At 39.9% G+C, this 121,896-nt stretch overlaps 1 protein-coding gene across 1 annotated transcript; it reads left to right on the top strand.

The window, feature by feature from the left end:
- The first annotated feature begins 339 nt into the window (after positions 1-339).
- LOC104063270 (vitellogenin-1-like) lies at positions 340-73,284 on the top strand. The gene is made up of 37 exons (XM_054073736.1): positions 340-407; positions 28,529-28,678; positions 30,002-30,022; positions 30,247-30,398; positions 32,844-33,095; positions 35,286-35,447; positions 36,133-36,284; positions 39,011-39,161; positions 39,259-39,416; positions 39,530-39,695; positions 41,182-41,304; positions 42,856-43,074; positions 45,146-45,363; positions 45,453-45,550; positions 49,731-49,855; positions 49,937-50,038; positions 50,125-50,244; positions 50,503-50,692; positions 50,778-50,871; positions 50,984-51,169; positions 56,274-56,418; positions 57,999-58,218; positions 59,124-59,293; positions 59,926-60,340; positions 60,458-60,753; positions 60,839-60,895; positions 61,731-61,946; positions 62,987-63,193; positions 64,237-64,379; positions 64,898-65,036; positions 66,236-66,371; positions 67,074-67,260; positions 67,663-67,760; positions 68,329-68,423; positions 68,529-68,688; positions 69,886-70,047; positions 73,006-73,284. The coding sequence occupies exons 2-37, from the start codon at positions 28,564-28,566 to the stop codon at positions 73,122-73,124; spliced, it is 5,769 nt and encodes a 1,922-aa protein (XP_053929711.1). The 5' UTR covers positions 340-407; positions 28,529-28,563; the 3' UTR covers positions 73,125-73,284.
- The last annotated feature ends 48,612 nt before the right edge of the window (positions 73,285-121,896 follow it).

Genomic DNA, 121,896 nt, shown 5'->3' with positions numbered 1-121,896 from the left:
TGGAGGAACCTGAGGGTATCAAGTATACTTCCACGAGGGGTAGAAATGGCACTGGGGACCATCCTTTGTGTCCTATCTTTTGCAAGGCAGGAACTGCCCTTTCTTAAGCAGCTCTGTTCCCCTACCAGGGGCTGTTCTCAGAGGCTGCATCTGATGTCCTAGCTTCCAAGCTCTGGCTTGGCTCTTGCATATGATATTCTTGTGACAGACAGCGCTGCTCCTCTGCCACTTATTTGTTTAAATGGGTTCAAAAGTTCTCAGCTTCCTGACAATTTTTTTTCTCCTTTTGTTTTATACCAACCAGTTAATTTGCTAACATCACCCTCCATATCTTCTGATCTTAGGCAAGCTGGCTGCAGTTACTTGTGCCTTTATCGCCACATTACAGCCAGCAGTGAGGAATGCAGGTCAGAAGGGAAATAAGGAGGGATGGCTCTTTTGAAATGGGGAGGAACAAGGTCAGGGCGGTGGGGCAGATGGGAAAGGGTGGAAGTGCAGAGAAGGGATGTACTTTAAAAACAAACTCATGCTGCTTTAATCCAACTGCTGTTCAGCTTTATCCCACTTTGCTTATGCATTGCTAGAAATCTCTTTTTATCTTCCTTTGTCTCTTTTTCTCTTTCTTTTTCTGCCTGTTATAAAGTCTTCAGGACAGAACTCTATTTTTCTTGTATGTTTTATAAAGTGCTCTGTGTATTTCACATGACATGCTTTTATTAACTTCTGATCAAGGAGTTTGGTTCAAATGGAAACATTAGAACTGATCAGAAATGGGAACATTTTTCACAAAAGGTGATGGTGGTTGTTTTGAAACCGCTTTACTTTTTAGTCAGAATTTCTTTCTTAACCAACCACAGAGCTTTTTTAGCTCTCTTGCAGTTGCTCCATATTTACAGGAGTGTGAATGAAAACAGACTGTAACTTCTGTCTTCTTTACAAAAGGGACAGAGATTTAGAAGAAAGAGCTTCATTGAGCACTTTAATTAGAATAAAATGCTTTTTGGCTTTGGTAGCTTTGTGCTTGTTTATATCAGTGGAATGGTCAGAGATGCTCACATTTGTTTTTTCCCACTGGTCTGCATGTCCTAGGTGAACAGGACAGTCCTGCTTTATCTCTCAGGATGTTCTTCCAGATCATGATTGAGCACAGAGACATGATGATGACGAAACTTGCTTTTACTTCTGCCAGCTGTATACCAGTCAATAAAGAGAAATCTCTTTTCTTTCTACCTAGTGGTAAAGTAGAAGAAGAAAGGGTCACTTCTTTTTTTCTTTTGTGTGTGTGTGTGTGTGTACGCAGCAAAGCAAACAAAGGTTTAAAGTAAACTTTTTCAAATAACTCTTTTTCCTGGCAGAACTTTCTCTGCCTTCTGCTGGCTGAAGGGCATTGTAATTCATGCAATAAAAGGGGGGAAGATCTGCTGGTAGAGACTGTTTACTTTAAACTTCTGCTTGTTTTGCCTTCACTCTAGGAAAGAATGCAATATTTCTATGAAGCTCTGTTTTGTTTTGTTTTTCTTCCCTTTGACTGACTTGAGCACTAGTAAAAGCATACAACTGACAAACAGGAAACCAAGGGACTTTCAATTCCGGTAGGACAGAGACAGCGTGAACTGTTGCACTGCAAGCTCCTTTGAACTGATCCTCTTCGAGTGACTGGTTGTTACCTGGTAATAAACTATGTACTTGGGCCAAAATTTTCAAAACGGTCTTCTAACCTCAAACACTGGCACTGAAATCAATGGTGGAGTTACTAAACCAAATCAGGCTCTGATTTTAAAAGAGAAAAAGGTGTATAAGCACCCAACTAGAGGTTTCATTAGTTTGTCATTACTTGTGGAAATACTGCAGCTTTGAGGAGCAGTTTTCAGAACCAGTTTCAAGATCAGATGTGCTGATGAGGGAACTGGTCTCTGCATGGGAATGCAGGACTGCGGGATATGAAAGCCCCATGGTTGTTGCAGGTCATTAACATGTATTTGTGGTGGTTCATCACTTTGCAGGCAGCAGCTCATGAACTGCTTGTCTTAAAGCAGCTGGAAACTGGGTTGCTAAAATACTCAGTCCACAGTAAGCTTTATCAGTGTGCTGTGGTATCTTATATTTTATACTATATTCTTATATATAAGATCAAGGCTGAAAAAGGAGGAGGAGCATGGGGATAGTCTGTCCTCTCAACGCAGAGGTGGTTGCTAGGAAGGTAACTGGCACCCTATGTGCTTTACCCAGCATTTCTCAGAGATGTAATCTACATTCGGTTGCTTAATAATAGAGCAAGAGCTGGGGTTTTTCTTTTTTCCCTCTTGATTCATAGCCAACAGCAATGGTGATACTGATCCACTTACACCTCAGTGTCTTGCAGCTGGATGCAGTGGATCTAGCTAGGGCATGCTCCAGCTTCTCTAAGGGAGGAGGACTACATCTCTTACTCTTTAGGAGCATTTGTGAGACATCTGCTCGTAAGATAGGACTCGGCAGAGTAGAGGCATATCTTCCTAACAAATCTCACTACCAAAAGTAAAAAATCATGGGGCTAAGGCCTGAATGTCTCTCCCTTTGGAAGTGCATTGAGCCAGGCGGTGGAAGCCTGCACCCTGTCAGCTCCTGCCAAATCTTCTTCTCATTTCTTTTTCTTCTTTTTCTTCTCATTTATATTTTCCAACTGCTAGGGATGAGCAGGAAGTGCAAGAGAGGAGAAATACCCCTGAGACTAGAGACCAGAAGTCAGTACTCCTTCCTCCCACTCATTTGTCTCTAGTTTGCAGCTTTCCTGCCAGAGTCAAGTGGTCCAGCTTTCTTATCTGTAAAGATGTGTTGGGGAAGAGACATGCAACTGCTCTTCTCCCTTTCCCTCTCTCTTTATGTTACCTGAGTAAAGTGGACACTATGGTGGTTTTGAGGCACTCTGTCCTGGTAGTCACAGGTGTTCACCGGCCTCCACCTTTGAACGATGTCACACAGAGGGCTCGGGTACCACAGGTCCTCAAGTACCCTCTGTGTTCAAAGGCAGAGCTAGAGGTGTCTGCACAACCTGGGATAAGGCAGGGAGATAGCTAGGGTTGCAAGACAGATACTGAGAGCAGATTTGGGGTCCTGATTTTGGTGGTTGACCTTTAAAAAGCTCCGTGATGTGCCTCGAGCTTCTATGAGATCTGACCCTAAACGTCGATCTAGAAAGTGTTAGATTTATTTTGGCAATATGAGCTTTGTTCCCAGGATGTTCAGGAACTTAGGCCTTCAGAGCCAGAAGGGATTAAAAACTTCACCTGCGGTGTAATGAAAAACTAAGAACTTTATCCGAAAATGTCTGCCTTGAGCTCATAGCTTGTGATGAGATATTGGAAAACTCTTAAAGGATTCTCTCCAGGCTCTCGAATTCTTGCCCATTCAGCCCCTTTTCCTTTTCTTGAGTCTGCCACAGTTCTTGAATATAAGCATTTTACAACATGGCAAATGGGTTAGGCCTGTGAGGAAGCATGAATAGGTTAGGATTATAATTCATCATAACGTCATGGCAAGCTGCAATTTCAAAGGCATAAGTCCTCCATTTTATAGCCAATAAAATATTTAAAGGGACAAAACCCCAATTTGCTTTATAATCAATAAAATGTACAACTTCTTTATCTTATTAGAAGAGGCTGTCGGTTGCAGTCAACCATTGTCAACAGGCCTTTTGATCTATCCATGAAACAAATCATTACAAAGAACACAGTGCTGCTGCTGCGGTATTTTTAATGAGGATTAGCAATACTTCTATGCCATTACAAGACTCCAAAGCGAATTTGTTGGAGTCGCACCCAGGCAAAGTAGGAGAATAGGGTTTAAATATAAATAACTAACTACTCCAAAAAACTCAACAGATTAAGGAATCATTCAAAATAAAGCAACTCCCTGGCTTTATGAAAGGTATTTAAAGCAAAGGTGGTTTTAGATGCAGGTCTGCTTCCATCTAACCTTGGGGCTGCACAGGATTAAAGGGCACACATGGCTGCTCTCAAGTGGGTTCATCAAGGGGAATGACAAGTCGGGGCACTGATAGGAAAAGAGAAAGGAAGGAGGAGAAAACAGGACAGAGTGGGAGGATGTGAGAGTTTGTTTGGCAGGTGTTTCCTACCATAATTGTGGCAATCCCTGAACACAGTGGCCCTGAAGCTAAGGCTGGCACCCAGCACCATTGCATCCCTGCAGCATGTAAGCTGGATGCCCCTGGAAAGGGGCCCCCTCCCTGCCATGCACACACTGCTGTCTCAGACCTTCAATGCCTGTCCCATATGCTTTCGTGTCCCTTTAGGGTTTGGGCCATATAATAAGGGGATGAAGGTGACATAGAGCAGGCTGAAGCCACGGCCATGACTTCTTTAGACGTGTTTCCCCATGAGGAACCCCCCAGTCCCACGGCAACTGTCCTGCAGTGCCATGACTAATCACCAGATGCAGCTGCTGACACGAGGGTCAGGACAGGGTTTTCCTTCCTCCCAGTCCTGAGAGAAAAAGTTCAGTCTTGAGAGGAGGGATACGCTGGGATTAAATCTGATCTGAGGCTGAGATGATAAACATGGGGCAAAAGCTCCTGTGAAAGGCCTCTTCCTAATTCAAAGGTGATGCTAATGAAAAGCATACCCTTAGGTCGCATAATTCCTGAAATAAACTACAGAGTACCCCAGTAAGTTAAGGAGAACTGATTTGCAGCTCCTCCTCCACCTCAGACTGTGTCTGAGGCACTTAGCTCATCAGAAAAAAATCTCATCCACCTGGCAAAACACCGGGGGCTGAGGAACAGCCCAGTCCCGCTGTCGTTGGTGCTCTGGGGCAGTGTCTGTGCACTTGGCAGAAGACAGAACTCTATCCCTGGGAATGAGTTGTCCTGGGAAGTAGCTGTGGACAGTCAGCTTTGCTCTGGCCACATTTCCCTGAGGAACTGGGTTTGGGAGTCCCCTCTGAGGCCCTTTGGAGCCGCTTCAGAAGCCGCTTGAAGCTGGATGGGACCCAGAATTGTCAACAATCCGAGCAGCCTCTCGCAGTCCTGCTGCGAACTGATTATCACATCTAACAAAATAATTTGCTGGAACAAATAACACTTCAAACTCTGTTGTTTCAGGTGAAACTTAGTCCTAGTCAGTATAAATTTATAATAACAGCTAAGGCATTATGAGTTTCCCAACAGCCAGGCTTCATTCAAATGCGTATTTCAGACCCTTACGGGGACACGCTCATCTTTGTACACTGGGATTTGGGGATTTACACACATAATTCCCATTAACACTAATAGAAGTTACAGTATGTGCATATATATATATATGTGTGTATATATATATATATATTTTCCCCTCTCGATGCAGAGATTTCCCCCAGAGGATAAAAACTACAGCTTAAATTCTCCTTCTGTGACGGTTTGCTGTGATATTACATATGCTCAGACATAAGCCCGGACGCTTTCCAGGAGCGGGGGGGGGGGACGACACACACCCCCCGGGCTGCACATCCCTTTTGGGGTGACCCTGGAGGGGGAGCATAGAGCTCCCGGACCAGAGTGGGGGGGGGTGGTGTGATGGAGGGGAGCGCCGGTGGAGCCCGAGCGCCCCCTGCTGGGGCGGCGGCCCCGGAGCCCCCCCCGGGCGCAGCTGGACACAGCTGGACACAGCGGTTCTAAGGGAGGAAACAGCAGCCTAAGCAGGATATGGGGTGTGGGCTTTGGGTCTAATGCAGCCAAAGACACAAAAATCATAGAATCACTGAATGAGACACACAAATCATACAATCATAGGATGAGACCCAAAAATCATACAGTCATATAATGATTTGCGTTGGAATAGACCTTAAAACCCATCCGGTTCCACCCCGTGCAGGGCAGGGACACCTCCCGCTGGACCAAGTTGCTGAGCTTTCTTGCCAAATGTTATTTTGGGGGGACAGAGAGCAGAATCTTTTTTTTTTTTTTTCTTCCACACGCAGTTCTATGTTATTTGGACTGCTCTAAAGTCTTTTCATTGAAAAATCCCAGTCTGAGGAAGGTTATAAATAGTTTCCTTGGAAATCTGAGCTAAAATAACCTAAAGATGTTTCTCCATTTTCACCTTCAAAATGCAGCTACTGGGTATTTTACCATACGTGAATGTAATTACGGTTAGAGGGAACGGGCTGCTTGCTGCATGTAATCATTTCTCTACAAGTCTCTTGAAAACATATAATGATCTTTAAAAGTAAAACAATATAGAGTGGTTTCGGTCAGAATGGACCTTAAAGCTCATCCAGTTCCACTGCCATGCCATGGGCAGGGACACCTCCCACTGGATCAGGCTGCTCAAAGCCCCATCCAACCTGGCCTTGAACACCTCCAGGGATGGGGCAGCCACGGCTTCTTGGGGCAACCTGGGCCAGGGCCTCACCACCATGGCAGGAAAACATTTCTTCCTGATACCTAATGTAAATCCTCTCTTTTTCAGCTTAAAAGCATTAACCCCCATCCTATCCCTGTACTCCCTGATAAAGATCCCCTCCCCATCTTTCCTGCAGCCCCCTTTACTTGCTGGAAGGCTGCTATAAATTTCCCCCAGAGCCTTCTCTTCCCTAGGTTGAACAAACCCAGCCCAACTCTCTCAGACTGTCCTTGCATGGGTCGTGCTCTGTCCCTCAGGTCATCTTCATGGTGAAGATGCACTCTGACAGATCCATGTCCACCCTGTGCTGAGGACCCCAGAACTGAATGCAGGACTCCAAGTGGAGTCTCATGAGAGCACAGTACAGGGGCCAAATCACCTCCCTTGACCTGCTGGTGACCCTTCTGATGCAGCCCAGGATACTGTCAACTTTCTGGGTTGCAAGTGCGCACTGTCAGTTCACGTTGAGCTTATCCACCAGCACCTCCTGAGTCTTTCTCTTCAGGGCTACTCTCAATCCATTCTCCACCCAGCCTGTAATTGTGCTTGCCATTGCCCCAACCCGGGTGGAGAACCTTACAACTAGCCTTGTTGAATCTCATGAGGTTGACACAGGCCCAGCTGTCAAGCCTGTCAAGGTCCCTCTGGATAGCAACGTACAAAATCCATACAAGTAGAATGTGGCGGTGTAGCATCAGGGGATGTGACACTTGGTGGGAGAGGGAGAAGGAAATAAATATATCCCTCCACTGAATTCATGTGTATGAGAAAAGAATAAGGTTTCTTAGGGAGGTTAAATGAAAAAGGGAAAGAAAATGAGAACTGACTTCATTCTGTTTCCTGTCATTTTTTTCACGGCCATTAAGAGCACTGCTGAAAAACTTCTATGAGGCACTTCACTTAAACAGAATTTAACCTGATGTTTAAACGAGCTGTCCAATCAAGGCCTGGAGGGTACTAGAATATCCTCTCTGGAAGTGCACTCATTATACTCTGTTGCATTTGCAATGTTTTGCAAATGCCTTCTTGTCTAATGAGATCTATTCACATAAAATGCATTTGTAGCATAACTGTAGTGGGGAAAAAGGTCATAAATATTGTACAGTGTAGTGACCAAAAACTATTCATTGGGTCCCATTCCCTTTTTAGTGAGTGTGAAGTTGACCCCAGTGAAATTAATGGGTTGATGCTTTTACAAAGCATGTGTGGCAGATAAATCAGGTTATGTAGAGGTTGACAGGGTGGTTGCTTTTGAGAGAGGATTTTGGGGCTGGTTTTTTGATGTTGATAGCTTCAATGATATTCAGTGCACTGGTAACTGTGCTGCTTCTCTGACAGACGCACTATGTCGTTAGAGTCAGAGTAGGCTGGTGCCTGGCTTGCACAGCATAGAATCATTGAATTATAGAATGGTTTGAGTTGGAAGGGACCTTAAAGATCACCTCATTCCAAGCCCCTGCCATGGGCCGGGGCACGTCCCACTAGATCAGGCTGACCAAGGCCCCATCTGGAGTGCCCAGAAGAGCTGAAGGCAGAGTCTCACTGATCCAGACAGTCCTCTGCTGTTCCTTGAGCTGAGATGTTGACATATTCTTCTTATTTCTCTGACTGCTGAACTAGCCTTAGACACAAGTGTTCCATGAACTCAGAACTGCAGTTCTGTTGTACGTATGAATTGCTAATAAGAATTTGCTTTCACAATACATGTAAAAGGCAGGACCTTAATTTATTTAGCAAGAGAATGTGGAATGTTCAAACCACCTCTTTTAATAGCTGTGTTTTAACCTAAACACTGTGAAGCCACAACCATTTTGTCAGGGTTTTGTTCAGCTCCATAGCAGATCTATCTTCGAGGAGCTACCAAACGGTACATGGAAATAGTGTGTCCCCATGGATGTACACACCCTAGAGTTTCATCCCTTCTTCATAAATTAAGCTTCGCTGTTTTATGCAAGCTAAGGATTTGGCCTTCTGTGTATTTCTGTATCTACAAACAGACTTTTTTTTGTTAATAAATCTCTTCTATATGCTGTGAAATGCTGGAGGATCTCCCAGCTCATTGCAGTTATGTATGTTTTAGATCAGAGCGGTGATGGCGTGTACTTAGAGGCTCTGCAGAGTGTGTTGCATGTTATGCTAGTGACACAGCTTTGGCTACGGGCCCTGATCCAAAGCCAGTCGCAATCAAATAGTCAAAGGTCATGTCTACACAGCATAAAGAAATTGTAACCGTAGCTTGTCCTAGAATTACCCTTGCTAGGTTAAGCCAGCTAACACGAGAAATAGTAACAAAGCAAACGTATAGTTGAAAGCTACCACAATACAAAAATTTCAAATGTGTGTTTGTTCCAAGTTGCCTCCTGGAACTCACCTGCATATACAGGCAGGAACAGACCAAGTCCATGTCACGTTTGTGCCCAGCACCAAGCCACCAGTGCACCTTGCCACCTCCTTTCCCCACGTGGCGCCCTTGGTGAGAGGGCAATAGGACCTTCAGCCACCACCCTGCTCCCCGGATGCCGCGGCCAGGACTTCCCTCTTCCCTGCTCCAGCTCCCGCTGCAATCCCTCATGAATCACAGGAACCATGAGTACCAGAACAAGCGTCCCAGCTGCCCCTTGTCCCCACGTCAGGAGAAGGCTGGCCACATACCAGCTAAAGCAGGCCTGCTGCTGGAAAGGGAGGATTGCACATCATGCTAGCTGCCATTAGAGGGGAGAAAGGTCTAATCTTCAAAGCCTGGGGGAAGGCAAAGGCTTGGGAAGGTGAATGAATTTTCAGAAGAAGAGACAAGAGGTACTTTAAAAGAATAAAAAATGTTTTGTTCAGATACGTCATATTTCTGTTTCTCACTATATGGGCATATATACTTATTTTATAAAAATTAAAGTATGTATCTATCTGTATACACATGTGCTTAAAGACCCATGGAGATATAAATTAATCTGGTTGTAGATATTTACACATAAAGATGTTTATATAACTATTTTGCAGTATTAGCATTATTTTATTATTATCCTCCATATTTTAGGGCTCTGGATCCTTATTTCAAAGCATGTGCCTTCCTGGCATAGTGAGAAGCGGAAAGGAAAAGTTCATAAACTGGACTTTTCCCATTCCAATGTCCAAACTTACGATCCCTCTAAAAATCTACTGTTCACAGTGTATTTTAGTTGTTTTTTTTTTTTTTTATACAATGGCAATATCTTTTCATACCATTATTGAAAAGCAAGGGGAAATTTCATAGTACTACTTTAAAAAGCACAGAAAAAATCATATATTTCTGTAGCACCTGCCTAGAAAATGAAATGGTTCATTAAGAACAAAGTAGCTGATTATTTTTGTTCGATATCTGTGAATACTGTTGGGTCACCCTGAAGTGCAGGGGATAGGGAAACAAAGAGGTAGAAGAAAAGAAAGGAGAAAGAAGCTCTACATTGCTGACCTTTCTTGAAGGCAGACTTTCAGCAGATCACTTTGACCTGTCTCTTGTCTACCTGTCAAAATGATTATTTGTTCTTTCGCAGTGCCTAGAACAATTGCAGGGTAAGGGTTTGTTTACTCTTTTGCATCATATTGAAATCATTTACTTTTATAATTGTGGACAGCTGGAAAAGTAGTTAGGGAATAAAACAGGAGCAAGGATTAAGAAATCTGGAGAGTAGGTGAAGGATTTTAAGACATGGCACCGACCAGTTTTAATGCATAAGATCACATAACAATCTTTTCTTGAACACTGAAGACTACCATACAACTTCTGTAGATGGAAAGTAATTACTGCTTTAATCAAATGTCTTCCTTTCACTAGAACAGTAATAAACATGAGCAGATACGTTTAACTTTTACCTACGTTTTTACCAGAATCTAAAACTTGGAGGAGGGCACAGATTATTATCATCTGTCCCTGATGGAAGAGGTGTATCTATTTAGTAAACATCTGAATAGCTCATTTGAAATGCTCTGGTCTCTGCTCTTATCCATTTTGTGTGTTCAGGCCCACGTAAACCCTTGCGAAGCAAAGCATAATACCCTGCTTGATTTTTAAAATGAACAAGAGCTCTTTTGCAAAATCTCCTCTCCATTTCCTAGTGTTGAGGTTTTTGTTTCAAAGCCACTGTTTTTTGTCCTTCTGAGTATACTGCTATTGTTTGTTTGGGGTTTTTTAGTGCATTGGTTTTTAGCAGAAGAATGTTGTAAGAACAATAACCTAACATTTAGGAATAATAACCCTACTGCCTGACATAAACACTGCTATTCTTACTCACAAAGCCACACGTCCTGTCTGTGAGAGGAACTAAAAGGCAATACCTAAGAATGAGCTTCAGAAAATAACAAGCATATATGATATTGATGCCATGCCTTGAATCCTGTGTTCAGCTTTGGACCCCTCAGTGCAAGGATGACATTGAGTTGTGCCAGGGGAGGTTTAGGCTGGATAGTAGAAAAAAAATCCTTACTGAAATAGTGGTAAAGCACTGGAAGAGGCTGCCCAGGGAAATGTTGGAGTCACTATCCCTGGAGGCTTCTATAAACATGTAGCTGTGGCACTTACAGACATGGTTGAGTAGACACGGTGGTGTTGGGATGGTGATTGGACTTGATGAAAGTCAAGACTCAGAGGTCTTTTCCAACCTTAATGATTCTATGATTCAGTATTTTGTCAGTGCTGCCACCAGAGGCATTGGGGTAGTTTGATCAAAGTGTGATAGCTCTGTTCTAGCCTTAAGGACAGTTTGGTGCAGAAGCTTTCCATTTAGCCATGCAAATTTTTCAACAGCCTCGGCACTTTGTGAAGAGAGCCCAGAGCTTAAGGACACATTCTGCAAACAGGAATCTCCTCTTGTTTTGAAACTGCTACTTGCACTTCCACTTGATCGACCCCATTTTTCTTATTAGGAGACAAAGGGAGCAATTGTTTCCACTTGACGCCTAATCCTTCCATAATCAAAAAAATAATGAGACTGGGTTATGGTTTTTCCTCTTGTGCGAAAAACAAAATTCCTGTGTAATTTAATTGCAAGTATTTTGCCCAAAGAACTTTTTTCACAAGTTCCTATGCAAATATAGGTATAGCTGTACATATATTTGAACGCCTTTCTATAATGCCCCTTTAGTTTAATCAGAATGACATGTTCACTAGGACTCTAGCATCAAAAAGCGCTATATTAATTGATGCTAAATAAATCTTTCACGATCATTCCTGTGTTCATACATTTGGGGGTTGACTTTTTCCTCTACCCAGAAAGAAGGACTTTGTGCACATTTGCATGCGATGCTGCTTATCAGTAGTCTCCTCCTTCTGAATTCCAGTTTCTGGTCAGGCCCTTCAAAACGAATCACAAAAGTCTGCACAAATATTTCATTTGCTTTATTCACAAAGCAGGTATATGAGAACACTAAAGCTACGCGCCCTTATTGATTGGGCTTTAGTGAAATCAGAGTAAAAATTCATGTACCAGATGATTTTCAGACAGCCGCTACCACAGAACATTTCACTGATGGATGTCACCAAACAGGAGGTCACACGGCAGCATATGCACTCGATTGTGCTATGGAGCGACTTCATTTGTATGCAGCAAGGATGGTGAAGCATGGGGCTGCCTTTGGAGGGAACAGTCAATCCTGCAAACACTGCAGACTAGTCCAGGGAAGTTTATGTTGCCCTTGTCCGTGTAAAATATTTTGTCAATCAAGGTTATCCGGTCAGAGCGTTCCTGGCATCTCAGCACTACCAGTTCACGAAGGGGTGGAGGGACATCAGAGAGAATCTTTACAGCACACCTTGTGGAATATTTTTCAGAAAAACCACTGAACTTTTCAAGTGGAAACTGAGGATTTCTGACCTCGCTTTCCAGGGGCTGCTTTGGATAGACAAGAAACCTTTCGCTTTTTTGCGTATTGTACGGGACGCAGATCTTCTCTCTCCGTTATGTGGAGTAAGGTCACCTCTTTAATGCTGTCTGGTGATCAGACCCCTGATCTCAGCTGAGGTCTATAGATAGTATTTTGTTACACATTCAATAATCAAAATCTTATAGAATGTTTGAATGAATTGCATGAAGATAGGAAAGGGGAGCTGGATTAATATCAGTACTGCAGATTTGATGGAGCTGAAATCTGAGTCTGGGTTTTCCACATTTAGGACTTCCTCCACCTTGTGAAAGGCACCATCATTACTGGTTCCTCTCTTCAATTTTAACAGCACTGATTAAGTCCCTATGAATTAAATCATTTGTTTTGAAGTCTTTCTTATTTTACTTTTTTGAAGTCTCAGAAAATACCTTAAAGCAAATTTAAAAACAATCCAGATAAATATAAACAAGCAATTTTTATTTCAATTGTGGATTATTCTGGGGAAAAAACAAAAAAAGCTCAAGTAGACATTAAATTACTTGGGGATTTTTAAGAAAAGTCAGTGGTGAATCAGAAAAATCAATTATTTCCAGAGATTTTTTTCTTAGCTCTTTATTCATAGAACCTGCACATCTGTCATTCTTTTCTGTGCCTCTTTAGTTCTTTGCTTTACTTGTACCTTTTCCTCTTCTCCCAAGATCATTTATAAGAGGAGTCGGCTCAGGTTTGTGTTTTCAGATGTACCGCTTGTTATCTTACAATCTGCAAACAAATAAAACTCTTTTGTTTTTCCTCTATCCCGAGGAGGCCAGCTGCTTCAGAACTGAAGCTGCAGCAGCTCCTCTGAAAGATAGTTTCAATGACAAGGGTGGGCTACTTTTTTTTGCATCTTCATTTGTTGTTTTCCTGAGAAAGTAAAGTAAAAGTTCATTATGTTTTACTGGGGATTTGTCACCAAAAAATGTTCTTTTCTAATGAAAGACATTCAGATTTTTGTCTTTATTTTTTTTTTTGTAGATTAGCAGTGGGGGAGGTTGCTGTACAGAGTGATGTGGCCAGCCATATAAAATGCCACTATGAAACTAAGCTGGAGATAAGTGCCTGATAAAAAGACTTGGCAGAATATATAGGGAAATAAAGAAAAATAACAAAATAATTATGAAAAATCATATCTAGACACCTTGTGTGTATATACGGGTGCGCATTTTATTTTAAACACACGCTAAATGACAGGTTGAAATCAGTATAGCGCTAGTAGAAATGAGCTGAAAACCAGCCCCGTGTTTTGAAAACAACCTCTTGCACGGTGATACCAGTGATGTTCTGCTGAGTAGGTGAATGTGTTCGGATATCCTTGAAGTTGAAGGAGTTCCTCCTGTGTGAAGCTTGCTCTAGCCCAGCCTGAGGGGTGTAGACCAGCAACATCCCAGTGCATGAGCCCTGCTTGGGTGCGTGGGTACAGATAGCAGCACGCAGAGATGAAAAATGCAGCTGAAGAGGAGCCACAACAGCAAAAGGTACATGCATGCACATGCTTATTGAAGGCTCTGAGACAAATAAAGCTGGTAAAGGAGGAAAATCTGCTTAAGGACAGGTGGTTTTCAAGAGAGGAGTCAGCAACAGCGAGGAGAGGCACAAATAAGTTTAAGCAACTATTCAAAGCCAGCAGTTACAGCACACTTGGGTTAGGTTACCTCCGCAACAGCTCTGGCTTCACAAGTTAGGCTCAAGTCCACATTCACAGCTTCCATTTTCTAAGCATGGATTTTGTAGGCACACGGTTACACTCGAGCTGGGCATATGGATGTCTGCCTGCCCAACGTTGTGTGTGTATTTCCCATTTGAGAATAGAAGCACCAGGTTTACTCATGGAAAGAAGTGAATGAACTCATTTGCAGGTGCAATCTTAAAGTGCTGCCCTCTTTGCCTTTCCCAGTTGAGTTTTATAGTGCTGGTTTGGGGTTGTCTTTTTTAAAAAATAAGTAGTCCAAAATGTCCCATAACTGAGATCTCTTTAATCTCCCAGAATCTTTAGCTGGACTTGCCTAATACTTAAAAATGTCAGGGAGAGGGGGAGAGGAGAGAAGAGAGGTGCGCAAGGATCGTTTGACCGCTGGGATTTGGTTCTGAACCTCAGAGTAAATGCCTATTTTCTTTGTTCTTCCTAGTAATGTAACTTTCCAATGGTGTAAAGTACAGCATGCCAGGAAACTTTGTAACAGTTAATTCATTTTTGTGCAGTTCCCAACTGCCAGAAGTCAGGGGAGCAAACAGAACATAGTGTAAGCCACAGTTCACATGGCTTTGCTACAGACCACGAAGACTGTTGATTGATGCAGTGTGAGTTTACCCTCCAGGACACAGCTGAGGTTATTGGTGGGACAAGGAACTGAAGATTGTGTTGCAGCTATTGGCTTCATTCATGAATTGTTAATGTAGAAGAATAAAAGAATTCACTCAAGGCAATCAATTTCCCTTTAAAAATACAACAATTCACCCCAAAAGAGTGAAAGAAGGCTTAAGTGATAAATTGCAGGAATATTGCTTTCACATTTGACACCCATTAGCCTTGTTTTATATTGGGAAAATAGTATCATTAAGCAAAGTAGACAGTGCTTTACAACTATTAGCTTATGAAAAGATTCAGCTACTACATAAAGATAACTGTTATTAAATAGGAACATTTTGCAAAGCCTTTAAAGGATAAGAAGCAAAATAGTTGTCTTTGGTAGTATAGGTCTTTTGCTACATGCTTTCACAAAAAAAAAAAAAAGAGTACATCTCTTCTTTAAGACAGAACAATCGGAGCTATTGGAGTTGAGAGGCACTTAATGGGAAGCTAGATTCCCTTAGCAATAAATGCATATGCCTGTATAAACTGAAGGAATTTGCTGTCTTCCTCCGAATGCACAGGAGTGGAGTAATTACTGTGTGTTGAATTCCCACTATGCAATGGTAGCTACTATTGTTCAGCCGCAGGAAAAGCCATGGAGTAGATGTAGGGTGGTCAGTATCGGGTTCTCCGGGCTTAAGGGCCAAGTTAAATAGTGCCTCCTTCATCCTTGCCAGCCATTTCAGACCAAAACCCCTTTCACATGCAACTTTCATCCCATAGTCCTTTTCCGAAACAGATCATAAACACTCACTCATTCTCATAATACACTATCTTGTAAGCTGTTAAACAAAAAAAAAAAAACATGGCTGAGTTTCAAAATCCCTGCCAAACAAACTTTCCTTTTAATGTCCAGAAATTGCTGTCCTTTCTATCTCCATGTCTGGTTTGAGGCAGATAAAACCATCTTCTCACCATGTTTTTATCCATCTGTAATGTGTCTTCCCACCACATTATACCCCAAATGTCCCTTAAAGAAGGAAGAGTATGAGTCTGATGGAGAAGGGACAGTTCATTTGCTAACCTATGCCCTCCCCATTCGGCACAAAAAGCGTGTAGGCCTCTTGAAACCGTTAGCCCTCATCTCGTGGGCGAGGTTATGTCCTAAAGTAAGGCACAGCAGTATTGCAGACACAGGGATTTGTGAAAGGAAAGGCTGAGAGAAGTAGGATGGTGAGGTCTGCATGAGGCATCAAACACAGGAACAAGGAGAAGGGAATTCAGAGCAAGGGTTAGGTTTTGCATTGAGTGCTGGCTAGAGAAAAATAAAAAAAGACTTACAGCTCTCCTCCTTGCTTTTTCTTACGCTTTGTAGCTGCTTTCTGAACTGCAGATACTTGACTGTATAATAGGATTTTTTCCCTTAATCATTACCCCTGTATTTTGTTTATTTTTTAGTTGAAAACAAGGTTTTCTAATTCCCTTAGAACTTTGTGCTAAACTACAAAGTGGAAATTGTTTGGGACAAGTCTTACTGACGCTTAGCTATAAAGACATGGTAAGACCTTGTTACCGACTCATAAAGAGTTGGACAAGGAAATGCCTTTCGTACAGCACATCTAATTCACATGAGCCTTTGCCTCTATTTTGGCAGCACCCTGTCTTCCATTGCAGTAGTGTTGGTTTGATCATCACTCACCCACAAGTCTTCCCTAGTCTCAACAGTGGTCTTGAGGAGCAACTGCTCTTCACCATCTGCCCACAACAATATCGTCAGCAGCTCATTTTCTTCCATCAGTTCCTCCTTCTTTCAGTTTTCTCTCGCCTCTGCACTTCATTTTCTTCTTCGCCAGCCTTCTTGATCTCCAGCAAGCAAGACTTGTCTGCTCCCAGCATCACAACAAAGATAAGTGCAGAAAAAAATCTGTGTGCCCAGTCTCACATCTGAGTTAAGCTCCAGCAACCAGGACACCGTGGAAAGAGACAGCAATATTTGGTTTTGTTATTGATCAGTATTTCTAATATAGGGATACTCGGCCTTTCAGTCAAGATAGATATTTCTTTAAGGTAGATACCAAGTCTTCACCTAGTGAGAGATTTTCCCTGCCTTAAAACTCTTACAGACCAATAGGCATGACATACTATCCACATTTTGTATTAAGAGTGATTTGCTCCAAGAGCAACAAGGAACCATAAATTGAAACCAGTTCTTCTCAGGCTTTATCCACTGCCTCAACCACAAAACTGAGTTTTCTGACTCCTGCAGGTTATTTAGCAGTTGGAACTTGGAAATATTTCACCGTCTCTTTTTCTTAGTACCTGTAAACCAGGTCTTACTGAAGCCAAAAGGGTTGTTTCTTTCTACTGATGTTTGTAACCTAGCTGTGTTTTGTCATGTTTGAATTCAAGGTTATGCACCACTATAGCTACTCTGTGCTATATAAGAATGCCCTTTTTTCTCAGTACTCAACTATTTAAAATGTTGAGAAGTAAGCACACTCCTCCTCAAAGAGTAGCAAGTAATTCCAACATACTTTGCTTGCCTCCTTTTCATACCTACATCAGACAAGTTAGTTCACCATACTTTATGAGCTTCTTGGTATCCAGGAAGGGCATTACTTGGGCTTTCAGATGCCTGTCATATGCATATCTAAGTGATCCAGGTTGTATCTCTCTACATTACAATCATGCTTAATGTCACCGTTCTACCCTACACATTTCATTCTGGCCACTTATCAGATGAACAAACAGCACTTTTTTTCCCCAAAAGCAAAGCATTCACACAGCTGTGCTGTAGATTCAAACTCATACCCATGTCACTTTCTCCTGCACTTTGCCCAAGTTTTATTCAAGTTATCCATAGGTCGTTCTATTCTTCCCAGATCAAGGGCATACATTATATTTGTGGTTGCGGTTTGATTGGCAGCAAGGATACTATTAGGTGTTAAACAATCTGAAAAACTAGGTCACAGAAATTGTCGGAGTGTAGTTTGCTGAGTACCAGTGGAGATTTACATATAACACATTGTATGGATATTTCTTCTGAGCCTCCTTTGCCCATATTGTGTTTTAGAATGATACAGTGGATACGAATGTTCTTCTGGCAAAGCACCTTCATACTTTCTATAGGACTATCCTTAGGCTGGAGCTAGCATTCCTAGAAATTTGAGCACAAGCTGGGAAGTGAGTATAAATGGAAGAAAAGTGACTTGGGGGCCAAGAACAGAATAAAGATTATCGAAATATATACCAAAAAAAGCATAGAAAAAGAAGGGATTTCAGACTTAATTTATGCAGCATTTTGTTAGATATGGTTAAATGGAAGCCAAGAGTGACTTTAATCTCATCCCTTAAATACCCTCATAGTCCTCAAAGCACATTGGTGTGAGCAATACAGAGGGCCAAACTCAGCCCTAGCCTAACACCACTGATGGACTCCAAACTATCAAGTTATATAGAGGCAACACTGTGCAAAAATCTCTAGGCTGTGTTACTGAGGCTATAGTTTAGGCACCATAATGGTCTCTTTTGGCCTGCGAACCTTTGAAATGATCATTCTACTTTTTAAAGAGACTCTTAAGCATCTTGAGGTCATTGCATTGGGTTACCGTTGCAGCTATAGAATGACCAGTAACAAACCAAACACATTTCTTTTCTCCTTTCTGAAGCATGCTTCTTATGTTGCAGACACTGCTTCTCTCACTCATTATAGCGAGATCCCTTATTGCCCAGTATTGTACTAACCCTGTCTTGTCTATTGTATTGTGATAACACTCCTTTGCCCATTGTATTAGGTTAGCACCTCCTTGGCTATAATAAGTATGAAAAAAAATTCAAGGTTTAACTTGTCAAATGGAACTTTTCAGTGACTTATTAAAAGAACCCCTGTGGTATTACAAAATGCGGGTTTTCTGTCATCTAGCTAAAAGATCCCTTTAGAAACCTCTTTTTTTTTTTAATGTGTGTAAAGACAATTTCTTCTAGTGAAGCTCTTTGATTCTTCCCTGAATGAAATCAAGTGTTTCAAAACTTTTTGAGGTGCCCCAAAGGCTCACTTCTATACCATGGAATGTGAAAGACTATGAACCTCTCACATAATCGTCACATAGACACTTTGCAGTGTGCTCTTGGCAGCAATCGTTCATTACATACTGCAGGCTTTCATAAAAAAAAAAAAGAAAAAAATGAATAAAATCGGGGGAGAGAAAACTGTGAACTGTGTCTTTCTTGATCATGACAATTTGGGGAAAGCAAAGCTGGAGAGAAAGCAGGTGCCAGAGATTGTTAATGAGGTTAAGATAAATTGTTGCTGGAGAGTTCTTACCTATGAAATAGAGTAAGAAACAGAAGTGTGGAGAAATGGCATCCCTGTTAACCTCCTTCAAGCAGATATAACTTAAGTGTTGTTGTCTCTTGTACTTCACAAGCAAACAGTAACATTTATTTGTATGAGTGGAGCTTATAAGTTAGCATCCTTTTCTCTCCTCTCACATCCCTGATTGGAGTGCCTTTCTCCCACCACAGTACATGAATTACTGCCTGCAAAGTAAGTTGCTGCAAGTGAATCGTGTCCTTGGACTGTCATCTTATATATCTGCTATTTCTCCCTTTTTCCCTCGTGCTGTAATGCTGAGGAGAAGCTGGGCTTTTTTTCCTTTTATCATCCCTGTGTTAGCTGTTAACACATATGGTAATGAGAATCGCGTATACATAAGGAAGAGAGAGAATATGTTATACAAATAACTGTGCTCTGGTTTGGGGGGGAACTGCTTGGCTGGGGTGTTGCATTTTGAGGCGAAGGGACTTATTTGTTTATTAGCAACATTTATAGTAAACACAAGACCGGTTTTGTGAGTGGTTTGGGGACACAGTGCCCCTGACATCTTTGTGTGAGCGCACGAAGGAGGGGAGGGAAGGGGCAAGGTCAGTGCCCAACTGGCTGTCACAGTGGCATCATTAGGGCACCACCAAAGGAGGCAGCAACACCTAAAGGATCATTCAAATGGAGCTCCCTTTCCGTTCTCTGGGTGGCTAAAAGGAGTACTCATCTCTCTCCAGTTTTATTCACTCTTCGTAGTGGTTAGTACAGTTTAAGTCCCTGTGAAGCAATGTAAATTAGTGAGAGATTTAGCTGAACTGCAGCGTGGGCTGTTGAAGAGATCAAGGAACCACCTGACAGGCATTGTTGAAGTCTGCTCCTCGTTCAGCTTTGAGTTTGGGACAGTCACCACCTCGGTAGTGCCACAAAGCAAGCGACAGGCTGAAAATGGTGAGGGATGTTAGAAGAACTTTTCTAGATAAGAAAGAAAAGCCAGCTGGGAAAAACAGAGTGTATGAAATTCAGGGGTCTTCCAGAAGTGCAAGACTAAGAAAAAGAAAACACCTGAAGCTCTCTTATATTGTTCTGAAGGATCCAGGGAGGGATCAAAGTGAAAAGAAAAGTTTATTTTTGGTTCCTTTTTTTCTGCATTGTACACTTGCTCCTGGCTTTAGATAAGAGACTGAAGTAGACACTTTTTTCCATCCTTCTCATCTGAAGAATTTTAAACGGCTTCAAAATGGAAAAGTAGATTTTTTTTTTTTTATTATTGTGTAGATTCAAATTATTCTCATTTGTTTCCAGAGTAGTTTTTGGTGTGTATTTATTTAAATTGTTTAAAAAATCTCTCTAACGCCTTTTGTTTACAAAGGCAAATCCAAATCATTTTTTCCCAGAACAGGGAGCCAAAATAAACTACTAATGCTGAGGTAATAAAATGGACAAAATATCACCTGTGTGTTTCAGTTTAAATCCCCTTTTCCCTTGTGTTATGTCAACCTGCCTATTGAAGAGACCTAAGAGTTTCTCTGTAAAAACAATAGGTTTCCAATTAAGTATCATTAGTGAGACAAAAACACTTGTTTTGGGTCGAAGATCTTATAAGATTCCACAGCAAAATGAGTGACAGTGAAGGCAAAGTGCTATGACGAGAAATCGAACAGCCGCCTCCCTGGGAAGTCAGGCATCTCTTCCCTCTCTGCAGATCAATCTTAAACTGTTGTTGGCTTCTTGTGTGCCTGTGCTCTTTAGCAAACCACACTCCCGTTATCTCTCAGGGTCAGGGAATACCTTTGTGAAAGACACAGCTGCTCCCCTGAACCTGTCCTTTCCTGTCGTTCTTGAAGGTCTTCTCCTCACCCTTTGCACCAATGCAGGCGGCTCACAACCGCTTCAGCGACTGTTCTACCTGCTGCTTCTGGAGGAGCACGCTGCCTTGGTTTTCCTTTGGTCATGGTCCTTGATACCTTATTTCTCACCACCAGAGGTCCATGAGCCCAGTGAAAAGCTCATTTTGAAGATCTGTCCACAGGTTCCACCCTTCCTACCAGGGAGAGGCAATTTACCCATTAAACAGCAATAAACACCGATTTGCTGTAACTTCGGGATGAAAAGGCAGACTATTTCAAGCCTATTGCTAAACTGCTCTGTGGAGTTGAAGAAATGCCTCTAAAAATATCTTTAATGGTCTTCATTTCAATATGCTTTTAACCTGCTGCTTCAGTAATTATCTTCTTCAGTGCTAAGGTGGGCTCACATACCTGTGGTTCCACGTGTAGCATAGACAGTTCTACAATTTTAGAGCCTATTAACCACTAACTTACAAGTCTACTGTAGTTTTATTTCGCGAATGCTTTGTGAGGCTTGAGCTGATAGCCTATTTGCTTGTTTTTCCTTTTTTCTTGTTTCCCAGATGACTGGCCTGGCTTTTCAAACTGTACTGTGAGATTGGTTTCTTTTCCATGCTTCATTAAGACAGAGCATTTGTTACCCTCTCTTCAGACATTGCCTAAGTCTTGGTACATGCACTGCTGTCACTCCCTTTTATCTTTTTCTATACATTTCCCAACGTGTTGGATGAGTGGAAATTTACAGATGGAGTTGCTGATGTGCTTTCATGTAGAGCATATTTTCTTTTACAGCTGTATGTCTCATATTTTAATTTCCCTTTGTTGTTACCAGCAGTTACTTTTATGCCTGGAAGATGAGCTGTTCCCACACTCCTCCATAGCTTCTCCTAGCAACATTTCTTTGTAGATTGGTTGGTGAGGAAAACTGAAAGGTTATAGGGCTCCTACCTTCCAGAAAGACACTGAATTATTTAGTATCAACACTTCTACCTAAAATTATAGCATCTTTTGATTCCAGGTTCAACAGTGGCACTGTCATCTTCTGTTAGAACAATGGCTCGAGCACACTGCTGCTGCAGAAAGCCCAGGAGCTGTCTGGAGAGCCTAAGCATGGACAGATTTCAAAAAATACTCAATGCTTATGAGTAATAGTTACAAGGAGAAAGAGATTCAAGCTTTGTAAGCACAAAAAAACCCCAAAATCTTGTGTTAAGAGTCTTGGCTGTGTTAATAAGTAGTTCTGCTGATGGCAACCACAGACACCTGTGATGAAAAATAGTTACCAGTAGAGGCTAGACCAAGAATGCAAGTGGTATAAGACGTTTGTATATCTAGTTAGAAGTTAAAACAAATGTATGTGTTTAACTGTATACGTTTACTATACCCTATAGGGATATATCCTGCATGTATTTATAGGTGCACAAGGGCAGGATGGAGCGACAACTTTGATGATCACCTCAGGAAGCTCACAGATGTCTGAATCCAGATAGTTTATTGGCTGTAGGAAGTGTCTTAAGTCAATCTCTAAATGAAAAGTAGGCCAAATTTCCATTTAGTCTTCATTTTAAGTGTCACACTGTCAAGAAATTCTGGGTAAATAGGATTGTTTGAATTATGTACTAGATAATAGTTAAGTTTCTTTGTGTTTTGCTGCGTAAGCACTCAGTTATGGGGCTCAGGCACTAATTATCCATTCAAAGGAACTTAGTGGTTAGAAAGCCTCTAGAAAAATAAGACGGTAACATCAAGCATCATCTTTCTGTGTCAAAACTTTTAAAATATTGGGTTAGATACACAGCTGGGATAAACTGACCCAATCAGTTTATCCCAGAAGAAACTCTGCCTGTGTATGACTCACAACTAAATTGTCTGCAAAAGGAAAACCAACAAGACAAAAAGGTAGAAAATGTCCACGGGATCTCACTGGCTTCATTCCAATGTCTTCCCTGAAGGATTCTTAAAAAACAGATAATTACATCCAATCTCTGTTTTGAGACTAAGATCGTTTGTTAATCAGTGCAGGAATTCCTCGAAAATTAAATTCAGAAGTTGCTTTCCCAGTCAGTAGCCTTTGAATACCAAGAAAATAATAATCTTCCTGGTGTTTTCTCCAGAGATGAGTGAAAGGAAATGAGTTTAGATATTACTATAAAAAAAAAAAAATGGATGGTTTCTGAAATAAAGTCTTAAGGAAGTTGCTAAAATGTTCTGAGAGGTACCTATGATAGAGTGGATTTTCAGGCCCTATTCATATTGAGAACTATTCCATTCCTTGAGTGTTTCCAGTGAAGTCACTGTGATTACTCAAAGAGCAAATCAGTGTCAGTACATACTAGAAATAGCTCCAGTTAAACTCTGTGAGCAGATAACATTAACTTCAGTGCAGGGTTGAGAGAGTAGTGAGCCAGTCTGCCTTTAACTTTTGCCTACATTTGTACTAAAAAGCCTTGAAAATAACATTTCAGCAGTTAAACATGAAGGCTGCCCACACTGTGCTGGAGAACAGTATTTGTAGTATTCTGGCCACATGCAATTCTTCTTTCAGCAAAAGACAGTCTTTATCACAAGAAATTAGAATCATTCCCAGCCAAATGGGTAAGAAATTTTCTGCAAGATGGGAGAAAATGTAGTTGCGTAAGAACGTAAGATACCAGGCAGCTGAAAACTGCTGGCGTGCATCTGCAGCCAGATCCCTTATCTCCTGGATATAAGAATTTGTTCAGCCTTCATTCTTAATAGAAGGGGGAAGAAAATAATTCTTCATAGTCTTAGCAGAATGCATGTTTGAGAATTTGTCCTCTGATGTTTCTGGGCAATGGGGAAACATAGCGCTGCAGTGGTCTACACTTCTTGATAAGCAGATACGAACAGTGCTCCATTTAATATTTTAAACTGTAATTGTCTTACACAGAAAATGTGATTATGATTAATACATGCTGTAGTGGGAATAATCATGTAGCAACTTTCTTTTAGAGTAATGAAACATATGGTGCTCAATTTATTACTGAAATAACTTCCATAGTAACTTGAAAACAAAATTCTCTTATTTTTATATGATTAGATCTTTTAATCTTTGGAAGTCAAAGTCACTGATTAAATACTGGTAGGTGATTTTGCCTTTTTTTTTTTTTTTTTTTTGTTGGAGGGTAAAGTCAATGCCTGTTGTTTGAACTGGAAAACTGGCAGAGTATTATCTGCTGCTTCTTTGGGAATAATACACTGCTTATCTTATCTGACCCATGACCTAATGTCACAGTGACCCAGTGCTGTGAAACTAAGGTATCACACACCTCATATATTCTGTACTGAGACCGAGTTCATATTGAGCTTCCTCCTGATACCATAAACCCATCTGATACTCTGACACCAGACAGCGGTGATCCAGATCCATCGCGTTCTTGCAATGGTTCTAGAGAATAAGTCACTAAGGTAAAAGTCTATAAAACAGAAAAAATAATAACCATTATATTGGCTTCTGGGGAAAAAAAAAAAAGTCAATGCTTTCCACTTCATTCATAAAGAATCTTGTATATTTTGGGTGGATCCACAAAATAAGTAGCAATTTTGAGAATTCATTATGTTTTTGTACAAATCCACACTTAAAAAAATAGATAAGCCTAGTTCCTTCCTCAAGAGAACCTGAAATCTTTGCAGCCTCAATGTATTTAGCCTAAAGTAAGATAAAGAAAGTATTGGGAATTTTCTTCTTTTTTCTTAGATTCTCCAACCAATGACTCGGGCCTTGTTCCTCTGAGAACAGAGAACCCTTACACAGGATTACAGAGGATAATAGGCCTGTTTCTGAAGTGGAAACTTGTTTATGTGCTCACGGCACCTCGTGCAAAAGTGCTGGTGAAGTCCAGTCTGCTAAACCAGGCATGTTCCCTCTTCCTGCCATCCATCCTAAGGCACGTGGGATGGCCTGGGATCTCCTCACCTCCTTACTGCAGTATTCAGGTTTTATCCAGACAACATTGGAATAAACATTACACAAGTGTTTTTCGCTCTGCGTAGGTTCCTAGCTACAATAGCTCTAAGCAAGCGTGCAATTACAAGCAGTACCTGAGCCTATAGCAGAACGGTGTTTAATGCAGCTCAAATAGCTCTCCAGTCTCCTATATATGCAGTCACCTTTTTATCCTCAAAGTGACTGACGTGGAGACACGATAAGGGTAAATTTCAGGGCTACTTGTTTTTTTTGGTCGGTATCAATGCCACAGCAGTTAATCACTCTGTGACCATGAAGTCTAAGTTAGGGTTAAGATAAACTTGGAGGAGTTATCTTCTAGTGCAATAGAATTGCATAGCAAACACCAGTCCTCAAATATGAAGCGATTCAAATCTCAGATGGCAAACTGTCTAACATTTAACTCTACTGCATAACTTGGGAAATAGTATATACAGAATGGGGGCGGGGTAGAAATCCTGAAGCCACTTAATCAGTATACTGACTGATACCGACAACAGTGGACTGTTGGGCTTCAGAAGGTGTTTTCCATATTTGAATGAAAATAAAACCCTCTGAACATCTTAGTAAAGCTGAGTTGTACAAAAATATGTTTTCTGTTTGAGAATTTCAGAATTGGTTTACACCCTCTTCCTTCCTTTTACTTAACTTCACTCTTTTCTCTGGAGAGGACAGGAAAATCCATGCTAGGTGTCAGGAACAGTCCCTCTTACTACTTCATTGAAATGCACAAAGATGAGGTTTTGCTTTATCAGGGTATAGTAACAAAAAACAAATTTATCAAAACAAAACTCTACAGCTATACTATAAATCTAACCAACAGCATCTTTCAAACCATGCGTAGTCCAAAAGCTGGACAAAATAGAAATAGCCTTTCTATCTTTTTCATTTTGCAAACCTTGTATCCAATTCCCACAGTTATCACTCCATTGGTGGTGTGCCAGCATCAAACTGGAATAGCAGCAGGGAATTGGGCATCTTGGCTTCTTTCTAGTAAAAGGAAAGGAAATAAAAAAAAAAAGTACCAAAAAAAGCACCTTCTAAAGTAACAAAATCCCTTTGTAAATGTACTAGAATCAGCATATGGCAATTTAACCCAACCCAGAACACATTCTTATTCATTAGACAATGCCCAGAATCTCTGGAGAGAATATCAAACATTATCTTGGAGGCTACGCTACAAAAGCAAATGCTGAATATTTTGAGAAAAAAATCAGGGAGTGAATATTAAATATGACATAGGTGTGAAAATTTTTAAATAATTTTCTACGTAGGGTTCCTTCGTCTTCAGAAATGAGGAAAACTGAAGGCTTAGCCAACTGATTATATCTACTTTAACCAGCTATGGTTGCTTGGGAGCTGTTTTGCTAATCCCTGCTTTGTCGTTAGGCTATATATTAGCAGGATGAAAATGGCATCACTGCACTGTAATTCAGCAATATGAATACAGAACAAGGAGAGCACAGAGCTATCGGCAGCAGTACAACAGCAGATAATAAGACTCTGTTACTCAAGCAGAATGTGTTATGTAAAGACAATTGCAGTGTAGAAGCAATAGCTCTAATCAGGTTAATTAGGCTGTATTCATGTTTCATTTATGGTGCAAGTGCCCTGTAAATTCAAAGCAGTCTACCTCATCGTATTGCACTCCTTAAACAGCCATCACGCTCTCTGAAGCACTCAATATCTTATATTTTTACATTTTCTTCCTTAAAAAAAAAAAAGAAACCAAGATATTTCCTGTTGCTTTTTAAGAAGTCCTATTCTCCATTGTTTATAGGTAAAAAAAAAAGGCAAAAAAGGCAAAGATCCAGGTTTTGTATAAAACGCATGCTCATATTAAAATTTATTCCTTTGCAACCAATCTGAGCACTTGGAAGTTGTTTGTGGAGGGCCCGTTTAATTGCATTTTATATATTTTTTGTGTATTTTCCTGCTCACTGTCATGATATGTTGAATATTTTCAAAAATTGTCTTGGCTTTAAAAAAATGTAGCTCTCACCTTTTCTCCTTTTATCCATTTCCTTAAAGTGATAGATTGCCTGTTTATTCCCTCAAAGGTAGCTGGAAGGATGTGTCTGCTGCGGAGAACGGATTAGAGCCCAGTGCTGTGACCCTCAAACTCCAGCTGTGTCTCCTCTCCACTTACTGAATTTATTAGGTTGTCCCTTTAAAGTAATAATGGGTACAACAATTCTGAGCTCACTTTCTCCTCACCCCTAAGAAAACAAGCCTGGGTAAAGAGCAGCTATTAAAAAGTGAGAGGTCATGCTGCAGATGCATAGAACACGGCAGCCTGCACAGTCTTAATTATTTTAGCTAAGTGCCTAGCAATCAGCTAGACGCGCTGATTGCAAGCTTAGATTCAGTGTTCCACTTTAAAGAAAAGAAATGCAGAATTTCCCCTACCCAGTTAACACAACTCTGTTCGTGTTACACCTTAATTACAACACCTTTTGTAAGACTTGAAAAATGGCATAGCTCCATTTTAATGTGTCCCTCAGATATTATTTCAGTATGCTATCAACAACAATGCTTAAATTATTAGTCTTGCTTATATAGAAATCTTGCTTGTTTATAGAAGATATATATATTCTTGTATATTCTATCCTGTGGAAGTGTGCGTAGTTCAGCCCAACAGCACGACAATACTGTTGTAACACCGGTGAGCGATGCCATAAAAGCAGGGTGACCAGAGGAGAAGAGTTTTGCATGTTACTGCTTACAGTATCACACTACAGCTGTGCATTTCCTTCCATTCTGGCTGCAAAACATGTGACTGAAAGGCATTTCTAACTACATTTGACAGTGAATGTGTGCCACTGAATTTCAGAGGGACCGCAAATGTGGTACGTCTTGTTGTATCTCACAATTTAGTTAGCACCCCTAGAAGAAAACATCAGGGAAAATCCATGTGCACTTAATTTTTTGGCATCTGAATCACAATGGACCATCACCTCAATTACTAATTTCTTGTAACAATTCATATGTCTTAGAGCAACGAAGCTGGTGATGGGTCTGGAGAACAAGTCTTATAAGGAGCAGCTGCAGGAACTGGGATTGTTTAGCCCGGAGAAGAGGAGGCTGAGGGCAGACTTTATTGCTCTCTTCATCTCCTTGAAAGGAGGTTGTAGCAACTTGGGTGTTGGTCTCTTCTCCCAGGCAACAAGTAAAAGGGTGAGAGATATTCAGTTTAGACTGAATATTGGAAAAAAATTTCTTTACGAAAAGAGTGGCGAAGCACTGGAACAGGCTCCTTCCCTGGAGCCGTTCGAAAAGCACTTAGACATGGCACTTCAGGACGTGGTTTAGTAGGCACGATGGCATTGGGCTGGCAGTTGAACTTGATCTTAGAGATCCTTTCCAATCTTAATGAGTCTATGACTCTCTATATTTTGCCATATTTTCCTAGACGCATTTCATTTTAAAATGAAACCACACTACCCATCTGGTTCCCTGTCTTTCCATTTAGGATAGTAAGCTGTGATATCAGCACTCTCAACATTTCTGGAGGCATCGGTAGCAAAGATGCCCAAACAAGACAGCCTTCATTTGACTTCTCCCTTTCCCCTTTTTGTTTGGCCATCACGGTTGTAGAGAGGAGCAGCAGAATGGAGGAGTCACACAGATGCAACCCTGATTTCAGCTCAGGTGCATTGGCACCACAATAATAAACTTCATTATTCCTCAGTCAAGTGGCATCACTCCAAGTTAATGAAGTAATCAAGTAAAGGGAGTGTTTGATGGGGCCTGCTGTAAATATATTCTCAGGCTCAAGGGTGGAGGCCTCAGGGTCTGTGCTCAGGTTTCACTCTTCTCCCTCATGAACAGCAAGAGCCGAGAAAGCCTCGTTCTCCTTCTGAAGGATGGAGTCTGGCAGCCTTACTGGCAAGTGTGTTGTACCTTTCACAGTCCAGAGGAAATACCAGATATACATTCCTGAGCTCTCCTTCCTGCCCCGTCAGGAATCCTTGTACCCAGGTGGGTTTTTTTTATGTGATATTTAATTTACCATTTGACCAAAAGACAAGCTTAAATTCAAAGTAAATGTTAAACACTTGCAAAAATTATGTATAACTGAGGTTAGGAAGCAAACTCCCTCCTGACTTAGTTTTAGCTAAGAATTGGTCTAAAATTTATTACTAGGAGTGGGAAATTCTGGATATATTTTCCTTCCCAAGAGTGGCAGCAGCCAAAGCCCTGTGAGAAAGCACTGAGAAGGACTTGACATTCCAAACTCACTGAGGTCCTTCTGTTAATGTAACTCGCTTTTTATTAGATTCATCTCATAAACAAAGAAATTAATTTCCCTCCTGTTTTCATAGTATAAAACTTGACAACTAGCCAGAAGCTTATGTGAAGGTCATACTGACAAGATTTGTCACCACGAGTGTGGGTAGGAAGATATGTTTGCAAAGGCAGCCATGGTAGATACCATGAAAAGACAATTTCTCATTGCATATCTATGAGCTCTAAGGTATCTCAACACTAAATCTATGAAATCAATCATAAATTCTCCTCTAAAAGTAGAGAGTTCCAATGTGACAGAGCAAGGTATGTCTCCAAAGCGGTGACCCTTAGCAAAAGCAGATTATTAGAAGACTGAAGACACGATTGGAGAAATGCTAAATTGTTTCAGTTATGACTGAACAAGAATTTTTATTTCATATTAAATTTTAATTATTCTTTTATTCTATAACTACAGTGTGGAAAAATTGGGGAAAAAATAGCAAGCAGGTAATTTTAAATTGAAATCTCTATTTCATGTAGTAGGTAAGTTAGTTGAAAACATGAGGTGATTTGAAGTTGTCAGCATCCATGACCTGAGAAATGTTTATTTTCTGATTGATCAGTACACATTCTAAAATGCCCTTATTTGTCAAACTAACATGCCAAAAGAAACATGTGATAGCACATGCCTTTATATAAGAGAATCCAGCATGTTCACCTTTACTTTATCCCCATCATGAGGGGCTTGATATTTGCCCTGGTTTTAACCCTGGTCGGTAAGTAACTTCTGCTTTTATAAATTTAAAATAACAGATTCAGGAAAAAGTTTCAGAATCTAAATATAGTTCATAACATGAACTGTAATATTTTATAGATTTTTTTTTAGGACAATTTTTTTGGGTTTTTTAGGGAAAAAAGCCTTTTGGCTATGTGCTGAACTAGAAGTAAAGTTAATTAGAAAGAGTTATGTCATATGTACAAGCCTTTCATACAAAATACATTAAGGCTTTGGGTTGTTTCTTTTTCTTATTTTGTCATTTCATTACTCTTTTTTTTTCTTCTCTTCTCTTTCAGGGAGCCAGCATCTTAATTACCGTAAGTAATTTTCCTATCAGCTAATATAATTATAATAAGTGCAATTCAAAATAGAATATGAAAAGTATATCAATGTTTAATATAATTTTACAACAGCTAATTTTGTTCAGGTACAATACAAAAATGAACAAATTCGTCTTTTTGGTTTCATACATTCTAAAGTAGGTACTTCAATATGTTCTGCACAGCCTCTGTAATGTTTCATGTGAACTGTTTCTTTGCAGAACCCGATTTCAGTGAAAACAAGGTTTATACATTTGATTATGAAAGCGTGCTTCTCAGTGGACTTCCAGAGAGAGGACTTGCAAGAGCTGGAATAAGGATAAATAGTAAAGTGGAAATTAGTGGTATTGGGCCAAAACTTTGTCTTATTAGGGTAAGAAAATGTATTGCGCTTGAAAGGTAACATTTTCTTCAGATTTGACTCCTTTTTTTAAGCTTTTGGGCAATAATTAAGTTTCATCGTATGTTGTGCTTACCCAGGGAGAACATAACTAATGCTATTATTTTTTACGTAGTGCCCTATATTCTGTTTGCTCTTTGCCAGGTAATTCTCAGCTCAAGCCAACCTTGGGCTTGAAGGATTTCTTCTGCTTTGTGGTCAGGGAGACAATGGAATGTAATTAGAAGTGCACAATAATTTATTACTGCATCAATCCAATTGTTCCAAACTGTACAACCTAGGATTATTTAATCAACTGATTTCGTAACCAGCAAACGAAAGGCAATAAAACATACGACAGTAGCTGGATGTGATTCAATATTTAGCATAATTAATGACATCTGGTGGATTCTTTTTCTACAGGCTCCCAAATGACATTCTTTGTCATCCTCAGTTGTATATTTTTACTGCATGCTGAGTAATTACCAGCAGTTTTGATTATGTGAAAATCACTTTACCTTTAAGAGAAGCCTATACGTGCTTCTAATGAATGTATTGAAACACACCCTTCAATTGCTTTACACAAACTCCACTTAGTCTTCTGTACATGTGGAAGGAAATATGATCTTTTTAAAAGCTTTTATTTAGCAAATTGAAAAGTGCAGATTAAAAAGACTGCTGGCTGTCTGATAAATGCTTGTAAATGCTGTAGACTTCCAGCCTGAATTAGCCTTCCATTATAAGGTATTTTTATAAGTTCAGATTATAATAACTCTAGACAGGAAACTTTGTTTTTCCGTGACCTTTGCAAAAACCCAAAACACAAGGAAAATAGAGCTATACATCTGCACTGGTGAGTAGGATGCTTCCTTGGTGGAGAGGAGGCAGGAACAGTCTTGTCCTCAGCCCACAATCTCCCCCATTCCTGCCAAAACAGCTCTTGATGTGCCAAGGTGAGTCTTCACCAACACTGACTGCCACTCTCCCAAAACCTTCTAAAACGCCCTACTGCATTGGGAAAAAAAGTTTTCTTTTCAAATATAAATGCAGCAAGACTTTCAAGTAAGGAAGAGAAGAGAATAGAAAATAATCACAAGATTTTGGGGCAAGTTCTAAGTCAAAGATAATGATACATTTATTCCATTCTGCTCTGGGAAGTTTATTTTGCTTCTGTTATATTTAAATTAGGCAGTTTGGAGGTATGGTTCAGGGAATTAATCTTTCATCTGTAGCCTACTAGTTTGCATTCAGCCCAAGCAAAAAGCTGCGTTCCCCGAGCGGTTTCCAGCTGACAATTTTTTCATCGCAAACCCACAAGTTTAGAATTGCCAGCTGTGTTCAAAACCTTGCAGACAGCATAAGTCCTGGCTGGGCCCTGAGGGCTGGGGAAAAACTACCTCGCCCTGACCCTGCAGAGCAGTCCCAAACCTGCCCGCGTGCAATATGCCAGAAGCATGTCCAAGAGGCAGCATGAGGGATTTGCTCCGTAACAGCTTCCTCTGTAAGCTTCAGTTACTGGAGTTGGCAGTGATCTCCACCAACAATAACAAAAATAAATATGAAAGCGCAGTCTCTAGCGATTTGCCGTATGAGGATTGAGTTTGTGTGGCTTTTTGAGAAATTAATCCATGTCTTGCTTCACATCGCCAGCCTGAGGTGTCGGAGAAAAGTCTCTTTAAGTTGTCAAAATACATAGAAGGGAAAGGTCCTCTGAGAAACTGAGCTAAACGTGCCCTGTTCCCACGGGGCAGGAATCATTCGAGTTATGCATAGTTTAGCGCAACTTTCTACTTCTTTGGATGTGCCCCAGGTTGAGGCTGGAGTGTGAAGTGCGGAGAAGGGTTGGGCGACAGCGCCTGAGCCTTCGGCTCTGCAGCAAAATACAGAGGGAAGGACGATTTTTGTAATCCGCTCTCCACTGCTCAAACTAATTATGACTATCTGGCTGGCCCAGCAGCCACGTTGTTATTAGTTTCTGACTGCTGTCTGTGTTCTGTGACCCTAGTGAGGGAGACGACAGAGTTCACAACAGGAGTTAATGATGCTTTATACAACATTAACTTCCTCCTGCAATTTCCTGCAGATCCTTCTTGCTACTTTTGGGTAGCAACCTGCTTCGTGTGGCTCTCCTCGGGTTCGTTTCTTCATACAAGCCGGCCTTTGGCTATATGGGTTATCTATGAAACAGAACAGAGTGCAGTGTCTGTGGAAATATCAGTCATTTGCATTACCCTCTTTCCTTTTATATATAGAAATATGAATATCAATACAGGCAATGTTAAATGACAATATTTAAGTTTTCCTTTTGAAGAGGCTTTGTCTTATTTAAAAGTGCTTTTTTTTTTTTTTTCCATGTGAGTGAAGCTCTAAATCTTTATGTGCGTTGAAAGATGTTAACTGAAAAAATTAAAGAGGAATTATATTCCCGCTTTGTTCTAGATACACTCGATCGAAGCAGCAGAGTACAATGGTGTCTGGCCTACGAGCTCATTCTCTCGATCACTCAAACTGACCCAGGTACTAACCGGGCAACTTAGTAACCCCATCAAGTTTGAGTATAGCAATGGCCATGTTGGAAACCTTATGGCTCCTGATTCTGTCTCGGATGATGGTCTGAACATCTACAGAGGGATTCTGAACGTGCTGGAGCTAAGTTTGAAGAAGATGCAGCATTCATACAGCTTACAGGAGGTGAGCTTCTTGTTTTGGCCGTTGTCATTGCTTTCTAAATAAATAAACCTTCTACTTATTCTGCTCCCTATTCTGAGTTTGTCTTTGGCACAAACTTCACTAACAAGAAACACCTAAGCTTGGGAAATCATGATTAAGTTGTTCTTATGAGACAATATTTGATACAGCTGTAGCCAAACAGGACAACAGAACAGCAGAATTTTTAATCTGGCTGATTAAGGTATTCCAGAAATTGTATTTGCAATATTAGACCCTTAGAAAATCAGTCTTGTCATTCTAGAGAAAGCAAACTCCTGTGAAAACGGAAGCCTACACAAAATTTGAATACTGTATTAAAAAAAAGCTTTAACATACAGTGCAATATTAAAGCCAAAATAACAGTAATTTGACTTTTCTACCAATCATATATACTTTAATCTCTTCTAGCTACTCTTTTAGGAGGAAAACGGTGCATATGACATGACATTACTGTAATAGCTTTGACAGTTGCAGTTGATACTCTATTGGAATTTCCACTGTTTTTCAGGTTTTAATATCTTAGTCGAGGTAAATCATCTAATATTACTATTCACCACAGATATTGCGATGTGTTTAGGTTTTGCAAAACCATATTTACATTGATTAGACTACATTCAATTCAGACATGAGCAAAAACCTTGAAATTATTATACTTTCATGTTATTTTTATTGAAAATGCAGACCAGAGTAACTTTAATTTTTTTTAAAATGTATTTTTATGTAAGTAGAGTTGTTTCTGGGAAAGGAACTACATGATTTAATATTTTCACGCTGCTGGTTACGCATAAAAACCCGGGTGGTGGTGTCACATATTCTGCAGCAATATTTTTTCATATCTAGTTTTACATCTTCGTTCTTTCTAATTCAGTTAGCGGTATGTCCTAATCTTGCGGCTGATCATTATATGTGACTTCAGTTCCGAGAATCATTTCCAAGTTTTCTTTGCTTTTCTCAGACAGTAACTGATTAATGAACATTGGCTCCCTTGCTCGACAATCTCGAGTCACTCCATAAAGGAAGATCGGAGTTATTTGTCCCTGCAGGAAGGTTTAAAGGACTAACCTGGGGAAGTCTACATCACATCCTATAGGGTGAGGGCATCTGAGCTAGCTGTGAACTGCACACAGCTGAAAAGCCCAGCTAGGGAGGAGGCTGCTTCATCCCGCTGACCCTGATGGGCTGGACGTTCCCATTTTTCAAGTCTAGATGTCTCTACCACACACTGTGGTCAGCAGAGGAGCCCCACACTTGTATTTGCAAAGTATAAATCTTTCAGGAAGCTTGGGTGATTCTTATTTCTAGCCCTTGCCAAAGCCACAGTATCTTCAGGAATACTGTTAAGTTAAAGATGAAGTGGGTATGTCTTGCCTCCCAGCCACCACATCACCGTTTTGGTGTTCTGACATAGCCCAGAGCTGCTGTCTGGGGTGGCTATGCTATCCATAACAATAAAAAAAAGAATCTTGAAAATAACCCTTCCTCCTAAAATGCAATCAAATCCTTTCCTCTCCAAAAATCTCCTCACTGACTGAGGAGATTTAAGAAGCTCTTATAAATATATATGCTTTGATATATTATTGAAGGTCTGAGCTAAAATTGCAAGCTCAAGAAAACCCACAATCAAAACTCTGCTGTCCTGAAATTCTTTTTAATTATTGCTGTTCGTATAGTGACAGATCATCTGATATTGCGAGGCCTGTTCCATTGGCATTTATAAGCTGTCTATAAAAGCAGATTTTAAGGGTAGAATGTCATATCCAACCTTAAAATACTTTGTTGTTGAGACTTTATTCTGACTGATCAAATTATTTTGGCACATTTTATGATTATTCCTTAAATCGTATTTCATAATCGATAGCCTAAGCTGGAAACTGTTACTTACCTTTTCTGAGGCTCCAAATCTTGCCTCAGTGAAGCTCTTGAGAATTTTAGTCCTCTCAGTGAAACTCTGATCTGGTTTACTGGAAAAACGTAGGTGTGAAAAAGAGATGAAGGCAACAAACAACCCAATTTTGCTTCTGGACGTTATCATAAATTAAAAAAAAAAAAGAAAAGCATTAATTACTATCAGGAGTTTGGAAAATACAGAATTAACTAGGAAAGTCTATAAGGGTAGCTGATGAAGCGTTGTGTATGAGTGAACTTCTCTGATTATATTCTCATTTTTGCCAGGCTGGGATTGGAGGTATTTGCAATACAACGTACGCAATCCAGGAAAACAAGCGAGCAAGCTTAGTCTATGTGACTAAATCTAAGGACCTGAACAGTTGTGAAGAGAAAGTTCAAATGGTCACAGGTTCAGCATACACTTACCCGTGTCACTCCTGCCAGCAGGTATTATGTATATGCATTTTGTATTTATCTACAGGAATTCGTTTGTCATCCATGTTATCTCTTGCTTTGTTACATTTAAACTGAGAGAGGAGTCAAATCTTCTGTATCTGGTTATCAACTTTGTCTTTCTGTATGAAAATCAGATCCACAGAGCAGCAGAGGTCTGTGCTGCAGGCTGGTATATACTGCAGACAAACTTCAACTAGCTTGAACTAGCTGGTTTGGAAACAACTAATTATCAGCATGTGTTAATTCACCTGCTCTGTTGAGTGAAAGACAGTCATGATGACCAATTTCTGCAATTCAAGACAGGTACTGCTGCATCTTATTATAATCCTGGTTTTGAAATAAGAAATCATATGGCTTACACTGCTGTTCTCCTCAGAAAATGTGTCTCCTTCTCAAGGGAATAACCAATTACTTATATTTGGGAAAGGGAAAAAAACAGCTAACATTTCTTAGCGGTAAAAGTAATGGAGCCAGGCAGCACACCTGACCTCTCCCATCGAAGTGTGTGCCCAGAATTCACATAAAGCGCTCATATGGTCAAGGAACAAAACAAGGAACAACCCACTGGGAAATAAGTGGGTTGAAGCGGGAGATGTAATAGCTTCTAGTCACAGAATCTAAAAGTTCAATGATTTTATGGGTTTTTTTTATCTTTTTGCTTTTTTACTTTCTAAAGAGAAACAAGAATTCCCGAGCAACTGCTACCTACAACTACAAAATTAAATATACACGTAACGAAGCTGTAATTACACAAGCTGATGTTGAGGAAATCCACCAGTTTGCGCCCTTCAATGAGATAACAGGAGGAAATGCCATAGTAGAGGCAAGGTACTGTACATATGCCTTTAATTCAGCAACTAAATCAGCATTCTCCGTAATCTGGTCAAACTCCTTAACTGAAATAAGTCCTTTACTTCCAAAGCCTATTGTTTGTCAGTATTTAATTACACAAAATCCCAAACAGTTCATAAAAACAACCTTCCCTCTTAGTTGTAAGTCTGAAGCATGGACATCACTATCCAAATTTTGTTAGCTAAGCTTGTCAGGGTTTGACTATTTTATTTCTTGGGGATATTTGATTTATGTCATAAAAGCCAAAACAAATGTAATTCCATCTGAAAAATTGTGAACTAATATATTTTCAGTAAAATACTTTGAGAGACAGTTACTCACTGAAAGAGAGTTCCCCGGAAACTAATAATGCAGTAAGAGACCCTGGAGACTAGTTCACAAGAAACCTAGATAGGACTTTGGATTCCAATATACTTCCTAAGTACAGTGGGCTGCTTGCAAATCTCCCATCCAAACAGTTTCTTGATAGGAAATTGGGTTTTATTGCAAAAAGATTGGCCACAAAGCATATCAAATCTATTTACTTTTCCATAGCAAATTTTGCATATTTCTTTAAGAAAGCATAGGGCAAAATGAGAGTATGGTTGTCTAAGAAATCAAACCCTCGCTCACTTTTAGCTCAAGTCTTCCAACTTTCAGTGTTTGAAATTTTTTTCATCTGCTTCAAAATCATTACTGAAAACAATTTTTAGTTCCCTGCTTTAGCGATGGCCTCTGTAGCCAGGGGTGCCCTACTCGAAAGGGAAGCTTTTTTTGCATAAAGGCTACTGTATACGAGAAGATATACCTCAGTCCCACTCTAGCTGCTGTAATCTTGTATTGCTCCATTAGCTCCAGCAAGAATCTATTGGTATAATATATGTTTTTGGAAACTGTAGCATCGCTAATTTCAATGAATGTCAATAATTCACTGATTATTTTCGTTAATATGATGAACATGTTCAGTTTGGTTAACAAAAAAAATAGTAAAGGTGAAAGAGGCTTTACTATCTCATGCAGTCAAGCTGAAGAGAGGTACAACTGTAGTGCTTTTATCAAATTATAGGTTGTTGTAAGTGAGCGTTAATCTGGAGCCAGTGGACTTCTACTGATTTAAACTCTCCTTTTGCAAGCCTGCAGAGACTGTCTTCCTTACTGTTCCCCCCTCAGGTACTGAGCCCCTAGAAAGTGTAGTGTTTTTCCCCATTTTCTTTTGCACTACCCAGCAGATGGGGCCAAATATAAGATAACTGGGAAGATATGGATATGTCACCCAGGACTGGAGACAAAAGAAAAAAAAGAAAGAGAGAGAGAGACAAAGAAAAATCTAACATCAAGGACTTAAAATATTTGGAGCTAAGTTTTCAGACCTGTTCAGCATAAGCCTCATGCTGCACCTTTCAAAGCCAAGAGAGGTTTTATTATTGTTTCACCATTTTAATCTTATATTTAGTATTCATTTGCTCTCCTCTTTGGAGTATAATATTTTCCCATCTATTCTAGGCAGATATCTCTCTTCCCAAAATGATGAAGATGAAGGCATAATAGATTCATCATGTTCTGGAAGAGGGAGTTCAATCTGTCCAAGTGTATCTGATGTTATACTTACTGACCCAAATGGCCTTTCAATAATATTGTATAAAATTTCAAGAGAAAAAAATCTCTGCTGATTCTGTAGTGATTTCTATTCAAATTCTAGTGGCTTGTCTGCAAAGCAGTTATATGCTATTTTCTGCAGCAATTCCCTGTAATCCATATGGAAGGAGTGGATAGAAATGATACAGAAGATCATCAAAGAGATTCCAGAATAAACACGCCAATTTTCTACAGAGATTTTGAGATATTGTTTAGTACAACAATATTGCTTTTGGAATGTTATCAGTTGTTCAGTGCAAATGCCTAACTTTATTATAGTGTTCTAAATGACCTATATTAAATATAATTGGTGGGATAGGATGCATCCTTTTAACTGAAAATATAGCAAGGATATAAAAAGTTTACAAAGACAGTCTCTCGTGGGAATTATTCTTAATAACAAAGGATAAAGGTTTGATATTCCTTGAAAATTTTCCAAAAGCTTGGGTACTAATCCTGAACTTATCTGGCCCTTCTTGTTTGGGAAATCCAATTTGAAACTTTATGAGAATCTTTTCTCTTCTGCAGTCCTCAAGACTTTTATATTGCCTGACAAAATGGGGAGGGAATTGTAACAGTGCAAGTAAAAGGATTGTAGCATTTCTTATTGGATCTAATGATTTTCAGTTCCTTTTGTAGCTTCCAGGAGGCATGGATGCGTGAGACCTTTTATGAATTTCTTCAAAGGTTTAAAATAGGTGATAATTTCTAAAAAACTTTCTCCATTGGTTATTTTTCTCTAGTCCTTAATTTACTCCTTAAGACACAACACACAGTTGCTGTGATGTTCAGGCCATCATTTCTCGCCTCCCACGTCTTCCTTAAATTCTCAAGCCACATTATTCCCAAAGCAAGGCAAAGACTGGCTGCAATCTGTGCCCTGTTTCGTAACTGCACACCCTCTCAGAATCTGGTTCTGAGCATCATCTCCAAATGTATCTATTTGTAAATACCTTTGGCACTCAATAACAAAACCCTTTTGAAAGCATTGTGGTCCCATTTCAGCGCAAGGAGGCAGAAACACTGTTGTCTTTTTAGTTTGTACTTTGCATTTTGTGATGTTATCTCCCTGGGTTCCTCCATTCCAGACAGAAACTTGCTTTGACTGATGTGCAAAAGTACATGGCAGGGGTCCCACCAAAAGAATTCCGGAATCGTGGGTCACTTCAGTACCAGTTTGGCAGTGAATTGCTCCAGCTTCCTGTCCACTTATTCAAAATAAAAAATGTGGAAAGTCAGGTAAAGTTCAGCTACCGGATAGACCCTTTGTTGGGGTTGCAGCTCATGTGTGTGAAGAACAGTGTGCGTGAGTTTCATGATTTTAACCTTCCTGCAGATAGAGGAAAGCCTGCAAGACCTAGTAGAGACCACATCTGAACAGCTTCCCAGCGATGCACCAGCAAAAGCCCTCGAGCTTTTGCACCTTTTCCGTGCAGCAAATGAGGAGAATTACGAGTTGGTGTGGAAGCAGTTCTCCAGTCGGCCAGCATACAGGTACAAGCAATACAAGTAGTGATTCTTCTACCGATAAACTCTGCTGGAGACCGTCTGGAATGACTGTACTCAAATGCAGATCTGAAAAATGGTTCTTGCCTTTCTCATTACAGGCGCTACATTTTGGATATAATTCCTGCAGTTGCCAATCACCGTGCTCTCCGGTTCCTGAGACAGAAAATGGAAAAGCAAGAAATCACCAACTGGGAAGCAGCTCAGACAGTGCTTGTGGCTCTGCACTCAAGCACACCAACTCGGGAAGTGATGGAGGAAGCAACAGTAGGATTCTCTAAACACTCTTAAGTCACTGTCTACTGATATTGGCATCTGTTGTATTTATTCCTTTGAAAAAAAATGCAAAGGTTTTGAAAATACAAAGGGTTTATATCCTCTAGTGAGGTTGAACGTAGTTTATTTCCTCTCTGTCTTAAGTGGAAGAGAATTCAAATCAAAAGGGCAAAAATAAATAAAGGATGAAACAGGAAAGGAAGAGAAAAATACCTCCCAGTGACAGAGGTTATTGCTGCAAACAGTGATTCGTAGTCTCCTTTTGCCCAAATATACTTTATAGTTACATCAGATTAGACCCTAAACTGAGTATCTACGAAGAGTAGGGAGTAAGAAATACTTACTTGTTATATCCTCGTTCATCCTGATTGACGTAGCAGGATGGGTATAAATTGGATTAGATCTATCACACTCAAGGAAATTATGCCAATGTGGAGCCCAGCTAGGAGAAAGTCTAATGATTTTTACAAACGTTTCCTCTTCCGCAGGGTCTCTATGTAGCCTCAGATGCAGGAACTTTTCTCTGCTTGCTATAGATAGAGACCACATATCTAGTAGAATCATAGAATGGTTTGGGTTGGAAGGAATCTTAAAGATCATCCAGTTCCAACCCCCCTGCCATGGGCAGGGACACCTCTCACTGGATCAGGCTGCTCAGAGCTCCATCCAACCTGGCCTTGAACACCTCCAGGGATGGGGCAGCCGTGACTTCTCTGGGCAACCTGGGCCAGTGCCTCACCACTCTCACAGGAAAATACTTTTTCCTAATGCCTAATCTAAATCTCCTCTCTTTCATTTTAAAACCATTCCCGCTCGTCTTCCTTCACTCTCTGATCAAAAGCCTCTCTCCATCTTTCCTGGCGTCCCCTTTTCAGTACTGGAAGCTGCTCTAAAGTCTCCCCAGATCCTTCTCTTCTCTAGGCTGAAAAAGCCCAGCTCTCTCAGCCTGTCATATCTCAAGCTAAAGTTTTGTCCTCTGTGAAAACCATCACAACCCTGGCTGTTATGGTGTAGTAATGCTCAGGTTCCCACCAAAGGAAGCAGTGGGCTGGCGTCTCCTGTCAGCTCCTACATTTATGGGAAAAATTCCTGTCTGCCCAAAGTGCTGAGGTCCATTCATGATGTATCTCAATTTTTTTATACTCATAGCAAAGGCAATTATAAAACAATGATTAAAGTTTCTTGAGTAAAGTGTGGTTTTCCATTCCATAACTGGGTGATTTCCTCCCTTTGGATTACAGCCTATGCCAAATTTAAATCTGAAACACTATAAAAGCAACAGATCTGCCTTCCAGATGTTACTTGGAATTACTTTACAATTGCATTTTCAAATATAGTAATATTCACTGATTAGCTATAAATCCATTGATACAAAAAATATCAAAAGCCTGGTTTTGCCTTGCGTTTGGCAGAAAAATAATTTTTAATATTATTGCTCTCCATTAATGGTGGTAACGAACAATTTCTTTCTCCCAAGCTCATTGTGAAAAAACATTGCCCACGCTCAAGTACTGTGCTTGGAAAGGTTTGCCATCTCAGCTACGCGTCCCTGTGCCACAAACAGTGCTCTTCATCAGACTCCTGCTCTGAATGTCTCCAGGTAACCGCATTGTTATTTATCATTTTGAAGAAAAATTAAACCTTGAATTCCTTCTTCATTATTCAGAAACCTGTATTTCACTTCACTATAGTGTTTCTTTTGCAGGAAAGAACCCCAGTTGGTTAAATACAGCATTTTTATCTTTAGATTAACACATGAGAGAGAGTGAGAGGAAGAAGCATATAATTCCTAGCGCATTCTACCCGAGTGTCTCTGAGTGTTTTATTGCCAATTATTAATGAAGTCCTATGGCACTGCTCTGAAACACTTTAAATATAGGTACTTATATATACTTATAAATAAACTAAGTGACACAAAAGCCCAGGTTTTTGCCCACAGTCATTTAGCCCAGCCATTTCTCAGCCAGAAGCTGAGAAATGTCATCCACATAGACTATAAGCCTTCAATAATAGTCATACCTTTCCTATTTTGCACTGCTTTTAATTAGTGGGCCTGAAAACAATTTAGGTGGGCAGTAATAGCTTTTCTCCATTCTAGAGACTCACGTTGTGGTTTACAGAGGTCGTCCCCCCAGCTAGGGATAGAAAGGGAGGGAGAAATAGGTGTTTTCAGTCTTTGACATCGGTCAGTCCACCATCTCCAGTGGAACAGGATGTTCCCAATCTGTTTTGTGCCCGGCACGGTTGTTTTCCTGTAGTACGCAGGCATGGCTGACCTTCCTACCTGTATCTTTTGTGTTATGAGTGTCACCAATGCTCTTGAGCAAATTTAATTTAAGCCCAGTGCCAAGGAATGGAAATGCTTTCCTAAAGCAAATGACTATACAAGTTTATTCAATGAATTTTAAATGTTCATTCATTTGATCAGTAATTCCAAATGGACTTTTTCTGTACCATCAATGGATCTCAAGTGTGGTATTTTAAAGCAGGGGAACTGCGTTGAAATTATTCTCTTACCTCTCAGGGCTTCTTTTTTAGAGCCGTTTTTTAACACTGAAACCAGTTTTCCATTTGGATTTAGTCCTTTCCTCATATTCACCCCTCAGACAAGTATTTCTAGTCTTGCCACATGAATGTAAGCGTGATCCGAAGGCTGTAAAATGGCCTGATGATCGCATTGCCAGTTATTAATCCACAATAAAAAGCGGCTGTCAGAGCTGAAGTTAAGGACACAACTGCCATATCTTCAGGAATCTTATATAAAAGTCTGAAGAGTTCAACTGTATCTGTATTTTTGCATCTTTCCTCAGCCACTAGACAGAGATATTCAAAAAGCGTTATTGCAGGGTTCCCAACTCACCCTGGAGGGCAACGGAAGCTGGCTCCTAATCTTTACTTTTTCCTTTAAAAATCTTACTTGATAACTTTAAGGCACAATGATGAAGAAGCTGTTCATTTCAGCTTTCTTGGCTACGCTTGTTCTATGAATAAATGTCCTATTCATGAGGACAAAAAGAATTTTAAAATATTTAAAATAAGTGAATTGAACAAACTGAAATTATCAAAGTCAAACCTCAGAATAGGCTGGAGGGATGGAATATAGATAAGAGATAGAATTGAACTCAACAGAAGATTTGTTTTCTTTTTTTAGCTCCTTCATGGCTTTGCAGGAGAGGCATTGAGCAAATCTAACACAGAAGACATTTCCCTGGCTTTGAAAGCCCTTGGGAACGTGGGACATCCAGCCAGCATCAAGCACATCAAGAAGTTTTTGCCAGGATATGCAGCCAGTGCCTCAGATTTGCCACTCAGGGTCCACGCGACTGCTGTGATGGCCCTGAAAAACATAGGCATGAAAGACCCCAAAACGGTAAGGAAACAAAGCTGATACTTTGCACTTATGATAACCCAACACAAGGCTGCTAATTGAGGATGGGTGATGAGGAGAAAGTATGCCTTTTGTTCAAATATAGCAGTAATGTAGGGGTTTTTTTGAATACTTAACCACTCCTTAGTTGGCGTGTCTTATCCCTTTTGACATTAACCTCTAGTATTTCAGACTGCAACAAAAATCACATTAGAAGGATACATTCATTACCCTGTTGTTGAAGGAAAAACAGTATTTCCATTGCAAACATTTCTATTCCAAGGACATTAGGCAGAAAGCTAAATTATTGACCAAAATGTGTTTAGTGCTACTTCAGCTTTGGTGTGTGAGAGAACCACAAAACAAGGTTTTCAGAGAATTGACATTTAATACTGAGTGTCACATCTAATCGTAGCACAAGATCAGATCTTATTGTAAATAGATACAAGAGGTTTGCATCCTAATTACAAATTTACAGACATCGTGTGGGTTTAAGTCATAAACAGAACATTTAATAAATGTGACTTTTGTCCCTGAACAAGATAATGATTAGATATCACATTCAATGGTTACATGGGCATACTCACATCCCCCACAGCCATCACTTTACAAGCATTTTTTACCTCAAATCAATTTGCTTCTAAAAGGAAACCTTGTAATTTCAAGATTTTTTTTCCTGATGCTGACTTTTTGTTTTATATAAGACTATTCTTAACATGAAAAGTAAAATAAAAGCTTTCATTAACTATTCTCCTACTAACCTATATCAGTTTTTCCATTACACTCGTTTTTTGCATATGACTCGCAGTTTGAGTGCACATATTGATCCACAGACAATAGTGTGCCAGGGTATGCTTTTAAGCGAAAGAATAAAGAAACAATTTACTAAAGTGCAGGAGCTTCATGGGGAAAAGCAGAGGGGGAGGAGAGAACAGCAAGGGTAGGAGTTAGGGTATTTGTTGGGGAAGAAAACAGCCAGTTTGCTGTTTGACAACAATGCTGTGTATCTGATTGTCCTTTGGCCCAGCTTTCCACGTGTGATGCAGACCACCCATTTTCTATGCATGTCTTTGGAGAAAATTGATCCGGAGCAATCTGACTGTGGCCAGATTTTTCATTGCTCAAAACCCAGTTTAATGCCTGGTTTGCAGCTAGCTAGACGCCTATCTTTGCATTAAACAGGCTTAATGCATGGTCTCTCTATTTTATTGTTTAATTTGAAAAGGTAGTTACATTTAGAAAGAGGCTGCTGCATCATTGACACCACTTTTACGTTGGTATCTTATAACTGACATACACAAATTAACAAAACCAATGAGGGTATTTCCAAAGTCTGTTGAAGTTTTCTGGATCAGACTTCTCTTTAGAGAGTGTGGATGTGCCCTGTCCCAGACAGGACAGGACAGGACTGTGCAGGACCATAACACCAAAATGGTATTACTCCATCCACATCCATTTTGAAGCTGAGGTCGAAGGCTTCAGTGTAGCTCATGGAAAATTGAAACGTTCCAGTACAGAATTAATCTCGATATTTAGTATTACCAGAGTCAAATACATTGGTCACAAGTAGTACTGTGGAAATTACGTTTGTTGCATAAACTTTCAATTTAAATCTGCCTGCACAACATAGAGATTTCTGCTATTTAACTGTTTCTTTACTCTATCAGCAAGGGCTCCAGGGATCAAATGTTTAGAAATCAGGCATAGATTTATGGGTAGGGATAAGTGACCACTGAAACCATTTCTCAGGTGTGTGATGGATCCATGAAATCTCTTTTACCTAGGGTGGTTATGCTGCAGGTAAATCTTGCTATAGCTCAAAAGGGGATGGTATATTTGATATAGAAGTTATCCAGTGAAGTTCCTTGGCTTTGATTGTGTAGGAAGTTGGGCTACACTAACATAATGATCCTTACAGCCCTCAGATGATGAAAACAGGAACACTATAGCCATAATAATTAAATAATACAAAACTTTACTGCCCTAGTGACGAAGAGCTTGTTCACTGATGGAGAATGGTTATTAGCAAAATGTTCAAACATACTGTAAATTTGAATATATCTATTATTTTCAGGTCCAGTCTCTCACCCTTGAGATTTTCCTGAATCAGAAAATTCATCCTCGGGTCCGAATGGTAGCTGCAGTGGTTTTGCTTGAAACCAAGCCGGGTCTTCCAATACTGATGACGTTAGCTGATGCCGTGCTAAAAGAACCTAGCATGCAAGTGGCAAGTTTCATCTACTCTCACCTGAGGGCTCTGGGTAGAAGCACAGCTCCAGATCTTCAAGTGATGTAAGGAAAATTTGGATCTCTTCCCTAGATAAAAAAACTTGTTGCAAACGAATTAAGAGGTTAATGTGCTCACTGATTTTTTTTTCCAGGGCTTCTGCCTGCAGAATGGCTATCAGACTATTAAGTCCCAAATTCGACAGATCTGGGTATCAGTTCAGCAAGGTTTTCCGCTTCAGTATGTTTAAAGGTAAGAATCAGAAGATTTTGTAGATAAATATATACGGGTTGATGTGTGCGAAAAAAATCATACAGGATCAGAACCCAGTTCTCCTAGCCAGCTGGTTAGCTCCATGTTTTTCCTCCATATTTTATACTCAGTAAGAAAAATAAATAAATATAAAAATCTCAGGCTCTCTATTTGGAGAGCAGTTAGGTCCCTGTGTGGTTTTTTCGCACACTGCCAGCATGAAATTACCAGAGGGCTTGTGGGGCTCTAATCCTCCATTTTCATTAACCAGTGAGGCACATACATCCTGTATCAAATGCCATAGTCTCAGTGGTGCTTAACAATTTCATACCATTGTTCAGCACCAAATAAACAGAAGGGACCTAAATTACTGCTGAAGTGGATTAATTTCTGCTGGTGCCGAACACCTATAACTCTTGCTGAATTCAAATGCAATGCTAAATACTCTTCACCCCAACAGTAGTGCCCAGTGAAACGGCAAACTCTGAAAACAGTCAGATGATGCAATTGATTGCACCTCTGAGCAGCTAACTCAGGCTTATTGTTTAAAGATTTTTTTTCTTGCACCTTCCTACCAGGATTTTTTTACTGGAAGAGCAGACCCACACGTGGGATCTGGAAGCTGATCTGTTACATCGGTGGGAGCTGCGCATAGAAATGTAGTCAGAACAGGGAGGACCAGATTAAAATACAGCTCTTGCTGGGCCAAATAGTAGCTATTTCCATTTTCCATGTATATTATTTTTCTCAGTAGAGATTTTTTAAGCGACTCTCCTATGTAAATGACCATGACAGCCTCAGTGATTTGGCATATGGAGCTGGCAGACTAGGGAGATTATATCTACAAACACAGACTCCTTACACATGCTGTTTATCTAGGAGGACTGGATGTTTCTAGCACTTTCGTTATTCATTGGTACACGTAAAGATTCTTCTCAAAGTAATCAATAGAAAAAGAGACTCTGGAATATCTGAATTCCACAGCGCTAAGTGTACGTTTGCCTTCTTTTCAGAGGAGAGGAGTGATTTGAAAGACCTTTGTGGATCTTATTGTTGCTTTGCCCCTACTTCATGTTTTTTACATGACCATTTAATCTGCTCTATAATGAAAAATAGATATAATACATATCACAACAACCACAGTAATATATGATACACATCCTTGTTGCCTCAGAGGTAGAGACGGAGAGCACCCAAAGAATTACAGTCACTGATACACAGTGTGAACTTTTGTACTATTTAAAATGCATTGAGGGAGAGACATGTTTTCCAGTAATATGCAGATATGTCTTTCTAGTTTTAGGTACTCATTTTCACTTCTTATTTTTGCTTTTTAAAACGAAGCCATCTGAGTTTTCACACAGTGAGAAAGAAGGGTGCAGTACACATGAGAGTAGCTGGCAGAGAGCTCTGTGAAATGGATTACATTGTTCTGGCTGTAGCCTTGAAATGCAGCACATCAGAGAATTGCTGTTACTTTTTGGTGCAGATCAGTGTCAGAAATTTGGTTACCATGCATATGTAATATTTAAACCTCTCATCCTGAAGAATAAGAAACAAGATCACGTGCTAATCTTAAACTTGCATAACTCGGTTAGCTACATGAGGTCAGTCCACTATTACACTGGTGTGGGAGAAGGATCCATCCTCCAGCTTTCTGATTTGATTTGTCACCACTAGCCACAGGTGAAGTGTGTTTCAGTGAGTCCATTCTGGAGGAGTTACCATAGTGACGGCTGTAATGCAGTACCTATTTCCCTACTAAAAACAAAAATGTGCCCTCAGCATCACAGATCTTTGTGGTGTGAGATGCTGAATTTTTAATGACAGGCAATAATGTCAGCCGAATGTATCTCTAATCTGGAATGTGTGACACATGGCCACCACAAATAGCGTTTCATGCTCTACTCACTGCTACTGAAATCAAAGGGTTGACCCAGGTTCTGCTCAAGATGAGGACTGACAGAATCTGACTCTCAATATGCACAGATTCATATAATTAAATACGTGTACTAATGTTCATAGGTACCAAAGGCTGCTTTCTTTGATCACTGATGTCTCTTTCGCTCTTCCTTGGGGCAAGATGTTTAGTCAGATATATGCAAGTTCCATCACTCTGTCACAACGAAGTGGCTACAGTGCATCATCTTTACTGTGTCAGTAGGATTTTTTCATTAGTAAATATTTTCCTAGAGCATTAGTGCTATGTGATGCCTGAGGTATAGAAAATATCCCTCCCTCCTTCAAGTCAATGAATTCTGTATAATTATTTAATCATTTATGAGCAACACTTCTTATTAAGTATAAGTAAGTGGAATGGGAATTTTAACAGGTTTTTTTGTGGGTTAGAACACAAAAAAGGAGCCTTAACAAATTCACCAAATGTACTATGCCTCATTCTAGTGTGCAGTTTACATAACACCTCAGATTGTTCTGCCTAAGGTCATCCAGAAAGGAACTGGTTTTCACGTTTCTAAGCCTCAAGTTTGCTCACTAGTAATGTCCCAGCGTGGCATCGCTTTGCTTTTTATTTTCTATAGGATCAGCACTAAAACGAGGGCTTCTGTCACCTCTCCTTGTTATCTGCTGAAGGTTCTACACTGATTTCTCTGTCACCAATGGGGTGGCGTACAGATCTGTCTGTTACTTTTAGGAGCTGTTACTGAGCCGTGTATATTGTAAGTAGATAGTACCCAACACTTTGGGTAGCGCAGGAGCTGCATACAGCAAAGCAGCGAAGGTAATGTGAAATGCCAGTTCATACAGATTTATCAGGCTAAGTGGATTGTTCTTCCAACGGACTCTTTCCCAAATACAAGAAAAGATGGAGTCTCTCCTAAGAAATTAGAAATCGAAATTAGTCCCAGCAATCTGATATAAAACAACTAGTCACGAGGAATAAGTGAGAGGAAAGGACTACCCAGACACCTGTCTGCACCCATGGATTCAGAAGAGAATGGCAAAGGGTTGACTCATCAGTGAGATATTATCTGAAACACAGAGAGTGGCACTAATGATGTAATATGACCGTGAGTATTCATAAAGCCTTCACGTTTGTGCACCGAACAATAATGTTTTCTTTAACTTTCGGCTAAATAATTTATGAGAATTTAGGCACTGCTTTTCTGAAAAGAGGTCAAAGACTCACTCCCTCTCACAATGTTTGAAAATGTATTTCCTACAACTCATCAGTAATTTCTGTATAGGTACTGAAATTATTGGTCTGGCTTTTCCAGGGCTCTGCAATTACCCTGGCTGTACTGGATTTCCAAAGCTGATTTCTGATGGTGCTGAGATTTAATCGGTATATGGTGCCTATTATTACCATTAGGACAGCATAGATTTAACACGAGGACTCCTAAAATACTTCCTTGTCCTCCAATTAGTGTAGGAAGAGAAGACAGAGGAGGGCTGGAAGAAAGGAAGCATGACAGTGATGCCTACGTATCGCGTCAGCTTTGTTTCACTTGAAACCTAAAGAACTTTAGGAAAGCATCAGGATTACTGTATGGACCTGTACCAAGATCAGGAAGAATATATGCCTGTGTTCTGCACTGGTTACCTGTATCTAAGGACATTCTAGGTGACAAATCTAAAAGAAGAGAAAATAAATAGACACAAATTATGCTTGCTCAAAGTTCACTCAATAGTTAACAACTACTTAACAATTACTGCATTCCATGTAAGGAGTTACAGCATTTGGAACTAGATGTATTAAATTGCCTCCGAGTCATTTGAGAGACAAATCTACACCTCATCATCTGTCCTTGTAGGACATCTATATCACTTTCTCTAAACTATTAGCAAAGGATGGCAAATCTGCTTTCACTTCTGATCCCCTTTGTCAGGTTTCCCTAAATGATATCTCATAAAAGTATTTCATAAGCTGACGTTACAGTATCTGACCAGATATAAATTAAATAGCAGAAGTAATTGGAAAAAAATAGCATAAGCACCATGCAATGAGCAGGACCGTTGTAATTTTGCCCATTAATAGTTTAAAAACGCAGAATATTCTGTTTATGTGAGTTTAATAAAGTCAGTTGTATAGCTGGGTTTTCTGGCCTTTCTCATATCATGATGTTTCAGTTGAATTATGCAATTAATTAGATTGATAGAGTCTGCGCAATGTGGCTTTAAAACCTAACTGTGCTGTGGTTTACTGTTTATTTCTCTTCAGAGTTCCTTATGAGTGGACTGGCAGCTAAGTATTTGGTATTGAATAATGCCGGCAGCTTAATTCCTGCAATGGCAACAACCCAGATGCGGACGCATTTCCTTGGAAGAGTGGCTGATCCTTTGGAGGTAATTCAGTTCATCTGTAATTTGCCCTCCCAGCCCTTCTTCCAACCATCATGCAACTGGCATTTACGCTTCTTCCCGCAGGTGGGAATAACAGTTGAAGGACTGCAGGAGATGTTTGCCAAAGTTTACTCTCCTGACACGGACTGGGAGACTGCCTATGACTTAAGGGACATCCTGAAAACGGTAAATTTTTGGGGAAAGGGAAATCTCTGAGGTATTGCTTCCCCAAATGTTCTGAAGAATCAGACTTTGTTCCTCTTCTTGTGCAGCTCTCTGACTGGAAAGCATTCTCCAGTGACAAACCTTTTGCATCAGGCTACTTGAAGATGTTTGGCCAAGAGTTGTTCTTTGGAGGAGTTGATAAAAATGCCATCCAAAATGCATTGCAGGTATCATTTCAAAAGCCCCACCACCAAAGCATCAAAAGCTTTAAAATACTGTTTCTTTCACAGATTCTCTTCCTTTTTTTAACTTTTTAATTCAGGAGGGGGTTTTGTCTTTAGTATTAATCAAGGCAAATAAGGTCAAGCTTTGATCAGGATTAGCTATGATCATTGCTGGCAGACCTTCCCCTGAGGCATAGTTAATGGCACAGATCATTATATTCAAGTTCTGCTTATTAGACAAGTTGAACTCTGTAATTGCAGGCATGGTATGGACCTGATGAAAAAATCCCTTCTATAAGGAGAATAATCAGTAGCCTTCAGAGTGGTGTAGGGAGGCAGTGGACCAAGGCTTTACTGTCCTCTGAAATCCGTCGTATTGTGCCCACCTGCACTGGCTTCCCGACAGAGACCAGCTTCTATTACTCTTCTATCACAAAAGTGGCAGGAAATGGTAATGTATTTCAAGATTTCAGCAACAAACATGCTTCTTAGAATTTAAGGGCACTTTTAACACTTTTTTTCTTTCTTTGTGACAGTTCAAGCACAGCTTACACCTTCTCCAAAGTCGGATTTCAGATTGACTGAGTTACTAAATGCCAACATTAGGCTGCGATCCAAAATGAGTCTAAGGTAAATGTTTAGTGTAAGATAAAATAATTACATTTACAAGTGACAGAGGTCATAAAAATTCAACAGTTACTTGCTGAATGAACATAATTTTACCCTCTTTCTACCTTTTCAGCATGGCTAAGGAGATGACCTTTGTAATGGGGATCAACACACAGATGATTCAAGCAGGGTTGGAAGCACACACCCAAATGAACGCTCATGTTCCAGTGAATGTCTTTGCCGCTGTCCAAATGAAGGAAAAAAATATCAAAATTGAAATTCCACCGTGTAAAGAAGAGACTAACGTAATTACTGTAAGGTGAGACACAGCACTTATCTTTCTATCTAGCAATGCAGAGCCTTCCCAAGTTAAATAGAACATTTTCTTAGGGATCTTGTCTTTGATTGACATCTTGGGTAACTGCCAATGAATGATGTAGTTTATTTATTTCAAATGAAGTGACATATACTAAAGCTTTGCTTGAAAATACGCATTACTTCCTGTGGTCTTCACATGAAAATCCTCTTTAAGACCATTTCTCAGTTCTTGAGACCTATAAGCTATTTGAAACACAAATGCCATAAAATTTCTATCCCAATACATCTATTTGGACTTGAGACACTAGGTGAGATATAAGCCAGCTGAATCCTATCAGTTATAACAGATAACCCACATATATTTGCATTTGATGCCTTGAAGCATTGAGGATTTTGTGTTTCTTGTGTTTTTACCTTGTTTCCCTGTGGCTGCCATTTGGTTTTCTTGCCTGTTAGGTCTACTTGATTTATTATCAGTGCATGCAATTACAATACACTCTGGAAAACTGTTACAGCCAGATGCCAAACAAATGAAAACAGATGGAAATACAAGCACAAAGAGAGGGAGGAAACAGAAAGAGTATGTCCAAGGATTCAAAGCAGTACACCAAAGCTTAAAAAACCTTCACACGCGCAGACATGAAAAAAATACTGAGAAAGACGAGCTGAAAATTCATCACAAAGAAAAAGGCATCACTGACAACAGAAATCAGCTAATATACAATCCGCAGAAATGTTAACAAGTTTCTGCTCTAGGAATACAGCCCTAACAAAAGAGCTCAGTTTCTTGATCCAGCTGCAATTAGCATTCATGGCTGCTGGCCCAGAGAAGCTCGGCAGGTCTCCTCAGTTTAGCCACCAGTTAAGCTAATCATTATTCTCCCTTGCCCTTCAATGGTCACAGACCATCCTAGTAGGCATTTCACATCACATCCTGCTCCCTAGGATGATTCCTCTCCTCCATCAAATGTGATTGTAATCAGATTCCCGTGAAGAAGAGGGAGGGTTTCAGCAGTTCATAGAGGGGTCCGTTAGCTGTGTGTAATTTGCTGGGGCACCACAGCCAAAAAGTTTTGTGTAGTTTCTTGTGAAGACCAGGACAGTCTGCTCCCAAGGTCAGCAGGGGCAGCAGACACCTGCTCTCACTAGTTGTCACGGTTGGAGAGGGTGAGGCGGATATTAATGAACCCAATAAGGGTGCTGGACTGAAATGAGACTATTGGATACTGATATAGAGTTCAGAGCCTCCAGCAGAGCTGCGAACGTTAGCAGAAAGATCCTTCCTGCAAAGTGAAATATTTTTCTCCTCTGGCTTAAGGGGGAATCAAATCGGACACAGAAAAGGGTTAAATGCATTTACAGAAAGCGTAAAGCAAGTTGGTAGCAGAGACAGGAGATTACAGCAGAGAATTCTATGAGTTCCAGCCCAAGCCCTGCTCTAGACCCTGCAGCATTATCATTTATAAAGGGAAGTAGTCAGTCGGAAATAGCTCTATAATGCCAAGTCTATGAGAAAGCTAATACTCACTAGCTAACTTTTAGCACCATCAATTTTTCTCCAAAAAGCATTCCCGTTCACTGTTATAAAACAAATAGTTGGTGGAAACCACACAGAGCAATGAAACAGCAATGAGTACAAGTGAAGGTGAAGCAATAACTAGAGAACGTAACACTGAACCACATCACTGAGGAGGTCAAAGACCAAACAAAGTAAAATCTTAAAGGTATGAAGAGAAACAAGTAGGCATGATAGAGAAAGGGTGCATATTACCCTATATAGCCTGAGTAAAACAATTTCATTTAACATAGGCATTTTCTTCCTTTTGCATAGCTACACCAAAGAATAAAGAACCGATTGAATGCAACATTTTAGAGCCAGTCTGACACCCTTCCTCGTTAGCTTTGAATTCGCCATTTAAAGAAATAGTTCTAGAAAGCTATTACTAATTGTTTGTGAGCTCTGTTCAAAGTATTTTAGTGTTGGGCACTTTGTCTTAATGGTCAGTGGTTTACCGTCTACAGTACTATGTCATTAAGGTTAGTCAGGATGTGATATTCTTTTTCCCTTCATCTCTCACACCCAGACGCAGGAAGCGAACAGTCTTCAATAGCATTACATTCAGATATATCCTACACACCGTACAGGTTATACCCTGTCACAGCTGTGGGATTTATATAAATTTTCAGGAGCCAAAGAGAAACTCAGGTGAGCAATTGCACACTGTAAAGAAAAAAAAAAATAATGAAAACTTTGGTGATAGAGAGATTGCGTTCCCAAGACAAATTAGCACATTATGGACTCGAATTTATTGCAAAAATCAAAGCAAAATAATTAATCGTGCCATGGAGAGAATATATAGCGTGTGTTTCAATTCCATCCTATCAAAGTTAAATTTAATTAAAAATAATAGCTATTTTTAAGGCTGTTTTAACATAATTATTTGGTGTACTACGCATGGCTACTTAAACATACTTTTAAACAGAATTTACAGGAAGAAGTAAAAATCAAATAAATTTCGAGGAAAGAGAAGAGCCCTATGATTAAAGTATAAGTATGAAGAGCTGCCGGAGCATGCACTTTGCAAATCTGTCACATATTCATAATGACAGGCTACTGAATTATATACATAATCTTGAATAGAGCTTCTATCATAGGGCTTTTTTCCTCTAACTGTAGGATAAGCAGAAATTGCTTCACATGGGCATCTTATTTATAAGATGAATTATGAAATTACAACACTGTATACAACATGTACACAGCATGTGTCATGGAAAATGCAGAAGAGTCGGCATACGCTACAAGCTCATAAGGCAACGCGGTGCGTTTGAGGACAGAGAAGGGGAAAAAAAACCTGGTGCTCCGAGTCTCTGTTGTTATAACACCTTTGCACCGAGGTCAGAAGGATGATGCATAGGAAAGGCAGAAATTCTCATTCCACCACAGCAGAAAAAGAACTAAAGAACTGGTTGGAGGACTGTCTCTTGCTTCTCATTTATTTAGATACGATGTCATACTGTGCTTTAAAACCTGGGAAAATAGGGTTTTGCTGATTTATTTTTTTTTTTTTTGTTTTAAACAGAGATTGAGCTCTTCTGTCCCCAGGTTAGGGATGTATGTAAGGCCACACTCCCTGAAACATCAGTGGCCCCAACACAGCTGAATTACTTGTCCCTTACCCCTGCAGTGAATTTGGCTTATACTATAGCACAGCTTCTTCTCTCATCCAAAAAAATACACTAATACATATTGGAAAATCTCCTTTTTATATTTTCTCCCTTGTGTGGGATCAGAGAGAACAGATTCTTTCAAACCATAGCTTTAGGCCTTCTTTGTGACTGTTTTTCTTGTTAAAGCACCAGAGCTGGCTCTTGTAGCCTATTTTTACTGTGCCGTGTGATTCTGCAGGCATTGACATGTGTCACCTGTGATGCAGCTACATTTGTCGTCTCTCTGTGCTCAACAGGGAGGAATCGATCCTCCACTTTCATTAGGTGGCAGGAGTAGACTATTGGCATAAAAATATACTAAAAAAAAAAAAAAATTGGAAAAGAAACCCTAGGGCTTTCTGCTTGGAGACCCAGCCTGCAGTTCTGTGGTCATTTGAATTATTGAATGGGATTAAAATAAAAGCCATTTCCCTTTTTGTCCCTTTACCCAGATGAGCCATCTGAAATGCAAGTTGATTTGTATTTTCTTTTATCCCCTCAGCATGTTAGGGAGAATATTTTATTTCAGATTCCATTCTTCAAGGTCCTCCTATCACCCAGCGTGGAGCACTGCTGTCATGTCCTTATCTAAAAAAAGAGAGAGATGGAAAAGAAAACAAAGCCCACAGGTGACACACGTTTTATTGAGGTGTTCCACATGAAGAGCAATTGTGTGCTATACAGTGCACACAGCACGGTAGGAGCCTTCAAGAGGAAGAGAGTGCTATCAAATGAATACAAATTCATATTTCAAATAGGTTAGATTGGAATTGCTCAAGCAAGTACAGAGTGGACCATATTAAAATAGAGACTATTTTGCAGACCGTCTTCCAATTCCCTGTCACAAAGGCCACCTCCACTGGCAAACCACAGAAGCCCCAGGGCAAGCAGATCCACTTCATACTTGAGAAACAGCACGTGGGGAATTTTGAGCTGGATGTTAGCGCCAATAAATGGCTAATAAGGTGGAGTTAGCACAATGTTAACAGCTGAGGGAAACAGGGGTTTGTCTTTCAAAAGTATTCAGCATTCAAGATGTTTCTCTGACCCCAAACAAAACTCAGAGTCACCACAGCAATATAACATTTTCCATGGAGAATGTGGGGCGCAGAGCCAGAGGGTCGGGGTATTTAGCTGTGAGTGTCTCAGTCTCATCCTGCACCTTATATTACTCATCCTGCATCCTAATACTTTTAGAGTCCACAGCACTAGAAACAATATACTGAGCACATTTACATAAATAGGCTCTCAACCTTCCTACACATCTCTTTATGACGTCTTGACCAAACCACTGCTAAACCATGAGTATTAGAGGATTTAAATCAATCTGGAGACACACTGATGATTTCAGGCCCTTTTCTTTAACTCTGCTTTAAGAAAAGTTGCACGGGAAACAGCAATCAGTAACCACCAGTCCTCAGGTTGGTTTTTTGAAGTTATAACAGTATGTTCCCAAATATAATGTCAAAGGAAATAAGAACAAAGTTTAGCAGTGAAGACACAGAAGATGAGTTTAATAATTTAGAAAAGTCCAGAAGTTGAAATAGGAGACTCAAAATTTTAATTATGTAATCCGCAGCCAGGCTTCTAAGTAGGTGGGCTGTTCTTCAAGGTTTTAGGCACACAGAGATCCCACCAGCTCCAACGTTTTTAACATGTGCACCTGATTCTGAAAGCTTAACTACCTGAGCTATCTGGCCCTGAGATTGGTCCATGTCTTTATTCACTCTTAGTAGTCTTCGGATATACAACTAACGAAAAAAAGATGTTGTAAATATCTCTAAAGCAATTTGCAAGGTAGGATACTTGTTGCTGAGTATAGCCTACAAGGTATAATTCAGGTCTTTTCCTCAGCAGTGTTTTATTGATAGAGGTTTCCTCTAATGTTTATTCTGCAGGTCTAAGACATTTGCCATTACACGAAATATTGGGGATTTGGCTGCTAGTAAGATGACTCCAGTTCTTCTACCTGAATCAGTGCCTGACATAATGAAGATGTCCTTTGATTCAGATTCTGCATCAGGCGAGACTGATAACATCAGGGTAAATGATGTAGTGTCTGACTATTCTTTTTGGGGCTTTTAATCAGTGGGAGACCATTTCTTTTCTCTATAGAAAAATGTACAATTCATCTCTGACCAATGCTGCTTTGCTCAAAGTCAGGTTCAATCTAATAACACAAATAGCCCTATAGTAGCATCATTTTAAAATCTGGAGTGTAATACATCAGACTAGCAACACTTTTTCAAAACCAAAAGCATTTTCTTTGGTAATTAATTTTACACTGCCATCTACAGGATAGGCCCACAATCTTTAAAATACTTTGCAGCCATTATGCAAGCATCACATTCCTGGGGCAGCCACAGATGTTCCATGAAATGCTCCATTGCTCAACTTGTAGAGCCAAATTTAATGCCTATAAGCAACCTGATTCTAGGATGGATCACAGCTTGTGTATCAAGTTAAATGACTTCCTGAGCTACAGTTTTCCATTAAAAGCTAGTACAGGCGTTCTATGATGGGGTAGCATTATGAAGGCATCGCTGTGACAGTACGTTCAGTGAAAGATTAGCAGAGGTGAGGTATAAACTGTCTAGTTCTAGTTTCATTGTTGTCCTGCAACTCTGAAGGGTTTTCAGATAAAACAAGAGACAAACAGAGGTGGGTACAGCACTTTCCTATAGAGAAGCCAATAGCAGCACGTACCGTCAGTGAGAGCACCTTCCAATATCCTGAAACAAGAAAAGAAGTTATGCTTTTTGCTTCTGTGCTGCCCTTCCTGAAAACCCAGCACTTCACAGCTGTTCTTAAATGAACAACAACTGAAAAAGACACAAACTCAAGCATTTCCCAGTATCATTAGAATTTCCTTTGGAAAGAGAATATTAGCATTAAAATTCCAGTTTTTCAGTGGTTTTCATACAAGTCTGGAATCTTGTGAGACATGATAAACTGGGCAACAAACTAATTGCAAACGTGTATTACATGTGAAATGAAAGCTTATGATGACGTGCCTTTAGCTATTTGCTTCATTGCTCCAGGAAATCATAGTTTTCATTTCATGGACTTGATTCCAATTTTAATTATTTTTAATTTGTTCTTCTGCAAGCATTGCTTAGCACATGTAAATTACATAGTTTAGAGGGGAAATTTCTAACACCTAATATGCTTTGACCATGTAGATTATAGTCTCACATGGATGTCAGACCTCAACTGAGACAATTTTCATGGACATAGATGAAGATCCTGATGTTCGACCCAATTGAAAATCAAAGGAAAGAACTCCACTCAGTGTGTAGAGCACACTCAGATTTATTAAGAACCTGTTAACACTTGTACTCCAGGAAAACAAAACTAAACATTCAGAAATTATTTCTGATATGGTTTTTCCATTCTTGTAGCCTGAAAATTTTTTTACACTTCATAGTCTAATCAAGCCATTCAGCTCATGATTCTGTTCCATTGAAAACCAACTTATCCTATGTCATGGATTTGTTATCTCAAGTAAACTGGTTGATTACCTCCAGATAATTCATGTAACCGTTACTGAAACAGGATTCACAACTTGCAAGTATTCCTCTTGCTCTCGTCCAGTTTAACTTGACATGTGTATTATCTAATAGGACAGACAGTCTGCACAAGACGTTTCATCAGGAAAACTCTTTCCCTTTGGACGCTCTTCTTCCCAAAAAGAGCCATTTGTTCAGTCCATGTGCTCCAATGCAAGTACATTTGGCCTTCAAGTGTGCATTGAGAGGAAAAGTGTACACGCAGCGTTCATCAAAAACGTGCCTCTTTATTACATAGTTGGAGAGCATGCCCTTAGGATGAGCATCAAGCCAGGTAAATAAAACTCTGCACAAAAAGCAAAGTAATAAGTGGGTGGGTGGGAGGGAGGGTTGTATATACACATATATATTTGTATATGTACATATATATCTTCTGCATCTTAAGTATCAGTAAAACTAACATTGGACCTGCCAGCCCTGCCAATATTGGCAACGGACTATGCTTGTAGCAGGAATCCATTTCTCCCTCACTCTTCTGAGCTGCAGTTTCCCAGCTCTCCCAGCGATGCCACTCAGCACGGCCAGTGTCAAGCAGAGTTGATCTGTGCCTGCAGAGCATGTCTGATGCATCCTGAATCGTTGCATTTGGGATGCAAGCACGGAGCAATTGGACATGGGCAACAGATCTGATGCAGTATCCTGTAGCTACACTCTAAAAACCAAGACTTTTAAAGGGAATTATGGATTAGCCCTGCCAGGATCTGGTCCTTAATGTCTTAATCCATGATCATAAGAGGTAAAAGCACCGCAGGCCGCTGAATCTAGGTCCCATAAATATCAAATTAATGGCCTAATCTTCGGACCATTCTTTACAATTCAAGAGTTGAGTTTCAATTCCTCTCTGGTGCCTAATTTGCTATCCCATAGTGTTATCTAGTTAAACAATCCAATTCACTTGCCTTAAATCTGCTCATCGTTCTATTTATGGATAAAAAGAATCTAGTATTATGCTAAATATTATGCTAAGTATTATGCTATTTTAAAGTTTGGTTATTGCCAGTGTGTGCGCCTTAGCTATTACAGAAATCTTCTGGAAAAGTTGCTCAATACTGAAAATAATCAATAAGCATTTATATTTTCATTTGAGGAAGAATGACTAAAGAAGTTATAGCAAGAAGTGGCTTTTTTCTTTTACTCAGTTGCTAAATACTTGCGGTAATACTCATTGTGTAACTTCAGTTTACACAGAGGCACCTATTGAAAAAATACAAGTAACGATTCAAGCAGGAGACCAAGCTCCCACAAAAATGGTGCGTTTGGTAACTTTTGAAGATCCAGAGGCAAGAGTATCTTCCAGAAAAGAAGCGATAAAAAAAGTGAAGAAAATCCTTGATGGTACTGATGACCAGGTACTGCTGTAAGAAAATCCACTTCTAGACTTGTGGGACATGTGATACAAAGCTTAGTAGCTTAGTTATTAATATTTCTTTCATTAAGTAGCCTGCTTTGTTTAAGGAGTATGCAAAAACTGGAAATCAAAGACAGCCTTTGGGGTACACAAGTCTTTCTGCAGGTCTTTTGTTTGCATTCATGTCTTATTGGAAAAAAGCAGACTGGTTTAGCAGATTTTTTCCTGAAAATCTCTTGTAACACAGAAAATAACTGTTGTGTTCCTAAAAGGTAGTCTCTTCTTTCCAGCCACTACAACGGTAGTAATAAAGGTTTAAGACTACCTACACAACGTGCCCTGCGATAGTCACTGCCACAGCACTGTCATTACCAACATTAGTTACGCATAACTACATGATCAATAATTCCTACACATGTTCATTATCACAAAAGGTTTTGGGATATTGTTCTACTTATGTGTGTTTTTAACATGTTATTATGAATTTTCCTTATTGTGATGTATTGGAAAATACTATCAGGCATGCATTTTATCTTCTAAAAGATTCATAGCTCTCTGTATCTGCTTTTGCTTAAAACCTTCTGCAGGATGATAGAAAAATAATTTTGTTTTTCCAATGCTGCCATTGACTAGGGGACAAGAAAATCCAAAAGCTCATCGTCCAGTGCCAGCAGTGCCAGTGGAAGTGCCGAGAGTACAACGAGCAGCCTCTCCAGCAGCGACTCTGACAACAAAGCATCACAGGGAGGCACCCAGAAAATTCCGAAAACAAGACAGTCCAAAGCCAAAGACAAGAAATTCTACCCCTTTGGCGACAGCAGCAGTAGCAGTAGTAGTAGTAGTAGTAGCAGCAAAAGCAGCAGTAGTAGCAGCAAAAGCAGCAGTAGTAGCAGCAAAAGCAGTAGTAGTAGCAGCAAAAGCAGCAGTAGTAGCAGCAAAAGCAGCAGTAGTAGCAGCAAAAGGAGTAGTAGTAACAGCAGTAAAAGCAGCAGCAGTAGTAGTAGCAGCAAAAGCAGTAGTAGTGGCAGCAGCAGTAGCAGCAAAAGCAGTAAAAGCAGCAGCAGTAGTAGTAGCAGCAGCAAAAGCAGCAGTAGTAGCAGCAGCAAAGGCAGCAGAAGTAGTAGCAGCAGCAAGAGCAGCAGAAGTACTAGTAGCAGCAGCAAAGGCAGCAGTAGCAGCAATAGCAGCAGTAACAAAGCACCCGTTATAAAGCAGGAGGCTAAGAAGCAGTCCAAGACCACACCATTTCCACATGCCCGCGCTGCTGAAGGAAAGAGACTTGTGCGTGAGCAAAAACATAAAAACCAGAGTAGTAGTAGCAGCAGCAGCAGAAGCATCAGCAGCAGCAGTGAAAGCAGTGGTGCTTCCCATCACCACAGCAAACATGACAAACAAGCTGAGAGGAAACACGTCGAGTCCCAGTTGAACAGTCAGAGTGGCCACGACGTTTCACCAGAATGGGTAAAATTTTTAAATGCTTTGACTTCTGCTAGCAGTGATCCTTACTGAACGATAGGTAATATTGATTTCTTTTGAAATTTTGCAGGATCATCATCTACCAAAAGTATACCGGCTCAGCTTCAGGTCTGCTCATGTCCATCGGGTATGTCCCTAATTCAAGTGCACCTTCCCAAGGTGGCTACAGTCAATACAATCAAGTATATTACTGAAGGGCTTTGTTTGGTTCCTTTTACCTGAGCGCTCCATACTGTCCAATAATAACATCAACCATGGCCAAAATAAGCAGATTTATTAGTGGAATACTGACTATTGCACTACATGTTTGTGTTGTTGCAGCATTTGAAATCATCCAATTTGTGTCAGGACACCTTTGAGCTAGAAAAGCTCAAAGATAAGTTAATAAACACCGTGAGGGAATTATAAAAGAGCAGGATTTCCAATGAGAATAGCTGTGTCCACAGTTTTTAGGCGGTCATGGCAAAATCATCAGGTATGTGGGTAGTATCAGAAACCAGATTCAGTATGCATTATGGCACAGAATTATTTTAAGTATGGATTAAAAAATGATAATGGAGTAGCTATTGTAGGTGTTACCTCTTGTGTTATTCTGTATCCTGCCTGTGAAAGAGGTAGATGATTTGCAGTGGTTTTAATTATATTGTAATCTCTTTTTTATTCCTAAAAAGTATGGGCGTATTTGACTACTTATTAAGTGTCAGATTTTATTTTCTCTAATATTAAACCCAGACAATGCGATGTTGCCACTCGCAGTCACTGTGTATGTGGCCTTTTTTTCAGCAGAGAGGTCCAGGTGGATCCAAGGCACATTCCTTCACAAAATGTTTCACATCTGTACATGATAAAAAAAATAACACTCTAGATGTGTCTGTTCCCCATAGGGAAGAGGCTGATTTTAGCGTCTATGCTGTAAAACTAGAGGCCAGGGCATAGCTTTTTAACCTATTTTTGTTTCATAGCATTCAGATCATAAGATATCGAGCAGTTCATCGTCATCTTCCTCCGAGTCGGGAAGCAGCCACAGCAACAGCAGCAGCAGCAGCAGCGACAGGAGCAGCAAGAGCAGTCGCTCAAGCAGCAGCAGCAGTAAGAGGCACCACCATGGAGAAAATGCTGGCCAAGAGAGAAGAAGACTCAGCACCCACCACAGCCATCATTCCAGCGTGACGCACGAGGTACCGGTGTCTGGGAGCAGGACCTGCAGATGTGGTGGCCTCTAACCAGCTGAGGGGGTTAGGCTCAGGAAGAACACTGCAAGTCAAGTTTGTAAATTGAAAGTCGAAGTCCATTGAGATATTTTTTCCCCCCTATGAAAACTTTTTTTTTTTCAAATTTCTTTTCCTTCAAGGTCTTCTTTGCTGATTTCTTGGGTGTATTTTCCTTCAATTCTAAAGGTTTGTACAGGATGCGAAATCTTGGATTTGGAAATTACACAAATTGAAGGGAATGGCCTTGTTGGTTAAAGGGGAAACAATTTTCTTTTTCCTATGAAAGCCCAAAATGCAAAATAAATTGCATTAAGTGAAAATTAAGAGGAAATAAATAGGTTTTATTTAAAGATCTTTTTTAACTTAAGTCTGCCTAATTCTTTTTAGATGTAGACATGAGGTCATGAGTGCAGGCAGAATAGAAATAAATAAGACTCTCAGCTGTCATTACTGATTGGTAAATGTAAAGTCCCATTAAGCACAGATCATCTTTATCTTTATTACACACTTAGTATTCTGTAATTGTACTAAGTAAAGATATCTACATAACAATAGAACCAAGAGCTCTGCAAATGCAGGCAGTGTCTATGGGAACTCTGCTACTACAAAGGATTTCAAAACAATCAGTTGGGCTGAAGGAGCTGTAGTACAGTCAAATATGTGGTGAAAGTGTATATTTCTCTGAAGTCATCTAGTACATATCGTAGGCAGTTATTTGAAATAGTAAACTAATGTGCAAAATCTTACTACAGGCATAAAGAGAGTTTGGAAGAATCTTGGATCCTGCATTAAAACAATCACATCTTTGAAAATTTCTGGTGTTAAAAATTAATCAAGATTCCAACCATATTTATTCTTAGTTATTTGAGATATAGAAATAGCTACCATAAATTAAACTGATGGAGGAAAGGGAGCTTCCCGCTATTACCACACATAAACTGGAGCGTGGGCTCTCCAGTGAATACACAGAAATACTTACTCACAGATGGTTGGGGGTTGTTTTTCAGCGCAACTTCCTGGGAGACGTAATTCCACCTGGCATCACGATTGTGGCACAGGCAGTAAGGAGTGACAACAGAAATCAAGGTTATCAAGCTACAGCGTATGTTCGTTCTGATGCTGCCAAAGTTGATGTGCAACTAGTTGTGGTTCAGCTGGCTGAAACCAAGTGGAAAGCATGTGCTGATGCTGTAATCCTGCCCCTGAAAGCACAGGTGAGCACATAGCCAGCTTCGCCAAGAGAGACATCTATAAAGCCCAGAACTTTTTAAATAAGCACAGAGCACATGCTGATCAGGAAAAACACATTTATTTTGAAACACCTCACAAAGTTTGTGAAATTTCATAAAATGTTCATATCTTTTACCATTTTTCTTTTCTAAATAAAATTTAAAAAAAATTAAATTAAATTAAATTAGAATCAGGCATTTCAAAATCTGGCAAAAAGAAATACTGATTTTCAAGGTACATCAAAATATGACCAGTAGAAGTAGAATAAATATTTCAAACCTGACTGCTTTGTTACTACCCATTTAGTACCTGCTCTGCTATGAGTTTGCTTGTGCAGGAATATGGCTGATTTTCTTCTGTATAATTCAATTGGAAGACATTTGAAATGTTGTATTTCTGAGGAACTACCTGAAAGATGGAAAAAGTAAAGTTGGGTAACGGGATGCCTGAGAGAGCATCATAAATTAAAGGAACAGGTCTTTCCTTTATTTTTTTCATAACTCCTTGCGCTGCACTTCCCATGTGCCTTTTAATACAAAAGGTCTTCGTAATAACACCTTACAGACCTCTGCTTTTTGCAGCTGCAATTAAAAATTCAGACTGATATTTCAGTATTGAAAAAAGTGGGATGGGGTTCAAATCAAGTCATATTGGGAAAGGCTAAATGAAATTTTAGTACGGGCTTTTTCTAGAAAAATATACTTATTGATTATGAAGTTACCAAGTCTAAGGAAATCTCAGGAAATTATGGTAAACCTGATGTTTCAGGGGTTGCTTTGAGACAGGGACATGTACAGGGACATGTAATTCTGCACAGCCTGGCAAACATTCTTTCTGCTGTGGCCCAGACTTTTCCCGAGGCAGTCAAAATTCCTCTGTGAGCCAATTTAGAGCAAAAGAAAGACTTGAAATCATTAAGGATCACTGTGACGTTTCGGGAAAGAAGAAAAGCTTATGTTTCAAAATGGTCAAGGGTGGTTCTGTGATTCTTTTCTGAAATCTGGATATTGGTTCCCTGTTTGTAAAGGCCAGACTGAGATGGGGCAAGGAGTGCCAGGACTACAGGATAAAAGCCATGGCTACCACAGGCCAGCTGGCGAGGAAGCCAGCTGTGCAGCTGAAGGTGCAATGGGGAAGTCTTCCATCCTGGATGAAAAAGACAAGCACGGCGTATGTAATTCGTTCTTCCTATGTTGTTATTTTGCATATCTTGTGCTAGTTTGCTTTATAAAATCAATGAAAGGATTGGATGAAATTTTTCAACCCAAACATCTTTGGGGGTTTTTTGGATGGAATAAAACAAGTTCAGTAAACCAAACGTCATTGTGACTGTGTTCTACTTTCTCCACATGTTTTATATTAAAAGATATCCTCCAAATATTTAAAACTTGACATGCTTAATTTTGTTTTCCATATAAATTATTTGATATCTCGTTTTGGAAAGCCTTTTTATTTTGAAATGCTCTTCTATTTAGTTTCAAAAATATACCCCATGAAAGTGAGTAAAATAAAACCGATGTGTATCCCTTGGATAAAATCAACCTTCTAATTTGTCCCAAATCATTATTTCTTTGACTTTTCAGGTCTTCCGTTGTTTCCCTGATTTTTCAGGTGCACCAGTACTCCTCAACCTCCCATGTCTGCTTTTGGTCATGTACCTGAGTTTGTCACGTCTTGTTTATCTCTAGGTTCATGCAGTATGTTCCTGGTGCAGCACTTGTGTTGGGCTTCTCAGAAGCACATCAGAAAAATCCATCTGATGAATTTATAGTAAGGGCAGCTGCAACATCTCCACGAACAATTGATACAGTAATTAAAGCTCCTGGGGTATGTGTCAATTTTTATTTTCCTTCTCCTTACCTTGAATGGATTTTCAATTAATAACATTTTGATAGTTAATGTAAAGAGAGAAAAGCACAATGATTCTCTTTTAGAGAAGCTGCTACATACTTGACTACATTACATGGGTCTTGAAATCCATACAAGGGTACTCTTGAATTTGTGCTGCTTTAGTGCAACGTAGCACCGAGTTGCAAATCGGACTCTGTACTCAAATATCTTATTAACATGCTGAGAAAGCAGCAGTTAGGCCCAAGTTCCCTCAAGTATGACTGCTCTGCAATCACACTGTTATTCATTTTACCCTGTGTGAGTAGTTCTGCGGGATGCATAGGGGTGCCGGAATAGATAATGAAGGCCTTTAGAACACCTTGTACTCCGCTGCAACTATGTACAGCATCTGTGTTGATGCTCAAGGTCCTCATCTGCAGGAACCGTGCTTGACGAGACAAGTGCAAGCAAGTTATGACAGCAACAACTGCAACTCTACCTTAAGTAAACCGGAGCAGTTACCTACACTCTCAGAGCAGCTTGCACCAGCTGGATCTGCAGAATCCCACTGATTAATTGGTCCTTGTCCACCAAATCCCCATGCACCACTTTGAAAAATGTCCCCTGCGGATCTCTGGCAAATTAATAACAGCTAGCTAGTCATACACAGAGAAATTACTGTGTCTTTAACCTTTCATGGTGCTTCGCTATTGCAAGATCTTTGATATATGATAATGAAGAAGTAAGCACATTTGGCATTAATTTGATTGTCTTGGTAAACGTAATTTGTAGCTACAGCGAAGGATCTTGCCCCAATGCTCATCGTGCCAATTTTCAGCCTGTAATGGGTGGTATTCACTCTTCCAGACACGTCCATAGACTTTTTCAGCTATTTAACTTGTTACCTTACTTTTTAAGAAGTCACTTAATTATCACTTAAACTTCATCTGTGTCGTTACCTTCCAACGTCCTTAATTTCTCAAAAAGTTAAGTGTGTCTAGAAGAGAAGACAGTGATTCCTCACAAAAGCTTAAGGTTTGAGTGCATCCTGGAAAGATTAACACAACCGCAATTGCATAAATTCATCTTCAAGATTTTTTTTTTTTTCCAAGATAAGAGTCTTGTTTTCTTTGCAGTTATGTCTCAAGCAACACGGCTCAATTTGTCTTAATGTATTTTCATTTCTGCTTTTTCAGGTAACACTTTACTATCAGGCACTCCGACTGCCATTCACTCTGCCCTTAGGCCCATCTCCAACGTACGAGACTCGAGACATCACTGCCTGGAATTTATTTCCTGAAATAGCTTCGCAAATTGCACAAGAAGATCAATGTAAATATTACTTATGTGCTTGTCTTATGAATAGGTAGTGTGTAGATCCGTCTTTTGCCGTGACTAAGCCTTGCGTTTCCTTGTAGTGGTCTTATCGCAAAGCATAACATCTCTGACCCTGTTTTCTTAACAGCTCATTCCTTTACTCAATATGTTTGTCAGCAGGTGAATGAAGAGACTTCAAACTGATGTAAATATTCAGAGTTCAGGAATCACTTCTGTTTGTCAGGACTAGAAGTTGTCTTTTTCCCCTTGTAAGAGGGTGCCATCTCTGCATTGAGAGGTATCAGACGATAGGTACAAGACAGATCACGTCTTTTCTGTTTATTTTCTTCAAAAAGAAGTTATGTGAGTCTTAGCTGGTTGATGCCTAACACTTCAGTAGGAAATCTGAACTTTTTATTGCAGTTATTACTTTTACTTTCTCAAAATGTGGTACGTTTTAGTCCCTGTTAGCTTGAGTTTTGTATTTAGCGCGTAAATCAAAATCAATACCACTATAATCTATACCTGATAGTTATTCTGTGGCGTTATCCTCTCCTTACAGACTCTGGTAGCACCGAAAGCTTTTGTCAAAGAGGTGTGGAAGGTTTTTTCCTGTTTCCTGGATAGCTCAATCTCACAGAGGTGGCCTTCAACACTTCACAGCAGTACACACCCCATTGTCACATCTGCCATTTCTTTTCTGCTTTTGTTTTGCAGCCACATGTGAAGTTAGTGAGGGAGATTTCAAAACATTTGATCATGTCCGCCATACATGTTCTTTCAATAAAAGCTGCAACCTGGTAGTGGCCCAAGACTGTACTGAACACCCAAAATTCATCATTACTACAAGAAAGGTTGATCCTCAGTCTCTCTCAAGAGAGGTCCACATAAATACAACCTCAGTGTAAGTGTGGTTTATCTTGAGGGTTCGGAAATTAGATATAAAATTTCAGGGATTTAGTCTGGGGAAGGGAGATGTCTAGCTCCTAGGTGAAACTGGTTTACAATCAGATATTTGGGGAAAGACAGGATTTCCAGAAAGAATTCTCATCTGAGACTCTTTCATTTAGTTGCTCGTCTTCAATTTCACAGCCACCATTACCTAATAACCTACTTATTAATTCCTCGTGCTGTCTTTAAAGGTTGACTCTCAAAACACTACACTCCAATGAATTTTGTACTTTGGAATGAAAACAGCTCATTCATTCAAATATTCAAATTGGTACTCAACTAACTAACAAATTATTTCTATTTTTCACATTTTTAATTAACCACTAGTTTCTTCTTTCTTTTTCTTTTCCTGAAGGAACATCACAATCTGTCCTGCCGCAGATTCATCGCTCCTTGTAGTATGCAATGAAGAATCAATTCTATCACACAGTGGAGTTTCTGAGTATGAAGAAGGTAAGATGCGATACCCACTTCGCCAGGACTGACCTTTTGTAAATTCCACAGAAGCATCTCAACGTAAAGAAAACACAAGAAGAATTATTTAAAAGAAAAACTAGAGACTTTACTTTCTTAAGATTTGTACTGACTTACATTCCTGTTTCCTATAATATATACACTCTTACTTTCCCCCAGCACAGCTGACAGGTAAACAAAGCCCTGTCTTATATACATGGTATTTCTAATTGTTTAGGAATAAAGTGCTTGTTGTAGTCATAATTAGATGCTTTGTTTCAGGTATTTACCTGGAGCAACACTGATGTCATTATAATTTTCAGACTTAGATAACTGGATAGAAAAGTCAGTTCCAACTGCAGGAAAGAGCATCAGAATACTTTTACAAATAAAGAGACAATTCTTCTGGTTTTGCTTTCTCTCTCCAATAAATCAATCAATCAATCCAACTATAACAGTAAAATTATCATTGTGAAGCAAAATGCATTATGATATATTTTGTGGTACTCGGTTTCTCTATCAGTTTGAAACTAAGTGGATCACCTTAAGATTCACTGTCTTTTTACAGACAATGTTAAAATTTCTAAAAGCGGAACAACAGTTATCGTGGAAGCTCCAACACACGGACTGAAAAAAGTGACTTTTGATGGTGTGATCCTTAAGGTATTGGGCTTACTTTCAAGGTTACTGCTTTCTTTCCATTTAGTCCCTTGTCAAAGTAGCAGACCAACACTTCAGTATTCACTACAAAGATGTGCTATTTTATAGGTTACCGTTGCTTCATGGATGAGAGGAAAGACCTGTGGAGTTTGTGGAAATAATGACAGAGAAAAGCACAATGAACTCCTAATGCCAAATCATAAACTGGCACACAGCTGTTCTGCTTTTGTTCATTCATGGGTATTGCTAGAAGGAACCTGCTCTGATGGTGAGTAGATCAGAAAACAATTTATGCTTGAGGAGCATACGATTTCACTTTTCCTCTGCCAATAGCCAGAAATACTATTTTTTTAAAGCAGCAGATGTCTTTTACCTAGAAAAAAAAAAAAGTAATGTATGTCTATTTTAACATCGTTAACCACTGACTGTTTAAAACACTGCCTGTGAATGCAGAGAGTATATACTACAGTGAAATTCTTTGTCCTGTGTGCAGTTGAATGTTAAATAATTTATTCTACTATAATTTCGTATACTGAGCAGTTTTTCTTGGAGATGCAAAATCAGGTCTAATCTTGCTCCCACTAAGATAAGTGTGATTTTCACCACTGAATCAATGCAGTTTCAGCTGTTTTCTGCAGACTTAATTTAATCAAACAGGCAGCAAACTATGAATGCAGTGTCACACCTTAAGTTTATGTAAATTTTCAGACTGCACAAAATTTCATTTTTGTTCTGTACCATCTGAGGGTGCAAACTCAGTGAAATATTTATAAATAAGCCTAAAGTAAAAGAGCTTCCACTCACATGCAGCTGGAAAAATAATGTCTCCCAGAACATCAATACAGTTTTGTTCTGTAGGCCTCCATTTACCTTGGACCTGAGATAACTTTATTGAAGTTAATGGTTGTTTTCTCCTTGACTTCAGTGGCAGCAGAACTGTACTTATCTGTGTGTCAGGAAACGGAGTCGTAGCTGGGATCCTGTTAAGTTACATTATACCTTTTTAGTGAGATAATTGCAGCATTATAAAAATCATCCAATACAAAAATTATCCTTGATGTTATTATATAAATGCTGCCTCTTTTTTTTTTTAATCCATTCACTACAGTTGACATTTTTCCTAATGCAATGAAGTAGCCATTGCGTTCGCAGTATCTGTCCTTAATAGCTTTCAGACATGAGAGGTTATTTTCTGTGTATTATGTAGTCCTAAAAAACTGGGTATACCTGATTCCATTTGGGTTGTATTGTGCAATTAGATTTTAAAAATAGCTCCCTTTTCAGCCTCTTTCCTCTATCCCCCAACTTATTATCATCCTATCTCGCTAACCTTGCTACTGTGAAAATGGTTTGTCAGGCACCTGTGTTTTAATAAAAGCTGAAGAGAAAATATGGACCTTTATTATTACAAGGATCGATTGGGATTTATTTCTACTATTTTAACCACCTTTCCTTTTCCTCTTAGGGTGCAAGCTGCAGCGCAGTTATGTGAAGCTGAATCGAAACCCTACTATTGATGGAGAGGAATCCACATGCTACTCAGTTGACCCAGTACTGAAATGTACGAAGGACTGTACTCCAATCGAAAAAACTTCAGTTAAGGTTGGCTTCCACTGCTTCCCAAAAGGTACAATATTTTTCTCTCTCTGCATCACATACTGTAGGAGCTCTGTCAGAGCACTCAAAAGAACAAAACACAGCACAGCCATGCACAGACCTGAATTGCTCCAGCTCCTCTCCAAGCTGCTGTTTTTAATTCTATTAGTATTTGCTATAACCACTGGCAATGCCGGCCAGCTAAAAACTAGTTTAAACAATGGCAGGTAGCATCATCGGAGAAAAACATTTGAGGTGGTAAGAGGGGCAGCAGTGATCAATAAACATTTTTTTTCACATTTTCAGGATCTCCATAAAGTCAAGAGAAGCAGCGCTGAGTCCGTTTATGCACATTACAGCCTGCAATTTTGTGTAGACCAGGGCAAGCAAGGCAATTGAAAGTCAGTCAAGTAGTGAGACATGACTGCTATGATTAGGCTGCCACGCTACGCCACTGTGCAATACATCAGCAAAAAACATTGCTGAAATGTTCTCTAGATGGTTCAAAAAAAAATGGTTTGTTTTCGAAGGTGCTTTATTCACACACACTTGCACCCCAGATTTTTCAAAATACCGGGCCTTTTTCTCCTTTCACTTATGTCAATTTGTCACGGACGTGATGCATTGTCTGGCACAGTGCATCATGTTAAACTTATCTAAGCACAAGGAAAGGATCCAGCCTGGAACCCAGAGATATTTCCAGTGCATTCCTTCCTAAATCTATTAATGAATTACACCATACATATACACCTTAAATGGAAACCTACCACTAAGGAGTACCTACTGAAGTGGTCTGTTCTCTGTGTTAACCATTGTTGGCTGAGATAATCCAGTGTAGTTCCACTGAAACCAGTGGATCCCTGTGATGAGTAATACTGGAGAGGAACAGAGTATTTTACGTCTAATTTTAAACATCTCTGTAGAACTTTGCACTTTCCTCATGTTATTAATATCTGCAATGTGCTGAACCAGCCCATAAAAGCAATGTGTCTTTCTATAATAGTCAACCATCTACAGCAGCCTATTCAACAAGTAGCACAGAGTGCTAATAGTTTTCTGATGTCTCCCTGAGTTGTGAATAGATGCATCCTTTTATGAAAAGAAAAACCCACCCTCCACAAAAAACCTTCCAAAGCTTGTCATATCCATGTTTCACAGGTTGCTTTTGTGCATCCAAGTCTATATCTCTGAAATGTCATCACCCCAGGCCACTCACTGCCTCAGAATATTAGGCTATAATAAACCTGTCTTGTTCTCTCACAAAAATGTGCAAGAAAAGAGGAAAAATCAGAAAAAAGAAAAGATATGTTAGCTGTCGCAGCCAGTGCTGCTTTTACAGCAACTGCAGGCTTCTCTGGTTCATTTACTGAACCAGAGACTGGGAAGTCTGCTAGCAGCACTCCTAATCAAGGGGTTTTTTTGTTTATTTATCCTGAGGAAAAGGACGGGGAAGAAAGGGAAAAGGTGGAGGAGAGGGAGGAAGCAAAATGATGCTATTTGTAGGTTTTAAGCAAGATGATTGCTTTTCCTCAGGCTAAGGATCAATAAGAATACGAGGCCAGCCCTTAAAAACTGTTCTTTTCTTTCTTTGTTTGGTGACTCAGAGAAGCAGCAGAAACAAAATCCTCCTCTTTCTCAAGCTGAGAACATGCTTGTGCCTTCAGTGGACAAAAAACCTTCACATGAAAACTCAGACCTGATAGTCTGCTGTTTCACAGAGAGGGACCCCATCACTGTTGCCAGTGGAGCGAGGACAAAATGAGGCACAAGGGTGCAGGATTTCCCCTCTTGTCCTCAGTCAGCAAGTCCTAGGATCTTGCCTGAGGCAGACATCACTCTAAGTTTACATCCACATATTGGTTTATATTCCAAACATTCCACAACTCTTACCTATAGGGATTGTAATTAAGCAGCCATTATCCAGTTTGCCAAGAGAACTTTTTCCTACATAGATATAAATGTGCTCAGACCCACAGTGTCCCCGAGAGTAAGAGCCATAACAAGAATTAATGTAGATAAAAAACAGAACTCAGACATTTTACAGCATTTCTCATTTCACAAGTTAAAAAGATTATATATTTTTTTAAATGCACCTCCAGCCCTTCTCTTGGGAAATATTTATTATCCAGTTTATTATGCAAAACCTGTGCTTCAGGTTGGACCATAATTTAGCCAAGGAGATTGTTAGCATTTCAGGAGATAAGTGACTGCTGCAACCTGAACCCATGCAGCAGTCTCCAGATTTCCCTCTGATGAAGGATGGCATGTTATAAACGTATTGTCCAACTAAGGGATAAAACAAATGGAGGTAAAATTATGAAAGCTTTCCCCATTCTCATTATACAAACTTAATCTAAATGGATGTCCTAATATTCTTCCAGATGCAATGATAAACCTCCAGCTTGCTAAGAATATTTATTGGACGGATGAACATCGTTATTCCATTTAGATTATTTCAGCATTAAGGGATATGGCTTATTCAAGCTGCTGTTGATAAAGCAGTGTGGTAAGGTTAATACTGCAACTGACAATGCTCTGCCAGACTTCACAATATATGGGAAACTTTAATTAGAAGTTTATGAACCTCTGAAAATTCTCCAAAGGGCTTATCCTTCAGAATGAACTTCGACAAATAGTCAGCTGAAACACGCAGTGATATGCAGCACTAACATAAAAAGAGATTGCTGATGTGTATTGGTACGCGGTGGTCTTACATTAACGGTGACTACCTCCAGCACTTTTACAGCCTCCCGCCTGTTGTCTTTGTGCTTCATGAAATGTTACTCATTTTCTTTTTAGGGAAATATTATAGTAATTATACCATGGATGAAAATCCTGCTCCAAGTCAATGAATCAGTTAGATGTCAGTTGTGGGGGCAGAATTTCATTCTTTACTTGATGAGGGAGTTGGCAGCCATCAAAACAGTATTTCCTTGAAATGTGTTAATTTGTTTGATGTTAGTTAACAATGGCTTCGCTCTTCTGACAGATACTGCTGTAAGCCTGCTGGAATGGCAGAGAAGCAGCGATAAGAAATCTGCATCTGAGGATGTCGTGGAGTCTGTGGATGCTGACATTGATTGTACCTGCACTGGCAACTGTACTTAAGTTAAACGTTTTAGTATTGTGCCACAGACATACAATACAAATAATTGACTAGCTGGACAGATAAGAAGGGACCGTAATAGCTGTAGTAAAATATTAAGAAATGTGCTTGAAGATAATAAGCCTACTACACTGCACCCAAAGTCAAATGCATTATGTACAGTCTGCACTGCTTAATAAATATGTTGTTCATTAAATAAGTATTCATGTGGTCTCTATTTTTTCCCTATCAACTAAACAATCAGACCAACTATAATATTATCCAGAAATTCTGCTCCCTTTTATCTGAAATATAATTACAGCAGTCCTCTCTTAAAATTATGTTCACTAGGTGATGAAAGGAAAACATGATTACGGCTACTGCTAACATTCCATTGTGCAAAGAATTTCATATTTAGCATACTAAAGACACAGTAAGCATTTGTTTTCTTTTATGTTTCCCAGTAAAGAGCAAAGTCTGTTCTTGGAACCATTCTGCAAAAAAAATACATTTTACTCCCAGCAAGACCATTAGCCTTAGTACACTCTACAAAGGAATGAATTGGGCTGCGAGACTCCCACTGTAGCTTTCCAGAGAGCTATAGTGTGTGACACAGTCCCCATTTTCATTTAAATTTCAATGGATGTGCTGTTTCTTCATGAGCTAAAAGTACAAATGGGAAGGGTTTTTTTATGGTTTACCGTCTCCTATTGTATATCTATGAAAATGACGCCTTCAAAAACATCAGGGAACAATAATATATCAGGTAGCATTCCAAATATTCAAAAAAAAAGTAATATATATACATAAATATGTAAGATCAATAGCATCGTAAAGCTAAAATACAGTACAAGGAAGAAAGACTGTGTTTAAGCAGTGAACTGTCAATCTGCTGGCTTTCACTAGGCCCTTGCAGAAAGCTAATTCCCTCCCACCCCAGGGGACCAGGAATAGGTGGCACCTTCAAATCTTGAGCAATGGCACAATATCTCCTCACCTTGCACATAAATCAGCCTCGCAGTGAGTCACGATCCAGTTCCCATCAGAGGCACAAGCAGCCAGCACACCCTTCCACGAGAAGCCTCAGCATGGGCAAGGTACGGCCGAACCTAGATGCTGCCAGGAAACTGGCAGTAAAGAAAATACTTTTCTTTCTAACTAAAAACTGAGCTATCAGAAAGACGATTGAAGACTAAATGGCTGAAAAATTACAGAATAACATCTCTCAGTGCTTTTCTTTCAAGAGCAGAAACATCGGTAAGGTCTAATACTCCTCTCTCTCACCGTTTCAAGTTGCAGCTTGCCACCAACTTGAAATTTAAAAAGTTTCAGGTTTTCTCAGTGTACTGCATTTACTTCATTACTTCCAGGAGAAAGTGAGCCATTATGAGATTATCCAGACCAGGGCTGGTACGCACTCTGCAGCATCTGCCCGTAAGCTTGTCTCCTAATAGTAACCTACAGAGGGCAAAAGGGGCTTACCTGCTTCGTTCTATTCCTCCAGCCTTAATTTAATCTATATCTTGCATTTGAGAACCTTCCTGTGTACAGGGCCTATATGCAGGTAGCTAGTGCTCTATTCAACGGCTTCTTTCCTTGCAAGTATATTCAAACTAAGACAACGCGAGATCTTGCACTGTATTTTCATTTGTAATAAAGCAGTCACAAATTCCTTGTACAAAAGCTGCATTTTGCTAAGTCATCAGGTGTTCTACGCTGCAAAAAGAGTAGAGCCAAGTTAGCGGGGAGGTGAAGAATATTGCGTGCCACTTTCCTTTAAAATCAAACTAACGTTATACCTGGAGAGCCCTTTTCTTCCTGGTATTGTTTTCATTGCGGCTTATGGGAAATTTGCCATTGACTTTCATAGGATCAGGCTGTCATCTTTAATCCAACACCTTTCTCTTTAATCCACTTGTTTACAAGAGAGAAACTTTTGCCAGTCACCCACTTCAGATAAGACAAAGGTAGTGAAGAGATGTAGTGAGAGAAGAAAAATGAACTTTCATGCTCAACTACTAGAAGAGGAATTAAGTAACAGCAAAGAGTCATTAGTAAGAGAAGTAATTCTGCTTGCAGTAAAACACAGTCATCTACACAGAAGCATGACACTAATTAACAATGATCAAGCTGGGATGTACAGTAGAAGAAAATACGAGCAGCTCATAAAGGCAAATGTCTTCTCCCAGGAACAATTTACAGACTACTAAAGTCATTGGGAAAAACTTGAAGGCAGAGGCTTATCAGCAGCCCTAAATTAGTTTATTCTATGATGATATATAATGATAATACATTCTGTACAGCATTCAAGAAACAATAAGCATGCCGGGTCAAGTCTGTCCCTGCTGAAGCCCCACTTTGGCTCCTGCACAATGAGAAGGCCCACCTGGCACCCCAGGTACAGGGAACCACCAGAATAGCTACATGTCTCCTTCTGCTAAATACTCATGCCTAGAAAAAAGTACCTTCCCATGCTAACACCACACAGGTACGCCCCAGCAGAAGCTCCTCTGTTAGCACTTTCTGCTGATCATGGTGTTCGTGGGCAATAAAGCTCCCAACAACAAGATGCTCATTGTGATGGCTCAAGCCCCAAAGTCCTAAAGAAACTCCTAGCTCACACAGCATCCCAGTCACAAGGAAAGAAAGGTGAAAATACCTCACAATGTCAGAGTAAGGCCAGGGAATTTGCTCAACATCACCTTCCCAGTAACGCAGCCCAGGCTGGGGTTCAGGCTCAGCCAGAGGGAAAAGCAGTCACCGGCAAAACCCAGGCACGCTCCTTTCGCTGCTCTATGCAGAGAGACAGCTCTTGTTATTTCCACTTGGAAGGGGCAGCTTTCATTTCCATCCAGTTCCTGTTCATTAGTGCCCTCTTGCCGAGACAGCCGAATGCCTTTAACCGACTGAAAGACTCCACTGATGTCGCAGCTATAAAACTGAAATAAAATGAAAGTTAGTACTAAGTCTGAGGTTGGCAGTGGGCATGGCAAAGCAAAACACTTAGAACTAGCTCATTTTGCCAAAGGAATTAAGAGCATTAGCGGTACAAGTGTGAAAAAGCCCTTCTGGAGTTTCTAATGCACAACACAGACATTTCCAACCCACCTGGGAGGACATCTGCAATCCAGATTTGAAACCTCATTTGGAAATCACGCCTGTCCTGTCTTGTAAAACAAACCAAAGTCATACAGCCTACTGAGTATTAAAATGTGTATTTCACAGTCTGAGCTTTTACGCACTCTACTTTTCATTCCTAGTGCTTCTCAACGATATGAATTAATGAACTCTGGACCTTACTGGCGTAATCAAGGAATATGACCTTGCAGTTATAGTACTACAGTATTGCTTAAAAAAAAGAGATGCAGGCCTAAGCAGGACAGGCTCAAGTCCTAATCCTGCCTTTACAGCTCCATAATGGGGTTTTGCATGAGCCTGGGGATTTCTGTGCCTCATTTTCTGCGTCAGATAGATATGACTACTTACCTACTCGATGGAGTCAGAAATGCTTATGAGTTTATATTCCCATACGTGTTTTGCAAGTTCTTTAGTGATTCGAGAGATGAAAAGTAAATTTTTCAACTAGATCTCCTAACCACATGAGTATATTTTATTGCTAAGTTGAAGGTTTTCATTTTCAGATTCATCCAACTGTAAAATAACTACACATTTGGAAAAAAATCAAAACTACGTACATGATCTGTTCATGGTCAGCTTTGGTTAAACCTTAGTGGATTATTCATAAAAGCCTAGAATTGGATCCTGCTATTACACTGGGATAGGCAAAAGGCTAGTGGAGACACAGTCTTTTGTGTCCGAGACAAGGACAACAAACCTCTTGTCCATCAGACCTGGCTCTTTTGATTCACTAATTTTAAATGACACAGTGACTCTCAGGAAAGCATAGCCACTCTGCTCCAGAGAAAGTAGCTGCAGCGTGATAGGGAAGGACAAAACCGTTAATATCAGACTCCTCCTGGAAATGAAAGGTCTGCTTCGCAGCATGAGCATTAAAAAAATATAACGTGTACAATTCTAACCTCGCTGAAGTCAATGGTTAAACTCAACAGAGCTAAGCTTTTACTCAGCATGTTTGAATGAGTTATTAAATGAACTTTAGTGGTCCCTAAAAATAAATGTACTGTGTGGATATAAGTGAAGCTGATGAATAAGAAACCTCGGGAATCCAGCAAATACAGTAGTTAGGGCTAAAACCAGAGACAGCACAGAAGGTTGCAGAAGAGAGTAGCTATTAATGGCCATCTGAGCTCAATGTTGAATCTCAAGGTCTCTCATGCCATCTACTGGCCTTTTTGTTCCCTGACAACGGTTGAAATCTTCCTCCAGGTTTATTTATAGATCTGATACATTCCAGGCAGTTTTATATAAATTCTAATCAAGGTTTGGGGTTGTTTTTTCCCCCTGTAACCTCCACACTTGATTACTATGTGTTTTTTTTTCCCCTCTAAGTATGTTATAATTCTGTACCTTTCTGAACACCATTTCACATTGTCTCTGGAGGAAAAAGACATTGCCTAGGACATTCTCATTTCTGTTATTGCTGGATAGGCAGTAATTACATTGCAAGTAGGGCTAAGAGAACAGTTTACTAAGAAAATCCAAAGCTATTCAAAACCAGTACTTATGGTTCTCCCTCAATCAGTGTGAGAAGGTTGTTATTTTGGTACCTGAAAATGCTTTAATGCACAAAAAAAATATCTGGTTTACTGTCTTTTTTTTCTTTTCCATTTCACTTAGTTGCAATTCACTGTGAACACTTGTATGTCCTAGTGTTATTAAGTTTAGTTTCAGATGGGCTTTGGGGAGCGTGAGTTATATATAGATAGATCTGATCACAGCGCTTCCCTTCATTATCTGTAACCTGTTCCTTCCTGACAGCCCAGTTTCCCCTCCCGGTTTACCTGTGTGCACTGGCCTGTTCAGCTTCTCTTAGCAGAGCAAACATGGGCACCTCAGGACATCTTCGCCCAATGCCCGGGGGGCGCAGGCAGCCCTGCAGATGTGCACTGTGATTCACCTTCAGACAGCTTCAAAATTCACATTGCACTCTACGTTAAAAAATCAGCCTGCTGAAGCTCTTGGACCTTTACAAAGCTGGGGTCTTTCTTCTCTCTGTGCTTTCTTTCTGCAGCATCTTTCACTCATCTATCATTACCCACAGGCTAAGGGCCACGGACATGTTTGACACAGCAGTTGTTGAAAGGGAAGTCATCGATGTTAGGCAAGGTTGGAGTTCAGGGCCCAGAAGAAGTCTGAACACTTAAGACCTCTATGGATTGTCCTGGAATACTCCAATTGCCATCACCACAACAGAGGCAAAATTAAAGCAAAACCGTTACTGTAGAAGCTAACTGGGATTCATCAGGTCATGCACGACTGTTAGTCCAAGTAAACTTGCGTCCTGCTACTGATAGCCACGTTTTCCATCATCTTGGGTGTGATTTTGTCTTTAGGTAAATTGTGTGACTGGGAACTATCAAACCCCAAGTCCTGCGTGAGCTTTACAGAGGTCACTGTAATAAATAAAGTGATAAATAGGGTGCTGAAATAGTAACCCTCAGGCTTTTGCCGTACCTTTGTTTTGTCTCGCTGGGAAAATGGATCGGTCTCTTTTCATCCTGAAGCTTCAGAGTACTTCCATGACTTTCAAAATCTTTTTCTCTGTAATGAAATACATTTCAAAATACAGTAAGTGGAATGCATGGAATGTTGCGACTGCTCCCCTCAAACCTATCTCTACTATTATTTTACGTTATTTCCTCCATGTATTACCTTAATCTTCACAAGTTGAAGTAATTCAACAGATCTTTACAGACATGGTATGAAACAATATTTAAGTGCCTTATATAATAGTGGTCATATCTGTCTCTCATGCGGCTGAGAATTTGCTCTAGCTACTCGAGCTAGAGCTGTTTGGGTGCTTTGTTTTCTTGCCAGCTGATAAAAATATAATTATAGAAAAAGAAATAGAGTCAAGAATTTGGGCTGAATAAGCGTGTTAGCTAGAATTCTGCTTAGATTCCTGCTTATGTGGTCAAAAGAAAACTATTAAAATTCAAGCTCTGTTCATGACCATGAGGGTTGGGGGATAACACACAGATTAGATTCACTATGTGTATAAGAGATTGACGCAGGCTCAGGCTGGGGCTAGAACTGGCAGTCAAATGTTTGTCCCACCGTGACACTAACCTGTTTCCTTCAGACTCAACGCAGATACATCGGTATCTCTGAATGGTGTTTCACCTTTGTGAAATGTGGCTGTATCACTTCCACTCGATACTAACTTAGATGTCTCTACATCACGAGTCATAGCACCCCCATTGTCTCTGATATTATGATTCGCTGTATTTTAAGATCTCACTTTCATGTATCAGAAGTCAGAGTACAAACTTCTTCCCAGAGCGCTGTACTAAATTCTGTACAGTAAAGAGAGTTAAACGCTTTAGGTGGGATCTAAGGTAGCTTCCCCCTCCAGCCTGATAGCTACCTAGACTATTCAACAAGAAAAGCTGAAGCCATCCTCATACACATCCCATTCCCAGGGCTCCCAGGGAACAGGTTTCCATAGCCAAAATCATCTTCTAGATTCTAGCAGCTACATTACCCCTTCTGAAACACACTTAGGGGATGGTGGGGAGGAAGAGAAGCTTCACATCTCAGGTGACTGTTAAACCCATTAAATCACTGTATTAACATAGGTGGGGATCACAGCTGTATCATTGAAGGAGCATAATCAATGTACTTTTGTGGTGCTCAGTGATAGAGATTAAGAGGTGCAGAGGCAAGAATGTCTTGTGTGAGGCTTTGCACATCTTATGTGTGAGAAGGGGCTGAGCCCTGCAGCTTTTCCAGCACTACTGAGCAGAGGCAAAGCTGTTCTTTAGGATGCTAAAGGGCTGCAAAAATTAGGCACTGATATACTTTGCTATTTGAAGGTACAGAAGAGAGTATTAGGGATTTATACCTTATATATCTATATCTTTTATAGCCATAGTGAATCTAATCTGTATATTATCCCCCAACCTCACAGTCATGAACAGAGCTTGATGCCGGGTGTCCCTGCCCATGGCAGGGGGGTTGGAACTAGAGGATCTTTAAGGTCCTTTCCAACCCTAATTATTCTATGATTCTGTGATTTCAGTCTTGAGTATAAGCACCTACATTGTATCTAAGTATCTTCCTCCATGATGCTGCGCACCAGTCTAAAAAACTACTTCACATTGGAAAATCCTGATGCAATCAAACTGAAACGCTCTAGAGGAATTAATTGGTGACCTTGTCTGACAGACTAAAATAAATCTGGCAGGCAGGTTGCCCCCTTTGCCAAGTCCTTAGATCCCCAGCTGCAGCCATACGGATTACACAGCTTCCTGGGCCAGGTAGGGTTGCCAGCTCTGAGTCCAGCAACCAGCCAGCATCCCCGCGCCGCCTCCTGCCTTCGGCTTGGCTCCGCAGGCTTGTAAGCACGCCCAGGGCCAGCTGGTTAGCACCAGGCAGACAGGGAACCTGGCACTCCCCCCACCTTTTGGCCAGCTGGTGGATCGACAATATGGATTGCTCCACTCATGAGAAATGCTAGGATGCCAACATCTCCCTCCTGCACAGAGTGAAAAGCAATGCGACAGCCTAAAATCCCCCTGAGACGCAGTTGCTTTTCGCAGTGCGCAAGGGCTGCTCTCTGCCTGACTTTATTCACTCATGCTGGGGATGGAGGAGCTTTTCAGGTGTGGTGTGATGAGCTTATTTCATTTATACTTTTGAAAGGAAGGGAAGCCCAAAGCAGTCATTTTTGGTACACCGTTTGGCGTCCCATTCCAGCTTTTTCCTGGTGGGTAGGCGCAGCCCAGCTGAATTAAAGGTCAAGGTTTATATTACCAGCACAGGCAAAGCTCTATGGTTTGAATGCTACTCAGTCCTACTAAATCCACAGCCTTACATGAAAAAAAACCTACAGAGACAATCCTGGCCTGACCAAGGAAGACTCTGTATAGTACAGATCCAACTATTCAGACTATAGTATTGATTTACATCATGACAAAATAAATAAATATAAATATAAATATAAATATAAATATAAATATAAATATAAATATAAATATGGTTTTATCATTTCTTTCAAAGCTTCTACCAGCAATTCTAAGGCTAAATCCTTTAAAGCAAAACCATGCAAATGTCACCTTCACTCATGGCACTGACAAGTTTACAAAATGTATAAGTTTTTACTCCTCTTGAACTCTTGTTTTGTCATTAGGATCCCTTTGGACAATGTTCCTTCCTTTAAAATCTCATTTTAAAGGTTTTTTTCAATGATTTATGCATGCAACTGATTTGTTATGAGATTAGGTGATCGGGACTGAACTGCTTCATCTATAACAGCAATATAAATATTTTCTGCAATTGTATCACCTTGTTCACCATTGTTCTAGTCATCCAGTCCTCTTTTAACTCGAGCTCCATATCAAGCAGAAGATATAAGGATTGCACTGCCACAACAGAATACATTTGCATAACCTCCGATAACCTCTGTGCTGTAGACAAAGTGAGATTTTTCACCACAGGTAGCTCTAAATGTATTTGCTTAGCCAAGCTGCCAAAACTCATATTTTAGCTCAGGAAGTCCTTCATCCAATAAGGATCTCATTACACGTCTACCATCCTACAACCACTTCATCCTAAGGCAATAAAGATAGTAAAAACCAGTACATTTTAAAAGCCAATACCCTCAAGTCAGTGGGTGTTTGGAATACAGATGAAGTGGGATCACCTGTGGTTGGCCCTCTCAGGACAACATCTGATAATTTGCACATTATATCATCCTTGAATTTCAATCATTCCTTCAGTAGTTTCACTAACAGCACTGAAATCATTGACTCTTGCTGTTCTCCTCCACATCAGCGCGCACTCTAGAAAAAATAAAAAGTTTCTTCTTCAAAAACATTGGTAGATCATTTAAACCCACGTATGAGAAACAAAATACATGACATAATCTGTCATACTATTCCAATGACTCGAGTCTGAAAACTCTAATAATTTTTCTGAATGACAGGCTGAGAGGTTGCTTTCTTGGTTATCACACAGCAATTTCACAGCTACTGGGTTTCATTACACCCTTCCCTCCCCAAAAGACCTTTCAGTTTTAGTCCTACTTTAAGTTCTTTGCCTGAATTCTTCATTATGCGAGGCTTGCTTTTCCCTTGTTAGGCGGAAAGCAGGGTTGGAGTGAAAGCTCTATGTAATCAAGTGTGTCTCAACAATCTGAACAGATTCCTACAGCAAACTCCCAGGAAACCTAACAGCAGCCCTCTCCGCTCCTGCCAGCTGCTGCTGTTCTTATCTCCTAGATAAGAGACTTGATGGTCTCCTCTAAGGCCTTGCCTTTGAGGGAATGGAGCAGCGGGAAAGCAGGTTTCCTCACACTTCACCCCGACCTTTAGGTGAGAAAATGCCTTCCCTGTACAGTTATACGCTCACAGTAGAGGCTGATAAATAGACGGAACCATAAATCAAACAATGGAGTTAAATAAAATCCATTAACCATGCTCTCTGTGGATGGCCCTTCCGGCAGGGCTCTTGGGGGGTCCAGTGTTGGCAAACTCGTTGCCACTAGAGGGCAAACGTGACCAAGCCATGTCACAAAAGGAATCCCTCTACATTAATATATAATCAATTTTAATTATGGCTTATTGCGTGAGGAGAAACCTCTTTGACTGTGCCTTCAGAAAAGAGATGCTAATAGCATCTTTTACCAGATATACCAATATCAGACCCACTAGAGGTACCCACCGTTGCCAAAACACGTTGCCACTCCTTTAGGCGTCCCTAAAAATGTTATAAATACGCAAGTCAAACGTGCTTCTCAGATATTCAGGTGCAAATCTGATACACACCCTAACAAGAGTCCAACCAATACAAGTGAAAATAAACCAGATACGTTTCATCTTGTGGAAAAGAATTACTTTGAAAGATATATTCACAGTAACCAGTTGGAATGTTTCCAGGAAATTGGTAGAGATCATGCTCAGGGAATCTCCTATTAAAGGAGGAGGTGATACAATGAAATATCGAGACTGTCTCCTTCTACAAGGCACTTCCCTGGCTTTCATCTCATTCTGAATGAGCACATTGGCAGTTCAAGTCTTATTCAATAGCTCTTTATAATGGTTTCAGGATCTGTGTCTGGAGTTAGTCATTATCACGTAATATGGGCGTGTAGTTATTCACTGTTAGGATACAGAAGGTAGTGTCTACAGTAACAAAGTGAAAGGAAGAAACTAAAGAACATGCACAACGTATAGGGGATAACTCGGGCTGTAATTCAGATTATGAGGAGGAAATAATATATCCTTGATAATTTCTTGGTGGTTTTCCTAATGGAAAGAAAATATACGTATGGAAGGATCCTGCAGTCTTACAAGTCCACAGAACTGGTATCAAAACTCAGAAGCTGCCCAGCCTGTTCTCCCCTCAATGTAAGCAAGGTGATATTTTTCTTCAAGGATAGGTCCAGCTTTATAACTGCAATGAGATGCAATTCCAGTGATGCCTCTGGAGTTAGATCTGCCTCTGGTAGCAGTAAGTGTGACTCCCCCCGGCACCAGCACCAGGATTTTATAAAGATGAACCCAGCAAGCACATAAAATATCAAAAACTACAGGAAGTTTTCAGCATTTTTCTTCAGCTCCTCAGAAGGGAAGTTGTCAAAGTAGCTGTCTGCTAAACATATCATCTGCCTGACTGTAGAAAGAAGGATGTCAACACTGCATGTCAAATCCAACCCTGAGATATATTTTTTAATGGGCAGGATCTGACTTAGACAGATCCCAAATCTCTCTGCAATTACCTGCATCTGTAGGAAAAGCACAAAAGGATTTATCTTAAAGAGCTCTCAAACTATTTTTCAGTCTTGCTTCTCGTGACAGAAGCAAAGTAAAAAGCTTAGGAAAATATTTTCAATGGCATTGTTTGAGGAGATTTTAAGTTTTAGCTGTCCCCATGCCTTCACACCAGCAAAAGAAGCACTCAGGTGCAGCTTGGACAAGGGTAGTTCATTCTCATCCATCACCTCCCCTTGGGATCTGGTGACACACTTCCCCATGGGCTCCAGACCTCTGCCAGCACCTGGACACTGTTGCACGCAATGGCTTCCAGAAAACTACCTAGAAGAGGAGTGATGCCACCAGAACTGTCTACAACTACAGCCCATTACCTTCAAAAAGGGTTTGGGGTGATATAGGGTGAATTGAAATGACTGTTTATCTCTACACCCTTCCTTAGGCAGGGAACCTTCGGACACAGAAATGGAGGGTACAGAAATACCAGCACATGAAGAGAAAGCTGGACACTTTCAAGTAGTTTCACCGTAGCCAGTGAAACGTATCAAGTAGACCGGCAGTGCCCTGACGCAGCCATCAAGGGACACGCCGTGGCAGTGGGAACGGACACCGCTTCCCGAAGCCAATATTCACATGGGCTCAAGAGGCAAATGAATTCATTCTTGCCAACACAGATCTTTGCCCTGCTAGCCCTTCTACCCACTCAAAGAATATTTCAAACGCAAGTAGTAACACGTCCCAAAGCCCACCCTCTGCTACAAGAAGAGCTCTAGCTTTCAGGAGCTCTTCCACCAAGTGAAGGGAAGTTACACCAGCCACGTATGAGAGTCACCACATTTCATAGCTGGTTTCTTAGGTTCATTTTTCACATTCCACTGCAGATGGTGACTTCAGATCTGTATCCAGCCAATATAACTAATTAATTACGCTGTATTATCCCAATAGCAATCTGCAGATGCGAATCATTAATGATAGCACTTTAGCATAATGACACCTGATCCTTTACAGCCTTTGGGGGGCAATCATTTTTACACCTACACAAGGTATGCACAGAGCCCTAATGTGTCTTCTTACAAAAACTTTCTGAATATTTAAAGAGGGTAAAAAAAGGAAAATCAAGACTTTACGGTTAAAGGCTTTTTTTTTTTTGCCTTTGTAACTAATCTTTATTCTTTCATGAGCTGGAGTCACTAAGCCTATGGAAATCTGCTTTGATGGACCAGGGAAGTTTATCTTTGGACAGGTGTTTCAAGACCCCAACAGATTCTTAACAGCACAGCACTGCAGAACAGTTCATAGTTAAGCCACAAGTCTGCAGTTATAAGGGTTTAAATAGCACATCGACTGCTTAGCCGGCACGCCTCAGTTCCTTCTTTACTATTTCCTTCCCTACTCAGACTCCAGAATTTAAATAAATAAATAAACAAATAAGAAAGAGTGAGTATTGTAAAAGGTGATTGTCTAAAACTATATAAATGAGATTTTCTCTCCTCAAGGGGAATTCTTAGCTGGACGGGTAAACTCCTTCCACTCTGGATTGGGCCGGATGCAAGTCATCCTAGCCCTTACTTTTTTTATGTTTCTGGAGTCTTTCTCTGCTATCATCAGCCAATCTATTATTTGAGGGATATGTATTATTTCAGCACAAAAATTCTTATATTTTTAGAAAGGGGGGGAAAAAAAGAGAACTTCAAGAGACAAATTAACTATGTTTTGAGAGTATCATGGTCCACAACGAGACACAAGTATGGCAGAAATGGAGTACCAACCACTGCATTCTATTTCTCCGTTGCTACGCATGTACTTGCGCCCGAGCACCTCCCTCAAAAGAAAGAAACATTTCCTTCATTCTAGAGGAAAGAATGCTTTGGTGCCAAACAAATGAGCAGGCTTCTAGGAACTGCTCCCCAGGTAGCCTCTCTACAATTGCTTCTGGTTGAAGACAGCACAAGAATTCAGTTTTTCACAAAAGCATTAGGTATAAAAGCTTTAATTATTAAAAGAGTATGAATTAAGCAGACACTGTGCTGCACCTACAGTGCCGTGGTGAGAAGGCGCTCTGTAAACAGAATTATTATTTCATCAACACAGTAGACTCCTCACTTAATGGCTCACTAACTGGGCCAGAGATGAGATTCGATGTGAAGAAATCAATGACTCAAAGCAAGAGATTCAGCAAATATGAAACACCTAGTGCTTAGCTCTTAGGATTGCATATTGTCTCCTGTGGAAGTGACTCGTATCATGCAGGGAGAAAATAACACTCCTGCTGCTGCGTCCAACTGTATCCATAGGAGATAAGACTGAACTGGTGCTTGCTAGCACTAGACTCCCATACTTTAGGGGTTTTTTATTTGCTTTTTGGTGTCCTCCTTCTGTGCTACAGCTGCTAAATAAATAAGCGTTGCTACTTCATATTTCGAAAATGGCAAATGGTCTTAGTGTCTCTTTTTTTTGGTAACTCTTGACAACAAAGTCAGTATTTCTTAGTAGTAGCAGCCTCATTTAGGTGTCCACCAGATGTGTACATCAATCGGGATGACTCTGCCGTACTGCAGAGCAGAAGCACCAAAGGGCATCCTGCAAAATTAAAAGGTGAGAATAATGCAGTCCTTCACAATTCCTCTCTGTTCTAAGCATTTTAACAACTCAGGGGAGCAGAGAAGGTATTTTCAACATGTGGCTATAGGTGCATGACTCTTCTTCAGACAGTTGGCTAGAGGGTAAATGGCAAGAGCAATAAGTATCTCTCTCTCCTCCCTGGGACTGAGCATGATTCATGGATGAAGAATACTTTATTTTCCTATTCACCAGCACACTGAGGGCTTTACTGCGAAATGACTTCTTAAGTTTTCCCCTTCTCTTCAGTCCTAATTTAGGGATATAAAACTCCCCACGCTGGCTCACTTTTCACTGGAGCGATTTCAGCTTCTCTTCCAGATTGTTGGGGAAAATCTCAGCTTTACATTCATCAGCTACTAATGCAAAACAGTGAATCTGACTCTGCAGAAAAAGATTCCCGGTGTAGGCAAGAGTGTCTGCACAAAGAGCGAGAGGCGAGTTAAATTGCAGAGAAAATCCTTCATTAATAGTGCCAAAGCACTGTACAAAACCTAACTAATTCTCTGAAAGAAGGAAGGATTAATATCCCATTTTATAGGGAGGAAAGTAAGATAAGAGCAAACACCTAGGAAAATTAACAGCCAGGATGATTGCAGCTTCAGTTCCACATCCATTCCCACAGCTGGAGAGCCAAATTTGGGCAGAATCTTTTCTATTTGTGTGGTATTTTGTTTATTTGTTGCTACAGAAGGAATAGCCCAGCAAAATTTCTCTTGAACAAATTTCTTCAGAATTTGGTGTTGCTTCTTATTTGGATTGTTTCCCTGCCAACACAGATCTTTACCAAATAGGGCAGTTAACAGTTAACGTGACAGAAAACAATTAGAAATTACACAGAACTGCGTTGAAACCAGACTGTCACCTTCCGTGCATTTTTGAAGAGAACTAGTCTTTCTGACACACCTTTCTGGCTGCTTTTTGTCGGAGGGAATAATAGAGCACAGAAATACACTGTTGAAAAATGGCAGCCTCCTCTGCCCTCTGCAAAACAAGCAATAACCTTTTTCTACACGTAATTGCACTAAATTCACCGAGAGCACATAATGGACAGGAATACAAAATGAATCACAGCATTTCGATATGAAACAGATGTTCCCTGAACTGGCCATGGTGATTTTTGACTATATGACTGCATCTGTAGTTTGGAAACAATTAGCCAGAAGCAATTATTTATCTTGAGTTGTCACACTTGTTTTATCAGCTCTTTAGGGGGTTCTCATGTAATCATAGAACATGCAGAGCTGAAAAAGCAGGATTTTCCAGCTCCAGTTGGACCAAGAAATAAAACGCAAATCAACGACAGTGTGTTTAAATAAAATCTGTATGATCCGATTTCATCCATCATTTTCTTCCTTTCCTTGTTAAGACAAAAATATTACGTGCTCTCAAAGACTCAGGAGATCTCAAAATATATTTAGTAGTCACACCAATATACTGGAATCAGGAGAATGCAAATAAACCCCATCCTTCATTGCCTCATACTTTCCACTCCTCTAATTTGCAGTGGTAAATTTGAAATCTGTATAGTCTCATTTTTCAGCAAGCGCTGAGCGCTCCCCAGTGCCTTTTGCAGCCACTGGGACACACAGCTGTGACATTCAACACCTATGCAAATCTGGGCTAAGTTATCTGCAGTGAGACAACTAATCCAGCTGAGAAAAAGAGTTACTTTGCCGCCTCACGAGGGAATGAAATCTCGGTGGTGAGCTGCCGGGTCTCGTAGAGGTAACTCAACAACATTACAATAATGTAAGCAGCTTTAGGACTAGGCTAAAACTCGTTAGGAGGTTGGTTTTCAGAGTATAGCAGGAGACGATATATGGCACTGTCACGCATTCAGGAAATCAAGTTCAGGCTTCATAAACCATAAATGCAAATCAGATCTGGTAAGCTTTTCACTGTGAACACATAAATAGATTTAGCATATGCAAGCCATCGTGCAGCTCAACTGGAGAATTATTACTGTCCAGGAAAAGATAAGCCAAGGTAAAAAGTAGTGTCTGAGCGGCGTGAGGTGAACAGTGCCCAGGACAGTCATGTCAAACTTCATGATTTCACCTTTCTGAAACAAGGACCAAGACAAAAATGTCTCACCTATGTTGTTGGCATCAGACATCATTTTCCAGGACATCTGGAACAATTAGCCAAGTGCAGCATAGCTGCACGAAAGAACCTGCTGCTGCTTGTTATTAAGCTATCTGGCTACTTAGGTATGGGCCACAGCCTCTGGACAGTCACTTTGAGAGCTCGTTGCAAGCAATAAGCATCACTTTTCAGGCAACTAGTGAGGTTCAGACTTTAACTGCTCAAGTATGTATTAAAAGCCTATTTTTGTTCAGACCCGAATTCAAACTACCCATTTGTGCTCTTAGAGTGTTTTAAAACTCCTATTTATTTTATCTATAACTTTTTTCCCTCTCTTTTTTTTTTTGTTTTCTTTTGAAAAAGCTTTTGAAAGCGTAAGCAGACTGGGGCTGTGTTTGTGCTTTCCCCTGTTGAAACATTTACCAGCCTCTTGTGCTGAGTCCCGATTCACCAGGTCCTGCACCCTGCCGGGCTCCTGTCTCCAAACAGTACCATCACTGCTCCTGCTCTCACTCTGCTCCTGCTTTCTAGGCAAGAAACTTTCTAGACAAAAGGGGTTCTGGAGCCCCAACTGCTACAGGCGCACGGGACAGGCAAATAGCTGAAACGCACCTCATCCTGAATGCCAAACACGAATACTCTGTCTCAGCTCAGGGGGTAATGAAAACTGAGGACATAAAGGGATTTTACACTAGATTTCTGAGAAATCCAAGCTGAGCTGACAATCTAAGCACTACTCTGTCAACAAAGGCTGTTTGGGATTTAAAAACTAGCTGTCCCTCATGAACAGTCTGATTTATTTGGTATGCTTTGAGCAACCTTAATGCATGCCAAGTTTTTGTTCGCAGCCATGGCATTTTGCATAATACCCAAGCAGAGTATTTGCTTAGGAAGTGGTAGACCTGGATTCCAGGCTTTTCCCCGGTGAGGAGGGCTGAAACTACTGCTTCCACCTCCTTCAGGAAAGCGCAGGAGGGACTGGGCCAGGTAGAGCCTACAAAGATGGGCAAACATGGACCAAGTGGGAGAGACCTGAGACGGAGTTTCTCCTCTCTGAGGCATTCAGACATCCAACGTTAGACAGCAACTGGATTAAAAAAAAAACCAAACAAACAAAAAAAAAAACCAAAAAAAAACCAACCCAAAAAACAAATAAGAGCCAGAAATAATCAAGGACATAGAAATTGAGACCAAGAACACATCGCTCTTGACCAAGCTCCATAATCACTAGGGTAGATAATGATGCCAGTTCTCCTGGCAGACCTTATTTGCAACATACTAATGCAACTCTATTGTTTCAGTTCTGCAGCAGCTTGTTTGCCACTAGGTCTGTGTCTTCGTACTGCCCCTCTGTGGCACAGTCCAGACGTACTTTTGTCTCGTTTACTGAAGCAGTTCGGTACAAACTATCTTACCATTCCCTGGGCGAGAGAGAAGTTATACATAACAGTAACATTAATTTAACTACTACTGCTTCACTATCATTATGAATTTCTAAATTGGGACTGCACATATCCCTGGTATCCATGGCACTGCCTGCACCTGGAGCAGGAATACTTCCCTTGCAATTTCAAAGATGTTCCATGATTCGAGCAGTCATTCATTTAACTGGGTATTATACTCCTGTTTCAAGTAATATTTAATTTAATATTTAATTAGGTTGTAGAAAAAGGAAAGGAAAATTAAGAATCTCCTACCCAGGAATTAATACCCTAGAGGATTTTAGGGTAAATATACTAAAGTATTTTGGAGGAAAGATGATTTGACAAGGAATAGTAAGATGTTATATGTCATCTGCCCTTGTCTTTATCAACACATCTCACCCTCCATACAATGGGGAAGAGATTTGCTAGACGGTTTTATTTCCAGGTCAGGAAGCATGGAAGAGGCACTGCAAGGAGTCATTCCTCCTTGCTGGATGGATCCTTTGGTGCGCAAAGCCTTCTGCCTACAGACTGGAGTTAAGAGCCTACCTGATGGAAAGGGCAATTGTCCCTCTGGCCCATTGAAGTGGCCATGAGCATAGATGCTATCGTGAATCCCATCCTTCAGCCCTGCTGATCCTATGAAGTATCGGAGCATCTAAGAACATCTTGACTCCGTGCATAAAATGTCTTGTACCTCCTTAGAGAAATAGCTTTCATTACCACAGTTTTACTCTGTACAGTCACAGCTATTTGAGCACAGGTTCATTTAAACCAGCAAGTTATTCAGATTTCATAGGGATGGAGAAATACCTAAGATTCAAGTATCAAAGACAACTAGACGACCTCCTAAGAGAACAAAAGTCCAGCCAGTTTTCAAGATAAACCACTTGCCCAACACTAGTCATGAGTTCTTATTGAAAGGCTTAACTACCATGCAATTTGTTTCAATGGAAATTTCAGATATTTATAAGTAATCTGGAGATATATTAGTGCAACATTAAAAGTAGGCACCGTTTCCACAATAAACACTTGGTTTTTTTACATTAACCAGCCTTTGACTCACAATCCGCAGAAGTTAAATCGTTTCCAGGGAATTCTGTCACACTGAATTTGCAGTTTTTAAAACCTGAAGTTATAACTGGGCTACTATTGTGTGGCATGTGCTGCTTGCACAGCAAGTTAGAGATCCATTTCCAAAATTAGAGTCAAATTTATAAACCTGGATACAGTGCATTGTCTCTTATTGCAACAGGATTTTTCCCATTGTACTCTTTCCTGTTTAATACAGAGTAAAATTCCATTTCATCTTTAGTTAACCTTTCAGCTTAAATATAATTTCTTGTAATAAAACCTCCTTAAACACAATCACATTTATTATGTATGGCTGCAACAGTCAGACTTTGATAATAACACTTAGCATGACTGGTAATACTTAGCAAGGTAACCGTGGACACCGCTCTTATAAAGAAAAGAAAAAAATTACATCCAAGTAACTTGGAGATACTTCTTTTCTCTGGAAAGATAAAGTGAAAAAGAATATATTTACAGATATATTCTCTTGTCAGATGTCTTGCTGAATGCTAGTATCACATTAATATTGTTATAGTTTTAACCGTGACGCTTCGAAACACCAGCTTGAGGTCAGGGACTGAGGTCTGAGGGCAGCCCAAACAGAAATGAGGGTCCTTGTCATCGTGGCCCAGAGTTGGAAAAAAACAAGACAAACAAGAGAAGAAGAAAATTGGTTTTACCCTGACTTTTCAGATAAAGGAAAAGAAGCACAGGAAGACAAATCTTGTATAAATCAGTACAGCCTCATGGATTTTGCCACCTTTGGAGTCACTGCTTATTTCTATCTATTAAGCATAGTGAAGGCCATTAAAAACATCAGACTGGTCAGTCCTGCAGAAGCAAAACTATATCAGTGTCCTCACTAATCTCTTTCTTTGGTTATAAATTTTTATAGACATAGTCTAAATAATTTCTATAAAGAATGATCATAGAACAGACCACTTTGCTGACACTTTTATCGTCTACAAAAACCTCCCAAGTTCTGGAATTCCAGCAAATTCCATCCCTTAAAGAGCACAATGATTTTATCTGTGCATTTTCCTAGCCAACTTGCCTTCTCCTCTTTCTGCATGGTGTCATAAACAGGTATTTGGATTGACCCAACCTGATGATGTTAGCTTTCTTGCTTGACTTATTTTTCTTTCACACCCTGTTTGTGCCCTTTGTCTTCCTCCATACCAACAGCTTTGCCAGAAAAAAATCTTTGCTATTTGGCCAGATGCAAAAAGAGCCTGCAAACAAGGTTAGTGTCCTTTTTTGGTTAGGTATGCCTAGCCCAGATTGCAAAGTCCTAACTAGTGTGTTAGACTTTTTTCAAGTTTCTTATTCTGCGTTACCAAAGTTGTCTTTGAATCATTAGATCATCTGCCTGTAAATAAGCCAAAACTTTGATAACGATGCTAAAAACTAAATCTTCATGTGGTATTATACACCTGTAGCCCAGAAAGACAACTATACCGTGGTCTGCAACAAAAGAAGTGTGACCAGGAGGTCAAGAAAGGTGATTTTGTCCTACTCTGTTCTCATGAGACCCCACCTGGAGTCCTGCATTTAGTTCTGGAGTCCTCAGCACAGGAAGGACGTGGATCTGTTAGAGCGAGAGCAGAGGAGGCCACGAAGATGATCTGAAGGCTGGAGCACTTCCCTACAAGGGCACGCTGAGAGAGTTTGGGTTGTCTGGTCTGGAGAATAGAAGGCTCTGGTGAGATCTTGTAGCAGCTTTCCAGTACTTAAAGGAGGCCTCTCCAGGAAAGCTGGGGAGGGGCTTTTTATCAGGGAGTGCAGGGATATGATGAGGAGGAACAGTTTTAAGCTAGAAGATGATAGATTTAGTTTAGGTATTAGAAAGAAATTTTTTCCAGTGAGGGTGGGGCGGCCCTGGCAAAGGTTGCCCAGGGAAATCTTGGCTGCCCCATCCCCGGAGGTGATCAAGTCCAGGCTGGATGAGGCTTTGAACAACCTGATCCAGTGGGAGGTGTCCCTGCCCACGGCAGGGAGGGGGAACTGGACGGGCTTTAAAGTCCTTCCCAACGCAAACCATTCTATGATTCTATTCTATGATTTGATGACGCATGCGCTTTGCTACAAATGTATACCATGTCTCAGTCTTGGCCAAGTTAATAGAATGTTTTCAAGACTCCCTGAGTGATCTGAGTGCAAGCAGATTAAAAATTATACAAAATTATACAAAAGACACAAGAGGTGATTCTCCTGTAGTTCACTGTAGCCCCTGGGCTGCTCCCTAACGCACGTTGCTTTGAAATTGCTTCCGTTGCAGTGGCAAGTCCCTATGCTTTCACCTTGAAACAAAGACTCAGTTACCATCTCTGATGTCGAGGGAATGTTTTAATTTCTTGTGTTACAGTCACTCGAAAGTTCATCACCAAGCCTGCAGATGGAGAGAGAGGGCTGTGGTTAACAGGCTCAATGGTGTCCTCCACAGAGTTACCAGCCTGAACTTCATCGGAAACTCAGCACCGTGGTTCTCGCAGACAAAGCAGGATGCAGACCAACAGCATGGCATGTGCATCCCTCAACAAGTATTTCCAAAGGCATGTGTTAGTCTCAGCCATACAGTCGTAACTTGGGAATACAATTTTGAATTTCTGCGTGTGTTGACTAGAACAGTGTCACACCAGGAAGGTTTTACCTGATAGGAACTTCTAACTATTGATGCCATTGAATAAAGGCACTCAGAAAACAAAAGTAATTGTCTTATGGTTATTTACTGATTTTGATTGATGCATTTAGACCTTACAGCAGCCTTCCAGTACTGAAAGGGGGTACATGAAGGTTGAGGAGGGGCTCTTTATCAGCAAGCACAATGATAAGATGAGAGGGAATGGTTTTAAGCTGAAAGAGGGGAGATTTGTATTACATATTAGGAAGAAATATTTTCCTGTGAGGGCGGTGAGGCTCTGGCCCAGGTTGCCCAGGGAAGCTGTGGCTGCCCCATCCCTGGAGGGGTTCAAGGCCAGGTTGGATGGGGCTTTGAGCAGCCTGATCCAGTGGGAGGTGTCCCTGCCCATGGCAGGGGTTTCGGAACTGGATGGGCTTTAAGGTTCTTCCAACCCAAACTATTCTATGATTCTATGATACAATCTCACTGTATTTACAGCACTGAAATTCTCTACTCAGTATTCCTGACACTTCTGTCATTTCTAAAGCCCGAGTAACAAAGCAAAAAAACTTAGTTTTACTTTCTGTTTTCTGATCACTTGTACTTTTGAGCACAAATATTGATCCAACAAAGCTATTATCAGAAGAAAAGAAATTTTTGACACGCAACTAGAAAGGATTTATACACTTAACCTTCAAGCAATTTTTTTCCAAAGAATTGTGCGATAAAATGTATATTTGTATATAGGAAGAGAGATAATGAGCTGTAAGTATCAGTATAGGCATTCTTACCCCCAGAGCACTTTTATAGAAAAAGATTGTTCAGTGAGAAGGAGAAAAAAATTGAACTCAATGTATTTATACACCAATCCAATCAATAAGTAGCATGCCCTGCTAGCTGAAGTTTTCTTTATGTCGCACTCCAAGAAAAAAAAATGGAAAACATTGCTCTGAACTGAGGACACAGACTCATTGAAGTTCCCAGAAGTTCTCCCACTGGGAGCAGAAATTCATCCTGCAAATAACAAATAACAAGATGACTACATTCACACTTGCAGCCCTGGTCTTGTTACCACTAACCACCACTCAGTGCCATTGGCATTACATCAAAACTCTGAATGTATTCAAAGTCTCATTGCCTCAGTTTAATCTGAGTAACTTCCTGAGCAATTTTATAACATTTTTCCCACGTTTCTGAGATTTTTACAAAATGAAAATATTCATAAATTAGGAATGCTTTGACAGAACCACCAAAATGTGTAGTCCTGGCCTGTGCTTAACAAGTTAATCTTTGGGAACAGTACATTATCTGAAGTGAGGAGACTATAAACTGTTCCCTGAAAAGCCAAAGAAATTATTTTCAAAGATCTTTAGGCATGTTTGTCATTCAGTCCTTCTCACTAAGTAGATTTATAGGCAGTTTTTGTGAGCTCACTGCAGAAAATCGACTGATCAACGAAACAACAAATAAAAAAGTAACAGAAAACAAAACAGGGATTTCTCCTAAACACCTACATTGCAGAATGAACAGCTTTCTGTGTACTTATGCATTTGGTAGCATTGCTATAATCCTGTAGAAATAGGATGTTGAATGAAGGAAAAGACAATAACTCTACTTGGAACGAAATACATAGCTTATCATAGGTGCTGTAAAAATACCTCCTGTAAATATGATTTCATAAATACAAGCATTGGTTTCAGTCACTCATTGATAGGTCTCCTTGTGTGTTTCTTGAAAATGTTTCTTTTAAAGGGTAATTCTTCAGAAAATTATGTTTCTTCACGTAATATTTGCATCTAAAGAAGTGTATTTTTCCATTCTGAGCAAACTGGGAGCTGTCCCATCCTTTCTTAAATCATCACTGGAGAAAGCACGTGGTTTTAGCAAGATTTTAGCTCATGATAAACGGGATGTAGATAAACCCAGCCCTGAGATGGCTGAAAGGATCTAGTAGTAACCCTAAAGATACAATCACTGAGTCTACGCATATATATGCACCCAAGAATATAAGTAGAATTCAAAGGTTTAGAGCTCATTCTTGTGTATTCATAACATATTTAAGCAATAAGAAATCTAAATCCAACTCTTTCCACATCTAAGTGGGGTCTATATAGGCATGGTTCATCTCCTCTGTGTTTATGGACATTGGGTTTGTTGGGACTTACTTTGGCTTCCCTCTAACTCATACCCTACTGTTCCCGTTTCATTTAGTATATCCTCTTCAGAAAGAGGTTTGTGAAATTTCTCGGGACATGACTTGCTTTCTTCCACCTCTGTGTCAAAAAACCCGTGCCTGCCTAAGGATGTTTCCTTCCCAGTCTGGTCTGCACCTTTGGACTGTGAAGCAACTGGATTTTTATGCTTCACTCACAGAGTAGTTTTCCCACTGTAGGGGCGTAGATTTCCTTAAACCCCAAATCCACAGCTTTATAGGGCTTATCTACATCTGAGTATGGGTGAGACAGTGAGTACTGGAGCCTGCCATGGACCCCCCATGGTCTCTAAGTTTCTTTTCAACAGAGAAATGAAACTACCAGTAGCCTTAAGCGAGAAAAAAAACACAGAATTAATAACAGATTCCCAAAATAAGATGGCTTTAACTGTTGATAGTTTCAAAGAAAGAACAAGGATACCTCAATACATCAACCTGGTTCAGCACTTTGGTAGCTGGATGATGATGTGTTTGTTTCCATACTGCTCAGTCCAGATGGGTAACACGATAAACGTTACAGTGGACAACATCGTGTTTCAGTAGCTCAAACGTAATAAGAATATACCTTCACAGTATGTGTACGCTTCATAAACATGAGAGGGTGTTTTCCTGGCACAGCATTACATAGTTTGGGTTCTTTAAACAGAGATGATTATTTGTCCAGTCATTTTATAACAACAAACTATGGCACAAACTGTGCCACAGCCAATCTGCTCAGGTTGTGTAAGAAAACGTTCAACTACATCACTAAGAACACCTGGTACTAGAAATACCTGGTTCTTCTTAGTAATATTGCTCAATATGTACAGAATGTAGATATTTCCTTTATGTGTTAACATCTCACTTAGAAGTAAGTACCTGTGCAAGCACACGTAGCGAAGTAGTAACACCTCAAAAGTCAAGAGGCCCTCAGGAGGATGGAGAGAAAAACCTCACCATTCAGACTCCATCTCCCTCACCAAAGAAGACAGCACCTGAACGACAGCAAAGGGGCAAATTAGACACTGACGTGACATTCAAACTGCTCACAGCTCTTGAAGTTTGCTGCATTTGTGTCTTTGCCAACAAAAACATCTTTGTCCTTGACCTCTGCCAATGCTTTGTTCCCCTAAAACAACAACTCTGTTCTAACAGGGCTCAGGGAACAAAGATCACACTCCTTTGACTTCCCAAACTGATATTCAAAGTGAGAAATAACAGGAAATTCAAAAACAAACAAAAAGAAGAACAATAAAGAAACCACTTAGTGCAAATGCAGCCTGTGGAATTCAATGCCAAAGGATATCAACAAACTGAAATACTGCATAGGCCCACTGCTTACACAACACGCAAGCAAAAGCTAAGCAGAATTCATGCCAAGCAATGTAAAACCTCAGAGAAGAGAAAATGGGCTTTCTTTGTTTTCTGCGTTGTAGTGAGAGGAGCAGTGCTTGGCCCAAGAAAGCTGCTTACCCTAAAGTGTACTGCAGTGGTTGCCTTCCAAAGAGGTTACCAGGTTAGTGGTTTGAATAGGAGCAGCAGATACTGCTGCTGTGATTCATAACCTATTAGTTATATTAATAATAATATGTTAAATACTATTAATATAAATAGTAAATTACAAATGTTTGTTCCTAAAAATTTGCTTTAATTTCCACTATGTCCTATTCAAGTATTTTCCCAGCACGTTGAGGATTATACTGCACAGCTTCAAGGCTTCTTTCTTTTTTGGATCATGACTTTTACCCAAAATACATGGAAGTAACATTGCCAGTAACAGATTATGAACTACAAATGCAATTATCAGTTTAAGCAGCAGCATAAATCAGAATAATTTTTTTTAAAAGTTACACCAATCCACTCATACATACAATTAGAATAACATCTTTCAACAAAATCCCTTAGAAATCCCCTTTTCTGATTCTTATTAATTTAAAGGAAAAGAAAACAGATTCAAGATGGGGGAAGTTATAATCTAAAATATCTTTATTGTCTTCAATGCACTTTAATTCTAGTTGAGATAATGTTATTTGACTAAATTTTAAAGTGTGCTAATTATTCCTCTCTCTACTTTTATATTTTTCCCCTTGGGTACGCTTCATTCATTTCCCCCATCTTTTCCTTCTACTCCAAGGTTGATTTTTCCTAGGGACAGCTTTGTTCAGCAGCAAGCAGGAAGTCATTTTAACTTCTTTATTCTCCTTACCCCCCATTCTCAGTTATATTCAGTATTTTGTGGATATAAAGGATACACCTAAGGTGAGGCAAGACACTATTCATAAGATTTTTCTGCCCACTCCCACCCCAATAACAATAATCAGAGACAAGGTGTCCTTGTTCTTTCCTTGCTACCAGAACACTCAGGATTGACAACTCTATACTGAGTTGCTCAGTTAATCATACATGTTCTGGTGGAAATTATTACCTTTATTACAAAGCTGTGTATAGATAGAACTAAATGCTCATCTTTGCAATAAAAAATGTACTCTTGTGTAAAATAATTACTCCATTATCGGGTGTGCTTTAAGTATTGTGAAGTTGCTAGTCATTTTTCCTGTTCTGTGAGGATTATAAAAAAGGACTTGAATTTCCAAAGTACAGGATTTAAGACTATCAATTATTTCCTTCATGGTTCCGTCCCTTTCCAAAAGAAAATAATCTCCTCTGAAGCAGGTGTCATTCTTATGACAACAGAGGGAGTGCAATATCACACATTCAGTGAGAATGTTAGACCTGATTCAAAGTCCAAAAATTGGAAGTACATGGAAAATACTCTATTAACATCAGCGAGCTGTTCAGCAGCTCCACTGAACAAAAGCCTCCCCTCACTTAAGGTCCTCCTGATGGCTGTCAGGCCCTCAAAAGTTCTGACATCCCAGTTCCCTCAACTCCCTGAGTCAGATTCATACAGCTTTTCTGCTCATCTTTGCTGGGTAGGTATATTCAAGTCCCCCTTCCTTGCTTTATAAACAAGATTTATATAGCTTAACTCTTAGATATTTACTTCTGCTTGTTAAAATGACAGGAAACGTAGGGACTGCGCCAGCAGCAATACCCAAAGAAAGTTATATCTCTTTTAAGATATACAGATTATTGAAACCAAAGAGTTTGCCCCATGCCTAGGAATCCAAGTATAATAAAACTTCAAAGAAATGACTGTTGTGTAATTATCATTTCCTGCAAAAGGCGGCCACTAAAATAATTTACAGCTCTGAATGCTAGATATAGCCAAACTCATTTACGCCTTCAGAAACATCAGGAAGTTTTTTGATTCAATAAACACTCTTGAGAAGTGATCAGCTAAACAAGGCTTCCCTGCCAGGTGTCCTCTTTTATTAAATAAAGCATCACAGGAGCACGTCAACTAAAAACAAAATTAAGACACTTATGCGCACCAGTTGTAGACTGAAGAGAAATAAATATCCCAGAATGGGAACACAAAATGGAAAATCCAGCCAGGAAAATGACACTTGGGTAACAGGCCTTACAAGTACAGCAGACAAAGGAAAGAAAACAACATATGTACATCATTCAGAAAGGTGTGTCACATCCCATCTCCCACAATACAACCCAACTACTTCCATCTTTTTAAATCCAGAATCATCATGGTAAAGCTTTTTGTTCTAGAAATGGAAGCTAAATGGAAATCACAGCTGAAAACAGAATGGCACTGGAAAGTATCTCAGTTAGTCCAACTGAATACTGACTATTTATCCCCCAGAGGAGAAAAAAGGCCTTAATCAAGACTAGTCCCAAAACCACAAACTTTCAATCCTTTCTGCTCAAAGGCAGCAGCCAGCAATAATTCAACCCACACGAAACAAAGCTGAAATATTTTCTCTGCCTGTGCCCAAAGGAAAAAAAAAGAATCACAGTGAGAGATACACAGCATTTTGCACTGGGGACTGATTTTTGGTTTACTGCGATCTGCAAGTAGTAGTGCCGCGAGCTTCCCCCCCAACGCTCTCACCCACAGCAGCACTATGGAAACGATGTCAGAGTTCGGATAAAAGAGGCGATGTGAGCCAAAGTCAGGAAAGCCAAGCTGTAGAAGCAGCAACAGCTACGGCATTCATCCCCTTGTTGCCAGTCCCCAAACAGGCCAGTTGATCTCGCCAGTGTAGAGGATTAGTCCACGTTATCACAGCAGGACCACCTCCAGCTCTCGCCTTTCCTGGCGCTGCACAGAGGAGCAAAGAAAGATGTTGGAGTGCCATTGTGGAAACACTGCCGTATTTTGGAGCGAGGGGTCTTTTTGGACACAGAGGATACAGTTTTTTCTGGATAGTTACTGATATTTTGAAGGACATATCGATATTTTGATCCCAGATGAATGTGTTCTGCTCCTCCAGCTCATTAATGCCAATCTCTTCTACAATAAATAAGCTCAGTAGCTGGTCCTCACTGGCCTCTCCTGGATGATTTATTTCATCAGCTTGCAATAAGTCATGCTGAAGTTTCCCTGCCCTAGATTTGCTCCAACACTGTAACTAGTTTGGTGACTTCTTACCAGTCTTTCAAATCCATTATTCAGCAAGCCAGTGCTGATGATGCACTTTCAGCCAGGTTGCTTTCATCTTTCATTTTATTAAATGCAAATTGGATTTGAAAATGAAGGCAGACACTGCTGTAATCATACTGGCAGGTAACAGTGTTATTCAGCTGTCAACAGAATTCAGCCTAAATAGATCATGGCACAAGAAAGAAATTGTATCAATGACTTTGCTTTGCTTGTATTTAAATATTACATCAAACCTATATTGTCACAGGGGACAAAAAGTGAGCATAAGTTGCAAATATAGCATTCTTATGCTACACTCTTTCTCTTTTCCTTTTCTCCTGCTCCTTAGGAAATCCAAAGGGAGTTCTTACAGAGTGAAATTTGTCCATTGTTTGCTGAAAAGGTAGCAGGGTGACAACAAACCAGACAGCATTAATGCCACAACGTCCCACTTTATGTTACTAGTTTAGATAAACTAATTAATTAAAATGTTAAGAGCATGCTTTACATGTGAACAAGCTTAATTTCCAGAGAGTTAAAGGTAAAGCTGTAGAAAATACTTTATACATATATATGACATTGACACTAGTTTTCCACTCTGTACGTTGTTTGTAATAAAAATAGACATCAGATTATTTATCAAAGTAACTATTAATAATTAATGAATTGCATTAACTGCTGTTGAACTACATGTGACCATATCCTTACATGAAATACAATGTGCCAGCTGTGGCACAGTCAAAAATATCAATCAGTATTCACCAATTTTTAACAACCACTTTAATGGGCCTGGTTAATAAACAGGACAGTGTAGATTTTTTTACTGACTTTGCCAACATTTTAACACTAAGGAAAGTGATAAAGCTCAATGTTCTTTGTTATTAATATGAAAATACTCTGAGGCTTCAGTTAGAGAGGGTAGTAGATAAATGGTTGAGTGTATTTTTTTGAAAAGAGATAGTTATTCCCTACGAGGAGGAAAGCAATGCATCTACAATCCCTCCGAAGAACAGACTGAACCCTTTGAAATATCTTGGCGCAGGACACATCATTTAGCACAACCGAAGATGGGAAAATCATGTATTTCCTATAAGTGGTGGCATTTTATTAACAAGTGCCAATACCATAAAAAGATAGGAGGGTTAAACATCTGTCCCGAGGTCTGGCAAGATGCACCCAAAGCTTTAGATACAGCATCAGAACAATTCCTGACATGTCTCATTTATTCTGTTCTTCTGTGGAAGCTTTAAAGTCTGTTGTCAAGTGTCTAATTGTCTCATTTCGATTGCAGCAAGCAGCTTTCTCACCCACTAAAGAGCTATAATTTTGTGCACTCACTGAGTACTGCAAATGCTGTCAGCAATGAAAATGAACAAGTGGAAGAGATACTTAAATCCTTCCACCCTTTCAGAGACATAAAAAAGCAGAAGGGAGTAAATACTCCTGTGAACGCAGTCTGAAAGGGAGCCTCTTTCCTCCCTCCTCGCCAAGACAAAAAACTCAGCAGCCCATTCACAACCAGTTCCCTCCAGACCCAAAGGCTTTCCTAGGTGGCTGCTGCCCTACGCTGGGCCACCAATTCCTTCATTCCTCTGCGCAGGTCCCCTAAGGAAGCTGAAATCAGGTTTCTTCCACCTGCTGGAGAAAAGTCCGATTGGATAGACAGAGGTCAGCATGAAGCCATGTCCTCCAGATTGACCTTGGACTCACATAGCTTTACCCTGCCAAAAGCTGGAGAGGTACGTCAAAATCCCACCTCAAATTCTCACACACACCTACTCTTAAGTCCCAAACAAGTTTGGACCCAGGAGTACTGCAGTTCAAGAATCTTCATTGTTTCAGATGGAAGGCAAGGAATTAATAGCACTTTGCATACATGCATATATATATGTATGTGTGTGAGTGTGTGTGTGCTTTTCTTTGAAAAAAGTCCTAATCTGAATTTCATAGGACATTTTGTTTTATTACTAGACCATTCAAGAACATAAGAAAGTGTGCTGTGTACACTAACTATATCTGGTCCGCTTTCTGCCAGACGGTATATTCCACCTCTAACAGAGTGCCTCAGAGCGTTTCAGTGTCACAAGAAAACTCACCAGCACCTCTAGTAAGGATTCAATATTTGTGTAGTCTGACAGATAGAGGTAAGCAATCTTTTTGTTTTTAAAAAATATGAATTTTTAAATACACCTTAATGCCACAACTCACTTAGATAACAACCCCTTTACCGCATCAAGGATTTCTTTGCCTACAAACAGTGTGGGAGACTGACTTAATAACACCTAATGACACCTGAGTGACGTATACCTGAGTGACTTTCCTGAGTGACGTATAGCAGATGGAAAACTCTGCTCTGATTTAAATCACGAGCCCGCAGCAGAGGGCACTGTGAAAGCATCATATGCTACAGACCTGCACAGAAAGAGCTGGAAAGGGAGAATGGGCATCCACCCCAGGGGACACGTGTGCCTCCTCTCATGATGACTCTGTTATTTCCCCTTCTGGAAACATGACAGCGGTTCCCCCTTCTGAGCAGGCAAACAAGAGCTGGGCTGTTTTATCACACATGGTCCTAGCAACAAGGCCAGTTGAGGCTTTACTGAATAGATGCTGTCAATAAGACCTCCTTCCAAGTGAAATCTCACGGGCAGGTTCATGACCAGTGTAGGCAGCCCATCTCTCCAGACCCTGCAGCTGGTAGCACTGCTGAGATGATGGACAGAAAGCTATAAAGCCAGGAGTCTGGGAATCGGTACTAATAACCACGGTGAATGACCCATGCCTCTACCACAGGCAACCAATGGATATGTCTTATCCATAAAGTCTGCCTGGGACTTTGCTGGCTTAACATTCAAAAGGTCCCTAGGAGAGGCAATGCCATTAAAATACGGGTTTTATAATGAGTCATTCTCATTTGGAAGCTGAAGGCAGCTCTCCCCTGCTCTGCTTTTATATTCTGCACTATCAGATATTCCCAAACACCCTACAAAGAGGCTAAGCCTGCAGAGCTGAGATAGTGAATATTTACAGCAGTGCTCAACAACCAGCATCTCTGAATCTACCAACGGCTCCTTGCAGGAGGAATAAATCCTGTCTTTCTCCCTCTGCACAAGTACTTTAAAGAATAATTTTAGAAAGCAAATGAACCATTGCAAAGCCATTAAAAGAATTAAATAATCCATACGCAGCAGTAAAATGGCACAATAAGGAAGAGTTAATGTTATTAGAAAAATCAGCTTTGTGTGGACAAAAGCTGGTTGACAAATGAGAAAAAATATTTGTTCCCTGTGACTGATCTACAGCAGATCTACAGCCAATGGTACCAGATGGTGGGGCCGCTTTTTCGTAAACACACCTCTTCTAGAACCAAAAAAGCCCAGTTAATCGACCATGGATCATGGTCCTATAAACTAAGTAAAGTTGCGCCTGCCCAGCACTGTTGGCTGATGGTTCCCTTTAATGGAAGCATTAGAGAAAAGCTCCTGGGTTCTTCAGAAGGCATCTGGATTTATTGGGAAGCACACAGGAAAAGGAAAATTGAGTAATTCTGACTATGGATCAGGTGATATAGAAAAGATCACATTCAGCTTTCCATGGCTGTGATGGAGAACGCATTCAATTTGAACAGGCAGGCTTCACTTTTAACTCAATATCTTTAGTCTTTCACCCAGAACACAGGCATATAGAGCTCAACATCCACGCAGCTGAGAAACTTATCTTGCACAGAGTGGGTTCGTTGGATGATAACCATGAAAAGGATGTTGATTCTTGGTTTAAACTATTTGACAACAGCTAACAGTCTTCTTAACTCTAGCACTGCAATGGGATGTAATCCATAGATTTCAAAGGGCTTTTCTACAATACAGAGAATGAAATACATTTCCAAAACAGACAGATATTGAATATTCAGCAAGAGAAAACACTGACTCCAGTTATTAACCTGCAACAGCCTTCCCATCCCATGGAACACATTATTATGTTCACTGGCACAGCATCACAGTTAACCCTGCTGTCACTCACATGAGGATTAATGACCAGCAGCAGAGCAGCTCCATTCTGTGCAACAGATCAGAACCAATTTCTAACAACTACAATCTAGCTGACAGCGTCTTCGGGTAGGGAATAAATTTCTGGACATATTCTTTCTTCTGTGCTCACAGAGAATAAACTTGCTCTGACCACAAGATGGCCCTCAAAGTACCTTCTCTGTGCTATGGTTGCCTGCTTAGGGTACATAAATTGTAATATTCTGGCTTAACTTTTCCTACACACACACACAAAGTCTTTTTCTCCACTGTTACCTTTTGTTAGCAGAAGGCAAAGCAAAAATCCTGTCAGATAAATTCACAGACCCTGGGGACAGTGCTGTCCCCAGGGTACAGGATCTCACACATTGGCCCCAGCACAGGCACCAGTATACGTTGTCGCTGCCCACTGTGACCTCCTCATGGCCACACATCACACAGAATAACTTCTGCACACCTGTGGCCACTGGGAATGTGTCAGTTATGCGTGTGGAGAAAGATCTTTCCCGGTGGCAACAGCTGGCTGCTGCCAAGTCGGATGCCCGGAGATGCTTTGCATCTCCTGCTCAGCATTGTTTCCTCAAGGATTCTTGGTATTCCTTTTGCAGGCATATTCAGCCTGGCATTGTTTCATTTCCTGTGGTTTTTTTCCCCAGTAACCGTATGATCAGGCACAGTGATGTCAAGGAAAGAGATTAAATTGTTTCTTTGCAATGGATCCTCTGAGGCCTTTGGCTGCAGTGAAGGGCTCCAGGTGTCTCTCTTTAAAGGCTGATGCCAGCCTAGAATTGGGGATGGGCAGATTTAGTCTAGACATAAGGAGGAAATTCCACACAATGGGAGCAGTGAGACACTGGCGCAGGTTGCCCAGAGAAGCTGTGGCTGTCCCATCCCTGGAGGTGTTCAAGGCCAGGTTGGATGGGGCCTTGGGCAGCCTGAGCCAGTGGGAGGTGTCCCTGCCCATGGCAGGGGGTTGGAACTGGATGATCTTTAGGATCCCTTCCAACCCAAACTACTCTACCATTCTAATTTCATAAGAACACTTCCTGAAAGTTTAGCTTAAAATGTTTCAAAGCAGACCAAAGTATTAAAGACCTGTATAGCGGCCTAGAAATCTTCATGTTTCCTGCACGAGCCTGGTTTTGAACCTGCTCAAAATTTCCAAAGGGAACTGCTACAGGGACAAACCCTGTCTCAGCCCAGCCGAGAGGCTTTCTAAAATCATGAAAGCCAGAGATCATGACAATGTGATGTTGATTTGGTATAGCATGAAGCTATCCCAGAACAGGACTGGGTACCAATCACATTTCAAACATGTCTCTTGAGTAAAAGAGCAATAATTCAGGCTCTAAATATTAGTCAAGCGTGTCTGTTTCCCGCATACTCCCCGTGCTTCAAGAGAGTGGCAACAAGCACAATTACAATCTGTCTCTCACCTCTGATCTGTGTTTCTCAGCTAAGATGCAGGATTTGCATCATCCAGACAGCAACACTAATCTTGAGTAATGTATTTATAAGCAACATCTGTGTAGCCGACTACTGATCATCTGTTATTCAGTACAATGAAAATTTTTTGTGAGGTATTAGAAGAGTCCCAATAATAAGACAGTCCTTTAAAGGATGAAAGATGCATCCTTGAGCGGTTCCAGAAAACTTAGGAAAAGTACTGATGACACACCAAAACAATTATTTCTTGATTATCACTCCAACACATAATTTAAATACAACAGGAAAGCATTGTATTCCATTAAAGAGCAATAAATGTTGGATCTGTAAATACAGAAACAATTCTTTGTAGACAGAAAACATGCCAAAACTAGTTATAGCTAAATAGCACAGTTATCATTTAATGCAATCCATGTGATTTTACATACCCTTTAAAATGCTGAAAACGTTGAACTGATGCCAGTGATGCAAATTAAGAGTTCACTGTAAGGAATTAAATCTAATTCTCTCCTTCACTAAAAAAAAATAGTTATTTGCACAACTTCAAGGAACAATCCATAATATTTTCACGGCATATCATCTCTTAAAGTTCTGACCTACAAAAGAGCTTGGAATACCAAAAGAAACACGAGAATTAAACAACAACCAAATATCAGACCAAACTCAGTTTAGCTCGGTATTCTCCCCCAAGTTATTTACTATTCAGCAAAGGAAGGAAGAAGGGAAGAAGCATCCTCTCCTGCAGCTCTCCCCCAGGACTATTACAGCTGCTACTGGACCTACTGAACTCAAACTGAAGGCTGTGTATTCTCTGAGCGTATTTATTAACACACTCATCAGTAGCAGACTCCCACATCCCTAAGTAGAGGATGGCCACTGATTCATAAAGAGCAAAATCTCCTAGGAAATCTAGATCTAAAAGAAATTTCCTTTGACTTCATTACAAATCTGAAAAACAGCCTTAGGGTTTTTCATTGTTTTTCTTTAAAAAAAAAGTTCTTGAAGCTCTTGCATGGATTTGTAAGTCACAACGAGTCAAGCTGTGTGAGTGTTTGTGTGAACTCCGAGCATACGGAAATGCAGCACCCTCATACGCTTGCAATCAATAACCCAGCTTCATGTCTTCAGTTTGGCAGAGTCTGAGTTTGTATCTGAATGCAAACCACAGAAGTGACAAAATTCAAAGCAAAAAACAAATCAGTAGGTCCCTATACAAGACGTGCTTCATTGGTTCTTTCCAGTGTCAGCAAAATATGTCTGGATCTAGATCTGCTGGGCTTATTCACTACTGCAAAGAAAATTTATTGATGACACTTTCTCACTGGCCCCCGTGATGCCCCTTTTCTATACCCCACGTGCTGTTCTGTTACTCCCTAAATTAACTTTTCTCTAAAATCAGCTCCCCATTCATTTATCCTTCACCTCATATGACTTGGACCTGCTTGAAAAGGATGATGTCTTCTACACCATGAAGTTCCATGTTTGCAGTTACGATATATAAAATAATATTTTTAGCATTGCTTTCTATGCAATTTCTCTAGAACTACCTGCCAAACAAACTCTGGTGTTAGACTTCATGTAAGCCTGAAAAAAGATATTAGAGAGGAAAAAGGTTTTTGTGTGAACAGCAAGAGGTGCCCTTGCATAGGAACATATCAAGGAGCCAACAGATTATGAAGGAGATGGGTAGAAGTGGCTCTGCTGCTTCTGGAGACTCAGGTAGGATAGGAGAAGAAAGGATGTAAAGAGTGTCCAGCAGCTTTAAGATTGTTATTAATTTTTCTTTCTCCTGAGAGAAGTGAATACTTATAAGCCTTTCCAGGGAACGATCCATCATGCTGAAAAAATGGGTGGACAAAATTTCCACGAAAGACAAAAAAAAGAATCTTATATCAGGTTGTATATCTTCTGTCCAGAAAGGGACTAAAGAAATGAGACTGAAAAGCATGAAAGTCTTTGTAGGAAGACATTTCTACTCCTTAAACCACTGATACACTTGTTGAAGAAATTAGGGATTTTTCTTCTTTTTGACATCAACAGAGCAGCACTGCGGTCTCCCGAATGCAGAAGATGAACCTGGATTTCACTGATAAAGACTTCTGCCTGCTGTATACTTCCCTGGTGCTCTTACGCATAATAAGTCACTGTGAAATATATCCAGACCAATTTATGTCACTGCGCTGCCTCTCCTGCTCTACCGCTGGGCAGGTGAGCTAAAGCCACAACCACAGCTTTGTCTGCTCTTCATTCTTTCTCAGCCATCTGCTAAGAAGCAAAATAAATGGGCTCAGTCTCTGCATGCAAAATGAAGCAGTAAGGGTGAAAAGATAATTTTATACAGAGGTACTTAACCAAAATTAATATAAGCATGAGCCGCCTGACTAACTCTGTATACCATGCTCCCCAAGCTGGACAATAAACTGAAGAAGTCCTGAGAAAACTGTTACACTGGAGAATAATAAAAACTGGTGGCAAATAAGGTGAAAATAGGTATAGAAATAAAAGATGCAATCAAATCCCTTCAGGCTTTTTTGAGATTAGTATCCATAAAGGTACAAGTAATGAGAAATAAGCAAAGACTTGTTCTTTAAAATCCATTACTTTTTTCTTTAAGAGAAAAGATACTTTGAAATTTCATTTTTTTCCAGGGTGAGAGTCAGTTTTCGATGTGAAAGTGGGATGACCCGAAAGAACTTGCTTCAGAAACATATATGATTTTCAACTTGTTTAAGACACAAGTTTCAACCATAAATTAAATTCTATTCCCAGAAACTTTGATTTAAAAAAGAAATCCCAGAAATCTTTATGACAGCCTCTGCTATTGTTAGCAGCTTTCAGCATCCCAGTTCCCGTAGCTGCTTTCTACTTCTGAAATAAGATCATGAGTTGTCCAAAATGATTGTCTAACACTGGCAGCTAAAGGTAATATTTCCTTGAGGCTACTGAAACCAATTCCTTTTCACGATGACCTGAGTGATACAAGGTGCCGTATCACATTACACACATCAATATTCTGCAGATTATTTCTCTTAATGCTGATGTTCTATTGACAGAAGAATATATCTGTACACAGAATTTCTCTATACCAGTAGAGAATCAGAGTACAAGAGAGAATCAGAAAGGAAGGAGGCTGGAGAATGTCCTGAATACACACTCTGTATTCAGGGTACAAATCAATAGGGAGAAACCAGGGCGTAGCATAGTAGCCTCTCATCCTTGATCAATATTTAATGAAAATGCTTTTTGACTAATCCATTATCTCTCCTTACTCTTATGATAGAACAAATTGAGAGCAATACCACTAAAATTAATACAAGCACATAAACAAAAAGTTAGTGAAAATTAGAATTAATATTGGGTGACTTGACTAAACCTTCAGTGAAGTTTAGTCACTCAAAATACTACATAACATCAATCATTATTGCTTTTTTCTTCTATCATTAGTGCATTTTCCTAAGAAAAAATACCACAGCTTTTCATAAACACCAATTATTTTTATTAATAACTGCCTTTTAAAAACCTACATCTTCAGAATTTTACTTTTCCGGTTGGCCAGTTTGTAACAACCCTCCTTTGTCAAGGTCTTTAAGGTCACATCCTGTAAACTGGCTAGCTATTCATGGAATTGTCCTTCAAAATTATTTTCACTGTTATTCCCATATTTACTTCTCTGGATAAATGTTTTTATATATATATATTTATGATATATACTCATACGTGTAAGTATATTTATGCTTCTTCATCACAGCTGAGGGAATCAAAGCACCTGTGCATATCACCATACCATTTTTATTGCCAGAACTGAGAAGCAAGAAGATGAACCAGCAGTAGAGAAAACATGGCAAAAGTGGGCTCAGGGTGACTTCATGGAAACTCGGAACTGGTGTGGCTAAAAAAAAGAGTGTGCTGTGGCCAAAATGCTTGAAACTCACTTCTAGTGTTCTATTTGTTTGATGTGGTTGTGTTAAGTTCCTGAGACCTATCTATATAAAAGGGTGTTATTTGCTCATCTCTGAAGACTGAAGGCAAGGATTAACTGGCAGGAACCAGAGGAAGATTCATGGAAAAAATATTCTCCTAGCCAAACACAAGGTTTAGTTTCAAACTGCTATTTATTCTGTCCAATAACTTCACAGTCAAGACGACAGAAAGAAACAGAATTTGAACAAGACATTAGAGAGTCTAAAAATAAATAAAATTTAAATAAAAAAAAGAGAGATATAGTGGTGTTAATCGTGTTAGAAAGCTTAGTGGAAACCTTAGTACTGCCATATTTTACTTTGCTGGGATCCAGTATTCATAACAAAACACACAGCATTTACCTGTATGATTCCTCTTTGGAAAGGAAGCTTCTCGCTTGTTCAGAAATGTGACTTAATTACATCAGAATAACATAAAGCACTTTGAAGATCTGATAGCTTGAAACATGCAGTTGCTATTTGCAGTTCTGACTTACACTTGGAGACCAGAGTTTTAAAGAAAAATGCTTTGGAGTCAATATTTGGAGAAGCACGTGCCTCTGTTCCTGGCTCAGTTTTCAAGTATATGCTGTACCATTCCTCAAAGCTAAACAGCTGCCCAAGGACCATCACTGGATCTATTTAATCACCGTTTTCAAACCCATGTACTTTCCAGATATCTTATGAAGAATTACAGAATGTTGTAAGTTCTCGAAGTCTATTCTCTGTACTTTCATTTATATCACCAAATGCTAATTCCAGGTATTCCTTACTAAACTTCCCAAACTACCTAACAGCAGACGTTTTTATAAAGGGCAGACTCACTAGACTGCAGCCTTGGCCCGGTTCTTTCTCAGTTCCTCAAGGATTTGTGGATTTTCTAGAGAGAGAAGAGGGATATCTTCACAACAGCAGTAGAGCTTTTAGTGTATTTCCCTCTCACAGGAACTTCGGACAAGATACTTATTCAACTACCTCTTACCTAGAACAAGATACAACTGTACAGACATATTTAAACACAGAGGTCTTAAGATTTTAAACTAAACTGCATGACCTACATGTTTACCCAGAGCATTGTTGGGTACCAGAGAAATCCAGCAGGCCTCTTTCTTCCAGTGCCAACATTGCTTTTAACATCTGGCACTGAAACCGTATAAGAGGTTGCAATTTGTTTTGCAGAATCATAGAATCAGGGAATCATTAAGGTTGGAAAAGACCTCTAAGATCATCAAGTCCAACCATCAGCCCAACACCAGCACACCTACTCAACCATGTCCCAAAGTGCCACGTCTATTTGTTTCTTGAACACCTCCAGAGATGGAGACTCCACCACTTCCCTGGGGAAGCCTGTTCCAATGCTTCACCACCCTTTCAGTAAAGCATTTTTTTCTAATACCCAATCTAAACTTCCCCTGATGCAACTTGAGGCTGACATTTCCTCTTGTCCTGTCACTTGTTACTTCGTAGATGAGACCAGCACCCACCTCACTACAACCACCTTTTAGGTAGTTGTAGAGAGCAGTAAGGTCTCCCCTCAGCCTCCTCAAGGCTAAAGAACCGCGGTTTCCTCTGCCGCTCTTCACAAGACTTGTTCTCCAGGCCCTTCACCAACCTCATTGCCCGCCTCTGGACATGCTACACCAGTTCAATATCTTTCTTATACTGAGGTGCCCAAAACTGAACACAGAAGCAGTCTGGTTTTTAGCCACAGGAGCAATTCAACAGTTTAATTTATAGCATTCAGTCTTAGGGCTTAGAATGATATTTTGTCTAATTCTGGGTGGGCAATTTTGGTTTTACTCTCTTTTTGAATTATTTCTACACAAAAGAGTAAGACGAAATATTGATGAAGCCACTTGCTTTTGCCCTGACCCCTCAGGTAAGCTCTCTTTTGGAAAAGTGTTCAAGTACAGCTGCAACTCCTCACTTGCATGGGGTGTTTCAGGCATTACTTTCCTTTGTGCACTGACCAATGAGTGTTAAAATGCCAGTCCCAGCAAGCTGCTTTTCCTCTTTATCTTCATTTTCCTAGCTGTACTTTTTTGTGGCAAGTTCCCTGATGTCAACCAACATGTCGTTCATCACACATAGGGAGACATCATCCCTCCTCCCTGCTCAGTGCACATTTTAGTACTATATTAAATTCTATTAGTCTCTCGCTCAGAGATAACACAAAGAGCCCATTCACTCTTTCTCCTCAAGGTGCAAAGAGGAAGTGCTTCATGAGCACATCTCAGCCGCAAACATTTTCGAGATGACAGAAGAGTTTATGGCTTCTTTTTTTCTTTTCTCTCATTTAAACATTTTAAGAAGGGCCATGGGTCGCATTCACATTAAGGTCTTTTTCTCTGGCTCTTACAGGAAGCACAATGGCTCGAATGACTTAATTCTAACTCGAAAACTAACCAGTAAATGATCACAGAACACCTGAATAGCTTTTCAGTGATCAAACCGAGTCTTTTACCAGAGTCTAACTTATTCAGCTTTCTTTTGTGAGTGAAAAATATCCCATTTCTCTTTGTTCATTTAAGAGGGAAAGTCATTAGTCCCAGGTTGCTACGGAGGCTGTTATTACATACTTTACATTTAGAGCAGTGCTCTTAACACTGTGAAACCGAACTACCTCAAAAAGCTTTCCCATTTTCCTAGGAAGGGCCAAAAAATTACAGGGGGGAAAGGAGAGAAGAAAAGAAATAAAAAAGTACAGCTGGCCAGTGATAAGAAGATCATTCACTATGGATTTTAAGGTTTTGACATTTATCCATGTCAAATCTCTTTTCCTAAACAGGAGAGATTCCTTGTAAGACAGATTTATATAACCCAGGTGGTAATTTATTCATACAGCGTGGAAAAGATCTACATTTAAGGGCCTGCTCTGCTCTTTAGGACTGGAATCTTCATAAACTACATAGCTGTCCCTATTAGAGGAACTTTGGCATCTCTCTCTGCTCTCTAAAAATTATGGACCATCCCTACCAAGCCTTTCCAGGGAAAATATTCTCAAATATTTATATGTGTACACATAAAATGAGCTTATATAAGTATAAAAATATTCCAAATAGCAAAAACTTGATTAAAAAAGTAAGGGGGGGTAAGGGGGAAGAGCAGAGAGGAGAGGCAGTTTTCTTGGCTTGCAGAACACTTTTAATTGAAAATTTGGCAAAAACAGGGATAACAAGAAAAAAATATATTTCCAGATGTATCTGCCCTTAAGTCTTGTTTGGAAATGAGCCAGCATGAAAGGCAAATTAGGAAAGCAATATGACTACACATTTCCCACAATACAGGTCACAATAAATTGAATGAGTTTCCTGATATTGGATGCTCACTCCCATTTCTCACTGCACCCTGATGATGTAAATCCCTCCCAGGAGGAAAAACATGGAGAAAGAAGATTGCTGCCACAGAATCCTGTCCACTGCTAAAAAGAGCATCTAAAACCAAAGAACTCCAAAACAAACATGAGAAGATAAAAGTTTTGAGTTTTCCCTTGAAATTCACATCTAATTTTTTTCTCTGATATATCCGGTAAGTTTGAAAGAATAGAGATATTAAAAAAGTACATATTATTAATATCTTTTTAAAATTAGGTTCTGTGTCTGAATTGTTCTGTCATCTTGTCCTTTATAGCAGCACAGAAGTGGTGTATCAACATTTCTAAGGTGTAATAATTTGTCTTACTTCTTCTATAAGAGGTACGATATTTCATAGTTCTGTTTAGAACCATATGTAGCAGGGACACATCACACTAGATTAGATCTGAATACTACTTTTTCATCACGCTATTCAAGGGTACACAGCTATAAAACCTCCTTTCTAAGGCCCATCCCAAGCTACAGATCCATCACAGAAATCTCAGCTTTGGTGACCACCTAAATGTCGAGTATTAAAGTTTTTAGGCTAAGACACATTAGGCCCAAGTCCTGCACCACAGAAATCAAACAGCATTTTACCAATGATGTTAAAATTTCCATCCTTGAGGATTATTTAGGATTTGACTGCAAGGCCTTGAGCAATTTGGTCTAAATTTAGACCTATGTAGACTTACGGTTTGGATCAAATGATCTCCTGAGGTCTCTTCCTACCTAACTATTTTGTGATTCCCTAAGAAGAAGAAAACGAATTGTTGAATTATATTGCTAAAACAATAATTTGAAGTGAAGAGGAAGGTATAACAGGTGAATAATATTGTGTGGAAGAGCTACTCATGAGTTACTTAAAATGGTCAAGTGAGTCTTTCAAGGCACACAATAGCCTTTATAGACATTACTCGCCTGTCCCCTCCAGCATTTCAAAACAGCTGTTTGAATGTTCTACTTTTTCCCTTCCCACTGATACAGGGGAAAGGACTGCTCAGATGATCTGTGTGAGTTAACTTCTTTGTCCTTATCACTGGAACAGGTTGTCTAGAGGAGCTGTAGCTGCCCCATCCCTGGAGGTGTTCACAGCCAAGTTGGATGAGGCTTTGAACAACCTGATCCAGTGGGAAGCATCCCTGCCCATGATATTGTGGTTGGAACTCGATGATCTTTAAGGTTCCTTCCAACCCAAACCATTCTAGGATTCTACGATTTAAATGAACGCTTTAAACTCGGGTGGAGTTGAAAGCACTTTTACCCTACATACTCCTTACTCTTAGGTGGGCACTAGGATCTGTGCAACAACACAAACTTGGACTGAAAATTCAGGGAACGGTAAGGAAAGTGCATTAGACTTCTGGTTCAAGTATGCCAGACTTGGCACTTCTACTACCAAGTACAATAAACAGCAATACCATAAAATGCACTTCTTCACAGGGCAACACCTGTAAGCCTCAAAGCAGAAAACCTGAAAATGGTTACCAGCATGAAACACTGAGCTCTAAAGCACATAATTAAGGATAACTTTACCTGTCAATATAACAGCAACAGTTTTTCAGGAATTTCCAGTGATAATTTTTACTTATTAAAAAAAAAAAAAATAATCTGTTGAAGACTTAGATGTGAACTGAAAGAAAACAATTGGCAGTAATTGGGAAATTCAATTGTATTGTGGAAGTTCTGATTACAAAGACAAGCTGAAAATTGGATTTTTCTGCAGAAATCCAGTTCATCTGGTATAAAAGGGAACTGAGAATATAAAATGAAAGCGAGAAGAGCCTTACTTTCACCTTTACTTTTTTTTGGCAAGCTACTTTTGCTTTTTTGTGTGAAAGTGCCTTCCCGGCTCATTTTAAGGCTTAAACGGGTTGATTTTTTTCATGCTTCATTATATGTCACAGAGACTTGGTGTTCAGAAACTGATCCTTGTGCAGAATCCAGTTAGCAAGGCAAGGGGAGGCAAAGGCTAAAACACTTGAAAAGTAAGAAAGTCACATTCAGCCTTCAAAACTGTCTTTAACTCCTAACAATATGCAGAGTTTTCCTGAACACTGTGATGAATGTTTACTGTTAAGAAATATTTTCAAGCTTTTGATCCCTAGTGAGACTAAGGGTAGCAGATCAGTTTGTTTCTACGGCACAAGGCAAGAGAACACTGTGGCATAAAAGGTGAAAAGCCGTAGATAGCTTCCTGTAGACAGAAAATATTAATGTTTCTTGATCACTTCTCATTATTTTTCTATGATGTACTACATTTCTAAAGTACCAGCCTAATCCTAAGAACAGTTACAGAATCATTGTTGGACTGGCGCTTCTGGGTACAAAGCCATTTGGAGCAGAATGAACATGAAAATGTGAAATAAATCATTAAATAAGGAACTAGGAGTTGGAAAAATATAACCGATGAACACACTTGAAATGCTCTTTAAGATAAATTACTGTTCTGTGAAGATCACTTCTTAATAGTATGGTTCCAAAGTAGTACAACTAAATAATACTGGCCAGAAATAAGAAACAAAAAAGTAAATGTTAGTTATAATTCAGTGTAAATTAATAGATACAGCAATAAAGATACATAGTAATGCTATCATTGGAAGTAAAGAAAGCAGGTGGTTAATAGGTTCAATAACTTTGGAGCATCCTGTGGTTTGGAAACGCTAACAGCTGTTTTTAGAAGCTATTCACACAGTGATGCCAAAACAAAGTCCAGAAGAGATGTCAACAGCACCTTGTGTTCTCAGGCACCTATAAAGCACCACAGGAGTACCAGAACAGCCGAACCAGAAACAGAACAACCCTCAGCTCATATTTAAAGACTATCACTCCATGTTAATTTCACAAGACTCAACTCACTGAAAAAATGCTGTGTTAGCCCTTGGGCCCAGATACACAACAGAAGATGTAAAGAAGTCGCCAAGAGAGCAGAAGTGATCCATATTTGCCCATACTGTGTGACTCATGAGTGAAATTGTTTTAACAGTCTGTTCTTAAAAATTGCACATGCATTCAAATGTATTCATAAACAGCATATTCCCACTCAAATTTATGAATAAAATGACACATGCTTTGTTTGAACTACATAGTCATTAAAAAAAAATTCCTTTATAGAAAGGGGTTTTGTTTTCTGGGAAGCAGTCACATCAGAGCAGGGGAAAGCTCTCTCCGTGTGCCACATTCCAGTGGCTCATGCTGACTTCAGAAGAACTAAGACACATTGCAATACACAACCTGTCGTTCAAGAAAGTTTTCTGCTTCAGATCCAGTGGGGACCATTACACCAACTAAGAGCAGGAACTAAAGGTTTAGCACTCTCCTCCACACTTGTATGGAAATCCTACCATACTGCTCTCTAAACATAATGTGCAAGTATGTCATAGCATGCAGAGTTGGGTAAAATAAATAAATAAATAAATAAATACATAATATTAATATATAATTATAATATAATAATTATATAATACATAAATAAATAAAGACTTCTGTCTTTGCAGAAATTAGTTAGCATTTTCTGACTACTGTGTTGGGGGTTTAGATCTTATTTTATAAGCTGTGTTTGCAGTTCCCCTTACATGTTTTTAAGAAAAAATAAAAAAAAAAAATAGACATTACGAGATTTACTCAGAGGGGATTTCGTACCTGATGAAGATACAGGTGTTGTAGTTGGCACTGATTTTCTTCCGATTCCTTCAAAATCTTCCTAAGGCTCTGCACAGATGCCCAGAAACTGCTTCTGCTCCATCTTTTTATATAAATGATTGCATAGCAGAGAACTGGGGAATGTTCTGTTATATTCCTTCCTGAGGATGCACGACAACCAAGATAGCTTTCCTGTTCAAAATCTACTTCTCAATTTTCAGAATTAAAAACATCTGGGTTGCCTGTGTCAACTCATGATATCTTGAAGCTATTCTTAAATAAATGAAAGACCATTTTTCCACCGCTGAATATTCTGACCAAGGCTGAAGAGTAATTTTACAGTAATTCGAAACAAAATATTACTGACTGTAAAAAAAAAAAAAAAAATTCACAATGAAATTTTTTTATGAAGTCCAAATGTTTTTCAGCATTAGTTTCAGTAACATTACCAGAAAAGTCAGCCAACTTAGTATTATCAGACTATTTTTGCCCAGGGCACAGGACTGGACCCCAGTAAAATAATGCTGTATTTTTCATTCGCTGTTATTTACCATCAGCACATCAGTCTCTCTGTGGACCAGGGATGCCAACTTGCAAAGGGCTTTGTCATAACAGGTGAAAATGTTAACAGCTGTTAGTCTAATCCTTACTAATTAATGACAGAATAATTGGTTTGGTCTCATTGCTCATTAGGTTGTGATGTGTTAAATTTGTTTTTTGAATAGGGCTAATTGAATGCACCACTTCCATGAGATGAATTTCCAGTCAACGAGTAACAGAGAAGAGTGTTTCTTACAGCCATTTAAAGCAAGTATGTAAGACTGTATAACACTGGCTTCTCAAATACAGCCTGAAGTACCAAAAAGCCGATGTTAAACTGCATCTAGGCAGTTCTTTCAGAGATGAGACCTCGTTGTCTTGATTCACTGATAGAGTGGAGGTGTCTCCAGCCATAATGTCTTACCTTCCATTTCCCAAGCCAGTAAGAAAGCACAGAATTCAGTATATGAGCCCAATTTCTTTATTGCGAGACCGTTGGATCCTTCTGGAAAAACTGTCTTTTTAAAATTTTCCTCCTGTATAAATGATCTTAAATCAATGTCAAGCAAAGAATAGGAATTTGCTTCCCAAAATATAGTAGGAAAAAAACCTGTCAGCTACAGAAAATTATTTTACTAATAAATCAGTAGCTTTTTTTCCTCAAAAAAACCCTATTTAAAACCACTAATTTCTTCTCCTGCCCTGATCCCAAGAAAGAGACTATAAAGTGAAAAATGGTATCCTCTAGATTAATGTCCTTCCTGTAATGATTCACAGTTTTTAAGTTGGCATCAGATATGACTCATGGTGTTAAGATATATTGCTTGTCAGAGACTTTAAGGAACAAGGGACATCATTTAATTCCTATTCAGCTTGAGAACATATGTACAGGGATTTGTGTATGAGAAATGGGCTACTTCTTCAGTTCTAAATAAGAAAGATACATTCAAACATTGATATTAATTAGAGACCGGTTTACTTTTGTTAGTCTTGCAAGTCTTGGATATGCCAAACTACAATGATTATTATCAGGCCTTAAAGAATCACCTACCTACACCAAAATTAAACAAAGATGACACAAACTGTGAACTGCTGCATTAACCTTCTGAACCATTACTAATTAATACCACAGCCACCTCCTCATGAGTTACTGAGTCGCAAATTCTATGCAGTTGATGTTTTGTACAGTAGCCCGGGGCCAAGAAGAGTCATTTTTCAATTCCAAATAAATGCTGTACTTCCTTCTAATGTTTTTGCCTTGTCTGTCTTCCCACACCAGGGAGCACATGGCCCCCACAGAAGCCAGAGCGCCGGAGCTCTCTCAATCCTTGTCCTCCCTCCGCAGCCTTGACATGGTTTTTTTCTCTTCCCTAGTGCTTTCCCTTGACTCAGCTCATAATCAGCAAGGACAGAACTAGCTGGCAAGGAGCAAGTACGCAGTTATATTTACAGTGGGTCCTTTGGTGTCCTCCAATTCTCAGCAATTAATTGCTTTCTCGTCTTCTGATACATTATTTTAATTACTACAACAATGAGACACAAGAGTGCCCTAGACTGGTTTTGAGCTTGCTCCGTACTTACTCTTCTGGCAGTTCAAGTAGACTGCTAGCAGTCCTGGAAATTTTCCCCAACCAACATAGTCCTGAATATCTTCTAATTCTTTTTAAAGCATAGCAAAGAGAAAAAAAAAAAAATCACTCTACACTCCTGGAGACATTTTGAAGCAACTTTCACTCACTTTAGAAGTATCTACTGTAACATATAATCACTGCCAGGCCAAAGCGTTGAAATCAAAGATTAAAACACAAAATAACTCGTGTTTTTTCCATAGTTAGAAGTGTGTTTGTACTGTTTCAGGGCGTTATTTTTGTGCAGCACCATATTGCCCCATATTACCCATTACAGCATCACTATAAACACTGTAACTATCCGTCATGTCTATTAGAAATTTCAAGCACACCGATAAAAAATTATTTATAGTCAATATATTATTAATTTTGGGACAATGCATAGGAATTATGCCCAAATAACATGAAAAAATGAAAGCCACATACTACTAAGTAAAAAAGTAACCTGTCATGAATACTAAGACCCAGAGTATTCACTCAGGGAGAGGTGAATCTGGAACAGAGTAGAGTAAGGGTAAGAACTGACCTTCAAGCTCCCACCTTTACAATGAGGAAGGCAGCATCTCATCAGTGAGTTCATGTGTTAAATAGAAACACATAGCAACAAACTACTGAAACCCCACTCTATCATCTGTATCTATGTAATATATTACTACTCCTCTTTTCTCCTGCTCTGATCCTGAGGAAGATAATATAGATGGTGAAAAATTGAAAATTTATATAAAAAAACTCTGTAAAAAAAAAATATCTCTGTAAAAAACCTGATGAACTCCTTGCCAGCCTTTCATTAGGCTGTAAAACCTCCAGACCCAAATGCCTTAAAGGGTTATATTCATACATTAGAAACCATATGGCATGAATTTATAATTTGAGTTTCATGCCTTTGCCATTGTTACTCAAGGACACTTTTCTCCTCTAACCTCAGCAGGAAACAAGAAGTAAATACAGACTCAATAATTTCCCATTGGGTTCACCTTGTTGTAGTTTTACTAATTCATTTTGTCATGTAAACACTTTCACAGATGTGTCTGACAACCTCTAGTTCCATCATACACCTTTTCTCAACAGGAGATAATTTGTGCTGAACATCGCTTGCTTAGGGTGAACGTTTGCTCCTTTTTGCATGGACCACTCTCAGATGTTGAGGCTGGTAAAAATTTGTGTCTTAGAGGCCAAGTTCTCTCCCCATCTATCAACTCATGTCACCTCATCTCCTCTGCATGCTGAGCAAAAACAAAATCACAGGTAGAAAACAACACAGAAGAGAGAGCAGCAGAAGTCCACAGCAGTGAAAGGGAAGTTCCAAGTTCACTCGTTAGATGGGAACAATGATTTGGAAACAGAGACAGAACTAAAGTCCACCTTCTGTCCCTGCTGGACTGACAGGCAATTGGATCTCACCATGTCATCATCTGAGCAAACATGGCAAAATAGCACTACTCACTTCCTTACAGTTTAAACTGCTTACTTATTCATAAAAATAAAGGACATCTGATCAAATTACCATACAGCATGCATTGCTTATCAGAGATTGCAACTAGAATGTAATATTTAATTCTTTCACATAAAGCTTCCATTTGAGAGAAATTTGAGAGCTATCTTTTCTCACAGAATGAACATTAACATGTATTTAGATAAATATTGGCAAATTAATATAATCAAGTGATTGCCTCTACATCAGGAACCATTCAATAGATTTGGGAATGGCATATGTCAACTTGCTAAAGGGATGAGCCATATGTTCACCTTCTCTGTTCAGAGAACTTACTAAATAAAGATTGATAAGAGAAAGTGGCACGAGGCAGCTGGCACCACTTAGAATCATAGAATGTCCTGAGGTGGAAGGTCCACACAAGGACCATCGAGTCTAGCTCCCATCTCTGCGTAAGACAATCCCTAAATTCACACCGTGTATCTGAGGGTGTTGTCCAAATGCTTCTTGATTATTGTCAGGCTTCGTGCCTTGAGTGCTTTCCTGGGAGCTGTTCCAGTGCTTCAACAACTTCTGGGGGAAGAGCCTTTTCCAAATATCCAACCCAAACCTCCCCTGGTTACTCCTCCACAGTTACAAAGACTCCGTTGCTCAACTGACACATGAACTTAAAGACTCTTGGAAGCAAATGTCCACCAGACATGTGCAAAACTATATCGAAAAACATATTCCAGTAGGCAAAAGCCAATGGAGTGCTCTTTAAAATAAAATAAAAAGTCCCAGCAGCATTGATGTACCAGGAAATATGGGGAAAACAAATGCAGAGATTGTATCAGCAAGCAGTGGGAATGTGCAAGAAGGAAGACAAGCAGAAAGTAGTTTTATTTTTGGATATTGCTAGTTGTGAAGCAATTCTCAGCAGGCCTTGGTCTAGGTAAACAGACAAGAAACTACTGTCCTGTATACTGACATACAACATCCACCACAGTCAAAATTATGAGAGAATTTGAGAGAAATTATGAAAAGGAAGTAGAGTCTGTGACTATTTTAAAAGCAAAGAACTGGGTTTTGCGGGAGAAGAGAAGGCTCCGAGGAGCCCTTAGAGTGACCTTCCAATATCTGAAGGGGCTACAAGAAAGGTGGGGAGGGGCTGTTTATTAAAGCTTGTGGTGACAGGACGAGGGGGAATGGGTGTAAACTGGAGAAGGGCAGATTTAGGCTAGACATAAGGAGGAATTTCTTCACTATGACAGTGGCAAGAGAGATTGCCCAGGGAAGTTGTGGATGCCCCATTCCTGGAGGTGTTCAAGGCCAGGTTGGATGGGACCTTGGGCAGCCTGAGCCAGCGGGAGGTGTCCCTGCCCATGGCAGGGGGGTTGGAACTGGATGATCTTTAAGGT

Source organism: Cuculus canorus, chromosome 8, assembly GCF_017976375.1.
Source record: "Cuculus canorus isolate bCucCan1 chromosome 8, bCucCan1.pri, whole genome shotgun sequence".
Lineage (NCBI taxonomy): Eukaryota > Metazoa > Chordata > Aves > Cuculiformes > Cuculidae > Cuculus > Cuculus canorus.
Note: the sequence above shows the minus strand (reverse complement) of the source record. Positions and strands in the feature narration are given on the sequence as shown.

What these genes read in the sequence shown, in the direction of transcription:
- LOC104063270 (XM_054073736.1), top strand. Translation starts at nt 28,564, where the DNA reads ATGGAGTCTGGCAGCCTTACTGGCAAGTGTGTTGTACCTTTCACAGTC. An exon ending in AATGCCATAGTAGAGGCAAG is followed by an intron (nt 36,285 to 39,010) that starts GTACTGTACATA and finishes CCTCCATTCCAG; the next exon opens with ACAGAAACTTGCTTTGACTG. An exon ending in AGAAGGAACCTGCTCTGATG is followed by an intron (nt 68,689 to 69,885) that starts GTGAGTAGATCA and finishes TTTTCCTCTTAG; the next exon opens with GGTGCAAGCTGCAGCGCAGT.